Source organism: Nelumbo nucifera, chromosome 7 (assembly GCF_055504915.1).
Source record: "Nelumbo nucifera cultivar China Antique chromosome 7, China Antique-T2T, whole genome shotgun sequence".
Taxonomy (NCBI): Eukaryota; Viridiplantae; Streptophyta; class Magnoliopsida; order Proteales; family Nelumbonaceae; genus Nelumbo; species Nelumbo nucifera.
Window position 1 is genome coordinate 17,520,252 of NC_142655.1, and position 144,179 is coordinate 17,664,430.

General features: G+C 39.6%; 3 protein-coding genes, 1 non-coding gene and 2 pseudogenes across 18 annotated transcripts; 2 read left to right on the forward strand and 4 right to left on the reverse strand.

The window, feature by feature from the left end:
- Nucleotides 1-3,354: 3,354 nt before the first annotated feature.
- Nucleotides 3,355-3,427, reverse strand: TRNAK-CUU (transfer RNA lysine (anticodon CUU)). Its single transcript has one exon. It is a non-coding gene; the product is annotated as a tRNA-Lys (tRNA).
- A 15,247-nt stretch (nucleotides 3,428-18,674) lies between these two features.
- On the forward strand, nucleotides 18,675-24,377 carry LOC104607856 (sucrose synthase). Of its 5 annotated transcripts, none has more exons than XM_010273607.3 (14): nucleotides 18,675-18,967; nucleotides 20,102-20,206; nucleotides 20,337-20,463; nucleotides 20,543-20,694; nucleotides 20,794-20,986; nucleotides 21,094-21,429; nucleotides 21,523-21,618; nucleotides 21,728-21,901; nucleotides 22,021-22,137; nucleotides 22,263-22,429; nucleotides 22,522-22,746; nucleotides 22,840-23,403; nucleotides 23,491-23,629; nucleotides 24,059-24,377. In XM_010273607.3, exons 2-14 carry the CDS (start codon nucleotides 20,109-20,111, stop codon nucleotides 24,089-24,091), a joined length of 2,421 nt encoding a protein of 806 aa, XP_010271909.1. In that variant the 5' UTR covers nucleotides 18,675-18,967; nucleotides 20,102-20,108; the 3' UTR covers nucleotides 24,092-24,377. The 5 variants fall into 5 exon arrangements, with proteins under 5 accessions (XP_010271909.1, XP_088747690.1, XP_088747692.1 ...); XM_088891564.1 differs by having other exon boundaries at nucleotides 18,679-18,819; XM_088891566.1 differs by having other exon boundaries at nucleotides 18,694-18,734.
- Nucleotides 24,378-28,183: 3,806 nt separating this feature from the next.
- Nucleotides 28,184-30,270, reverse strand: LOC148790232 (protein SRC2 homolog; annotated as a pseudogene).
- Nucleotides 30,271-32,493: 2,223 nt separating this feature from the next.
- On the forward strand, nucleotides 32,494-34,077 carry LOC104607857 (cytosolic sulfotransferase 15-like). The gene has a single exon (XM_010273608.3). The coding sequence runs from the start codon at nucleotides 32,598-32,600 to the stop codon at nucleotides 33,639-33,641; it is 1,044 nt and encodes a 347-aa protein (XP_010271910.1). The 5' UTR covers nucleotides 32,494-32,597; the 3' UTR covers nucleotides 33,642-34,077.
- Nucleotides 34,078-45,312: 11,235 nt separating this feature from the next.
- On the reverse strand, nucleotides 45,313-102,855 carry LOC104607858 (uncharacterized). Of its 11 annotated transcripts, none has more exons than XM_088891569.1 (14): nucleotides 102,540-102,855; nucleotides 101,966-102,064; nucleotides 78,055-78,198; nucleotides 67,141-67,869; nucleotides 65,623-65,710; nucleotides 65,463-65,536; nucleotides 63,849-64,944; nucleotides 63,430-63,737; nucleotides 49,609-49,715; nucleotides 48,440-48,608; nucleotides 46,277-46,429; nucleotides 46,006-46,177; nucleotides 45,802-45,898; nucleotides 45,313-45,661 (listed from the first exon to the last, which is right to left on the reverse strand). In XM_088891569.1, exons 1-12 carry the CDS (start codon nucleotides 102,576-102,578, stop codon nucleotides 46,043-46,045), a joined length of 3,141 nt encoding a protein of 1,046 aa, XP_088747695.1. In that variant the 5' UTR covers nucleotides 102,579-102,855; the 3' UTR covers nucleotides 45,313-45,661; nucleotides 45,802-45,898; nucleotides 46,006-46,042. The 11 variants fall into 11 exon arrangements, with proteins under 11 accessions (XP_088747695.1, XP_088747694.1, XP_010271911.1 ...); XM_088891568.1 differs by having other exon boundaries at nucleotides 48,440-48,590; nucleotides 63,849-64,968; XM_010273609.3 differs by having other exon boundaries at nucleotides 48,440-48,593; nucleotides 63,849-64,968.
- Nucleotides 102,856-116,101: 13,246 nt separating this feature from the next.
- LOC104607859 (copper transporter 6 pseudogene) lies at nucleotides 116,102-116,693 on the reverse strand (annotated as a pseudogene).
- Between the last annotated feature and the right edge of the window lie 27,486 nt (nucleotides 116,694-144,179).

Genomic DNA, 144,179 nt, shown 5'->3' on the forward strand with positions numbered 1-144,179 from the left:
TTATGTTGCCAATAGCACCTCAAATGCGAGATATCTCTATCAATTCCCTCATGTTAAATGGACACTGGAATCCATCATTAATTCATCATCTTTTTGAAGCGAGACTGCTTCTTAAGTCCTTCAAACCCCAATTTTCCCTTCCTCAAATCATCGTCATTGGATTTGGTTCCAGCATCACTCAGGAAAGTTTATTGTCAAAGAGGAATACAAAGCTAAACAAGCTCTCTCTGTCCCTAGGATTGCTGATAATCTCAAATTTTGCCTTTCAAGAGTGTAGAAACTCAAAATTCCTCCAAGATACCAGCTCTTCATTTGGAGAATGCTTAACAACTATGTTCCCACAAGGAATTGTCTCTTCTTAGACCCTGCTAAGAAAATCTGCATTTTGTGCAATCATGAGGAAGAAACCCCTTACCACCTCTTTCTACATTGCTCCTTTATTCGAGCTGTTCTGTTTGGTAATCCCTGGAACCTCAATCTTGCTTTTTCCACCAACTTTTCTTGGACAGATCTTCTTACCCAGCTGTATAATCAAATTCAAGACAATTCCCTTTTCCTTCAAATTTTAAGTTGGTTTGCAATAGCTTGTTACTATATTTGGTCTGCAAAGAACAAAATGATTTTCGAAAACAAACATCCTCATCCCTTTTAAACCCTTTCAATGGTAAATAAAATCTATGACAATTCCCTCCAGCCAATTTCTGTAGCTCGAGCTCAGTCTCCGCAGGATCACAGTTTTCAGCTTCGCATTACTTATGATACTGATCTCATCATTTTTACAGATGCAGGAAAATTGGCTAATGCTTACTTCACTTATGGCATTGTGATCTTAAATTCCAATCTTCAGTGTTTAAACATCATTGGAGGCAGAACTTCTGTTCACGCTGAATTATTTACTATTTTGTAGGCTATTTTGAAATTATAAAATGCGAATCTCAAGAAGATCGTCATCTGCTCTGATAATATTCAAGTAATCCAGGCACTACACCAGAAGACTCAGTTACCTTGGTTCTGCCTATGCCTTTTACAAAAAAACCATGATTTCAATCTCCCAAACATATAAATAATAGGACTTTTAATATCTCTGCTCAGTAGGCTAAATCTCACCCGTTAGACTTTTTTGAATATAATGTGTACCCTGACGGGATACCTCAAGTGAATCAGTATGTAAATATTTCCTTTAGTTAATGCAAAATAAATTTGGAAAATCTGAATTCGAGTTGCAAGACTGAAATCCAAATTTCTTCATCACATAATGGGTTTTCACAATACTTGCAGCGTGCTGACAGCTGTGCATTAAAAACGTTTCTGTACTTTACTTCATGGCAAAATGTTTCCAATTCACAGCTGTTAATGCGGTGATATGGGTGTAAATACCAATTTTGTGAGGAAGAATTCTGAAATTGACAACCGTACCGTTGACATTCAATTCACAGTTTTTTTTTTTTTTTTTTTTAATGGGATACAAAAGTAATTTTGTATTCAATTCACAGTTTTGATTTTTGAATGGAATTTGGTGCCCTGATCATTAATAAACTATACAACAAGTGAACAACTGATATCGTCAAAAAATAAGTTGGCATTCTCTTTCCTGACATGCAATGTAAGTAGCTTGACATTGACATTGACATTGTAAAGAATACAAAATTACTTGTATTGAGATGAGAGAGTGAGAGAGAGAGAGAGAGACTTGAGACCAATTGCATCCAAATCCCTGTCGGTCCTTTCACTCTTTATTGCTTCAATTGTTCAGGGACTCAGAGGAATCAAGCCCATGTTAACTTTATTCATTCTCAATGCAGCTGGAGCCTGGATGAGCTTTCTGCAGCTTCTTACGCATTGCTGTGCAGCCGCAAAGCCATCTTTAGTTTGAAGGAAACCGTGGGCCGGCCGGTCAAGGACCACGCCCTACTTCTACTGTATTACTTTTGGACCGGTTAATGTGCACCGCCTAACATTAACAAGGTCAGACTAGTTGAATCCGTACACCCGGCTCCTTCCAGGCTCCAGGCTGGTGGGCTGTGCTGCAGCTCAGTCCAACTGTCCAACCCATCCATCATCCAGCATTCCATCCCTACACCCGGCCACCCCGGCTCTAGGCTGCTAGGGATTCTACATCCCAGCCCATAGAAAAACGGGTTTCTAAAATGTGGCAAAATTAAAGTATATAAAAATCAATTAAATAATTGAAAATATATTAAAAATTTTATCATAAATTTCAAAAGTTTCGTTTCAGATCAAACACTTATATTTGCTAAAATTTCAAAATTTTAAAATCAGGCTCTGAGTGATGGTAGATGACATTGTCAGTAAATATCATATGTTAACATCCAACGGAAGATGATTAGCAAGCCTAATCCTACTTTGCTAGTAGATACAGTATTGTGTTGTGCCCGATAATAGCTGAATGAATTTGGCTGAAGGACATATTAGGTTAGGTTAGGTACTTAGGCTGCTTGAGTCCCTGTCCCTGATAATAGCTGAAGTGGCTGAAAAACATATTACGTTAGATTAGGATGCTTTCAGTGCCTATCCCTGATAATGGTTGAAGTGGCTGAAATGAATGGTTGAAGTACATATTAGGTTAGGTTAGGTTAGGTTGCTTCAGTCCCTGTCCCTGGTCATAGTTGAAGTGGATGGGCTGAATGACTGAATGACATATTAGGTTAGGTTGGTACAGTGCTTAAATATTTAATTTTATGAGCTAAAAGAAAAGACAGAGTAACAAGTCATTAAGAAGTTTCAGCTACTTGGGGTTTGCAGAAAACGACCAAGAGATAGAAACACTGAAACAGGGGGGGGGGGGGGGGGGGGTTTACAAATAATACAGAGGTTTTAGGGTGGTATTAAATTAAACCCAGTTTAATTTGTGAATTTGTCATTTTGTGATTAAAAGTACAGGCTAGCATATAATGTGGGCTCTCCACTTCTCTCCACATCCATAGTTCTCATAAAAGGTCTACTACTTTGCTTATAAAAAGGGGCAAGTGGGACTGTAGAGATAGAAACCACGTAGGTTCCACATCAGCATGGGTCTATTGGAACGTGACTTCTCAATAGAATAGTAGAAGTAGGTTGAAATTTGGCCGGACCCACAGAAAAGGAGTGGTGCCGAGGCTGAGCTGAGATCGAGGGAGTTTTCTACTTTTGTTTTTGGGTAGAGGAGATCGAGGTAGTTGGGTCATTGGAGTAATGGAAGCCAACGATCAAAATGTCATCATTAGCACGTGGAGGCTTCTACAGATTATATAGCTCAGGAATCACAAGCACGTGCAACACGAAAAATATCTCGAATGAACACCCACCGTGGTCCCACAGGTTCCAGTTCCACCAAGCGTAATTATGAAAAGGGAGCGCCCACCGTGGGGATCGAACCCACGACCACAAGGTTAAGAGCCTTGCGCTCTACCGACTGAGCTAGACGGGCTGCATGTCTACTGTAGCCAATGAAATTTATCTTCTTTCTAAAGAACAATGAAATTTATAATTACCCTTGGTCCCACAGTTCCACCAAGCGTAAGTATAGAATGAAGCCCACCGTGGGACTCGAACCAACGACCACAAGGTTAAGCTTTGAGCTCTACCGACTAAGCTAAGCGAGCTGTACGTCTTACAAGCGTCAAAAGCATCAACATAGAGTCGATGAAATTTATCTTCTATAACACGTCAAGAATAAATATCGTGTCTCTCTCTCTCTCTTGCCGTACCAATTCGTACGGCTCATATTGCTAAAAGGTGGTATGCTGCACGGGTACCGGTGTCAGTATTGGTAATGGTGCCTACCGTGCCTTCGCCCGAAAGTATGTTTTTCAATTTTCAGTTTATTACCGTTTACACATCTAGGTACCCTATTTGGTAAGATATCAGTAAACCTGATTACGCGTCGGGTCGAGTCGGGTCGTGCGTTACTTTTTTTATTAATAGAAAATGCTCAGGTTCGACCTCGAATATAATTATATTATTAATATATTACTATATATAATATTATTGATCTAGGCTTATTTGAAAAGGTCCAAGCGGCCTGATGCTCCGAATCCGAGCCTTTAAGCCTAAAAAATTAAAAATTTATTCAAACTTGAGACTATCGGGCCCATGAATAGGTATTAGATATTACTGTTTTATTAAATAAATGATTCAGGGTGTATTTGATTATGATGGGAATGGAAATCATAATCTTTTAGGGCCCGTTTGGTACATGGGAATAGGGGTCTGGAATCGGAAACAGAATTTTGGTTGGGTGGAATCAGAATTCCATTTCCATTCCTGCTGAAATGGTATTCCTCCATTTCAGGGAATGGTCATTCTCTGCTTCTTTCTTGGGAATTGATGTAACCGTTTCTGGTCACGTACCATTTTTTTGTGATGATAAAATTTTTTTTGGCTAAGTAGCTCGTTATTTGATCCGGTGGTGACGTGCCTTGGTGATGAACTACTTGGTGTCGAACTCCCCGGTGGAGAACTGCCTAGTGGCGAGCTCCCTGGTGGAGAGCTACTTGGTGACGAACTGCTTGGTGGCGAACTCCATGGTGGAGAACTACCCGGTGGCGAGCTCCCTGGTGGAGAGCTACTTGGTGGCGAACTCCCTGGTGGAGAACTGCCCGGTGGCGAGCTCCTTGGTGGCGAGCTCCCTGGTGGCGAACTGCCTGGTGGCGAACTGCCCGGTGGTGAACTGCCCGGTGGCGAAATGCCCGGTGGCGAACTGCTTGGTGGTGAACTGCCTGGTGGCGAACTACCTGGTGGCAAGCTCCCTGGTGGCGAGCTCCCTGGTGGCGAACTCCTTGGTGGACTCGTCATTTGACCTGCTCCTAGGCAGCCTGCAACTCAGAGGATGGTGGAGCTCCTTGGTGCAGCGCAACCCGACTACCCTCTGCGTGAGGTGATTTCCTCTCCTTTGTAGGCGGCGGGAGCTGAGGGACCTGCGAGAACTGAATCAGAGGACCCGGGGGTATTTTCCCGGCGGGGACTCTCCGATGCCTAAGTTAGCATTCTGATTACAGAGAGCTTGGGGAGAAATGAGAGAGCTAGAGAGCAGGGGTTACCCTCCTTTTTTTCCCCTCCCTTGGCTTTGGGGGTCGGAGTCCTTATATAGTGGTGTCCTCGCGGGTTAGGTGGGTGAAAAGCCTTCAAACGGTAAGACTCATCATATCCCGTCAGAACCGGGGTACGGTGGTGAACTCCTCGAGGTTGTCAGGTTGGCGCTTGTGTTAGGCGGCCAAGTTGGCGCCTCAGCCAGGTTGTCAGGCGGCCAGGTCGGCGCCTGGGCCAGGTTGTCAGGTTGGTGCCTGTGTCAGTTGGCAGGTCGGTGTCTAAGCCAGGTTGTCAGGTCGGCGCCTGTGTCAGTCGGCGAGTCGGTGTCTGGGCCAGGTTGTCAGGTAGGAGATCTTCATGCGATACGCCAAACTACTCTTCTGTACCGAGCTACCCTACAAGTGGCGAGCTGCCTGGGGGAGCTATGCCGAGCTCCTTGGGCTATGCCGAGCTGCTTGTGGTGAGCTCCTTGGTGAGCTACCGAGCTTACGGGGTATGCCGTTAATGGTTCTCGGTGGGCGTCTTATGGGTTGCCAGGTCGACCAGGTCGGATCATGTGCCAGGCTGATCCAGCTAGGTCACGCAGGCCGCGCGTAGGCCGCGCAGGACGCGCCAGGTCGCGCCAAGCCGCGCAGGCCGCGCCATGTCGCGCGCAAGCCGCGCTAGGCTGCGTGCAGGCCGCCCGTAGGCCGCGTGCAGGTCGCGCCAGACCGCACTGGGCCAGCCAGACCGGTGCCCGGGTGGGACACCAACTTGGTAAGTTGTTGCCTGGGTGTTTGCCTAGTTGTCACGAGGTGCCATGTATCGCAATTTCACTGGAGGGCCAAATCTGCCCTCATCAGGAATGAAATCCTATTCTTACTGATCTGATTCTCATTCCTATTTGAACCAAACAGATTATGGGAATGGACCATTCCAATTCCAATTCTGATTATAAATCAAACAAATCCTTAGAATCGAAATCAGAGTAGTTCATTCTCATAATTTATTTGGTTCAGACGGGAACTAGAATGAGAATTGAAATCAAATGAAATAGGACTTCATTCCCAACTCCCAAGGGAGGGAGAGGGAATGACTATTCCCTCAAATGGAAGAATGCTATTTCACCAGAAATGAAAATGAGATTTCAATTCCATCGAACCAAACAATTAGAATCAAAATGACCTATTCCAATTCTGATCCAACCTCTATTTCCACAAACCATACGGGACCTTAAGACGGTAAGTAATTTTCGGGCATTTACGTATTTTTAAAGTTTGTATAGAGATATCAGCGGGTTGTGCTCAATGATGCAATATCATAATGGGTTGAGTTAGTATGGGTTCACCTCAACCCCAACAGAACTCGACCCAAAATCCGTTATAGGTGATCCAAAATCCAATTAAGGTCCGGTCATGTGCTGGTTTAATTGACCCCACCCAACATAACTCGACCCAAAACCCAGTTATAAGTGATCCGAAATCCGATTCATATCCGGTCATCTGCTGGTTTAATTGTCCCTACCCAAAACCCAGTTATAGATGATCCGAAATCTGATTCAGGTCCGGGCATGTGCTGGTTTAATTGACCCAAAACCCAGTTATAGACATGGGTATTGGCCCATTCCATTTTGATCATTTTTACAAGACATTCCATTTTGGTTTGTTAGAACACCCCTTGAAAGATGATGAGGGCAGATTTGGCACTTTAGTGACAGTGCGTCATATGGTGATCCCAAAATCGTTGCATGACATCCAAATACCACGTTGGCAATGACTTGTCTTAGTCAAAATGATGTAAACTCAGCTGCCAACTTATTGGAGACTCAGTTGGTGACCTACCTCCACCGATTTGATGGAGTTCCAGCTAGCGACTTCATATACAGCTCGGGCACCTCGGCAAGGTGGCTAGGAGCACCTTGTTCAGGGCCAACCTGTGGTACTTCGTCGTTATCAATCCAAGGGAACTTGCGTGCGAGGAGCGACCTCCTCAAGGACTTGCCAACCAATGGTACCTTGTTAGTACTAGTTGAAGTGACCCCGGCGTGAGGAATGACCTCCCTCAAGGACTTGCCGACTTAACTGAGTCTAGGTGGCGACCTGCGAGATGTGTTTTCCAACCTCCTCTACATGCATCCCATCACTCCTAAGTCTCTCAGAAGTCAGCTTCCCCACCGAATGTTTCGGAGGAAACCGAATAAGGCACAAAGCCTGCTCTACGTGTGCTACTACCTTCAAGAACTTCACACCGGTCAAACACGTCTTCCCGGAGATCTCGGACGCGATGCGTGAAGCCCACACCAAACAACACCTATATAAGGGTCTCACCTCCAACCTCAGAGGGAATGTGCGATTCAACTCTCAAAAGACTAGCTCTTGCTCTTTCGCTTTCCAAAATCTCTAGCTCACTGACTTAAGCATCGGAGTGCCCACCCCGGGTAAAGCAGCCTAGGTACTCTAACATTGTCTTTTTGCATGTCAACCAGGTGAACTAGCTAGCTCGGCAATCGAGTCACCTTCCAGCAGGGAGCTACTAGGTCGTGCATCATCAATTAGTGCCATCTATGGGATCCACTACTTAAATGCCAGGTTCTCAACTCATTTTAAATTCACACTCAATGGTAATCAGCCTGGACGAGCCTTATCAACTCTGTTCATGAGGTCACCTCTATAGGTCAAGCCCTTAACGACTCCCATGAGAGTTGGTAGCCAACGGACTGTGCAGTTGCCCTTGCAGGTCGAGCCTTTCAAGGCTCCCATGCAAGTTGGTGACCTACAGTTAGTAGAGCTGTCCTTGAATGTTAAGCACCCTGTGGCTTATCATAGGAGTAAACAACCAGCGTCTTTGAGGACTGACGTAGTGTAGTCGTGGCATTGACCCGCTTGGGATACATCGGCAGCTCGACAGCTAGGCATCATTTTGATGACCGAAATTATGAGTAATCGCTTTGGCGACCTGGTCAAAGCGAATTCTAAGGGGAAAATAAACCGCTTTCAACATCGAGATCCCCTAAGCCAACCTCAAAACACGTTGGCAATAGGTAGGCCGACCTATGCAGGTCTCAAAGGATGTTTTGACTTTGTCGCTACTACACTTATATCGGTCTCAAAGGACGTCAGTATCTCACCGCCAACCTGATAGAAAAAATAGAGAAACAAAGGAAAGGAGGACTAGTTCGCTTTCAGCACCTCGACAGGCATGGAAACTTAGCCAACTTCTTCACAGTCGTCCTCCACCTCTGTTTCAGGCTTCGCATCGACTTTGTCAGCTACTCCTTCGAGGACTAGCTTGAGGGACAATGCGTTGAAGTCTATATAAGTGGAGTGACTTGAGGAGGTAGTCACGCAATTTGAAGTCCCTCTTGAGGATAGCATGACGAATTTCGCTCCGAGGTATTTGGCCGAATTGCGAAGCTCCTTGATGGTTGCACCCCTAGTACGGTAGATGTCTTTTGAGTGCTTGCTCCGTCTCTCCTCGAGCAGACGAGTTCGCTCCTGTGCCCCGATAATCAAGATGGCAAAGTCTTGCGTAATACTGTATTCAACCCTTAGACTCTTCCGACTTGAGGAGCAAACTGAACCGATGCATACGAGCTCATCAAACTAGTCATTCCGGGCCAAGGACCTATAACGAGCTACTCCCTTCACCGAATTGACCTCGTCTTGAGAGTTGGGGGCAATTGATGAGGGAAGATTTAGCCCTCTAGTGACAGTGCACCATATGGCGATTCCAGAATCGTCATACGACACCCCAACACCATGTTGGTGATGACTTTCCTTAGCCAAAATGATGGAGACCCAGTTGGCGACCTACTGGAGACCTAGCTGGCGACTTACTGGTGATCCAATTGGCGACCTACCTTCGTCGACTTCATGGAGTCCCAACTAGCGACCTTATAGACAACTCGGGCACCTCGGCAGGGTGGCTAGGAGCACCTTGTCCAGCCCCGACCTGTGGTACCTCATCGTTATTGGTCCAAGGGACCTCAGTGCAAGGATCGACCTTCTCGAGGACTTGCTGACCTATGGTACCTTGTTAGTACCGGTCAAAGTGACCTCAGTGTGAGGAGCAACATCACTTGAGTACTTGCCGACCTAATTGAGTTTAGATGGCAACCTACGAGACGTGCACCACTCCCGGGTCTCTTGAAAGTCAGCTCCTGCACCGAATGTTCTGGAGGAAACCAAATAAGGCACAAAGCATGGTCTACGAGCGCCACTACCTTCCAGGACTTCGGACCGGTCAGACACATCTTCCCGGAGATCTCAAACGCGGTGCATGAAGTCCACGCCAAACAATGCCTATATAAGGGCCTCACCTCCAAACTTAGAGGGTATGTGCAATTCAACTCTCAAAACACTAGCTCTTGCTCTTTAGCTCTCCAAAATCTCCAACTCGCTGACTTATGCATCGGAGTGCCTACCCCGAATAAAACAGCCCGGGCACTCTGACATTGTCTTTTTGTAGATCAACCAGACGAACTAGCCAACTTGACATCCGAATCACTTTCCAACAGGGAGCTACTGTGTCGCGCATCAGACACATAAACCACTGTTCTTATAAAAGTCAAAAAGGGTCTGTTTGTTTTTTATCATATACATTTTTTGGTGACATTTTCAATATACATTACATTATTCTTTCACTAATGATTAGATTTGCACTATTTAAGGAAAATGGGACATGCCCTAATAATTCTATTAAGCCATAAAAGAATTGACTAAGAGTGCATTTTATTTTAGTAGGCGTTTGGGCCTTACATCAATTTATGTGCACGAGGTTAGTGGAACAAAAAGTTCTCACCAATGCCCTTTGATTGTCTTATGTGGTGCAGTATATTTTTTTGATTCCAATGCTATAATTCATTAATTCAGGTCCAACTTCAGACTTAAAACACCACAGTGCGGTGGTTCATTGATATGTTAGCTGGTTTGTTTCAATATTGACGCGAAATCGATTTCTAAAATTCACCCTTACATGGTGTTTGGAAGTATGGATGCTTTTTGGGACTGATTTTCAAAAAAAAAATGCCTATGTTTCTAAGACTCATTTTTCATAAAAAAATGTTTCTGCCACGTAGGCAGTGAGTAACACTATGCTGTTTGGTAAGGTGATTTTCATCACCGTTTTTCATGTATGTATTGACAGGTAAGCACCACATAGGATATACATCAGTTAACCATTGGGGGAAACGGTTCACCAATTTCATGCATTGGTGGGATCATGATTTTGGAGGCATGCCCGATTTTCTAATAATCGGCTGAACCAAACATTGAGATACATGGGCATTTGTTGAAATGCCTATGTGGATCCAATGTGGCACCGTTTTTTTGAAAATGGCCACGGTTCCAAACATCCCCTTACTTCTACCAAAAAAAATCGATTCCTACAACTATTGATTTGGATGAAAGGAAAGTTATTAGTAGTATGTGGCACCAAATGCTAAAAAATATAGAAAAAACACCTACAATTGTTCCATTCATTGATATATGATCAATGCTGCAAGACAAACAGTTAGTTGGGACTTTACTCAAATCAATCAACAACCATCTTGATCTCAACTTGATCTAAACTCTAAAATCTAGATGGGGTTCAAATGAAAAAGAAAAACAAAGGGTTGGTAAGAAAGCTATTAGGGTTCAATCGGCTGTCTTGAGCTTAAATCAATACTCTTGACATGGTTTTATAAGGTTGCATTGGAGATCTATACATTAACACTTACCCTGTTGAATTTGTCATTTACCTTCTCATAAACCATATTGCTTGCTTTAAGGGCATGAACAAGAAAATCTCATGAAGAGTATCGCAAATCATTCTTCATTCATCAATCATCACCAGTACTCCTTTATGGAAGGCTAAACACCAAAGCAATAACTTAGAAAGTTAGAAGTGTGTTCATCTTTGAGTACAAAAATCAAAATTCTTTTGAAAAAGAACAGTTCTGTAAGAGCATGGAAAGTAAAAGAAAAATGGGAAGATAAAATCTGGGCTTTAGAAAGATCTGAATAATTGATTGAAGCCTGGAGTAACGTAGGAAGAGGACTTCAAGTTCTCTTCCCTTGGTGTTGATATTTCACTTTATTGACCCCTTTTGCTTGTGACCACCACTCCCCGCCAGCCCTTCTTTATACACAAATGCCACCTTCATTTGTTCGCATACTCCACTTTTACACAAAGCTTGTTGTGCCGTGTAAGTAGGTCTCATTGTAAGCTTTGGATCAAGTGAGAAGATAGAAAAGAGAAGTTTATGTAGTGAAGGTGATATCAGTAACTTTAATTATTGGTTTTTTTTTTCTACCTTTTCATTTTATATCAATATATTGTCTTATTCAAGGGGTGTTTGGTGTAATGGTGTTGTGAAAGAGAGATTTTTCTATTTGGAACATTTTGGAAATATTTTGAGTTGATCAATGTAAATTGCTATTTTTACCTAAAATGCCAAATTGATGTTTCCCAGGCACATGCGTTTTTCTAGTTGAAATGGCATTCATGTATGATATAGTAACACATTTCTCGCCAATTTATATTGATCAACTCAAATTGCTGAACTGAAAGACTTTTTGCTTTTTTTAAGTCAATAAACAATTAAATAAAAAAAAAATCAAAGGTATAATGATCTCTCCATTTTCAGCTTCAGCTATTAAGGAGCCTACAACCTCCTTAAGATCTTTTTTCATTAAAAGACCAATAACATTTTCGGTTCAGCATCTTCAGCTGTTATCAAATGACCCTTTAGATTGAACTGAACTGGTGGTCGGACCATTTGGACCAAGAATCCACAAGTTGGATCAAAATTTCCCTAAAATATGTGTTTTTAGGTGCTATAAATTTAAATAGTTATTTTGTAAGCTTACTTTAATGAAAAATAGTTTTAGAAGAAAATCCAAAACCAGTATTTTAGATTTTAGTTTTTTACATTTTTTTGCATTTTCTTTATTGTTATTTGGCATTTTATTTTTGGTTCAAAGTATCGATGCTCTATATTGCAAAAATTGCATATTCAGAGTTTTCAACGAACGATATACTCATTTTTTTTTCACTAAGATGTATTAAAAAATAGATATATTAGGATATATACCTGTTAAAATGCTCTAAGCATCAATATTTAGCATTTTGGTGACCCTGAAACCAATATTGATACTTTAAACCTTATATTCATGTATTATTATTATTGTTGTTGTTGAATCAATTTTCACTGTCAATAAGAAAGATCAATCTAATTGATTGAGGGCCAGAGGTATTCTATCAATTTGCTGTTCTATATCTTTGTTATAGTTTACACGTACTCTACCATTTATGTAGTCCAATGGGTTGAACCGTTTGACCTGGAAACCAGTCACATGTCCGGTTTCGTTCTCATTTGGCCGGGGTTTTCCTAAAATTCTGTTGAATAAGTCGGTGAACCACTGACTCAGATCTGTGTCATTTTTTATTTTAATTATTTTGTAAATTTTTAAATTTTAAAAACATTATGGACCGACCAGTTGGACTAAATGGTGAAACCATTCGACTCAGAAACCGATAACGAAAACAATTCTATTTCCTGGTCGAATTTTAAAACCTTGCTCAATTTTATATATTAAAAGAAACCTATGGTGGTTCTAAGTATATTTCTCACTTCACAACCAAAAATTAATATGATAATATATAGTAGGTGGAGTGAGTGAAGTCTAAATGAGTTAAACCCCAGGACCCCAACTATCTTTTCTACCCGAGAGATGGATACAATCAATCCAAATTACTTTTGGAGGCAGCGTTTGGCTTCTATAGGAGCAAGGTTCTATAAATCAGATATGTAGTTACTAGTTAGCGAGGGTAGTGGGGACGGTGTAGCGTCCACATGAAGCCCACCGACCATATCACAGAAAGCCTGCACTTCCTTTTCTTTGGGAGTGATGCCGAGTGATCATCTGGTAATTGACAAATTCTGCATCAAACAAGAAACCCTGTTAGTTAGGCCATTTGTTGATTTCCCCACTTCATATTGTCTCTATATCACACTTTGTATTTGCGTTGTATATAACTTTCCAAAGTTTGAGAATAATGATTTAAAGAAACCGTAGTTGAGAGCGAAGTCTAAAGACTCTAAACATTACACAAAGATTTCAGCCTTACATTTGCCCTGGATTGATTGTAATGGAAACATGCATCACCCTTTTGGGCTCTGAACCATCTTGGTATGTGAGAGATTCCTGAGTATCCATTGATGTTTCTTCCCCACTAGTAATCCAGTAGACAAACTAGCACTATTATCTTCTTCTTCTTCTTCTTCTTCTTCTTCTTCATCTTCTTCTTCTCAACCTCTGAAATTCAGAATCTTGCTAATGAAGAAAATGACACAGGAACAACTGTACTGTCTCATATTAGTTGAGAGTTTCAAGGCTGCAAATACTTCTATTTTCTTTTCTTCATGTGAGTGTGTGACCCACCAACGTCCAACAATAGATGGGCCCTGAATTTAAAAAGCTTGCTTAAATTGCTCGAATATGTTTCTGATACACACTTCCCATGAGCTATAATATACAGATCATGTCTTAGAAAACAAGAAAAGTCACCCAATTGCATTGCCATCAACAATTTGAAGTTCCAACGTCTACAATTCTTGGAATCGTGTTTGGGAAAAAAGAACCGAAAAAAGGGGGAAAATACGGAATGGGGGAATGGCCCACTGGGATATCTTTTTTCCAAGCAAGGCATTTGATGGGCCCATGGAAGATCAAAACCATGGGCCAGTCAATGGCCCTATCCTACAGTACTTGAACAGTTGTTATCGGCTATAGCCTATAGAAACCTTCTTGTGTGGCTGGCTTTCCATGCAAAGCGATGCCCAAGTTGTTAGACAAGTTGAGTCCGTACGGTTTCAGGTGACAGGAAAATTTTGGCTAGGCCAACTTCCGGTAGGCCCATAGCAGCCACCTTGTGCAACTTTCTGTGTAACTTGATGCCCAAGCGGCCAAGCTGTTAGACCCGGCGGGCTGCCGCTACCGCTAAGGCCGTACTAGTTCAGGTGACAACGACATCATCAACTAACATAATTAGCCATATTTACTATTAAATACTCCGCTCCCTCGGAGTTCCATGGCCCAACAGATAGCACACTGTCCGTCTTTTTGAGGGCACTCTACCCCACCCTGAGGGACACTGCGTGATTCTTCACTTCACGTGGTTTTAAGTTATGCATGAAGTTCCAGAACTGGTTTTCTTATACACCCACCGACATCATCAACTAACATAATTAGCCACATTTACTATTTAATACTCATTTTACCCAAGAATTTGCATATATTTTTTAAACAATATTAATTAATTAATGTGTAAATATTATAAAATAAATAAATTTCATTTAGTTTTTAAAAATTATTTTTTTTAAGAATTATATCAAACCAAAGAGTGTCAACTAACGAAAATTTGTAAGCTCGAACCCTAAATGAAAGATTTTTCCTCTAAGAAAGTTGGCTAATACAATATGGCTGGGATGGCCTCAACTGAAAACTGGAGGCAAAAACATGCACATCCGGCTGAATTACCTATCATGGTTGAACATGTTATTGTTCAGTATAACTGGGTCCCATATGAACCTACAATGAACACTAATATATTTAACCGTGATTGATAGTTCAGCCGGGTGTGTATAATTTTGTCTCCAGCTCATCCGGACTGCTTGCAATCAACGAAAGGATTTTACCAGTGAGCCAGTTGGCATATTTCATAAAGAAAAAGACTGTGCGATTCACTTTAGAAAGTGGGCACTTGTAGTTATATCCTGATCTTGACATTCACATTTATCGGCTGCCCTAATCCTTTGTTGGACTTGGAACTGGCTGAACCGGTATTGTTTTCTCTTGGCATCAAGTTCAAAATTTCGATATCTTATCTTTTATAAGTCAATACGTCTATTTTAAGGGGTTTAAGAAAAATCTTTTCTTTTTTAATAAATTAAATAGCATAAAATGGACCCTTCTTTGAAATTTCGAAAAAGTATTGAAAATAAAGAAGTGCACTATTCAAAGTGTTGCAAAGGTAGTTGTAAATTTAGCAATTAAGATAAAGAGTGAATTTTAGAATTGAAGTAAATTGTTGGTAAAAAATGGAATTAGAAATTTTTTATGAGGGGGAGTCAAAATGTAAAGTTGACTGAAAGAAAGAGACGGTAATAAATATAAATGGGCTCATAGGGGACCAACTATTAGATAAAGAGTATGAGGAGAATTTTATAAGAAAGACTGTATTACAAATAGAGATTTCGGACGGGCCATGGCTCTGCTGATCCCCTGGCTTTGCCCCTGTCTTCGAGGTCCACCACATGTCAAGATCTTATTCGGCCGAAGTATTTGACGGTATCATAAATTCACAAGTACTGATACATCCCTTTTGATTGGGGTGTATCGATATTTTATATTTTATTTGACATCTGATTTTGGGAGACATGAAAATCAATGGGGAAGAAAATAAAAATAAGATGATAGATGAAGATTGGAAAAAAAATTAATGTACATATGAAACAAGCCCTAAATACTTTCTTAGCAGATGGTTTATTTGTATTATGTGGGGGCATCTCATAAAATATATATAAGACCGGTTCGTTTTTTTGGATTTTGAGAAAGAACGTTGCTCAATAGAATTATTCATGTTTTTTCTTTTAGATTTATGTGGGGTTCATATAATATTTTTATCAAGGTAATCTCCTAAGTGGATAAATTGCTCTCCTATAAAAAGGTAGGAGTGGGCAAGAGCTGAGCTTTTCATGAGGTATTCGAATTTGGCTCATAAATAGGTCAATTCTTTTCGATCTAAAGAGAACTTTAAGCTAAGCTCGAGCCTAATATAGGAGGGGCTCGTGTATTAAGCTTGACTCTTGAAACTTAGTACACACACAAACATATATATAGCTTGACTCAAGCTTGAGCCTCATACTTTATTGGTTAGCTGAGCTTGAGTATCTAGATGTTTGACTCAAATCCACCCTTATCTTGAGGGAGAATTGCCAACAATTAGATAGAATAATATTGCCCCTTTCAATAATGATTTTTTTTTTATAATTTAAAATAGCCATTATTTTATTTACCTACAAAATAAAAGAATAAAAATAAATATATTTACTCCCAGATAAATATTTTTCAAGAAACACTTGAACAAATCATTACATTTACCTAGATAAATAACTTCCCAAAAATTAAATGGGACTAAAAAGGTTATGAAACTACAAACATATGCTAATTATCTCTTTATTTTTTTATGCCCATATTGAGGATTATCAAAGCCCCGAATGGGTCCTACTCGGTGAATGGTAGATGACACTATCAATCATACTCAGTAATTAGAGTAGAGCTAATCCTAATTGGGTGTGCTCCAGGGTTCCTATCCTGAGGCAATAGATTATTTTCATTGTTTATTTATTTCTTTTTTTATACGTGGGTGGGTTGGTTGGGATAAAGATAACCCATCCAACTTATCAAAATAATGAACAAAAAATTCGAGAAGACGAAGGTTCTTTTCCATGATAAGGGAGAAATTGCTCTTCGCAATAATTCAGAGGAGGTACGTAATAGACTAATAGCTAACCTTTGGTGGAGACGGGAGAAATTAATGGAGAAAAGAAGAGGCAGTAAAGAAGTCGTAACTCGTAACTCGTAGGGTCCAACAATTTACCGTTTGGTTCCATGATGGATTTTAGCCGCGTTTTCTATCTATTGGATGGAATTTGGAATGATTTGGGTGGACCAATCATTTTCGTTAAATGGAATTCTTGCCATCTATATCCACTTTGCCCCAAGATTCAAAGGAGAAACGCGCATGAAAGAAACTTTACATTAATTTTGACCAAATCCACATTTGTAAGAACCGGGCATTCCGCAATTCGTTTTGCTCTAAGCTCTATGATCTGATCATCCGGTTCAGTCCAAGTCTGATCAAACTTAAGTCTAATTTAATTTTGCTGATTATAAGATTGATTTAGGGAAGATTTTGTAAATTCTAAATTATATTTACCTTTTTTTAGATTTTTTTTATTTATATTTTCTACAAAACCTATATGAAACTGGATTTTCAAAATCCAAACTTTTCTTGCATGTGAAAATTTTAAAACCCTTTCGAACCCTACTTTTTCGGAATTTGAGGGGTGGGTGGATTGGATATAGAATCCACATTTAAACAATAAATAAGCAAAATAGTATATGTAAGTATTAAAAATTTTAATTATTTAATTAAAATATGTAAGAGAAAATCTATGATATGGAAAGAATACATGAAATATCAATTATTTTTTACATAAAATTTAAAATATTATTTCATCCAATGCCTAATACATAAGTTCATAAATGGGTTGGAAAAAATCGAGTTTAGCCTGATACATAAGTTATCCCCACCCTAAGATCTATTTTTCAAATAAAAAAACCGCTCCATTCGGTCGGATAGATAGACCCGATAGGACCGGCTAACCACCGGGCCTGACCGGGTCGTATATTTGTCAAATGGGTTGAAAATGAAAAGTTGGACCGAACACCACCAAAGTGATCAGAAACGTCTTCGTTGGACTTGACCCGTAAGGGGTGGGCCCCACGTATCACGCATTCTAATTTGACAACTAGAGAAAGGTGCCAACCAGCGTGGCAATGCCTATGTTTTCTCTCTTTTGTGGGCCCCGCATAAATTACCTCCTTCTCTGAGTATCCAACATTCTGAGACGAACGCTGATTGGTCCACTGACGATGTAGTGGAACAGTTCTCCACCGCATGATCTGACGACGTAAATAAACAAATAAAACCTTTTTTTTTATTGGATAAATTCTGTCATCCCAAACCACAACTAGCCACGTCATATTCAAAAACTGCCAGTATGTCCGAGGGAAAGTGCCGCTGATTTCTGCAATGGAATTTGACCGTCAGATCCTTCAGGGAACCCAGGTGTTGGGTGGATTAATCTGACTTGTGAATGCAGTCTACTTGTACAGTACTCTTTCTCGTGCTCGAAAAAAATTCTTTCTTTTTTTAATAGAAATATTCTGAAAAAAAAGGACACTTTTTATTTGTTAGGAAAAATAAAATAAAAAACAACATGGTTTTCATGTTTTGTTCTGGGCAAGAAAATCTCCACGATATTGCCTCGGTCACGTCATTGATGATGTATTATCATATGTTGGGCCAACTTAAAATGGATCTCTATGGGGCCCACTTAGTTGCTCGTGGCGCTAGCATTCTCCACGTTTCAGAGTTCAGACTTTCAGAAAAAACACGAACATTGAGCGGTTATTATTAGACTTACCGCACACCGTGCGCGTCGCACGTACGAACCAGGAACATCACATTGTTGCACCCTCCAACGTGAACAGAGAGAGAGAGAGTATAAGAAGAGGTAAAAATGGATTTTCGTTTTCAATGGTACGATCTATGCAAAAAGTGGAAAGAAAAAAATAAAGATAACAGATTAATGGAGTGGAAAATAATAGATTTTTTTGGGATCCCTGTTTTTTCTTTTGATAAGAAGGTGGAAAATAAGAGACCGAATCTACTTTTCACACCTGGCACCTCAAGGCGCCTCACACGCATATCCTATCATCCATTGGGAATATCTCCCGTTCTCAATTCACGGTGGATGTGTACGTGAGACGCCAATTTGTGAGGAGCATATCCCGTCTCGGAAAAGAATAGAATAATGGCGCAGTGGTTGAGAGATTCGGCGACCGCAGGATTGCAGAAAGGGTGGTTTTGTGAATGGAACGGCAAAACCAGAGGTTTGGGTGTGGGAACAGCTTGGCCCTTTTTGTATTTCATCTCTTATCAGCCAATGGCTTAGCTAAGAATTTCAGTTCCATCTGGGTTAGAACTACAACTACTATATAAGGCTGTCTAGTTTTCATCTTTCTTCCATTCCAGTTCGTTCATTCCGTTCTCTCTATTCGTTCGTTTTGCTATTTCAAGCCTCCGTTTCTTTTCCCCTCTCTGTTTCTCTTCTTGTTTTTTCAAGGTAATCCAGTGCTTTCTGTTTCTTTGGTTATAGCTAGAATCATGCATTTCTCTCTCTCTCTCTCTGGGTGACAATGGGGGAAGAGACAGGTCGAAGCTGAAGCTCAGCCTGGGCCTGAGGTTTATGGGGGTTTAGCCGTTCTTCTCCTACTTTTGGAGGGTTGGGCGACAATGCTACCCAGGAGAGAAAATGTTGAAAGCAGGAGCTAAAAGGGAATCCTGACTTAAAACTGTTTTTCAGCAACTCTGATATTTGAGCTTCTGCATCAGATCCATCTAAACCATCTCTTTGGATCAGTTTTACTGTCCGAGATGGGACCCATCTTTGCTCATCCTGGTTATAATTTTCTTCCTCTTTATCAGTTCGAAGTGAAATCTATTAGACACTTTTCATTGAAGGTCTTCCATTTCTTTATCAGTTTTCTGTTTTTTTTTTTCATTAAATCCAAGTCATTTACTGCGATCATTTATGGTACCCCGGCGTCTGAAGAGTTCACATCTTCATTCGTGAAATGTGGTCACTTCCGGTTCTTCTTCATTTCTATTGTATGGCATTCTGCTAGACAAAAATGATTGCATTTAAGAACTCCTTTATCTCCAATTCTTCTAGTTGAAAAGTCCACATTGTGAAAGAAACCAATGAAATTTCAACTAGAGTATATTTGAGTATATTCGTATTTCCATTCAAAAGTTACGTTAATCTCTACTGTTACATTAATAACGCAAGAAAAGCGAAAGAACAAAGCAAAAGCAAAAGGGAAGAAAAAAAAACTAAAAAAAAAATTCCCTCTGTAACTTTTCCTACAATATTTTTCCTTTTTCGTTGCCACCGTTATGTGGATTTATTTAGTTTTCAAATTTTGTGGAAAATTTGTCCTTTTCTGGTAAATAAACTCATCCGTTATATGTTATTTTTTTGGGGGCCTTTCCTGTATATCTGAAGCGTTATTTTTATTCTCCGTTCCCTCTAAATTTTTCTGAGTTACGTGGTGGGAAGAACTTAGAAATTTGGGGTGCTTCCATCTAGATGTTTTATTTAAGCACGGTTTCATTTTTCTGGTCAATGCTTTCATTTATATAAAGAGCAGCTCTCTTATTGGACTGCCTGTTTATTGTTTCTTTATCTCTGTTACAGTTAATCCATGGCGGAACGTGCACTGGCTCGTGTTCATAGCCTTCGGGAGCGTTTGGGCGAAACCCTGTCTGCTCATCGCAACGAATTGTTGCACCTCTTGTCAAGGTTCGGCTTCTGTCTCATGCCTTCTGTTCCTTCTTTGCTTCTGTTTCAATGATCATACTTGATTTATTGCAGTGAAGTTCATAATCTTGAACTCTGCTTATTAGTTCTTTTCTGTGATTTGGGTCTATAGGATCGAATACCACGGCAAAGGAATTTTGCAGCCTCATCATCTGTTGGAGGAGTTGGGAGCGATTTCCGAAGGGGACAGACAAAAACTACTTGATGGTGTGTTTGGAGATGTCATAAGATCCACACAGGCGAGTTTTCCCGCAACTCTTTAGACCTACTCATTTGATTCTGTTTTCTGTTTCTGACTATATTTTATTGCATTTTCAGGAAATAATAGTTTTACCTCCATGGGTTGCTCTGGCTGTGCGCCCAAGGCCTGGTGTCTGGGATTACATCCGTGTGAACGTCAATGCTCTTGCTGTGGAGGAGTTGACTGTGGCTGAATATTTGCAGTTCAAGGAAGATCTTGTCAATGGAAGGTAATTCTGAGTCTGGAAAATTTGGCTGATTAGCTCTGTTCTGCTTGTTTCTTCCCCATTTTGTTTAATGTTTGCAACTGTCCTGCTTTTTCAATGCAGCCCCAAGGACAATTTTGTGCTCGAGTTGGATTTGGAGCCCTTCAATGCTTCCTTTCCCAAGCCCACTCTTTCCAAATCCATCGGAAATGGTGTGGAGTTCCTCAACCGGCACCTTTCTGCTAAGCTGTTTCATGACAAAGATAGCTTGCACCCACTTCTTGATTTCCTCCGAGTCCACCATTACAGGGGGAAGGTAATAGCCCAGATCATCTCTCCCATTGACCAACAAGTTTTCAGAATTCAAATTAGAGAAATCTTTTAGCGTCTCTTTGGTTACTAATGTTTAATGGTTTTCTGCAGACAATGATGCTGAACGACAGAATCCAGAACCTCAATACTCTCCAGTCTGTTTTGAGGAAGGCAGAAGAATATCTCTCCACAGTTCCTCCAGATACGCCATATTCAGAGTTTGATCACAGGTTCCAGGAGCTTGGTCTGGAGAAGGGGTGGGGTGACACTGCTGAGCGTGTATTGGAGATGATAAATCTTCTGTTGGACCTTCTTGAGGCACCTGATCCATGTACCCTTGAGAAATTTCTTGGGAAAATCCCTATGGTCTTCAATGTTGTAATCCTTTCACCCCATGGTTACTTTGCCCAGAACAACGTTCTGGGATACCCTGACACTGGAGGCCAGGTATGTTCATATAAGAGAAACCTAGTTCAGTCCCTTGTTACTTGCAGTTGCAGGTCTCAGTTAATAATCCTGCCTACTGAAATTTCTCTGCAGGTCGTGTATATTTTGGATCAAGTTCGTGCCTTGGAGAGTGAGATGCTTCAACGCATAAAGCAGCAAGGACTTGATATAGTCCCTCGAATTCTCATTGTAAGATATCTTATTCCTGGTTTTATTTAGTCTGGTTTGATCCATGTTACTCTAGACGGGTGGAACTCTGCGTTTGTTTTGATATTCTTGATCTTTCTGTTAAACCCAGGTGACTCGACTGCTGCCTGATGCAGTAGGAACTACTTGTGGCCAACGCCTTGAGAAAGTCTTTGGAACAGAGCACTGTAGTATTCTCCGAGTTCCCTTTAGGACTGAGAAAGGAATTGTCCGTAAATGGATCTCACGTTTTGAAGTGTGGCCATACTTGGAGACATATACCGAGGTAAAAACATTTCATTCAGACTGATAAGCTCTGTTGAATATGGAATCAGAGTCTGTGCTTCATCTCTCCTTGAAACTCTTAATTGATAATCTTCTCTGCTTTGGTTTTCTTGTTATTAGGACGTTGCAAATGAAATTGCTGGCGAGTTACAGGCCAAGCCAGATTTGATCATTGGAAACTACAGTGATGGAAACCTCGTTGCATCTTTGCTAGCACACAAGTTAGGAGTAACACAGGTTCGTTCAGTGCAACTTTCTGTCAGAACTGCTTTCTGGGTCTTGTTGGTTTCTGTCAGAACTTCCTGTTACTGCATCCCCAGATGCTAATTTTTTGTTATGTTTCTTGTTTGATTCTTCTACAGTGCACCATTGCACATGCGCTTGAGAAAACAAAGTATCCCGACTCAGATATATATTGGAAAAATTTGGATGACAAATACCACTTCTCCTGCCAGTTCACAGCTGATCTATTCGCAATGAACCATACAGATTTTATTATCACCAGCACATTCCAGGAGATTGCTGGAAGGTATTGTCTCCACTTCTTCCCTTCCATTCTGTATTTAATCATTTTTTTTTTTTGATTTGGGAGCTTAATTTTGTTTTCTTCCCGTGTTTCAGCAAGGACACTGTTGGGCAGTATGAGAGTCACACTGCTTTTACCCTTCCTGGGCTTTACCGGGTTGTTCATGGTATTGATGTCTTTGATCCTAAATTCAATATAGTCTCACCTGGAGCTGATATGAGCATCTACTTCCCCTACACTGAAGAGGAAAATCGATTGACATCTCTTCACCCAGAAATTGAGGAGCTGCTTTACAGTAAAGTTGAAAATGAAGAACACCTGTGAGCTTTCTTTCTTTTATTCCCTCTTCCCATTTTTCTTAAATTAATTTGGATGATAATGCTGATGTTGATTACTGTGTTGGGGTTCTGCAGATGTGTACTGAACGACCGAAGCAAGCCGATCATCTTCTCAATGGCAAGGTTGGACCGCGTGAAGAACATGACAGGATTGGTTGAATGGTATGGTAAGAATACTCGACTTAGGGAGTTGGTTAACCTTGTTGTGGTGGCTGGTGACCGGAGGAAGGAATCAAAGGACAATGAGGAGAAAGAAGAAATGAAGAAGATGTATGGGCTTATTGAGAAATACAAATTGAATGGCCAATTCCGATGGATTTCTTCCCAGATGAACCGTGTGCGAAACGGGGAACTCTACCGCTACATTGCAGACACAAAAGGTGCTTTTGTACAGCCTGCATTCTATGAGGCTTTTGGGTTGACAGTTGTTGAAGCCATGACCTGTGGCTTACCCACATTTGCAACCTGTCATGGTGGTCCAGCTGAAATCATAGTTCATGGGAAATCTGGTTTCCACATTGATCCCTACCAAGGCGATCGCGCAGCAGAACTGCTTGTACACTTCTTTGAGAAGTGTAAGGAAGACCCAAGCCATTGGGAGAAGATCTCTCAAGGCGGCCTGAAGCGTATCCATGAAAAGTAAGTAATAGCTCACCTCCTTTTGTTGATCCTCTACACTAATTGTTTAAAAGAAGTCTGATATATTTGTTCTCTTTCCTCTCACAGGTATACATGGCAGATCTATTCTGAGAGGTTGATGACTTTGTCCGGAGTATATGGCTTTTGGAAGTATGTCTCCAAGCTTGAGCGCCGTGAGACCCGGAGATATCTTGAGATGTTTTATGCTCTCAAGTATCGTAAGCTGGTAAATTTCTCTGCCCATCCAAACATTTGAAATTGCAATTTTAGATAAAATGTTGTAGGAGATTGCATTTCAGATAACTGTTAGTCTCAGCCTCTGGAGCTTTTTTGATAATTAACAGCTAAAGTAGCTTTAGTGAAGTGAAGAAGTTATTGCTTTTTGTCTTTGGAGAGCAAGCCATTAAGTGGGTTGTGAGCTCCTGAAGGATTGATTACTTTATACCTAGAAACCATTTTACCCACCAAAAGATAATGCAACAAGTTATTCATTTCAGTCAATTCAGTCATTTTAAGGCCCCCTTTCTTTCAAAATTCTCATTTTGTTACTCTGTTCATGTCCTTCAGCAGTATTTTGTCTGATTTTTTTTGTGTAATATGTTGTTTTTCTCTTAACTGATTCTTCTCTATTCTCTGCAAAATTTGTAAAATTCAGGCACAGATGGTTCCCCTGGCCGTTGATGAGTAGACCACAAGAGTGGAATCAGGTGGGAAGCAAGTGGGTTGTCGTTTTGGATGGAGTACAAGCGGTTGTGTGAGATTGCAGGGGAAAAAGTTTAAAGTATTTTTCAATTTTCTTTTTTTGCTTTTTTTTTTCTGCCAAATGAAATTTGTATTTCATAACAAATTGTAGTAGTGCATTTATCTCCTTTTTCTTTCTTTCTTTTTCTTTTTTTTAATTCTCAATTTCTTCCCCTGCTGAGTGAACAAGTGTAGAATGTTGGTGTAATAAAATCTCTATTTCCAAATTCCAATTTTAACCGTCTTCATCCTCTTCCTCTGTTTTGAGAATGAATGATTGGTCCATTACAGTCCAGCCTCATTAGTAAAAGTTAAAGTGGTTATGTGGATCAATGCGCCAAACTACCTTAATAGAATTGTAGAAAGTGTGATGATAGTTATTTCTGTCCTTTGGCAGTTCCCTTGTTAAGTTCTATGGTGATGCATCGCATTCTTGGTACTAATGTAAGGCTGCAAATGGTATCTGATTGGTCGAATTCAAATTTGATCCTGTCAAGGGTGAGCCAAATTTGATTCGTTAATAATTGGGGCAAATATTGATCTACCCATATCTGATCTGATATAACCTGATTTAGTGCCATTTAAATACTTAAAATTTATATTATATCTATTAGTAAAGTTGATTTAACGTTAGATTGTCATAGGTTCAGGTTATGTACAAGTATTTTTCTCAATGTATTTTGTTAATATCAATGCTGATTTTTAGTTCATTTTATTAATTAACAAATATAACATTTGGGTGCCCATAATATTTTGATTTTTATTTCATTTTATCAGTTTCTCAGTATAATATAAATGAATGAAATTTGGATCTACCTGTTGAATATTTGGATCTCATCTGCTACACTAGGTGAGTGCCTCAGCTACCGGTCCATTCTTGGTATGGGTTTGGCCTTCAATTTTTGGGGTCTGGGCCAATCCCGGGTTTGAAAATTCAGGTTGGGATGAGTAGGAAGAGCCCAGATCAATCAAAAGTTCAAAACCCAGGCCAGAACTTACTTGACATCTTTCCCTCAGCTTTCAGTTTCTCTGTTGTTTACCATCAAGCCTAACATGGCTTAAATGTTAACATTGTCTTAGACCCCCATATACTTGTCACTTGACTGCCCCTTAACAGTAGCTGCAATTGTTACCAATTACATGGCAGCACCCTCAAGAAATCACCCTTGCACCCTCAAGAAACCACCCTTAAATTTACTTATTTCTGTTAATTGTGCTTCACTTTTTTCGATCAAATTCTTCCTCATCTTTTAGGCTATGTTTGGGTTGTAGGAAAATGTAATACAAGGTTTGTGAAGGTTTTCCTAACTTTCCTTTCCTTTCCCTACTTCAAACCAAACATAACATTATTGCTTTGATGATGATCTTGTTCTCCCCTGTTCTTCAAATCATTGGTTACCCCTGTTCTTCAAAGGACCTGAACTGCCTGTTTCAAAGGACCTGAACTGCCTGTTTTAAAGGGGCTAAAGCCGCATCATCAATAGAGCTGCTCATAGGCCGGGCTTGGGTTGAACTTTCCCAAAATTTGAACAGGACTGGCCTGAAACCCAATATCTATTACTCACAGACTATAAGGTCTGAGTGTTTTTGTTGGGTTGGGAATGGGCTTTCTACCCTGATCCATCCCAGACTTGCCCCAGTGACAAATAGGGCTTCACAGGATCTCATGAAGAATTTGTTTAAAAATTATATATGTGCCTTAATGCTATGTTTGGTTTGAAAGAAAAGGTAGGGAAGGTAGAAAGGATGCATGTGCGGAAACCCTTGTCAATAAGGTAAAAGTCTAATTCCACCTTTTCTATTTTTTTTTTTTTTGAAATAAAAATATGCATAAATCACAAATAGATACCTTATATTTTGGGGGTAGTGACAGATAGGTACCCTGAATTTTCAATTGCAACACTTGAGTATCCTGAACTTTCAAAAATAGACACATAGGTCCATCCATTAGTATTCCATTAGTTAAACATTACATAATGCCAAAAATACCCTTCTTGTATATTTCTGAGATCATTCTCAAGTAACCGAATATCTTTTCATGATGACATTCTCACATGGACAACAAATAACATATTCAAATTTTCCGACGACGACATTCTCTAGTGATGATTTTACTTCGTTGAATAATTCCAAAAATACACAACACTACAAGAAAATCTGTCTAAAGGGATTAAGCCTTAAGACGGCATGTTGATTCATGTATTGTTGGCCTTGTGCAAGACAAACCTCATATTTTGTTGATTCATGTGTTGTTGGCACATTTTTGACACTTGTCAATTCATGAATATTTACATCTTAAAAGTTTCACATTTGTATAAAGTAATAAATATTTATCATATAATAAAATATAGTTGCATATGTATAATATATAAATGATATAATACAGATAAAATATATATAATATTAGTTGAGACCAGTGCGATGAATGGGCTTTGTTAATAGAGATTAAAGTAGAAGGAATCTTATAGTATTCCTAATGGGGGCCAAGCCAAACCGAATTCACCCCAAGCATCCTTTTGTGTTAATGCATTATTCGATAAATTTCATTATTTTCATTAATATTTATTTTTTAGATAAATATTATTAAGTTCTACATTTTTATTAATTTTATATAAATTATAGTTTTATTTTTTATTAATTACAATTATGTTACAAATGCATGAGGCTTTGCTAATTGAATTAAAGTATAAGGAGCATTAAGACATTTCCATTTGGGAATAGTTGGTCAAGTCCAACTTAAGTATTATTTTTGGGTTATGTGATTTTAGATAAACTTGTATTGTTTTTAGGTGAATTTTAAAATAGAAATGATTTTTATAATCAATAATCTAGAAAAAAAAATACATTTAAGCCCCAAAACCCAAAACCTAAAATTGGGACTTTCTGCTTTTGTGCTTCAAAAGCTAACGCAAATGTATATAATAAGTGTGTTTGCTTTTCGTTGTGCAAGTCTTGGAATTTTTAACCTAAGAATCTTACTTCAAATTTCGATTGGCCCCTTCAGCGTTCACTAGTTGGACTTGCAAAGCTTGTTTCATCAAATTGGAGTCTTCGACATTGATTTGAAAAGTTAAGAGCGTCTTGCTTTGTAAAATGATTTTCATAGTCTTCACTTTAATCAATGAATCAAATCTAACATATTCCAGTTTTATTGATCAGATGCAGTTCTTGTTTAGTTTTCCCCTGATCCTTTATCTCTACCAAATGTTAAAACTAGTTCTTACTTTGCAATGTTAATGTAAATGGTTCGTTGAATCTCTTTCTGTAGCTTGCTGAAACTATTTCTTCTTGCTGCTAACAAAAAAAGTGTTTTTCTGCACCTTAACACTGGCCTAATAAATGTAAACTGCATCTGGGTTCCATAGCCTAAATCCCATGTCCCCGAACTTGGAATTCAGTAGTCAAATTTGATCCTAAAGGCTGTGTTTGGTTTCAAGAAAAAGGGAGGGAAAGGAAGGGAAAAGTAGGAAAGTCTTTACAAACCTTGTATTAATTTTCCTGTCTTTCCCTTCCTTTCCCATCTTTTTTCTTCAAACTAAACATTGCCTAAAGGGAAAGCCTATACTAAGTTTGGAAGTGCTTAAACATAAGTGCTTATTCAAATAAGCATTTATTTTGGACCAGGACCACACCCATAAACACTTATTTGCATTTGGGAAAGAATTCCAAAATAAGTTCTTGTTTTAAAAATAAGTGCTTATTGGATAACCCAAATTTTGAACATATTTTTAAGTGCTTATTCAATAAGTGATTATTTTCTTTTTGGCCAATCTTGGCCCGTCATGTCATTTAAAAAAAAAATTACCTATACTATACCTGCTTAAAATAAGTGTTTTTTACCAAATACTCAATTAGAATAACTACTTGTTTTTATGCACTTATTCAATAAGGACATTTTTCAAATAAGCAATCCCAAACTTGCCATTACTCCCAATTACAAAGTTGTGCTCAAGTCATAGACAAGCTTGTAGCTTGCTTTTTCATTGCCTAGCTGTCTAGCTTTTAGAGCATTGATAAAAACAAAATCTATTGAAGATAAAAATGGCATTGAAATTGAAAGTATACCTTGTCTTACTTGGTAGCATGTTCAATATGATTGGTTGGAATTTTGATTTAATATATAACAAATATTCAAAATATACCATAGGCCGATTCTCCATTCAAAGAAGAATTTGGATTTGGGGTCCATTGCCTTAGGCTGCATTTGGAAGCAATGTAAATCAAGAATAATATAAAAGTTTATGCCAGTTCAATTTTATCGGGGTTTGGATAGAGTGTAAATGAAGATTAGTATAAAATTTTAATTTGATTTAAATTTGTTTGCGTTTGGATGAGGTAGAATTTTATGTGATGAATCGATGTAAAATCTCATCAAATGTAAAATTTTACATTTGATGTAACGCCACTTCCTCATGGTTCGATATATGACATTTTACACTGATTCCAAATGCAATCTTTAGCGGGCAACTCTTCGCCCTAACTTAGTTTTGAAAAATATCGGGCAATGGTACTGTTCATTGTCTTCCTCGCGAATATATCGGTTTCAGCTCTCCGTCTCTCCTTCCTCCGCCTCCTCTTACTCGTATGCGTCGCCGCTACCGTCACCACCCTCGTCAGCTCTCCGGTGATGGGGTTTTGATTTCAATAAAAGATAACATTTTTACAAGTAATAACAATAACCAAGTCCCTCAGGGCCGTAATTACCTCCTCACCTGCCATTCCAAAACTTCCTTACGTTTTCTCCCTTCTCTCGTAAATACTCTCCCCACGTGTCAGTAAAAGCCGTCCCTGACTGTCCTCCCACAGCCTCCTGGTAGTGGTACCCACCGTAACCAGATCCCAATCTGTTCCACTCCGGTGGCGTTGGATATAACATCGACGTCAGCGGCGGAGGAGGATAATATGCCACTTGCGCTATCGGAGGAGGTGGCGGGGGTGGAGCTGGGACCGGGTAATAAACCTCCGCTGGGGCCTGATAATGAATTCCGGTTGCCGGCGGTGGTACATAATTTATGTCCGGGTACGGATAATGAATTGCCGGTGCGAGGTTATTGATGTGAGGCGATGGATAGTGAGCCTCAACTGACGGCTCCGGAAAGCCACCGTTCTCGTTCTCGCGTGCCGGATACTTCTTCCCTTTATCATTCAGTTTATAAGAGAAATTCAAAACTCCATTTGGTTTTAATTCCATCGACAGGCCGGACCTGATAACTGACGAACCTCACGGATCCATCAAACTCATCCACGAGATGTTTGAACGGGACACGAACTTCTCTGATGTTCTTATCTCCGAAGATGATACCGTCGCAGCGCAAATCAAATTCGATAAAGACGTGATCGCAATCAAGGAAGGAGATATGTTTTAGATCGAATTCCATCTCGTGATTCCATTCGGGGTTTCCGTCTCCATTTCTGTCGATTGGTGTTTTCTGCTTCTGCGGCTGAAGTGGTAGATGGAAAGCTTCTGGAAGAAATCGAAGGCCTTCAGATGTCTGCAGGAGACCACTTTGAGTTGGAGGTTACAGGATCCCATGAGCAGCTGACCTCAATATCTGGAAATCTGACGAGGGTAGTGACGGTAGCGGCGCTGCATACGAGTAAGAGGAGGCGGAGGAAGGGGAGACGCAGAGGAAGACAATGAACAGTATCGTTGCCCTTCCTTCATATTTTTAAAAACGAATTACCTTTTTTTGTTATTTTATAAAAATGTTATCTTATTGATATTCAGGGCGAAAAGTTGCCCTTATCTTTAGAACCCCTATAAAAATTGACACAAAATTAATGTCAAGAATCAAAATCTTCAAGGTCGGGTGTCCGACCGGGTTGTATCGGAGGCTAGGAGGAGGTCCAAGATTTTGATACAAGCAAGGTTGGGTGCGGACATGCGGATTTAGGGGGTGTTCTCTAGTGTGGATTAAAAATTTATGGATGTGGATTGATGTATATCATACTTTGTAATAGGATACACCATAGTCCACAGCTGTTCTGAATTATGGATAAATTATATGGATTGGACCAGTCCACACTTACACTGTAGTGTGGTGTGAACCAGTCTATACAACACTTTTTTGATTCCATGTATCTCATGTACATTTTATGAATGATCTATACCAATATTTTAAAAAATGACCCAGAAATGGAACCGTTTTTGCCATTAGTTTCCGGGTTGATGGTCCGATCGTCCGATTCGAATGGACGGCTCGTTTAGACAAACAAATTAAAAAAATAAAAAATAGTTAGAAATAAAAAATGGTAAACAACCGTTGAACGGGTTAATGGTTTGATCACTTGAGTCAATGGGTTGTTGACTTTTTCAATGGTTTTTAGCCAAAAATCGGGTTTGGGGTAAAATGGAACCACTTGCCTGGACGGTTCCCGGGCTAAATGGTACGACCTTCCGGGTCAACGACAATTCGAAAACCTTGATCTACATAGTTAATCATAAGTATCTAATTTTTGCATTTTATATGATAAATATATTGAAAAATGCATCAATGAATTAATATTAACCAATAAATATTAATTTTAAAAAAATAATTAAAAATTAAAAAATATATATATTCTAAATATTCAAAATATAATTTTATTGATAAAACATTAAAATAAAAATTAAGTAAAATAATTAATATTTTATTGATAAAAATATTAAAATGTGAATAGACAATAGAGTAGCCTTTCAGGGAAAGTGTGAAGTAGGGGATCAAAAATCAAGTGTGGACGGTCTCCAACCACGAGATTTTACCATGGATGAGAAATTGGGGTGTGGACGGGACCTGTCCACGCTATATTGGGCCCAGTCGAATGCAACCAAATCCCGTAGACGAGATTTAAGCAATTCCGAACACCGCCTTATTCTTTTCAAAATTGGCCCAAGGCCGGCCCTGCAGATCATTCAATCACCCCTGTACCCTAGGACTTAACAATCTTGTGTTCATGTTCCTCTACTCACCCAAAAAAACTCTGCCACTAGACATGGAAGCCATATACCAGGCAGTACCAATGAAAGGTTCAGGTGAAAGTCAGCACTTAAAATTATGTACTTCAGGACTTATCTTGGAAAGAGCTTTGGAAGAAGAGATCTCTACAATCTCGTGTCCTCTTTTTCCTTTTGGCGCTGTTTGAAAGGTGTCTTACCTATCAACACAGATTTAGCACTTCGTTCAAACTTCAAGTAAGGTGAATCTGTTATGTTTAAAATACTCATTATTTGAATTTAAGATATTTAGTTATTGAAATATTTAAATAATTAAATATTTTTCTATGTAATTATTTAGATATTTTTAGTATTTTATTATTTAATATATTTAGTTACTGAAATATTGAAATAATATTTTATCTTTAATGTTAAATTTCTATTATTTGAGTAAAATTTAATTTAAATAATCTAGAAAATCATAATTTATATTGTTAGTACATAATTTCGTGATGAATTTTGTAAAAAATTAAAACTATTAATAATATGAATATTATTAAATCTATTATAATTATTTTTGTGTTTTTAATAAATATTTTATCTTTTATACTATTATTACATAATTTCATTTTTTATTTTGTAAAAATATTAAATTATTATTATTTTGAATATTATGTTATGATTTTTTATCTTAATATTTTTTTTTATTTTATTGATAATTTTGTTATTTTAACTATTTAAAATATAGTTATGTTAAATATTTTGTTATTTAACATATTTAGTTATTTAAATATTTAAATAATATATAAAATATTTAGAAGTACTCATTATTTGAATTTAAGATATTTAGTTATTGAAATATTGAAATAATATTTTATTTTTAATGTTAAATTTCTATTATTTGAATAACATTTAATTTGTGTAATCTGGAAAATCATAATTTATATTATTAGTACATAATTTCATGATGAATTATGTAGAAATATAAAACTATTAATAATATGAATATTATTAAATCTATTATAATTATCTTTTGTGTTTTTAATAATTATTTTAAAGTTTATTAGAGATAATTTGGAGAGAAATTTTATAATTTAAACTTTCTTTAGATGGATATAGGTAAAAAGTGGCAAAGAGGATAAATTGGAATTAAAGATAATTTGGAGAGAAATGTTCTAGTAAATTAGAGATAAGTTAGGAGATAAATAGGAATTGGAGATGATTTAGGAGAAAGTGGGGGAGATAGTTTAGGATAAATTTTAGGAGAAGAGATTGTTAGGAACATATGGATAAGAGAGAGAGAGATTTTAGATAATTTTTCATGAGAAATGAGAGCATCTCATTGATTCTTTAAAAAAGTGACATGAAATAAAAAAATAAAAAAGGAGAAAAATTCTTGATTTTCTCCTTTTTTTTAGGGATAGCGGTTCTCATTCTAGGTTGATTAGGTACAGATACCATCACATGCAACTATCCTCATCCACTACTTAGGTGAGACTTGTTTGTATAGACCATCCAAATTAATTAACACACCATTTTCATGGCTGAGGCCAATAATCTAGCCACCCAAAACAGTACTACTCCTTCACACAGTCCAGAAGAAGTAGGCCTGAGTCATGAATGCCAGGAGATGCATGCTTCTTCCCCTCCCAGAACAAGAGTGGAGGAGTGGATTGAGGATCCTCTCTACCAACACCAAGGCTTTTGGTTCATAGAACGCCGATTAGAGGCAGTGTTGTGGTTCCAGAGCAATTTCAAGTCTTGTGACCGTGACATAATTCTAGCCACTTTGCCAAAATCAGGTACTACTTGGTTGAAATCTCTTGTATTTGCTACTGTGAACCGGACTAAGTACTCGTTTTCTGACAATCCCTTGCTGACTGCTAACCCTCATGAACTCGTCCCTTTCTTTGAACTAAAGCTGTATACAGACAATCAGCTTCCCAATCTCAGCAACATATCTCATCCCAGAGTTTTTGCTACCCATATTCCTTACCAACTGCTGCCAGAAACCACCAAGAACTCAAACTGTCGAATCATATATCTGTGCCGCAACCCAAGAGACACATTCATCTCTTCCTGGCATTTCGTGAACAAGTCATCGAGGCGTGAATCTCTTGGGCCTCTTTCGTTGGAGGAAGCTTTCGAGTGGTTTTGTAATGGGGTTATCCCGTTTGGACCCTACTGGAATCATTTGTTGGGGTATTGGAATGAGAGCTTAACAAGGCCTCGGAATGTTCTGTTTCTGAGGTATGAAGAACTCAAGGAAGATATTGTGTCTCAGCTGAGGAGGATTGCAGACTTCTTGGGATGCCCTTTTTCTCTGGAGGAAGGAAGACAAGGCGTGATAGAAGAAATCGTAAGACTCTGTAGTTTTGAAAGCTTGAGAAATTTGGAGGTGAATAAGACGGGGTGTTTCATTCCTGGCTATGAAAGTAATTCACTGTTTAGGAGAGGTGAGGTAGGAGATTGGATGAACTATCTGACGCCTCCAATGGTGAAAAGGTTAGACCAACTCATGCGGGAAAAATTGAGCGATTCAGGCCTAGAATTCGATGGGTATTATTCCCTACTCCCCAAGTAGAGTTTTCATCTTTGTTTCATTGTGTCTGTTTGATTATCTTGGATTCTGTTTCATTGAGTCTGTTTTCATCTTTGTTTTTATTAAGGGCTTATTGAAAAAGCCTTTTTTTTTTTTTTATTAATTTTTTTCATTCCGTCCCTATCCCCCAACTTTTAGAAATTCCAGGTATTACCCCCGATGAAACACGATGGGGAGAAAGCCTATTCTTTTCTCCTCTTCTCTCTTTGTGTTTGGTTGCAGTACATTTCTATTTGCACTAGTACAAATGTATAGGAGTGCAAATGGAAAGAATGCAAATTCTAGTTTAATTTTATTTTAGCTTTTACTTTATTTTGCTTTAGGTCTTATTTTATTTCATTTGTATTGTAATACAAATAGAATTGTACTGTAATGCACAGTTAGCTTTCTATTTGCTTTAGGTCTTATTTTATTTTAATTTCATTTGCACTTTCCAGTATCTCATAAAAGCTGTGTTTGGTTTGATTAAAAATAAAAAATTGAAAATTGAGAACATGTCTTTTTTCTTTTTGGCCGCAACAAAACTACATATTACTAGTCGTCCTACACAGTATACAATACAAGGAAGAGCAGTCTCTAATATTATTATGAATGTAATTTAGCTTGTGAAAAAAATAAATTTTTTAGTTGTGTACATATTATATATTATGTTTCTACATATAATATATGTATATATATTGTTTATATTAGGTCTAATTTATATTTATATTTTTTTGTAAATAAAAAAGATGAAATTTGAGATTTGATTCCAAAAATGCTATTTTGGTAAAAATAACAGGACACTTGGATCTAAAAAATTACTCGAAAATCTAAAAAAAAAACATCCCAATCTAACAACCAAACACAAAGTTATGGCATCTGCAAGTTTCAATACATTGTAGTATATAATATGTGACCCGATGATTGGTTTGGATGGGTCAATGGTTCAACTACTCATGTCAATGGGTCTCTGACCAAGTCAATGGTTTTGATCAATTTGCTGGTTTTATAAAAATTAGACCTAGAAAAGAGGCTGAATAGGGTAAAAGGGTATACATATATATTATATATATTACTCTTTTTATGAGAAATTAAAGAGAGAAGTAGGTGGCTGTCAATGGGAAAAGAAACAAAAAGAAGGAAAAGGAAAAAGAAGGAACAAAAAAGGAAAAAGGAAAAAAGAAAAGTAGGAGAAGGAGGAGGAAGAGGAGGCGATTCACCAGGGATGACGACAGCAATAGCAGCAACAACAACGATAACAAATAATAGTGGTAACCACAAATCTCATCTCATATCTCATTAGATCTCAAATCTCTTTCTCTCTCTCTCTCTCTCTCTCTTGTCAGAGTGATCTCAGATCTGAGATATCTCTTCTTTGTTAACACTGCCTTAGAAAATTAAATGACATTGTATCAAGTCAAATTGTGAACCACTACTTGAAAAAATCTTTTTGACATCATACTTGCTTCATAAAGAAAAAACTCTTTTGAATATAGTAGAATTCCTACACCATAAAAACTGAAAATAAAAACGTGGGATATAACGTGCTTTATAGCGTTGTGCGGTTGTACCTACCCTGATCCGACTGTAAACAACCTCCCATGGAGAATTGAAATGTCTAAAAAAATCCTGTACAGTAAATTTATAACTTTATCTATATTATTATATAAATATATTAGCTTTGGAAATAGCACATATGGTATATGGTAAATACTTTATATCTTTGCACATGTGTATAGCATGCATAGCACTGCATCTTCCACTAGTTTACAGAAAACCAATTTATTATTCTCCAAGAAAAAAACAAATAATAAATAATAGTAGCACTAACAGCACCTTGTGACCTTCCAATGAAACAACAACAGACATCATGAGAAATTTGTTTTATTTTAGCATGGAGCAGGGAATAGGGGGATGTAGCGTAACCCCTATTTGTGATTTGTGAAATATAGTTGTTCCCAAATCATTTGCCTTGGCTTAAATCAATGGTCTATAAACAATATAGTTGAATTAATGACCTCATATCATATAGTTGCGCAAACGCCATTAATGATTGCAGACCGCCCTTTCATCTTCAAGCAGGAATTTTATTTTAAACTGTTAAGTAGCGTTGGGAAGTCTCATCGCTCCTTTCACATCTACTGGGCAAGGATCAGAGATCATAAATAGCCTCGAATATGAGAGGACGAATCCCCATCCATTATTTTTCAAAACGATTCATGAATAACTTATTAATTTCTTTTTTGTTTTTTCATATTTGGGGTTCTTTTGTCAATGATAATCGGTCTAATGTGTTCAGTTGCTTTTAATAAATGTTTTAAACTTTTTGATTTATTGTTGGCCGTTCTTTCCAAAACAGGTTTAAAGATTTTATTTCTATCTTATTAATTCATAAATAATCTTTTGGGCTATTTCTAAGTGGAAAATATTATACGTTTCTATTTAACTTGAGAGAAAACCCGCCTGAATTTGGTAAGAATCTTATTGGGAAGTGCAGCATGGCACCCACCAAACAAGTGCAGGAAATGGGGATTCACATCATTTCATGAACTGTACTGCCTTATTGTTTCCCACACTTTGCACCTTGGGCAGCTAGCTATATACATTACATACTGCCCACCCAGTTGTCCCAGTTCAGACATATTGCACATTGGCACCTCCGTTTAGGTCTTGCTTCTTCTGACGGACAGCCTTTATTAAGTGATTTACACATCTTCTAATTCTTGTTATGATGTCTGTAACCGAGCTCACTAGACAACCATTTCTTTAAGTACTAGTAATTGATGTATTCCCTTTGCACTATTACATTACTGATATCTAGGGAGCTTACCAAGTTCCTTCCCGTATTGGTGCAAGGCATTTTTTGACAATTATTGTATATATATATTGGCTTTTACAACCCTTAAAAATAAAATGCGACTTTCAATCATAGACTTTGGTGAAAAGATCACTGGTTCTAGTAAAAAATTAATAGACATTGTTTGGAGAATGATTATGTGGCATTGTTAAGGTTTTAAAAGATCATTTTAGACCCTAAAAATTCTATTAATTAAAAATTAAATTTTATTAACCTTGAAATAAATTACTTCAAGGAGTTTTATCAAATTAGAATCATTGAAATAACAATAGTTAATTATTACTTAAACACTAGCTTAATTAGCATAATTAATATTAAATTAATAATTACTTAATTAACTTAGTAACTCAATTTTCTAATCAAACTAATTTTCCTATATTTTTAATTACTTTATTTAATTAACAGTAACTTAATTTATTTATTTACCTTAATTAGCTTTGATTGTTTAATTACTCTATTTAGTTTAATTAGCTTAGTTTCTTTAATTGCTTTATTTACTTAGCTTAATGTACTTAATCAATTAGTTAATTTACTTAATTGGCTTAATTACTTATTTATATTGATTAAATTTGTTTATTTAATTTACTCATCAACTTAATTTCCTTAATTAATTTAATTTACTTATTCAATTGTTTAATTTACATAGTTTGTTTAATTAGCTTAACTTCTTTAATTGTTCTATTTACTTAGCTTAATTTACTTAATGAATTAGTTAATCCACTTAATTGCATGGTTTTAAAGTTGTCGCTAACCCAGGTGGTCGAACCATTTGGAGACTCATTCACTAAAAGAGGAGGAAACTCACTCACCCAAAGAGAGGACTCTCTCATCTATCAAACAAAGCTTTAAGCTTCTCAAAACAAATGAAAATAACTTGATTGCCTCTAACTTGAAATTATAAGGCTTTATATAGAAAATAAAACTTAGAATATCAAATGAGAAACTAGTTGTTAGTAATTATTAGAAGTCCACTAACAACTAACCATATGATTCTATATTTCATAAGGCAATGATTGTAGACTGCATGAATACTTGACTTAGAATTTTTCAAGAAAAAAGAAAAAACATTGACTTATTCAACAAATTGTTAATGACCCAAACCTAAACAATTGAACCACTAAATTGTTAAATCCAGTAAATAGTTTTTGGGTCGTTTTTTTGTTTTAGCTATATTTTATTCTTTTAAACATCATGGGTTAATCCATTCGAACTTGATGATGAAACTGTTGATTTTGCAAAGTTTTGTTCTTCTTGTTTTATCTTTTTATGGTATGAGAGCACCGTCAGGAGCTTAGATTTCCTTCAAGTCTGATAGCTACTCCAGAAAACCCGACGAATGGCACATTAATAGGCTACAGTTGGTCTGTTGTTAGCTGCATCTTCTCAAATCTCTCATAGAACAAAATATCGACCGAGGAGCCGTTGCCTATGAGGATCCTTTTCACCATGTAGTTGGCGATGATCATTGACACCACCAGCGCATCGTCGTAGGGCATAGATACCCCCCGTAGGTCATCATCTGAGAAGGATATGAGGTCCTCCAGCCTTGGCCTCTTTGGTGCTTAGCTCTGAATGTTATATTGCCTAGCGTATGCCTTTCGAGATGAGGTGGATGCTCCCCTTGATGTTGAGCCCATGACTATGACTTCAATGACTCTGGCCAGAGGGCGATGAGTGTGGGGCCCGACCTGTGGCTATTGCGAGGATGAAGCTAGGGCGCCGCCTTCATCATAATCTTTTAAGTGCCTGTAGCAGATGAAGGACTTGATCTCGTTCTTGAGTCCATAACAGTCTTCAGTGTCATGGTCGGTGTCGTGGTGGTACTTACAGTATTTCTTGGGGTTATCCCTTCTCATGTTCCTCTTCAATTTAGCTGGCCACTTCATGAATTCCTCTTTCCCTACTTGTATCAATATGTGAATTCAGGAGGAGTTTAGTGGCGTGTACTTGTCAACGGAAGGGACTGATAGCCTCTTCTCACCATCCTTGTCACTAGTCCCTGCTTTCAAATCTTGGAGGTGTTTTTTAGCTTCGACCTCCTTGGCAGTGATGTACTTTTGGACCTTCTTCAAGAACTTGACTTTAGACTTAGGCAGAGTCTTGGAAATGGACCAGTTAAGGGGTCTATGCTGAAGGCCACTGATGGCCACGTGCATGGAGACTGAGGGGTCGGGCCCTTGACCTCGAGTTCTTCCTAGTTGAACCTCTTCATATACGCCCGAAGGCTTTTCTTGCGCTTTTACTTGATGAACATTAGGGAGATAACAGTTTTTTAACACCGTCGGCTACTCACAAAGTGACCTAGGAAGAGGTCCGCGAATTGGCCCCAAGAGGCGATGGAGTGTGGAGGCAGTGTCGAGAACCATTGACATGCTGCTCCCTTGAATGTGGCTTGGAAGGATTGGCACATGAGGGCGTCAGAGTATCCGTGCAGGAGCATGAGGGCCTAGAAGCTTTCTAAGTGGTCATCGGGGTTTGTACTCCCATCATGGGTCTCTAGCGTCGGGGCCTTGAAATTTGGCGGGAGGGACTCAGAGATGATGGAATCCAAAAGGCCTCCATCCAGCTGAATGAGGCATGGCAGCAAGCGAAGGCATCACCTCAGCCCTCCTTTACTTGCCGAAGCTGATCTTGAATGGTGCCAATCTACGCCTAAATATCTCTGAGGTGTTGGTCGATGTATGGCATTGTTGTTTTAGCCTAATCCTAGTTCTCTCTCACATAGGACGGGCCGACCCTATTCCCAGAGTGCTCGAACGCCAACACGTCCTAAACCTTGCGGGCATGGAGATCATTGAGGTGGTCACAAAGGTCAAAAATCGGTGAGGGAGACACGTGGCACCAGCCTCCCACCCCTAGAGGGGGATTGTAGTGGCCAAAGTGCCTACCGTCGTCCTAGTTGGTCATCGCGCAACGATGTTGACGGTCATGGTTCCTATGCTCGACGTGGGATTCCATGGGGTCGCCCCTTGGCTGGGGAGCCGAGGGGTCGGCCCCTTGGCTTACTAGCCCATCAACTACTATTGTCAGATTCCGAGGAGTCGGCCCCCTTCAGGTTGCCCAAGCGCTGTCTTGGCTGGGTATGGGTGAATCACCTGCCATGTTGTTCGTGGCTTTTGACAGGGCGGCCACCCTATGGGTGGCTTCCTATCGAACGCCCTATATCGTCCAACCGTTGGGCCAGGTTGTCTAGCCTGTCCAAGACCAACTTGAACTGGTGATTGTGACTAAATTCTGAACGTTAGGAACGGTGTCTTGCTTGTAAGCCATTTCTGAAACACTAGTTGATTAGGTTAAATTTGTTTTCTTAGGGGAAAGTTTTGAAGACGTTTCCCACAAATGACGATAATTGTTGCTGCCAAATATGGAGCAGAGGGCAACAACTATATTTCTAGTGTCCGGGGCCAACAGGTCCAACCTATTGAGACAAAGAAGACATCAAAGGTCCCAGGAGTTATCCTAGGGGCGAAGACTTCGACAGTCAAGTTAGCCGAGGACTGTGAAGGGTCAGACCAAGTAAATGAGGAAACTTAGAGCTTAAGTTTGTTTGTCTTTACCTCAATATGGGAGCCCCTTTTATAGTCGAAATTGCCTTATAAGAGGAACAGTTGGGAGTGATCGATAGTAGTTGATGATGGATGGTCAGAATGCATCCGATCGATGCCACGTGTCAAGATCTGCAGATCGGCCAGATATTCCTATATCATTTTCTTTACCAAAAAAATAAAGAAATCAAAATTTTCAATTTTACTTGTTTTAATGATTTTGTTTCGGTGATTAACCCAAAAGCTAAGAACTTATTCAAGATGCATGGCAGACAACATGGGATCTGGACATGGAAATAAACCATTTAGCCATTCAGTCGGTAAGGTCTTCACCCTTCCCTATCAGAATTATAAATAATAGAAACATTAAAAAGTCTCTTTTGTACTTGTTAATTTTCCAAATTTTCAAAATATTGAAATCTTGTGGCAATTTGACAACGTGAGAAGGACTAAGATTGTGGAAGAGCACGAGATTGATGCAGAAAGAAACAGAAACCCAATAGAGAGCTTCTTCAATAGCATCACGTCAATCTTCCGCTTCTGCTATTTTTCAGTAGATACATCAGAAGAGTTTTAAGAACTTTGATTCTAATCATAATTAAGTATCAGTAAGAGCTCTTGAAATATTTGTAGGAAAAAGAGTACAACTTCACACAAAAGACAGCACCTTCTGACATGAAATTTTGCATATACAATGCAAGTAATAGTGTTGAAGAGAGAAACAGAAACCTACATTGAGGTTTTGAAAGCTTTCATTGCAACTCCATGAGCAAAAACTGAACTTTTCTCACTTGCAAACCTTCAAAGCCATTATTCTCGTATCCACCTTTTCTTTTCCGATATGGTTGTTACTTTTGACCCATGGATTGACTTTTGGGGAGGAAAATAAAAGTACATTGAAGAATACAACTATGAAACAGTTCACTGTAAAATGTCCTATCACTTGCATGGACACTTTATTCAAGAATGTCTATTTCTTAAGCAATTATCATTTGGTTTACTGAACTTGATCACAGAGATTTTATTAAGAGTTAACTCAGAAAAGTTAACAAATATAAGGCCCTCACTTAGCTCTGTGGGCTCCAGATTTGGTCAGGCTGTCAGCTATATACAGTGTTAATTAGTTCTCTAGGGATCCAAACAAGCTTCACATTCAGAGAATTTAAAATGTCTCTAGCTTCAGTCAGTAGATGTGCAAGCATCCAGGGACCTCCAGTCTTCTGTCGTAACCACTTTATTGTGTTAACCGAGTCACCCTCGATAGATAAGGAGGAAAGGCCTAACATTTTGACATAACGGAGACCTGTGAAGGCAGCTAGGATCTCTGCCTCGGTGGCATCAGCTCTCCCGATCGGACCACTGTAAGCCCAAAGGACACTTCCCCCACTCCCACGGATTACTACTCCTCCAATTCCAGCTTTACCAGTGGATCCTTGAGCACTTTCATCAAAACATAGAGCTATCAGGCTTTCCTTCCTAGAACAGGAAGTTTGAGTAGGACCAAACTCAGCCATTTGTAATATTTTCCATGCATATACGATGCCAAAGAAGAAAACTATATTGATCCATTTATGTAAAATTGCATCTGGCACATTGAAGCCTATAAACATTAATTTCATAGCACCAAGTGGTCTTAGACCCCCAAGCAAGAATCCAAAATCATGTCTATTTATGAAAAACACAGAAATAGGCAAAGCATATATAAATGCATGCCTATCTATACAAGTTAAGTGCAACTTCACTCCCTTCTACAAAGCAATATATATAGGGAGATAAAAATGATTATCAATTTCTGTGGGGGGAGAGTTGAGCTCCTAGAGTGGGATAGCAACTCTGATCTCCAACTGCATTTTGATCAATATTGTCAGGGCGGATATGGGGAGTGAAACTATATCTGCTCCTCAACTGAGTACCATCTCAACGTACATTGTTACACGGACTTCATTCTAGTCCAAAGGTTTTCGTTCTTTAAAGATGACAAGATGGTTAGCAATATTTTTCTTAAAATCCAACTGCCCTAACTCGGGGCATAAATTCATATATTGTTAATGGAATTGCAATTGAGCTAGTTGCACTTGGATATCGCATCGTAGATGAAGTGAATATTACAAGTATCCAAAATCACATATCACTTGGATACTTGGATATTAGAAGGTGAAAATCGCAAGTCGCTTGTATGCATATATGGTAAGCTAGTATCGCAGATCGCATTGTGCACTTATCAAAGATTGAAGTAGCCTGATATCCATAGAGGGCAAAAGCCTGGCATCGCTGGGCTTGTAGCAAGAGCTCTCGGGATTTGTAACATCTTAACACAGTTTTGTGGGGATGACTCAATTTAGGGTTTTCTCGTATAAATAGCTTTGTCTTTTCACATAAAGTCCTTTTGTTAGAGGCCAATAAAGAGGGCAAGAGAGTGTTTGAGAAACAGGGGAGGCGAAACTTAGACTGTACTAAGAGCTAATGCTGCGTTTGGAAACAATGTAAATGGAGTGTAAATCCCAGTTCAGGGTAAATTTGTACTCTAGTTCACTTTTGTCTGTATTTGGCAACATTACATTATGACAAATGACAGATCAATGCATATTTACATTGATATAAGATATAATAGTACATCAATAAAAAAAAAGTAAATATGCATTCAAGTGGGCTTTTGAATTTTGATAAAGAAAAAACATATGCTTTATTGGAATTCATGTTTGCATCCATTACAGCTAAAAGTCTGTTGGGTAAGAAGATAAATTTGTCAATGCAAAATGAATCGTTTTACATTCTACATATTTACATTTACACTCATTCGCATTGTTTCCAAACACAACCTAAGGGTTTTAATGGGAGACTGAATACTACAACTGCAAATTTCCATTACTGAATAGTGGAATTATTTTCCTCTAATGTCTATAACCTATGGATATTGATTATAAGTCAAACCACATAAATCTTTATACGTGCTTTGTATTTTTCTATATTTTTTCTTTTTTTTTTTTACATAGCAATCATTTATCTTATTCCTGGGTTTTGTGAGCCTCACAACAGGTTTCAATCCAATTCGATTCAGGATGGATTGGATTAGGGTTGAGGCCTTGCGCAACCACCTGATCATTAAAATCAGGTTATTCAGATTTGATTCTTTCAGAAGACATAACTCAGAATGTAATTCAATTAACTAATGTGCGGATCATTTAAAAGTGCATGCCAAGTGACATGTTTGTAGCTGTACTAATTTCTGCAAAAAAGGACGTAGCTGTACTTAATTATCACTATCCCTAGGATTACTCTGCTATTATAGAAATTATCATTACCTCTATTTTCTGTTTTTCTTCTGATTCTGCCCTATGTACCGTGAGCCAATAACAACACTACTCAGATTGTATTCATGAATAGATGGTTTCTACAACTACAAAGGCTGAAATCTATGCTTTTCGTGTTATAGAAAGTAGAAACGAATTGAAAATCTAGATAGTTCAGTGTAAATAGTCTAGTGATTTGGAAACTTTTAGCAGCCAAGTCTGTATCTCTACAAATGGTTTTAGATAGAACTGGATTGGCAACACTACCAACAGCAACTGCAAGATTTTGAGAATAGTGGTATTGTTCCAAAATGCAGGAATTTAGGCTTGCATCCAAATCACAGATTTCCATGTGTGCTTAACAGAGTCCGTCATTAGTACAACAACAATATTTATTTATTGTTATTATCTCATTTAATTTATGTAGCCCATGAATCCAAAAATTGCACATTTGTTTCTTCTCCCTTCCTATTTTCATTCTTCACTAGTGAATGACCTAAGTACGGGGAATCAGTAATATTAAATTTATATTATGAAATCAATAATGTTAAATTTATATTTATTAATATTTTAAATAATTATTAAAGTTCTAAGAAATGTTTATTTCAAAAAATAGTTTTTCAATAATTATTAGAATATGGATTGAAAATGGTTGTAGATAATTAATTTTGCATTTTTTAAAGAATGAATTGAAAATGGTGATAGTGGATTGTGGGCTTTAGCAGCAACTTCTCAGAAATTGCCACATGTCTAGCTTTCCAAAAAAATGAGAAGGCCATGTATTTGAATGGTGAAGAGCTGTAGCCTGATAATGGGTTGTGGGCTTTAACAAGAATTTCTTACAAATTGCCACGTCTCTAGCTTTCTAGAAAATGAAAAGGCCACTTGTCTGAATGGTGATAGTGGGTTATAGGCTTTAACAGCAAATTCTTAGCAAATTCTATAAAAACAATTTCAAATTTTTCTCATTTTAGTTTTTAAAAAATAATTTCAATTTTTTTACTAATAAACCAAGAACCACTACTCAGATCAAACAATTCAACAGGTCAACCATTCGGGTCAGCAGTTTGTTGACTGAGCCAACAGTTTTTTTTTTTTTTTTTTGAGAAATGCCGGGCGAGGTGGAAAGCGGAACCAAATACGTAACCAGTTTCTCGATTGAACAATTCGACCGCCTGGGTCAATTTAAAACCATGATTTACCTTCGCTACATTCTATGAATAAATAATAATGAACAAAGAAATCTTTTTCTCCCACATTAATCATGTTAGCTAGAATCGAATTAAACAAGGACTACAAACTCTAATGTAAAAGCTACCATAGGAAAAAAGAAACTGATTATAGCTTTAAAAGTGTTTTTCTATGATTGGTAAGCTGGATTGTACAAAGGGAAAATTTCCGATTAGTACCATGTACTTTTGGCCTAGTGCCACTTTGGTCCCCAAACTTTAAAATGCGACAATTCAGTATCCGAACTTTCAAAAACATGGCAATCCAGTACTTGTTGTTAATTAATTAACCAACCGATAAGTGGCATTTGAAAAGACACAAATGCCCTTCAAGTGTCATCTAATTTTCTTTATCAACCATCCAAACATTGACAAAAAATTAACAATCTCAAGTTCTTGCCTCTTCTATTCAAGAAAGTTGGTATCACCAGAATGCCCACTCAAACGTGACCCCAACTTTCTTGAATGGAAAATGCAAGGATTTGAGACTGTTAATTTTTTGTCAACATTTAGATGATAGATAAAGAAATTAAATAACACTTGAAGGGCATTTGTGTCCTTTTCAAATGCCACTTAACGGCTGATTAACAGCTATTTAACAACAGGTACTAGATTGTCACGTTTTAAAAGTTTGGGTACTAAATTGTCGCATTTTAAAGTTTAGGGACCAAAGTGACACTAGGCCCAAAGTACAGGGTACTAATTGGGAATTTTCCCTTGTACAAATAAAATGCCGTCCTTCAAAGAGCCACATTTTTCCAGTCTTCAAATTTTTATTATTTTTTATTTTGTAAAAACTTTACATGCAACACACGTTCCCTTTTATAAGCAATGTAAAAATCTAGTATATACATAATATTAAGACACGACTACAAGATAACACAAACATTTTACCACGAGGCCTAGTGTTACATCTTAATGCCCCAACAGAGCACCTGGACTTCAAGTAATCCAGGCAAAAATTATCAGGAGAAAATAAGAATGATTACAAGATATCTTTACCTTGTATTCTAATGTTCCAAACTGCTACTCGAATAGCAGCAGGGCTCGAAGTCACCCAGGCAGAAAGCATCGAAGAACGGATCACCCAGGTTTGCAATGCCTGAAAATACATCAAGCAGATTATTTGTCTCATAATCAAATCTGATTGAATTGCATGCAGATATGATCATCTTAAAGGACAATAGAGAAAAGCACATGTAAGTGGTTCAAACAGCGAACATCAACCAAAAGCAAACTTACCTCTACTTTCTCTTCAAACTAAGGATCAGAGATGAACAAAAAATTGAAAGAATCATCAACAAATATTACAACAGAAATGCTTGCGGAAGCTTCTTGCCTGAATTGATACAAAATGCATCTATTAATATTCTCAAAATCAACTTTGAGTACTCATACTTGTTTGGAAACAAAATATAAAGTTGAACAAGTTTATCGACTACATACCAGTCATCTCCACAAGCTGAACTACAAAAAGCAACAATCATGTTTCTTCACTTGACTCCACTGCAGTTGAACAATCAGGAACCTCAACTGTTGAGTTAAGATAGGAGGGCCCATCCTCCACGAAAGGAAGTAGCCTTCCTAAATGTAAGCTGTCTATGACCCAGGTAGCTGGCTGCATAAAAATGCTCAAATATATATATGCAAGCAGCTAACCAACAAAGCCAAGTAAGATCCCAATAACCGGAAATATCCAGCATGTTGTTATACTAACCATCATGGGTAGCTTTTGCTCCAAAGCACAGTGCCTCAAATGACGTGATGCCCTACTTACATCCTCAGCAACAATAACACCCACAGAATTTTTTCCGTTCTGCAAACTCTGGATTAACCACTGGAGAGTTCTGAACACCTGTCCTCCACCATGCTAAGCATCCAACAGGGATGGATCGAAAGAAAAGATAATATCAGAAATGCAATCACAAGAATGGTGGAAATATGACAATAACAAGCAGCAGTCCAACTTACAGAACTAAAAAGTGTATGACAAGATCAAGGGATGCCTTAACCAAACATAGAAATAAAAACCACTTTGCAAATTAAAGTCCATATTGATGATACAAGACCATATAATATCCATTTAGCATTTTTATACATTCCCACTATTAACTCCAATATGAAATTGAAAATCCAAATTACCCATGACATATCAAAGCAGCTTCTTCAAGAAGGCTTTAAGCTCATAACCATGGTTAGCCGGTTAATGTATTTCAACTTCTCTGTCATCCTTGGATAATAGAAATTTAAAACTTGTTTAAAATTAATATGCATATACAGTACAAGCTACAAGTGGGATTAGTACATCTTCCCTAATGCACAGATTCAGGGAACCCAGTTTAAAGAATAACCTGTTAGTCAAATCAATGCAGGTGCGGACTACAGAGAAAGAAGAATAAGGCTGAGAGAACCCAAGATGTGGAAGAAATTTCGAAAGTTTGGCTCACAAGGTTCTCTAGGGCACGCTAGCTATCACTTCAAGCAAGTTGGATATCTGTCCTAAGCCCACCTCATATTCCACTAGGAATGAAATCTTGATGCTAAAGTTTCTTCAGGTTTTGCAAGTGTCAATATGGCATTTACGTAAATACTGTTCTTGTTGGTTTTATATGTTTTAAGAGTTTGACTATGATGCCGAAAAGGCATCATACTGGAAAAACTTATAGCCAATAAACCACCATCATAAAAGTAGTAACCAACCAGGTGGGCTTCTATCAAAATTCATGGGGGCTTTTGATTGGTCAAAGCCCCTTCCAGTATCATGTCTTTCCCGCATCATGGCTTTTTCCATGTTTTAAACTTGTTTTTTACTTTAGAAGATATTAAAGGGTAGATTGTATCCAGTCCATATTTTTTTTGTAAATAAATACCTGATTTGTACTATCCCTACTATTTATTGTTTATTGTTAAAAAAGTTATGATTTACTAATGGTCATTGCTTGGTTCAATGGTAGACTCTAGTTTTTACAAGCATGAGAAAAAAGGATTCAAGTCAGATATACCATACATTAGATATATATCCAATCCATCCTTCCCAAGACCCCAGATAGCAGGGACCAGATTTAGGTAATGGCCCCTTGTAAAAAATATGGTTTACAGAATTTTATAAGTTCTGTTTTTCTTAATTCAGATGGCAAGGAGTTTCTGTTCAAATTCGCAGGAATTTTATTTTTCTGTATTTTTTTATTGAATAAATGAGCATAGGAGTCATCAAATCTACATATAAGACCCCTTACTGTAATCAAAACTGAGTTGAATATGGAATAATTTTGTCTCAAGCCGTTCTTGTATGGTAAGTTACAAACTAGTGCAATCTCTCTCTTCTCTCTGGTCCTACAAATTATATCTGAATCTGTTCTTTTCTAACATATCTTTCTCTAACTCTAATGTTTTCTTCCTATCCATTCTCACATCCAAATCTTCACTTACACCAGCAAACAGCATATATAGTTTCAGAAGACCCTCTTCTTATGCAATGTCAAAAACTTAGATGCAACCAGTATCACACAAATTCCTGCTTAACAAGTCAACCAAGAATGAAACTTGAAGGTCAAATTATCAAATTAACGAGTGTTTTATTCATATCAATTATCAAATTCTATACAGAGATATCTAAACCCTTGAAGGTCAAATGTTCCCAAAGTTTGTACTCAACTTATTGTCGTAACTCGTAACTAAGCCACTCTTATCTCCCTTCCACCACATATAGCAGCTTAAGTGCATAAAGACAGCAGGAACTAAATGATGACGATCATGATCATTTGGTATATGTATAAGGAGAAATTTGTTAATTAGAAACAGAGCATCAAGGAAGAACAAGATAAAAAAGCGAGTTATTAAAACCAAAAAATGATTACTTATGTCCAGATCAAGTCCTCACCTTAACAATATTTGCCAATTTAGTGCAAAAACTGTGTCTTCCATGGAGCATGACACCAACTCTATCAAATATGTAGGACATGTTATCACAACAAACCGAGCGGCCTATTCTCCTGACCTTGGCATTAGTTTGATTTTGTAGAATCATGTATCTTCTGGAGAAAATCAACCTAGAAAACTTAGTCGTGGAAATAATTGATACATATGCTTCATGAAGAGGTGGAACAAATGCATGTCTAGTAATTTTTTTGGTTGTTGTTCATCTCTTCAGTTTTTCCTATTTGCAGCACTGTGATCATATTTATTTTGGTCATGATGAATACACAAGGAGACAACACAGACTCATTTAGACTCAGTATAGCGGTATACCAACTAATTAGAACTTCTTGTTTCCATAAATGTTTCAAAAGAGTAAATACAAGGAGTACATGGTTAACAGTTCAATGGGTACAAAGATCAACCAATAGTTTGGCTGATACCCTAGCTAAAGTAGTCAATAGACAGCAACTCTTTTGGGTTCAATTGTAAACGATTCTATCGGGGGGAGGGATAGGTGGGCTATGCCCTCATCATGTGAATGATATGTTCTGTTACAACATCACGTTGTAATATTTATAAGTTGATTTATTTAGAAAATTCATGCTATTCATCAAAAATAAGATTTCAAAAGTAAAAAACGATATTAGCCCTCGTAGCCTGCAAATCACCAAACGATAAAAACTAAACAGGGTTACTTTAGTTAATTGGTGCAGATTAAACCTTTTTCTTCGGTTTATGCTGATGTCCATACCAAAATAAGGGTGTATTCAATCTTGCATCCTTTTACCTAGAATCAACTACTTGGCACCAGAGCAACTTTAAATTTTTTTTCTGGTGCGATGGGTTCTGCCAATTACTGATATCATCTGACAACTATGATGATATCAGCACACCATATAGATGGTATTGACTGCTGAAACAGAAAACCCTGGATCTGAATATGCCCTGATTTTAGAAGAATTTTGGTGTAGAAATCAAGAGAATTAGAGACCATTTGAGCATTTTTTATGATTTAATAAAAATTTGGTGTTTTATGTCAGTGCAATACATTACTGTAGTTCAAAACAACCAGTAATAGTAGGACCATAAAAACCAGCATTAAATGAGTAATGTATGATAGAAGGAACTTACTTATCTGGATTTAACATTGAACCCGCCACAATTGAATCAGTAAGCCAATTATCTTTCAGCAAGAAGGCATTTACCGCACAACCATATAAGAATTTGGTTGTTTCTAACTGCCAAAATACATGAAAAAGAATTAGTTCCTCGTAAGAGTTCATCTTAGCTACCAAGGCAATGGTCTTTTTCTAATAAATTCCATATGTCTAAGCATTTCTTTAGACGCATGCATAGTTGTCAAGGCGGGCGCCCTTGGAGGCACACCTTGCCTAATCGCCAAGCAGTTTTCTATAGCATGTTATAAAAAACTTTTATATTCTTACTTTTTTGAGGTTATAATTATAAAATAGACATTTTTAAACTAAAATATTCATTTTGTGTGTTTATACACTGATTTCTTTTTATTATTTTCTTATTTGTTAGGGTTTAATCAACACAAACATTGCTAAATGCTGTATTGAATCCTCAAAGACTTCAAAACCTGAACCAATAAGTAAGGAAGAACATAAAATGTTGTCCAATCAACACAATTTCTTCTTTTTCTTTACTAATTGTGCGTGTTTATATACTGTCAAAAGACTGGTTAAAGAGTGTTTTTTCTTATGTTTTTTATTTCTATTAGTGTCGCAGGGGTATTATTGTAATTCCCCTTGTCTTTATGTTATGTTCAGTCACCCTAATATAAATATTAAAAAGCTGGCGCCGCCAGCAACTTTTTGATGCTCTCAAATCTCTCTCCTCTCTTCTCTCTTTCTCTCCTCTATCTTTTCTTCACTTCAGTTCTGGACAAGATGGTATCAGAGCAGGACTGTTGGATCTGAAAGAAGAGATTGAGCAAACCTTTTACTGACTTCTCCCTTCGCCAGATCTAGATCCAGATTCATTGAAGATCTAGATCCAGATTCAGATCGGACTGAAGTACTCTCTCTCCCTTTCTCTTTTTCTTTTTTTTTTCTGGTCGTGTGCCAGAACAGAACCTGTAATAGGTTCAGTCTGTCAATGTGAGGCGAACAGTCCCTCCTCTTTCCTTTTTTCTGGGATTGGCTGATCCCTGTAACAAACTGTAGGTTGGTGATGACCTTTATATGCTGCGACAGCAGCCTTCTGGTGAACTTGTAGGTCAGGGGATGACCTATATATGCTGCAACAGCAGCCACACTTGATTTGTAGGTCAAGAGAGGACCTGTACATACTGCTACAACAGCCATACAAGATTTATGGTAGGCTAGTGATGACCTGTGAGTTCGGTAACAGCATCATAAGGATGGCCGGACCCTGCAAGAAGGTTGGGCGAAATTTCAAAAATTTCTTTACTCCAATCCGGGAATCCTTTTCCCAATTTAGAAAACTGCATTTTCAAGGTTCGTTCTTGTAACCAAACCAGACTAAATCTGAAACCAAAAATAGGGAGGGATATACGTGATACGGAATCCACGCAAGAATGCTCCTCCCAACGTAGGTGTTCACGCCCAAAGAGTGTACCAAATCCTCCCTCCACTGAAGATGACAGCTTGGGATGAGGCAGGATCAGCAGGTAGTTCTTCACCAAGAACTAGTGATTCTTCAGCAAGAATCGAATGGGATAGTGAGCACAGCTTCTAAATTGTTTCTTCTGGCAAGAAACAATATCAAGATCGAATCTTTGATCAAATCCAATAACTGGAGATCGAACAGGGTAGGGCGGCAAGAGTAGGAAGAAAAAGAGCTGAAGGCAAGATCAGTCTAACTGAGTTGTCTTCTCTCTGTATTGAGTGAGTGTGAATTCAATATTCGCCCTGCTCTATTATTTATAGCCGTAAAGAGACAATTTCCTAATCTCATTAAGAGTTTCTTGATCCAAATCTTTATTTGGATCTAGACTCTTTAAGTGATAAGGATAATCCCTTATCTTATCTGCAGATAAAGATCGGCTTTCATAATCAAATTAGGAGTTCCTTGATCCAAATCTTTATTTGGATCTGGACTCTTTAAGTGGATAAGGATAATCCCTTGTCTTATTTGCTGATCCAAATCCTAGATCCGCCCCTATTTAATTAATCTAATTAACCCAGTTCGAAATAGGCTTTTAGGCCCATTAAGCTTTTAGGCTCACTTCCAGTTTAAGGGTATTACACAGAAACACACCATAATAACATGAATCAAATATGTACTTTATTCATTTACAATAAATGTCATAATGTACATCATGTTGATTGGAGCTAAGGGCATACACTGTCTAATAGTAGTGACTGAAGTACTATAGTTGACCTAGAAGGTGGCTGCCTGGTTCTTTTATTATTCCTGGTGCAATTTTTTTTCCCCCAAAATTAACACCGTGTGTGAAAGGGAAATAAGTTTGATTATTCAACCTCTTCTAGTGTAATCTAAACTAGCTATCATGAATAGTGACATATGTTGGGACCCTCATGGGAAGCCAAAATGGACTCAGGAATTGAGTAAGAAACAAGGTTCAGACCTGCATAAGAGGCTAAGCCAGCAAGATCCAAGAAAATTCATTGCAGCAACCATGGCTACTCAAGAGACCCAGCCTACTACTACTACAGTTCAAACATACACAACTGGTTCTGACCCTAGGGAGGATATCATTAATTCCTTCCGTGATCATTTAGAGCTTTATTGTAGGGCAATTCGCCAAATGGATGCCCCCCCCCCCTCCATCAACTTCATATGCGTCTACACCAGGTAATTCTGCCACAGCTCTCCATGTATCGTCTCATTCCTCTGACTCTCCTTTGGATAATTGATTCTGGAGCGTCAAAACTTATGACCGGTAAGTCTACCTACTTTCAAACCTATCATCTTCTCTCTGGAAGAGACAAAGTCAGGCTGGCTAATGGTTCATTCTCTACCATAGCTGATCAAGGGACAGTTTCTCTTCCCTTTGGCCCTACACTCTCTGATGTTTTACATGTTCCTCAATTCCCTATTAATTTGTTTTCTGGTAGTAGTATAATCAATTCTTTAAATTGTTCAATAACCTTTTTCCCTTCTCATTGTGTAATCCAGGATTTGGACTCGGGAAGGTGATTGGTAGAGGGCGTATGGTGGATGGTGTCTACTTGCTGGAGAATAAGGCTGGCCTTGTAGTCATTGAGTCTAAGAGTAAATCTAGTAAGAATCAAGCCTATTTATTGCACAATCGTCTTGGTCATTTATCCTTTGATTCCTTAAAGATTGTGTTTACAGAGCTGTTTAAGTCAATGTTGATATGTCAAACTTGTCAATTGAGTAAACATTGTAGAACTCATTTTTCTTCAAAGAATACTAAATCTGAATTTCCTTTCCATATTGTCCACTCTGATGTTTGGGGCCCAGTCACTCTAACATCTGAAAGCGGCTACAAGTATTTCATTACCTTTATAGATGATTATTCCCAGTATACATGGGTATACCCCATGAGAACTAGGGATGAAGTACCAAAAATTATCCAAGACTTCCAAAGAATGATTTTCACCCAATTTCAAACCGAAATCCAGATCTTCCAATCTGATAATGCCAAAGAATACTTTCATAATGACCTTACGGAGTTCTTTACTTCACATGGATCTCTCCACCGTAGCTCCTGTGCTCGAACACCACAACAAAATGGTGTTGGTGAAAGAAAGAACCACCATCTTCTTAAAGTAGCTCGGGGACTACTGATTCATATGAACGTCCCCAAACGCTTTTGGCTTGAAGCTATCCTTTGTGTTGCCTATCTCATTAACCGTATGCCGTCTCGGTGGTTAGAGTACAAAACCCCGCATCAACTTCTGTTTCCCAAGGCTCCTCTTTTGTCTATTCCTCTTTGTGTTTTTGGTTGTCGTTGCTTCGTTCAAAACCTGTCACCCACTCGTGGGAAATTAGATCCTCGTGCTATTCCTTGCATATTCTTGGGATACCCTTCAAATCAAAAGTGGTACCGGTGCTTTGATCCCGTTTCTCGGAAATATCATGTTTCCATGGATGTCACCTTTTTTGAGAGTGAACCTTTCTTTCTTGTTTCTCCTCAGGGGGTGTGTAGGCATGAGGACAAACAAGTTCAGAACCCTCCTCTACCTCAGATTCAGCTCCCTCCTCTACCTGATCCTCCTCCCTTCCGTGTTTTCTATCGTCGTCATAAAGGCCAACCAAGTTCAAGAGCTATGGAGCATCAAGAAGCTGTACCACCAATGCCATCACATTCTCCAGAGCATCAGGTATAAGGCATGGAACATATGAAGTTTTTTATAATAAAGAAAAGATAAAAATAAGAGAGATACGACTAAGTGGTGACAAGATATTACCCCCATCAAACAATAACTGAGCCAAACCTACACCCCTCCAATGAAAATCCACCTTTCCAAACAAAAAAAAAAAAGAAAAACACCCCTATAACCACAACACCTGAAATGCTTATTCTCAACTAACCCCCCCCCCCCCCCCCCCCCCCCCCAACATCACAGGCCTCCACATTTTATTTACTCTACTACTTACCAATCTTCCATCCACTAAACCAACAACTAACCCTTTGTGAGACAGTGAATATATATTTGAGGGTTAAAAAGTAAAAACTGTAAAATTACAACTAAAATTGCATAGTGAGGTTGATCTCAAATGGTGAAAACTGAAACTGAGACCCCACAGCGATATCAATAGAAGAAGATAATGGCCTCACAAGAAAACACTCACGATACAGTGAGGCCACCTCGCAGAATGACTACCAAACAAGATAACATGACCTTGCGAGGCCAAGCGGAACATGACAAAGAAACCTCACTAGGTCGCAAGGTAAAATCTTGTGGACACCATGCAAATAAGGCTCAAGAGTATCAACTGGTCCTTAACAAGCCAACCTCGTGATCACATTCGACCTCACAAGGCCGGATCACAACCTCAATGCTAGGAAGCTAATAACCTAACCCCGATGGCGTGGCCACATTCGACCTCGCAAGGCTGGATCACAACCTCAATGCTAAGAAATTGATAACCCAACCTCGCAACTACACTTGACCTCGCGAGGCTGAATCAAAACCTCAACACTCAAAAACCAATAACCCAACAACGCGGCTACTATTAGATAATGTGTATGCCCCCAACTCCAACTGATGTGTTGTACATAACTTGTAATGAATAAAAGTTCATTCATTTCATTTGTTATGGGTTTGTTCTACTAGATCACCCCTTAGTTCATATTGGTATTATGTGTGAGGCCACAACCAAGGGATAGACTTTAGGAGTTTATCCTGACAAGGTTATCATTTTCATACCGTCCAAGGTAGTGGAGCAATGGGTCTTAGTTGCTTGGGTTATGACCTAAAGTGTGAGAATGAGTGTTTGCAAGAAACATTGAATTGGACCAAATCCAGGTGTTCCTGGACTTTGTGATGGGTGGAACAACTGGGCGTTGCATTTAATCCCTAGACTTGATATTGGTATCAGGCTAAGTACAGACTTGTCTATCTTTGATATGCCAACCAATGAGATCCTTTTAGGGTAACATACCCGAGTATGTTGGGATATTCAAGGATGGTATGTCAACTAATGATCAATGTGATAGAGAATGCTCTATACAGCTTCCTATGATGGATACCTGAATCCGTTGTCAATAGGATTACATAAATCCTCTATAAGGGAGCAGCCCATTGCATTTTTCAGTAAATCGTTGTCCCAACAGGCCCAGTCAAAGTCCATGTATTAAAAGGAATTGATGGTTGCAACTCTCTCGTTCCAGAAGTGGAGAGCTTACTTGTTGGCTCACAAGTTTATTCTCAAAACATATCAGAGAATCCTGAAGTTTCTTGGGGACCAAAGAGCCTTAAATTTAGAACAACAAAAATGGGCTGCCAAGCTCATGGGGTATGAATTGTTGATTGAGTATAAGCCAAACCCATTGAATAAGGTTGTTAATGCATTGTCTCAATGGGAAGAATTGGCCCACTTATCTATTTTGAGACCTGTCTATCCACTTACAGAGAAGATTCAAGAGGAAGTTTTGCAAGACCTGGAGCTAAACTGTATTAGAACCCAATTCCAACAGGACAGTTCCTGGATACTTTGCAGTATGCTCCATTCCACTCTACAAAGGGTCCATGGTAGTTTCACCATCTTCAACCCATTTGCTCGACCTACTTAAGCTCTTCCATGACTTAGCAGATGGGGGCCACTTGGGGGTTCTTAAAACCTACAGAAGATTGGCAACTCACTATTATTGGAAGGGGATGAAGAAGGCAATTCAGAACTATGTGGCCATGTATCCCACATGCCAACAACAGAAGTACATGACTCAAGCCCCCACTGGACTCTTATAGCCTAACCATTCCAGAGCAAGTGTGGGATGACATGTCTATGGACTTCATAACAAGTTTGCAAAAACCTATGGGAAAATCGGTGATCTTCGTGGTGGTAGATAGATTCAACAAGTATGCTCACTTTATGGGCCTACCACACCCATATTCAGCTGCTCAGGTAGCCCAAGTTTATGTTTAGAATGTGGCCAAGCTCCATGGACCCCGGTTTCTATAGTAATAGACAAAGACCTAGCACTTATGAGCCACTTCTGGGAAGAATACTTTCGGGTTCAAGGAGTGAATATGTGGCATTCTATTAGTTACCACCTGTAGTCCAATGACTAGGCTGAGGTGGTGAAGTTAATAGATGTTTGGAAACATACCTCAGGTGCCATGCAGGAGGAAAGCCCACATAATGGACGAAATGGTTGCCTTGGACAGAGTATTGGTACAATACCTCATACCATGTGGCAGTTGGAACCACTCCTTTCAAGATACTCTACAGTCGTGACCCACCTCCCCTCCTACCATATGAAGGAGATCCACATCAGTAGAAGAGATTGATGCCCAACTCTCAGCTGGGGACACAGTCCTTAAAGCATTGAAACTCCACCTTTACAAGGCCCAGCAGCAAATGAAGCTCCAGCATGATAAGCACAGTAGAAAGCCTTATGTGCTGATTCGGCCAAGCTTCTTGTGAAAGGAAGAGGAGAAAGTTGGGGGTTTCAGCAATAGACAGAGGAAAGGGAAGAAAAGGAGAAGGTCAACTAGGATAGTGATTCATAACCCTAGCCGCCAACCCCTCATTCTATTTATAATTAACTTAAATATGAGATATTACAAAGATGCCCTTAGTAGGGCGGCAACTCAAACTAAGTACTTACAATTCTTTTAAAAATAAAAACTAATGGGCCCAAGGCCCAACAACTTCTTAATTTAAAAGAAAACAAACTAAACATAAATCGGCCCACTCAACACTCCCCCTCAAGTTGGGAATAGATGTCACACATTTCCAACTTGCGTAGATCATGTTCCAGCTTATTCTTCGCAACACCTTTTGTGAGAACATCAGCAAGCTGCAGATCAGAAGAAATGTATGGAAGACAAACTTCTCTAAAAGTTACCATTTCTCTGATAAAATGTCTATCTACTTCAATGTGCTTAGTTCGGTCATGCTGGACTGGATTATGGGCAATATTGATTGCTACCTGGTTATCGTAGTATAGCATCATAGGTTCTTCTGCCTGTACACCGATTTCTTCTAACAGAGAACGAATCCAGAGAAGTTCTGAAACTCCATGTGCCATGGCCCTATATTCCGCTTCTGCACTTGATCTTGCCACAACTGTTTGTTTTTTACTCTTCCATGAGACTAGGTTACCCCCAACTAGGGTGCATACTCCTGAAGTTGATCTTCTGTCATCAAGGCATCCTGCCCATTTGCATCTGTATAGGTCTCTAGCTTCAGTTGTCCATGATCAGTAAACAATATGCCTCTGCCTGGATGTTCCTTCAAATAAGCAAGGATCCTGTCAACTGCCTTCCAGTGCTGGTCTCGTGGAGCATGCATGTATTGACTCACTACACTTACTGCATAGGAGATGTCCGGTCTTGTCATACACAAGTATAGTAGCCGACCCACAAGTCTTTGGTATCTCCCAAGGTCCTTTACTGGTTCACCTTCTGATGCATTGATTCTATGGTTTTGATCAATGGGGGTGCTAGCTGCCTTTGTTCCAAGCTTCCTTGTCTCTTGGAGAAGGTCCAAGACATACTTCCTTTAAGAGATAAAAATTCCATGTTTCGATCTTGCAACTTCGATGCCTAAGAAGTATCTTAGTTCTCCAAGATCCTTAATCTCAAATTCCTTATGCAGGTTCCTCTTCAGACTGTCAATCTCACTCAGATCATTCTCAGTGACAACAATGTCATCCACATAAACAATAGGATTGACACCAAAGATCCCCTGCGCTTCACAAACAAGGTGTAATCAGATTGAGTTTGAGTGTAGCCAAAAACAATCAGGGCCTTTCTGAATCTGTCAAACCATGCTCTGGGAGATTGTTTCAAGCCATATAGTGACTTCTTTAGCTTGCATACCTTTCCCTTTTCAGCATTATCATAAAAACCAGCTGGAAGATCCATATACACCTCTTCTTGCAGATCCCCATTTAGGAAAGCATTCTTTACATCCAGTTGAAACAAGGGCCAAGAGTATGAGGCAGCAAGAGAAAGGAGTATCCGAACAGAAGTCATCTTTGCAACTGGCACAAATATCTCTAGATAATCAATGCCATAAGTCTGTGTGCACCCTTTTGCAACAAGTCTTGCCTTGTACCTCTCTATACTTCCATTTGCCTTATACTTTACTGTGTAAACCCATCTGCATCCAACTATCTCCTTGCCTTCTGGTAGGTCCACAATCTCCCATGTCTGATTCTTAATCAAAGCCTCCATCTCTTCCTGCATAGCTGTCTTCCACTCAGGTTTGGAGAGAGCCTCATTAACACCCTTGGGTATAGACACTGAATCAAGAGAAGAGAGAAAAGCACGGTAGGAAGGAGAAAGTCCACTATAGGATAGGTACTGTGAGATACAATAAGCAGTGCACTTTCTCTTCCCTTTGCTAAGAGCAATAGGGAGATCAAGGTTATCTGTAACAGTGTCAGTAGGATCAATGGGAACTGAAATAGTAGTGGGATCAAGAGGAATACCTGAATCCGTATCAGCCGAATTTGGAGTCTCCAAGGGATCGACAGGAAGTGGTGTGAGTTTTGCTGTAGTGGAACCAACCGCCTTATGGAGTCTCTGCCGTGAGCAATGCTGTGAAATGGAACGCAAAGGAGGTGGCAAGGTGCCGTGAGCAATGCTGTGAAATGGAACGCAAAGGTGGTGGTCAAGCATAGGAGTAGACACAGGGACTGGAACTGGGAGAGGGATAGACTGCTGACTTATTTCCCCAAAACACTCCCCCTGAGAAGGATCCTTTGAGAAGAAGTAAGTAGATTCAAAAAAGGTAACATCCATAGTAACATACCGGTTCCCAGAGACTGGATCATAGCAGCGGTACCCTTTCTGATTCTCTGCATATCCAAGGAAAACACATTTCTTTGCCTTGGGATCAAGCTTCGAACGGTAAGGGCCAAGAATATGCGCAAAGCAAACACATCCAAACACCCTTAGAGGAATATGAAACATAATGGAGTGCTGAATCCGAGTACACGAGAAGGCACCCTATTAATCAGATATACTGTCGTGAGAACTGCATCACCCCAAAAACGAACCGGAACTGTGACTGTGATCATCATGCTTCTTGTCGTCTCAACGATGTGTCTGTTCTTCCTCTCTGCAACATCATTCTGCTGTGGACTATAGGAGCAACTGCTCTAATGGACAACACCATACTCCGATAGATATGAGGTAAGATGTCTCTCAAAATATTCTCAAGCATTGTCAGATCTGAACATCTGTATTCTCGTCCCAAACTGTGTTAGTACCATATGGTGGAATTGCCTCACCAAGGATGGTACTTCATCGCGTGATTTCATCAAGTAAATCCAGGAATATCGAGAGAAATCATCCACAAACAGGAGAAAATAGCGATAGCCACCCATAGAGGGAACATGATAAGGGCCCCACACATCCGAATGAATAACATCAAAGGGAGAAGAACATCTTTTATTATTAAGTTTAAAAGAGTGTCTACAATGCTTTCCAAGTTCACAACCCTCACACTTCAAACTTGACAGACTCACAGACTCAAACAGTTTTGGAAACAAACAACTCAAAGAAGAGAAGGATAAATGACCCAGACGGTTGTGCCAAAGCATAATCTGACCCACAGATTTTGTCTCACTGTCTCTGCAAACATGATGGCTTTGGTGAAGAGGAGGAGCATCCAGGAGGTAGATTCCATTCACTTCATGACCACTCCCAATCGTCCTCTTTGAATCTAGATCCTGCAAAATACAGCGTCCAGGAGAAAAAATTACTGAGCAGTTCAAATTTTTAGTCAAACTACTAACAGATAACAAATTAGTGCTCAATCTAGGAACATGGAGGACAGAGGGTAAACAAATAGAATCATTAATCTTGACAGATCCCTTCCCAACAATAGGAACATGGGATCCATCAGTTGTGGAGACCCTATCTCTGCCAGAACAGAGCTGATAAGAGGAGAAAATAGTGAAACAATGGGTCATATGCTCTAAGGCTCCAGAGTCTATAATCCAAGGAGATCTCTCCTTACCTGAAGCAGAAACATAGTTTGCAGTGACATGTGAACTACCTGTGTGGGCAAAGAAGGTAGAGTGAGCTCCACCTGTGCTACCTGTACCTTGTTGTCCGCTTACGGCTGAACTGGAACTAACTGTATCCCTTTGATTCAAAGTAACCCAAACCTCTCAAGCTCGGCCATTACTGCAACAGCTGCAACGGACTCCAAAGCAGCTGTAGTAGGGGGGCCAGAGTATCACCAGTAACTACCATGTGTGCATTTCCTTTCTTATTCTTCAATCTGGTCGGCACAAGATGTGGGTGAAGCTTCCAACAAGTATCTCTTGTATGCTTAGGCTTCTTATAGTAGTCACAAACCAAGTCCCTTTTGTCTTCCTTTTTGTTTTCATTGCCATTCTGTTTAGATTTCACAGCACTTACCATAGCAGACTGATCAGAACTGAGATTTTTCATCATTACATCCCTCCTGCACTCCTCTCTTGACACAAAGGCATATGCTTGGGAGAGAGTGACACTGTCCCTAGAAAGAAGATGTTGTCGTGCAATGTCATACTCAGGGTTAAGGCCAGCAAGGAATTCGAACACCCTATACTTCTCTAAATGTCTTTGATAGGTAGCTGCATCCTTGGTGGTTTCCCAAGCAAAGGTCTCTAGATGGTCGATCTCCTGCCACAGGGTCTTAAGGACTGAAAAATAGGCTGCAACAAATCTATCTCCCTGCCTTGTGGCAATAATTTGATTTCTCAGTTGATAAGCCCTAGCAACATTCTCCCTTTGTGAATAGGTTTCTGCAACCCCATCCCATATCTCCTTAGCAGTGTTTGCCCATAAAAAATTTTTACTTATATGTGGCAACATAGAATTACACAACCATGTCATTACCATATAATTTTCCTGCACCCACCGGGAGTTGCCAGTTTCGGGTTTCACCTCTTCACCAGTAATATACCCCAATTTTCCACGAGCCCCAATGGCCATCTTTGCATATTGGGACCATTCCAAGTAGTTTGTACCATCCAACCTAACTGTAGTAATGGTCCCAGCTCCGAAGGGGTCTCCATCACCTCCTCCCACTGGTCTTATTTCATTCCCGAGCTTATATTTAGCTCTGTGTCCCTCCATGTTTCTCAAAAGAGATACAGAAAACAACCAAAAAATGCAGCAAGAACAAACAGAATACCTTCTGGAACCAACGACACTCCTTCGGTGTCCTGGACTTTCTTTCCACAAAAGATTCATTTTCTGTGGGATGGGAGAAGAGAGAGAAAAAGCAATCACCCTCTCTAGAAGCCTCCAAACCACATGGAACTTGAATCGCCCCTTACAAAAAACCCAAAGGAACCCTAAAAAATTAGGGTGCCACTACCTAGGTCAAAATTGAAGAGTCCAACAAAATCAGGACTCTTCCCCTTTCTCTAGTTTTTCCTGATTCTGATGAGAAACCCTAGACCAGCTACAGGGCATACAGATCGATCAAGAAAATCCAAAAACTGAGCTTACCTGAGAGCTTCGATCAGCCTCTTAAATCTCCATGCAGTCGGCCGATCTAGGGCTGCAGGAGTGAATCTCTTCAAGAACCTTCAACCTGCTCTGATACCAAGTAGAAAGCCTTATGTGCAGATTCGGCCAAGCTTCTTGTGAAAGGAAGAGGAGAAAGTTGGGGGTTTCAGCAATAGACAGAGGAAATGGAAGAAAAGGAGAAGAAGGTCAACTAGGATAGTGATTCATAACCCTAGCCGCCAGCCCCTCATTCTATTTATATAATTAACTTAAATATGAGATATTACAAAGATGCCCTTAGTAGGGCGGCAACTCAAACTAAGTACTTACAATTCTTTTAAAAATAAAAACTAATGGGCCCAAGGCCCAACAACTTCTTAATTTAAAAGAAAACAAACTAAACATAAATCGGCCCACTCAACAAGCACCGTCGCGAAGTAGCATACCAGGTTGGGAACCTAGTTTACTTGAAGCTACAATCATATAAATGGTTCTCTATTGCTCATTGTGCCTGGCATAAACTGTCACCAAGGTATTTTTGGCCCTTTCCGTGTCATAGAACGAATTGGGTCTGTTGCTTATAAGTTGTAGTTACCTCAGTCCTCCTGACTCCATCCTATATTCCATGTCTCCCTCAAGCCCTGCTGTGAAGGAACAGTTGTTGTCAGCTCCACCCTTCCCCACTTTACTGCTGATGGGGAACTTACACTTGAACCGGATCAGATTACAGATTTCAGATGGATTACGAGGGTGCAGAAAATTGTTAAACAAGCCCTGGTCAGGTGGAGTAATCTCCCAGTGGAGGATGATACCTGGGAGGACTATTCTCAGCTGCAGCAGCAGTACCCTCATTTGGACCTTGAGGACAAGGTCAAACTCTAGGGGGGAGGAGATGATAAGAACCCAGCAGATCAGAGCACTCAGGCCCACGAGACCCAAGGTCCTTCCTTACGGAAGCCCACACCTCCACCAATGTGATTCGTTTACACTAGAAGACTACATGAAGAGCACGAGACAAAGGACCAAGAATTGCATGAGCTAGTGCATTGAGGCCATACCTTTACAAGGCCACACGAGTTCGTTATGTAATCAGAAAAAGAATATCCCTACTTCCACTTTTTCCTTCTTCTTCCTTCTCCCCTGTCTCATTTCAGGAGGTCCAGCTCCCTTGAAGAAGCTCAACTATTTCAATTGAGGCTTATCATATTCATTTTGTTTTCACCAAAAAAAATCATGTGTTTGCTAGGAAAAAAACAAGTGCATTTACCCTTTAAGTTCATCATCACTGTTAGGATAAATACTTTTTTTCAATTTTTTTTCTTTTATCTTTTGGTAATTGATGAGTGGGGGAAGAGGATTGAGGGTAGGACAAAGAAGGTTGGGGTCCTGTTTCTCCATGTTTTCTTTTTTTCATGAGGCAGATCAAGTGTACCTAAATTGGTTCTCATGTTTCTCCATATCCCATAACACCTTTTCCCATCTATAAGTTTGAGGCCAACAGAATTCTGCAGCACACAGCAAAGCCAGAAAGCCCATCATCAAGTGAAAGTTAAGATTTGCCAGGGCATCCCACCACATGGCAGAAAATGCCTGCCTTTGGAGAGAAAAGATTAAGATACCTTGGGCCTTAACTTTCTACAGTGGCTTTTTTATTGATGATCTTTTTGTGCTGGTATTCATTATTGCTTTCTTTTTTGCAACTTAATCAATTTACCAATTTATACAGATTATTTTTTGACTGACATGTTCAGATTTTAGAATTTTATCTCCACAAATATTAAACATATCCAACTTGTGAGTGCAGCAAGAGTCTAAAGAGACATCTTTGAACCACAACAAAACAAACCTTTTTGGGGGCCAGCAAAACAGGAAGGAGTTTCTGCTTCTGATTTCGCCTTGATCTTCTATTTCCTCTTATATCAAGAGAAGGTAAAGGAATGTGAGACAGAACAATACCCCCATGTTCTCTTATAAGTGCTTCAAGTTCCCTTTCCTTCTGACTAGAAAATCCTGTCAACAAAAACTCTATGCCTTGAAATATCATTCTGCTTCTGTACTTGATGCGGCAATTTTTCAGACTATTCACTTTTCTAGCTCTAAAATTTAACTGGGAGTTGGAATTTTCCAACCTTTTGCCAAATCTTGTTATTGAACCTGCAAAGATTAAAGCATTAATAATTATCATATGACAACTCCAAATATGAAATTTGTAAGTTGAATAAATGAATCAAAAATCGTAGCTCACAAGTTTGATGGATTGTAGACCTGGGCGGCTCTTGTTATGCTGAAACTTGATTTTGTCCTCTGAGAAACGAACTTTCTTTTTTGGCGGCGGACCTTGATCATCATGAGGGTGTGGTAATGGACTGGATGGCAATTGAGGAAGCAACTTAGTCTTACTTTGATCCTCACAACAAACTAAATTCGTGTTCTTCATCAGTTCTGGTACTAAAAACCTTTCTAAATTCCCTTCTCCAGTAATGTAACTTTCAACAATTTTTGAAGCCCGATGACGACGACGGCTCCCATTATTTAAAATAATAGGTGACCACCTATCCTCTTTCTGATTAACCTGCAACTCATCTCTACTACTTTCAGTTTCTTTGCTAGTGGTCTTTTTAACCATCAATTCTGGGATATGCTTCCCAGTGGCAGAAATTTCACAACCTTCACCAGCAGAACATTTAGATGCAGGATCTAAACATAAGAGTCTAGTTGCCTCGTTACTGGAAGACCTTAAATAATTATCACCTTTTTCAGGGGAAAGAAACCCCAAAGCACCTGCCACTGAAAGTGATTCATTACCGTGAATGTTTTTACTCTTTGAAATGAAATTCTGAGCAGGCACTAACATGCTATAAGCTTTGAGGGAGTTCAACTCCCTCCGACTTGTAGCCCCAGAAATTTTACTATGGATTTTGGGTAGAGTATTATTTTCTGTATTAGCAGATTGTACAGTTGAAGCCAGTGTTCTGGGCAAATTGTCTGTCCCAAGGTCTGATATGGGATTCAAACACTCATCAGTTTCCTCTTCTCTATATTTCTGGTCTGGATATAAAGTATCATTGACATTGTCACAGGAAACACTGCATGGAACAAGGGAACAAATAGGATCTGCCAAGGAAAGACTAGATGATCTCACAATATCTTGAGAAGGTACTATTTCCTCATCTGTTCTATCACATAGATATTCAGAAGGCATGCCTGGCATCAAAGATATACATGTCTCCAGATTCTGTACAAAAGAGTTTTCATCTGGGGCAACATCCGCAGATTCTGAGAGAAAGCTGGTCTCTCCAATGAAGAATTTCCCTGGGCCTTTCCTACTACTTTGGTCCAAGCATGCAAAAACTTCAGCATCCTTCAAGATCCCAGAATTATCAGGCTAACCACATATAAAAAGAATGTTTATCAGATTATTGTTAAATTTGCACACGTAAAAAATGGTTTTCCAGATGGAAGGTCAAGGAACCATCTAATATATATTAAAACAGAGGTCAAGGAGCAAAATAATATCAAAACTTGCCCACTTTTTCAGCTCTGTAGAGGGGAAACATGACCAATCCATGATATCCATCCAACTCTCTGAGCCACACGTGAGTATAGTACTTACATGACTAATAGCCCTATACCCATTCAAAGAAACGACCAGAGGTGTCAATGGGTCACGTTAAACGGTAAACCCAGCTTGAGTGACATTCTGAGCATTATGTCTCTGTCAAATTACACCCCAACTAGTGTCTTGCAACCTTTTGATTTATTACCTGCTGATACATTTCCTTTCGGCTTTGGCATGGATATTTAAAAAGCATTATACAGGGTCAAAACAAGTTGAAAGATGAGGAAGACAAATTAAAATTAATAGGATCCTTATCCCACCTTGATAGTCCAACCACCTAACCAACGGCTTCTGAATTTGTCTGTATCTACATCAGTTATTTCATTTTCTGCAACTATAATACAAATAAAATGTGAAATTTATATAAATATTCATAATTCAAATAAATAAAGACCAGAAAGAGACTAGAAGAAACTTTACCAGCTTTCCCTGATTCTTGAACCCAAGGAGAATCTATACTTGCTTGAGTGTAAAATAAATTTGCATCAGCAATATCAAATTTGACTCCCTGCAAACCAGACCAGCATCAAGTAAACCCATGAAATAGCCCTTCAATACTCCACATTATCTATGATTATTTTCAAGCATTCACTTTGGTATGTCTATGAATGTAATTTTATAACACCATAGTTTCTTGATTTGTTATGATTGAACCCACCATTAAACTAGGTTATACATTCACCCTGAGGATACAACTAAGTAGAGCTCAGGGTCCATTTGGTTCACAGGAATAGGGATCTGGAATCGGAATCAGAATGGCCCATTCCAGTTCCAACCATTTGGTTGGGTGGAATCGAAATCCGAGTCCCATTCCTGGTGGAATGGCATTCCCCCATTTGAGGGAATGACATCCCCCCCCCCGGGAATGAGGATCCCATTCCAGCCTATTCCAATTCCCATCTGAACCAAACAGGCAGAGGAATAGACCATTCCGACTGCAAACCAAACAGACCCTCAGTTCATTAAAAGGGGGGAAATGCCTTACCTGGGCTATTGAAACATTCAAGTTTCTCCAACCACTTCATCCAAGTGGGATTCCCAGTGGAGCTGTATACTTGAAGTCTTTAATCCCAAAGTAGTGCTCTAAATGGATTTGGTGGGGTCAGGATCACGATAGACCCAGTCCCGACTCGACAAGTAAATGTACAGAACCAGTTCCAAACCAGACTATATAGGGTCTATAATCGGGACCATTAGGTCTGACCTGATAAGACATGACTATAATTGACAACTATACTTGTAACCTGTAAGTTAACAAAAAACCTAATTGTTTGATTTGGACATCATAATATGATGATATTACAAGTATCATGACAAAAAAAAATGTATTTTTATTGTGAAAAAGAAAAATAGGTATTAGACTGGGGATATCTTTGTAATATGCCAATATAAATATGCATGATTAATTAATTATATATATAGTCGGTTCAGGTCTCAATCAGTTTGGAACAATCAAAACCGATCTTGAACAAAGCCAGGACATGTAATGCAGACCCAGACACTATATAATTGGGTCCGTTCTTCAGGTCTGCTATCCCAGACAGCCCTATCCCAAAGGCAGGTCTAGACTGAGCTTCTTCTGACATGTAGGGATGATCATTCTTAGCCAACCTGGCCTGGTCCACAATGCTTCATGCTTGGGCCTAGGTTATGTCCAGGCCTAGACCTACATCATTCCCAGCCCCAGAAATTTATAGGCTGGGTCTAGGCCCAATACCTGTTGACCAAGTCCTGGCTTGGATTAAATATAACAATTATTCTATATGCAAGCCAATGAATACTCAGTGCTAAGCCTGCCAGGCCCAGCTCATGAAGTCATGATCACCTCATGCAGAAGTAAGAAATTTGAATGGTGAGTTTTCCAAAACCAATATATCCATAGTCAATGTATCTTCAAGCGTGAAACTTCTATTTTCTAGAAAATCCAACAAAACCAACCTCTTGAACTCTGAACCCCCTGTACTGAACATCAGAATCACATGCATCCTGCTTTCCTGATGCAGGAGTATCTAAAACATGAGAAAAAATCCTCGATGGGCTGCATGCGTCCTTTGTAGCCAAATTGAAGCCACATTGATTATTACAAGAAGAAGAAACCCATTTAACAGATATCCCTACATCCTCAAAAGCATCTTCCATAAAGTCTTCATCCAGATCCAATAGCAGTTCAGTCTCATCCACCCCCTTACTCGAGCAAGTAGAGGCATCATCCAATCCATCCAGAAGCAAGTTTCCGTTCCGTGCTTCCTTCACCCTAAGTGCAACTTCAAGTACAGAATTAGCTGACAAACTTTCTAAAGCTGCACTGTTTTTTACTAGCTCAGATATCACCAGTGCTTCAGAAGCTGCAATGGAGAGTTCAATCGCATCTTCAAAATTAGCAGTTTTAAGGCGTCTGCTGTTAGATTTTTCTTGTTTTTTCCTCCTATTGTTCCTGTTACTTTTTCCAAGGGATTGAATCCTGGAATTCTGTGAATCTCTTGGCTTGGATGTTGAGAGCAACATGTTTACATTTCTGACTTGGCTGCCACTGTTCTCTGGAATGGCTGAAGCTACATTAAGCATTTCCTTGGATAGGATGCTCTCTGTTTTAATAATATCAAGAATTGAACCTGGAGTATGTTGTGAAATACCATCTGAGGAAAGATGTAGATGGAAATGAGGCATCTGTCAAAAGGATAGCATACAACAGGAAGAGCAATTTATGGTTAATAATATGAATGGGCTTCCATAAAAATAAATTTCTCAAGAAATAATTCATCAACTCATATCACACGAGAAAAATAGTAATTGCAAGGATCGCAAGATTACTTCGAGGTCAAAACAAAACTTTTGTGGCTTCACAAATTAGCTTATCCATTTCAGGTTCTTAAGTCTAATCTTGCTTTTCAGACTTCAGACCATTTGGTAAAATTATTATTAAAACCCTCTTATGTCTAATATTGCTGACATGGGTCATTTGCATTCTCAAGAAAATTTACTCTTTTGCCCTTATACTGTTTTGTTCATATTAAAATAATAAAATATTAATAAAAAATATACAGTTAATCAAATATTAATTGTAAGGCAAGCTATGCTGTATGGCATTAACAGAATGGAATGGCGAAACAAGATTCATGTAGCCAACACCATATGATTGGGATAAGGGTTGGATGATGATGATGGCATGTATGTGTGTGTGTTATTTTATATTATATATAAATATCATAAATTTATAATATAATTTATATGGCACTGAACAGAATGAAATCGTGAAACAAGATCCATGTAGGCAACCCCATATAGTTGGGACAAGGCTTAGATGACAACAATGATGATAAATATTACAATATGAGACATACAATGCATATAATATATGTAAAATCCCTATTCGATTCTAGGTTAAAGTAGAGAAGAAGAAGAGAAGAAGAAGGAGGAGAAGAAGGGTTCGGCCAGATTAGGAAAAAATCAGCCCACTTCTAGCCGACCCACTTGTATTTATCTCCAATAACATAGTTACAAGAAAGACCATATTGTCCCTCATAAGTGATGGGGCACATAACTTAAACTTAAATAAAATAGACCTTTCACTCTCAAATAGATAAACCCAAATGACCAAAATACCCCTGATTTGTGTATTCTAACACTCCCCCTCAAGCTAGAGAGTATATGTCATATAGTCCTAGCTTGTCACAAATATAATCTACTCTGCCCCGAGACAATCCCTTTGTAAAGAGATCTGCCCACTAATTTCCTGAGCTCAGATGAAATGTGGTTACCACTCCACTTATCACTTTCTCTCTCACAAAGTGACAATCGACCTCAATATGCTTGGTTCTCTCATGGAAGACTGGGTTGGAAGAGATGTGAACAGCAGTTTGATTATCACAGTATAGTCTCATGGGTTTGTCAACTGAGAACCCCATCTCTTGTAGCAAGTTCTTCAACCATACTAGTTTACATGTGGTATGAGCCATAGCTCTGTACTCAGCTTATGCACTACTCCTTGCCACCACTGTTTGTTTCTTGCTCTTCCAAGTTACAAGATTGCCACCAAGGAAGGTACAATACCCTGTAGTTGATCTCCTGTCTGATATAGAACCAGCCCAATTAGCATCTGTATAACCTACTATTTCAATAATCCCTCCACTTTGGTATAGCAAACCACGACCTGGAGCACCCATCAGGTACCAAACAATCCTTAGAACTGCTTCCCAAAGAGGAATCCAAGGATGTTGCAAAAACTGACTCACCATACTCACAGCAAATGATATATCTGGTCGGGTAATAGTCAGATAATTCAACTTTCCCACCAACATCTTGTATCTTCTAGGATCATCAAACTCTTCACCTGCATCAACACTCAACTTGACATTAAGTTACATAGGAGTCTCTGCTGGTTTAGCACCTAACAGTCTTGTTTCTTCAAGTAGGTCAAGAACATATTTTCTTTGACATAAGTTAATTCCATGCCTTGACCTTGCAACTTCTATTCCCAGGAAGTACTTCAGCTTACCCAAATCTTTCGTATTGGAGTGGTCCTGTAGGAATTTCTTCAACCTGTCAATCCCGTTATTGTCACTCCCAATTATGACAATATCATCCACATACACCACTAACAAGATTTTCCCATCTTTTGAGTCATGTCTGAACACAGAATGGTCTACCTGACACTGTTTCATCCCAATGTCTTTCACTACACTAAACCTGCCAAACCATGTGCGTGAAGATTGTTTTAGTCCATAAATTGCCTTTTTGAGTCTACAAACCTTACCATCCTCCCCCTGAGCAACAAACCCTGGCGGTTGCTCCATATACACTTCCTCAATGAGATCACCATGTAGGAAAGCATTTTTTATGTCAAGTTGCACAAGAGGCCAATCATACATAGCAGCTAATGAAATCAACACCCGAACTGAACCAATTTTAGCCACAAGAGAAAATGTGTCCATATAGTCCACACCATACAGCTGAGAATAGCCCTTGGCCACTAACCTGGCCTTCAATCGCTCCACACTGCCATCTGGAAGATACTTCACCATGTAAACCCACTTACACCCAACAGCATGCTTACTAGGAGGAAGAGCAATGAATTCCCACGTGTGATTGTGTTGTAGAGTAAAGAGTTCCTCTTCCATGGCTTGCCGCCACCCTAGGGAGGTAAGGGCTTCCTGGACAGTCTTGAGAATGGAAACAGATGATAACAATGATATAAAGTTGCGAGGAGAAGCAGAAAGGTGAGCAGCTGAAACATAGTGTGAAATAGGATGAGAAGTACAAGTGTGTTTACCTTTCCGCAAGGCAATAGAAAGATCAAGGTCTAAGGGAGAAGAAGCAATGACAGGATCTGTCGACGAGGGCTGAATTGGAGGAGGGGTCGGTGCTCTTCTGTGAGTATACACTTGTTTGATTGGTGACCTCTCAGTAGTAACTGGCATGGGAGGTGAATCTGCAACTGGAATGGGAACCATGGGAAGGGGACCCGCAACAGGGACGGGAAGAGGAACTGCGATGGAAGGAGAAGAAACCACAGTATCTGAGAAAAAAGGAACTGATTCAAAGAATGTGACATCAGAGCACACAAATGACTTATGGAAGTTAGGGTTATAGCACTTATACCCTTTGTGAGTCCTTGAGTAGCCAAGGAAGATACACTTAGTAGCTCGTGCATCTAACTTGTCTAATCCAGGCCCCAAGTTTTGAACAAAACAAACACATCCAAAGACTCTTGGGGTGAGAGGAAATGGAGACATGGTGGGAAACAACACCGAGAAGGGGATTGACTTCCAAGGATGGACATGGGCATCCGATTGATGAGAAAACAGGATGTGAGGACGGCATCACTCCAAAAATGCTTTGGGACATTCATATTAAGCATAAAAAACCGAGTAGTTTCAAGGAGATGTCAATTTTTCCGTTCAGCTACACCGTTCTGTTGTGGGGTGTAGGCACAAGAAGTTTGATGAATTATTCTATGGTGCTCTAAGTATTGCTGAAATGGTATTGAGGTGTACTCTTTCGCATTATCGAATCGAAGAATTTTAATATGAACACCAAATTGGGTACGTATTTCAGCATAAAATTTTTGAAAAATAGAAGACACTTCACTGCGATCTTTCATAAGATAAATCCATGTCATCCTTGAAAAGTCATCAACAAAAATTACAAAATACTTATAGCCATTGTATGGCATCACTTTGATCGGACCCCGGACATCAGAATGAACTAAAGAAAAAGGACTCGAGACACGACTATCAACTCTTGGACTAAAAGAGACTCTATGATGTTTCCCAAGCTGACATGACTCACAATCCAAAGATGAAAGATGACTCAAGGAAAGAACCAGCAAATTCAAAGCCTTGAGAGAAGGATGACCAAGTCTGCAGTGCCATTGAAGATGAGTAAGAGACGACTGAAAAGCTACTGGAAGGCCACCACCATCAAGGTAATACAATTCACCTGCCTCATGCCCTCCACCAATCTTCATCCCCGTCTTGAGATCCTGAAACACACAAGAAGAGGGATAAAAGGTTATGGAACAATTAAGTGACTTAGTTAATCTACTAACAGACATAAGGTTAAAAGGGAACTTGGGAACATATAAAACAGATGATAAAGACGAGGAGAGATCAACATCACCAGCACCACAGATGGGAGATGTAGAACCATTAGCAAGAGTAACTGTTTGAGATGTGGAGGACTGAGAAAGGGAAGAAAATACATTAGGAGTCCCAGACATATGGTCCGAAGCTCCAAAGTCAATGATCCGATGTTAAGGCTTGGAAGCCAAGCAAGCCATACCTGAATGGGCAAGGGTAGCTGTGTTCTGCTGAGATGTCTGAAGGAACTGCTCATACACTGCACGGGGTACACTCACCATCTCCTTCCCAGAAGCACCGGTATATGTGGAGAGGATCGGGTCAGTATGCTAACTATCAGTAATTGTACCACCACCCTTAGTCACAGCATGGTTAGCCGAAGTGTTGGGTGGACCATGTAAATCATAGCAGAAATTAACTGTGTGCCCCTCTATTCCATAGTGTGTACACTTCCTAGGGGCATTACTTCTTCCTTTATCACGACCTCCCCCTGAGTCCCGACCTCCACTCCATCCGCCAGCACGGTTAAACATGGGACCACCACGGTTACCTGGAAGTCCACGACCACTACCACCACCTCTCATTCCACGGCCTCCCCCTCTAGTCACCACAAAACCAGATCTATCTGAGAGAGAAGAATGCTGTATAGATTCAATAGATGTCCTCCTAAGACGGGCAAAAACTTCTTCAAGTGAGGGAAGAGCAGACCCCCCCCAGTATTTGTGCTCGGACAGGCTCATATTCAGCCTTCAAACCCACCAGAAACCTTGTCACATCAAGTTGCTCAAGATGTTGTTGCTGAATCTGAACATCCTGTGTCAGAGGATGATACACATTGAGCTCATTTCGGATATTCCTCAGACTTGCATAGTATTCCTCCAAGCTTTGACTGCCTTGCTTCAGATTAAAGTACTCTTGGTACAATTGATACACCCTAGTTGTATTGTCTTGTCCGGAGTATAGTTTCTTAGCATGATCCCAGATTTCTTTAGTTGTATCTAGGAACATAAAGTTCACGCTAATTTTTGGTTCATGCTATTCCATAGCCATGTCATTATTTGTGCATCTTCCTGTTCCCAGTCACTAAACCCCGGAGAATCAGAGGAGGGTTTCTCCTCTCTCACATGTTTTACTTTTTTCTTGGCCTTTAAAAACACCTCCACAGATTTTGCCCACGGCACATAACTCTCACCATTCAACTTAATAGATGTCATTTGAACATTTAGGTAATCTGGAGAAATCATAACGCCTATTTTATTGTCATTCCCATCTCCAATTGATGCCATCTTAACTAATTCACCTTCAAATATTCAGCACAACCTCACGCACTTCCACAAAACTTATCTCACTTTCAGCACCACCAACTTCTTCAAATACACATTGCACATCAAATACAAAAGCTGAAATCACTCTGTCATTAAATCAAACACAGAAATCAGTATAACACCACCACACGACACAAGGTTTCACTTTCAACTATTTAGAAGCATCCACAGACCATTCAACACAGTACAACCACCACCACACCACTGCTGTCGTGAACTTCAGCAGTCGAAAAACCCTACTTTCAGCACACATATGAGGTAAAAACAGAGGAGAACAAGGCTGATATGCATACTACTCACTTCAAACCTCCACAAAAAAAAATATTTTGAACCAAAACACAGCATTTACAGTCCACTATTTGGGCAGAAAAAACAGAACTGTTCATACCTGTCACAAACAGCCCTCTTCATATCACAGAATAGAGGGCATCTAGTACACAACCTCAACGACCACCACCACAGTAACTGGAGGCATACTCACCTCCAAAACCACAAAACGACTACTCCTTTTTGGCCTCTTGTCGAGCTTTCACTCAGGCTAGAAGAAAATTGAAGAAAGCTGAAATGGTTGGCGGCGAACCCAAGAAGAAGACAAACAGTGAGGAAAGGAAAAAAAAAGGAAAAGAGAACTAGGTTTTATTGCTCTGATACCATGTAAAATCCCTAGAAGAAGGAGGAGAAGAAGGGTTCGGCCAGATTAGGAAAAAATCAGTCCACCTCTAGCCGACCCACTTATATTTATCTCCAATAGCATAGTTACAAGAAAGACCATATTGTCCATCATAAGTGATGGGACACATAACTTAAACTTAAATAAAATAGACCTTTCACTCTCAAATAGATAAACCCAAATGACCAAAATACCCCTGATTTGTGTATTCTAACAATATATAACTTGTTTAAGGTCGCATGCCATGCACATATGCAATTAAGCTTAACCTTATTTTTTTCTTTTGAAGATAAATAAAAAAGAAAATTTTATTAAAGAAAAAAATAGTAATACACCAGGGTGATTAGATATCACCCACAGTAGGCCAAAGACCAACCTTAACCACCAAACACACAGACCCAAGAAACAAAAAAAAAAAGACAAATTTAAAAAAGAAAAACTTCCCAAAACATCTACTCCTAGAATCCCCAAACCAAAACCGACCCTACCAAACCTCTCCACAGAGAATTCTCTTAAGATCTTTCTCCAATTGGATTATGTCTCTGCTCCAATTCTCAAAAAACTTTTCTCACAAATTCTTCCCTTTTGCTTATAATTAAAAATATATGATGTAAAACAAATAAAATAAAATAATATAAATAAATATAAAGCTGGAAAGGGGGGCCAGATTTGACAGCTGGCCCACTCCACATAAATTCAAATTTTAAAGTTTTGGTTATGGGGGTGTGGGGGGGGAGTTAGGCAACCACCCCACGTATGAAGAGTGGGGAGGTTGCTCTAACCTCCCTACCCCATAACTGTCTCCCTCTATATAAGGGGGAGAGCAGAAGAAAATGGGGTCGGCAGATAGAAGAGAGGAGAGAAAGAAATAAAAAAAAAAAAAAGAGAGAAAGAGAAGAAAAAGGAGAGAAGAGAGAGGAAGAGAGGAAATAAGGGAGAGAACTTAGAACTGATTGAAGAGGATAAATATACACAGGTACAGGTTTTATGTTATTTTATTTTATCTCTTATTTTCTATCCCTAAATTTAGTATATTCCCAATCCATATCTCTCTTTCTCTCTCTAGGGTTCTGTTGAACTCCAACTCTTATCTCAATTGTTTTCTCGTATCCGGTGGATTCTATCCACCACAAAAGAATGTATAAAATAGATAAAAAAGGGATTAATACTGGGACCTAGAGTTCTGTTTAATGGTGGGTCCTACCCACTATAAGATTTCATCATATTTGGGATAATTCGGTGGCTCTTATCCACCATTCAAATAGGCTGATTAGTGGGCCATACCCACTGTTCTAGCAGGCATCACTTATCCTAATTGATTAAATCATATTTGGGATAATTCGGTGGCTCTTATCCGCCATTTAAATAGGCTGATTAGTGGGCCATACCCACTGTTCTAGTAGACATCACTTATCCTAATTGATTTAATCATATTTGGGCTAATTCGGTGGCTCTTATCCACCATTAAAACAAGCTAACTAGTGGGCCATACTCACTGTTCACGACAAGTGTCACTTATTCTGATTTAGTGGGTAGACCCACTAATTAATTTAATCTTCTTTGGGCTAGTCCGGTGGTTCTTACCCACCATTAAAGAAGGTTGACTAGTGAGCCATATCTAATGTCACAATAGATGTCATCTATCTGATTTAGTGGGTCCCCACCAAGTTACCTTGCAACAGCATAGTACAGTATTGCAATCGGTGGATCCTCTCCACCAAATCCAAGTAGATCTACTGTATAATAGCAATGCTAATTTAGTGGGTCCCACCAACCATAACCAGAACATTTAAGTTTAAAGTGGGCCATGTTCACTATTTAAGCAACATATATTAGTGGGTCCCACTTGTTAGTGGGGCCCATTGTTAAAATATTTAAGTTTAAAACGTTAAAGTGGGCCATGCCCACTATTTAATCAACATAGTAGGTCCCACTTATCAGCGGAGTCCACTGTTAAATTATTCAATGTCAAAGTGGGCTATGCCCACTATTAAATCAATATAGCAGGTTCCACCTATCAGTAGAAGTTAAAATATTCAATATAAAAACATTAAAGTGGGTTACACCCACTATTAAACTAATCTAGTGGGTCCCACCTGTCAGCAGGGCCTACTGCCAAAATATTTAAGTTTTAAACCTCAAAGTGGGTCATCCCCACTATCAAACCAAACTAGTGGGTCTCACCTATCAGCGGAGCCCACTGTCAAAATATTTAAGCTTAAAATCTTAAAGTGAGCCATGCCCACTATTAAATCAAACTAGTGGGCCCCACCTGTCAGCGGGGCCCACTGTTTAAATATTTAAGTTTAAAATCTTAAAGTGGATCATGCCCACTATTAAATCAAATTAGTGGGTCCCACCTGTCAACGAGGCCCACTGTCAAAATATTAAAGTTTTAAATCTTAAAGTGGGTCACACCCACTAACAAATCAACCTAGTGGGTCCCACCTGTCAGCGGGGCCCACTGTCAAAATATTTAAGTTTTTAAATCTTAAAGTGGGTCATGCCCACTAATAAATCAACCTAGTGGGTCCCACCTGTCAGCGGGGCCCACTGTCAAAATATTTAAGCTTTTAAATCTTACAGTGGGTCATGCCCACTAATAAATCAACCTAGTGGGTCCTACCTGTCAGCGAGGCCCACTGTCAAAATATTTAAGTTTTAAATCTTAAAGTAGGCCATGCCCACTAATAAATCAACCTAATGGGTCCCACCTGTCAGTGGGGCCCACTGTCAAAATATTTAAGCTCAAAACTTTAAAGTGGGCCATGTCCACCATCAAATCAAACTAGTGGGTCCCGCCTATTAGCGGGGCCCATTGTCAAAATATTTGAGTTTAAAATATTAAGGTGGATCATGCCCACCACCAAATCAGTATAGTGGGTCCCACTTTTTATCGATTAACAGGACTCACTGTTAAGATGTACCCAATGGTGTATGGGTCCCATGACCTATCTACCAAATTGTGGGGCCCACTCATGGGTATAACCCATTAAGAGTCCAAGCTGATGGGACTGCTTATACCTGTTATTGGGTTTAACCCTTACAAAGTAGTTCTTTCACATAAGATCAAAATCCAAGGGTATTTCCTTCAAGAAATATAATTAAGGGGTTTTAGCAGACATAGTGCATACTTATATACCCTGAATAGGGAAACCCTAATTCTACTCAAGTTATTTTTTTATGAATTATGATCAAAACACCCTACTAAAAAAGAAAGCCCTAAAGTCACTTGGGCTTCAATTTGCACTACCTTTTCCAAGTATTAACCTTATATGATATGATGCTAGTAAAATACTATCTTTTAACTTTTATGGCCTACACAGAAACCAAGGCAAGTCAGTACTACATAGTTTAGATATTTTATATTATACAAAGTATAACATAAGTTTTATATGTATATGGCATATATTATACATATTTAATATTTTACATTTAAAATCATAGGCCCGGGCCTGGGCTTATGTTTCAAGCCAAGGCCTACGCCCAGGCTATAGCCCTTATTATAGATGCCAAGCCCAGCCCATCCCAACCCATGATCACCCCTGATATAATACATTTAATTAGACTTCGGAATGGATGATTTTTTCCTTTATCAGTAACAAACAGAATTTTATTATTTTCACAAATATATATATAGAGTACAATGCTCATGTGCCTAGCACCCTTTGAGGTTCTCCTCGGCTAATTACTCCTAAGTCATTTATTTCACTTGGTATAATATTCCCCAATGCATTCAATTTCTGTGTAACCCTGATTTTGCCAAACCATCAGCTAAGTGATTAGCAGATCTTGACTGAAAAATGGGTCTGTCTATTTTCCTTTAAATGTCCCTATTGCAAAGGTTATATATGAGATGCCACAAGTACATAAGCAACATGTACCAATCTATGCATAATTAAAATTGGATCACACCAAACATCTAATCTGACAGGATGCATATTGCTAATTTGCTATATTTCCTACAAGTAACAAAGAAACTAAGCTGACTATTGGTATTGATCTGTTCACTCCCATTAAATCCATTAGGTAGCATATATAAAGAACAACTAATTGAAAAATGACATAACAGATTGCTACATGCATTCCTCTTATAAGTTTGCATAAACATTCTTCTAAACTAAAAGGCTGCATGTGCAGAAAATAACTTTTAAAGAAGTTATACAACCATACAAGGCACAGACATTGGTGAACTCTCACACCATTAAGAATTGAGCATGGATTAACCAATTATTTAAGAAGAATGATTTTCTCACAAGAATTAATAGCAAGAGCTCACATTTTCAGAAGATGGCATGGTTCCAGTAGGTGTATTGTCTCCCCCTGACAAGAATAAATGACAACTTTTGTATAGAGCATCTTCTCTTGGACACAAATCTACATCTCTAGCTTCATGAGTATCTTCTTGAACAAAGACCAAATCCTGACCACAGCAATGAGCAAAACCCCGTCAAAAAGACATTTTGTGAAATGAAATCCTACCAAAAATTTGTTGAAAGCGATATGACAACCATAGAAAAAACAATTCGGTAAGGCAGTAATGCAAATTCATGGGCGTTTTGATGTCCCTAGGCAAACCATGGCCTAGGATTTTTTTTTATTGGTCTACACCATGGCCTAAGATGATGCCTGAGTGATAACAAAGCAATAAAAAAACAATAGTACTTAAATAATTTGGACAATAGTACTGAAATAATTCAGCACCTTGGAAATTCAGATTTGTCTTTAGAGAAATTAACCTACTTGCAAAGAGATACAACTCTAGTTTTGGTTGGGTAAAAAGGGAAGCAATTGGGCTGGCAGATGTTCTACCCAAGCAAGGAATTGATAGACGTACACTCTTCTCGGCATTATTGTAATCTGTTGTAAATCTGATTACATTTTTGATGGACTGTTTGTACTAAATTTCTAAATCGATAATTTTTAAATTAATAAATACTTCTCATTTTCTGATCAAAAAAGTAAATAAATAATATAGAATTACATATTGCAAGGTGCCAACCAGCTGGTTGGTAAGGTTCCTCCTAGGCGTAGTGGAGACTTGGAATTGAATCCCGCCTACACCGGGGTTGGGGTCATGGTGCCAACAATCTAAGGGTATAGAGCACTCTATTTTACATCGAGGGTTTTAAACTTGCAGTAAACCAAGAACAAAGAATGTTATGGTACAAGGTTTAAAATGTCGGTCTTGGTGGAATATCGGTCATCCAGATATAGGAAACATTTCAGAAATGTCATATGGAAATAGTGTAAAAATAAAAGATATTATGGAAACATTGTGCACTATGTGATTTTCTTTTTGTTTTTTGAAAATAAGATGTGAAAATATAGAATGATATTCTGTGAAATGATAAAAGAAGTATAGATACACCTTGTCACCCTTTTAAATTACTAATTTTGTTCCAAACCATCAAACAAAGCTAAGAAACTGAGGTTAATAAACAAAATAATATGATGTAACCACACATGCTTAAAAGGAGCAATCTAAGTAATATGTACTTTTTATCAACAAACTAAATTGTATGTATACTTATAAGAATTGTTGTCAATAAAATTGAGGCTTAAGCAACCAAAGCTAAAGATGACCTTGGTGTTCGTGCTAATGGTAGCCCAATAGAGAGGAAACTGAGCATAGTCGTGAGATTTCAAAACTGAAACACCAAATTTTGGCACAGAATGACAGAATGCAGGCAAATGGATTAGAATTTACAATATATCATATTGGAAGCCTTCCTATTCTTGATAAGTCATGCTCCACTAAGTAAATAGAGTGGGAACTGGGCAGTACAAACTCAACTACGACTAGCAGGAGTCGTTCTCCACTGCTAGTTGTAATGGAGACTTGTTGACATTCTTGTATTGTCAACAAGGAGAGTCAAACTCGACCCACCCTTCCCATTTTATAAGCTTCCATTGCTTCTACATTCTTTTATGCGGCTATAGAATGAATGTCTACAGCCTTTAATGTATCAATCCTATAACTCAGACTTTGTTGTTTTTTTGTGATGGGGCTCTCTTTGTAAAATCCCTATTCGATTCTAAGTTGAAATAGAGAAGAAAAAGAAGAGAAAGAAGAAGGAGGAGAAGGGTTCGGCCAGATGAGGAAAAATCAGTCCTCTCTAATCGACCCACTTGTATTTATCTTAAAATAAGTTTGGTTACAAGAAAGACTATATTGCCCCTCATAAGTGATGGGGCACACAACTTAGACCAGAATAAAACAGACCTTTCACTCTCACATAGATACACTCAAATGACCAAAAGACCCATGTTCTATGAACTCTAACACTCCCCCTCAAGCTGGAGAGTACATGTCATATAGTCCCAGCTTGTCACAAATATAATCTACTCTAACTCGAGACAATCCCTTTGTAAAGAGATCTGCCCACCGATTTCCCAAGCTCACATGAGATGTGGTTATCACTCCACTGATCACTTTCTCTCTTACAAATGACAATCAACCTCAATATGCTTGGTTCTCTCATGGAAGACTGGATTGAAAGAGATGTGACAGCTGCTTGGTTATCACAGTATAGTGTCATAGGTTTGTCAACTGAGAACCCCATCTCTTGTTGCAAGTTCTTCAACCATACCAGTTCACATGTGGTATGAGCCATAGCTCTGTACTCAGCTTCTACACTACTCCTTGCCACCACTATTTGTTTCTTGCTCTTCCAAATTACAAGATTGCCACCAAGGAAGGTACAATACCTTGTAGTTGATCTCTTGTCTAATACAAAACCAGCCCAATCAGCATCTGTATACCCTACTATCTCGAGGGGCCCTCCACTTTTATATAATAAACCACGGCCTGGAGCACCCTTCAGGTACCTAGCGATCCTTAGAACTGCTTCCCAATGAGAAATCCGAGGGTGTTGCATAAACTGACTCACCATACTCACAGCAAATGATATATCTGGTCGGGTAATAGTCAGATAATTCAACTTTCCCACCAACCTCCTGTATCTTCCAGGATCATCAAACTCCTCGCCTGCATCAACACTCAACTTGACATTCAGTTCCATAGGAGTCTCTGTTGGTTTAGCACCTAACAACCCTGTTTCTTCAAGTAGGTCAAGAACATATTTTCTTTGACATGAGCTAACTCCATGTCTTGACCTTGCAACTTCTATTCCCAGGAAGTACTTCAGCTTACCCAAATCTTTCGTATTGAAGTGGTCCTGTAAGAATTTCTTCAACCTGTCACTCCCAGTTATGACAATATCATCCACATAAACCACTAACAAGATTTTTCCATCTTTTGAGTCATGGCTGAACACAGAATAGTCTACCTGACATTGTTTCATCCCAAAGTCTTTCACTACTTCACTGAACCTGCCAAACCATGCGCGTGGAAATTGTTTCAGTCCATAAATTGCCTTTTTGAGTCTACAAACCTTACCATCCTCCTCCTGAGCAACAAACCCTGGCGGTTGCTCCATATACACTTCCTCAATGAGATCACCATGTAGGAAAGCATTTTTTATGTCAAGTTGCACAAGAGGCCAATCATACATAGCAACTAATGAAATCAACACCCGAACTGAACCAATTTTAGCCACAGGAGAAAATGTCTCCATATAGTCCACACCATACAACTGAGAATAGCCCTTGGCCACTAACCTGGCCTTCAATCGCTCCACACTGCCATCTGGAAGATACTTCACTATGTAAACCCACTTACACCCAACAACATGCTTACCAGGAGGAAGAGCAGTGAGTTCCCACATGTGATTGTGTTGTAGAGTAAAGAGTTCCTCTTCCATGGCTTGCCGCCACCCTAGGGAGGTAAGGGCTTCTTGGACAATCTTGGGAATGGAAACAGATGATAGCAATGATATAAAGTTGTGATGAGAAGCAGAAAGGTGAGCAACGGAAACATAGTGTCAAATAGGATGAGAAGTACAAGTGCGTTTACCTTTTCGCAGGGCAATAGGAAGATCAAGGTCCGAGGGAGAAGCAACCATAGGATCTATCGACGAGGGCTGGATTGGAGGAAGGGCCGGTGCGCTTCTATGAGTATACACTTGTCTGATTGGTGGTCTCTCACTAGTAATTGGCACGGGAGGAGGAACTACAGGGGGAACTGCAACTGGAATGGGGACCATGGGAAGAGGATCCTCAATAGGGACAGGAAGAGAAACTACAAGAGAAGGAGAAGAAACCACAGTGTCCGAGAAAAAAGGAACCGATTCAAAGAAGGTGACATTGGAGCACACAAATGACTTATGGGAGTTAGGGTTATAGCACTTATACCCTTTTTTTGAATCCTGGAGTAACCAAGGAAGATACACTTAGTAGATTGTGCATCTAACTTGTCTAAACCATACCCCAAATTTTGAACAAAGCAAACACACCCAAAGACTCTCGAAGTAAGAGAAAATGGGGACAAGGTAGGAAACAACACCGAGAAGGGGGATTGACTTCCAAGGATGGACATGGGCATCCGATTGATGAGAAAACATGATGTAAGGATAGCATCACTCCAAAAATGCTTTAGGACATTCATATTAAGCATCATAGACCGAGCAGTTTCAAGGAGATGTCGATTTTTGCGTTCAGCTACACCGTTCTGTCGTGGGGTGTAGGAACACGAGTTTTGATGAATTATCCCATGGTGCTCTAAGTATTGCTGAAATGGTGTTGAGATGTACTCTTTTGCATTATCGGAGCGAAGAATTTTAAATATGAGCACCAAACTGTGTACGTATTTGAGCATAAAATTTCTGAAAAATGGAAAACAATTCACTACGATCTTTCATAAGATAAATTCATGTCATTCTTGAAAAGTCATCAACAAAAATTACAAAATACTTATAGCCATTGTATGACATCACTTTGATTGAACCCCAAACATCAGAATGAACTAAAGAAAAAGGACTCAAAACACGACTATCAACTCTTAGACTGAAAGAGACTCTATGATGTTTCCCAAGCTGACACAATTCACAATCCAACGATGAAAGATGACTCGAAGAAGGAACCAGCAACTTCAAAGTTTTGAGAGAAGGATGACCAAGTCTACAGTGCCATTGAAGATGAGTAAGAAACAACTGAAAGGCTATTGGAGGACCACCACCATCAAGGTAATACAATCCACCTGCCTCATGCCCTCCACCAATCTTCATCCCCATCTTGAGATCCTGAAACACACAAGAAGAGGGATAAAAGGTTATGGGACAATTAAGTGACTTGGTTAATCTACTAACAGACATAAGGTTAAAAGGGAACTTAGGAACATATAAAACAGATGATAAAGAGAAGGAGGAGAGATCAACATCACCAACACCACAAATGGGAGATGTAGAACCATTAGCAAGAGTAACCGTTTGAGATGTGGAAGACCGAGAAAGAGAAAAGAATACATTTGGAGTCCCAGACATATGGTCCGAGGCTCCGGAGTCAATGATCCAGTGTGAAGGCTTGGAAGCCAAGCAAGCCATACCTGAATGGGTAAGGGTAGTTATGTTCTGCTGAGAAGATGTCTAAAAAAACTGTTCATATACTGCATGAGGTACGCTCACCATCTCCTTCCCAGAAGCACCAATAGATGTGAAGGGAGTCTGATCCGTTTGCTGATTTTCACTAACTATACCACTGCCCCTAGTCACAGCATGGTTAGCCCAAGTGTTGGGTGGACCATGTAAATCATAGCAGAAATTAACAGTGTGCCCCTCTAATCCACAATATGTACACTTCCTAGGAGCATTACTTCTTCCTTTACCACGACCTCCCCTAACTCGATCTCCACTTCGGCCACCAGCCCAGTTAAACATGGGACCACCTCGGTTTCCTGGAAGACCACGGCCACCACCACCTCTATTTCCACAGCCTCCGCCTCTAGCCACCACCAAACCAGATCTGTCTGAGAGAGAAGAATGCTCTGTAGACTCAATAGATGTCCTCCTAAGACGGGCAAACACTTCTTCAAGTGAGGGAAGGGCAGACCCCCCCAATATTTGTGCACGGACAGGTTCATATTCAGCCTTCAAACCCACCAGAAACCTCGTTACATCAAGTTTCTCACGTTGTTGTTCCTGAACCTGAACATCCGGTGTCAAAGGATGATACACATTAAGCTCATTTCGGATATTCCTAAAACTTGCATAGTATTCTTCCAAGCTCTGGCTACCTTGCTTCAGATTGAAGTACTCTTGGTACAACTGATACACCTTAGTTGTATTGTCTTGCCCAGATATAATTTCTTAGCATGATCCCAGATCTCTTTAGTTGTATCTAGGAACATAAAGTTCATATTTGTTTGAGAGAGAAGAATGCTCTGTAGACTCAATAGATGTCCTCCTAAGACGGGCAAACACTTCTTCAAGTGAGGGAAGGGTAGACCCCCCAGTATTTGTGCACGGACAGGTTCATATTCAGCCTTCAAACCCACCAGAAACCTCGTTCTGTCGTGAACTTCAGCAGTTGAAAAACCCTACTTTCAGCACACATACTAGGTAAAAACAGAGGAGAACAAGGCTGATATGCATACTAATCACTTCAAACCTCCACAAAAAAAATATATATTTTGAACCAAAACACAGCATTTACAGTCCACTATTTGGGCAAAAAACAAAATTGTTCATACCTGTCCACAAACAGCCATCTTCGTATCACAGAATAGAGGGCATCTAGTATACCACTTCAACAACCACCACCACAGTAACTGGAGGCATACTCACCTCCAAAACCACAAAATGACCACTCCTTTTTGGCCTCTTGTCAAGCTTCCACTCAGGCTAGAAGAAAATCGAAGAAAGATGAAATGGTTGGCGGCAAACCCAAGAAGAAGACAAACAGTAAGGAAAGAAGAAAAAAAAGGGAAAAGAGAACTAGGTTTTATTGCTCTGATACCATGTAAAATCCCTATTCGATTCTAGGTTAAAGTAGAGAAGAAGAGAAAGAAGAAGAAGAGAAGAAGAAGAAGAAGAAGAAGAAGAAGAAGGAGGAGGAGGAGGAGAATAAGGGTTCGACTAGATGAGGAAAAATCAGTCCTCTCTAGTCGACCCACTTGTATTTATCTTAAAATAAGTTTGGTTACAAGAAAAACTATATTGCCCCTCATAAGTGATGGGGCACACAACTTAGACCTGAATAAAACAGACCTTTCACTCTCACACAAATACACCCAAATGACCAAAATACCCTTGTTCTGTGAACTCTAACACTCTATTAAAGGGGCTTGGGGGAGCTGTGTGGTTTTTGGATTGTCATGGCAAGTTCTGAGGTGCACAACTCTGTCTGTGCTTCTATGTTGTCATCAAGGCTACGGAGATGCACGCAATCTTGGATGCATTACGACCATAGTTGTCTAGGCGGGCGCCTAGGCAACAAGGCGCCCTTGGAGGCTCACCTCGCCCAGTCGCCAAGTAGTTTTGTGCACTATGTTATAAAATACTTTTATATTTTTTATTTTTTGACATTATAATTATAAAATAGGCATTATTAAACTAGAATAGTCATTTTATGTGTTTATGTACTAATTTCTTTTTATTATTTTCTTATTTGCTAGGGTTTAATCAACACAAACATTGCTAACTGTTGTATTGAACCCATGGTTCAAAGTATCGATACACCTCCCTATATCGGCAAAGGTGTATCAGTACTTATAACGATACTCCCCCTATTTTTTTTATTTCTTTGGTTTTCAATTTCACTTCTAAATATATATTTTTAAAAAATGGGTTCCCGAAAACACCTGTAAACATGCGCATTGGGGCGCCAAAGATACAATACAATACACCCGATACAGAGCGTGTTGTATCGAAGTTTTGATCCTTGATTGAATCCTCAAGGATTTCAAAACCTGAACCAATAAGCAAGGGAAGAACTTAAAATTTTGTCTAATCAACACATTTTCTTCTTACAGATCTTCTTCTTCTTCCACCTTTTCTTTTCTTCTTTTCCTATAACAAAAGTAGGGGTTCAGCCCCTATATTTTTTGAATTTTCTTTCCTTTATTCTTTTTCTTCTCATAAAATCTTGATTTTCTAAACTTAAAACATGAAATTTATACTTCTCTTATGAAAATTATGGATAATTATTAAGGAAAGATGGTTATGGAACCTAGGGAACTACCCTAGGATATATGGTTTTACTTAAAAAAATAAATCCATCGCCTAGGCAACTAGGCAACAGGGTGCCTCGCCTTGGTGCCTTAAAAACTATGATTACGATTTATTTGCCCTCTAAGTTCGAATTCTATTACTATTTTGGCAAATAACAGTAACTTGTTATTTCCTTGCTGGCGAGTGTTGGTTCGGTGGCCTGGTCATGTCAACCCATCAGGTAGATATTTTGTCTCTCCAGTCTTCTTTTGTTTCTCTCAAGTTTATGCATATCCTTCACCAACTTAACCTTGTGGCCCATGGTTTAGTAAAGTCATTTGTTGATTGTACTGAGAAGATTGTCTAGTTTGACAATCCGCCATCATGTCTTTCTCACCTCTTTTAATAGTATTATCTATTTGGTAGTGGAGAAAAAACATAGTAACAAAATAATGACGCTAAAACTGTGGAGCCATGCTTGCATTTTTCTAAAATGAAAATGTGGTATTTGAGCACTTAGTCCTGAACACCATACAATTTAGTAGTTTATGACTAGTCAATACCTTGACAACCCTATTTCTAGGATGCATTTTCATTATGTTATTGGTAATTTCATTACTCTTAAAAATTATCAATTCTGTTATCACTCAAAAGAAAATTTCGTTTTGTTTTCTTACTACATGCACAGCATGATACCATCATAGTAAAGAACAATGCAAAAGGGGAAGGTTATCAAGTTTGGCTTGATATATATATATATATATATATATATATATATATATACTTGGACATATTTGATAGGACCCTCATACCCACATTCATACTACATTTGAAATGAAAAGTCAAACCCCACACAGTGTCCTAGCCTCCTAGGTTTTGTAAAATGAAGGGTTGACTCTCATTTCCTGAACCAGTCCCTGCAGTAAGAAAAGCCAATACTTAATGATGGTCCCAACTACCTAGGGCTATCAGTGGACTCCAAAAGTCCACCATCCATCCAATTATTTCAGATTCAGATGATCTGTTCACATAATCAGATCAGATTTGGATTTAACCCCATCTGATCTGACTAAGATCCCAGTCTAATTAAAATCCATATTATATACAATTTATAACTAATCAATTAAATATTTCATATTTATATTCTCCCTTGTATTACCAAAAAAGAGGGTGAACCTTGGCGCAATGGTTGGGTTACTCTATTGTGACCTGGGTGACCAGGTTTCAAATCTTGGAAACAGCCTCTCTGTATGTGTAGGGCTAAGGGTACGTACATCTGTCCCTCCCCAGACCCCACATTAATGGGAACCTCGTGCACTAGGCAAATTTGGATTTCGATTTTTGTTGAGATTGCTTAGACAGGGGTGTTTTTGGAACTTTCTCTTCCTTGTATTCTTTTTGTATTTGGGCGTCCAAGTAGGGGCTTCCTTGTAATTTATTATGTTCAAAGTATAATGATTTTTTGAGGGTGTGAACAATAACAAGAACACACCTCTCAACACATCTCTTCTTCTTCTTCTTCTTCTTCTTCTTCTTCTTCTTCTTCTTCTTCTTCTTCTTCTTCTTCTCTCCTCTTGCTTTCTCCCTTCTAAACCCTAGTTCAACTTTTATTTGTCAACTTGGTACCAAAGCGGGTAAGGGAACTTGGGAGTACCTCTCCTGCTGATCCTCTCTCATGAGGTGAACTGCTGACATCAGACCACCGCCGGATGACGTCAGCAGTCCATACAGGTGTCGGCGGCAGTCAATGAAACTTACATGGTTTGATTCGCCATGATTTTAAGGAATTTTGGTATGACTCTTGCCCTCATTCGAAGCTTCTATGATTTTTAGTGATTTTTTCAAGGAGAAAATCACAGAAATTTCAGATCTGATGTCGAGCCTTGTACATCATGTTTAATGGCTTCTTCTGCTGTAAAACCTAGACCATTCAGGTCGTTTTACTCTTTGGGAATGATAGAAAGTGGTCCCATAATTTTCTGAGCCCTGTATAATTTTTGGGAGTTTTTTTTTCTCCCTTTATTTTGCCGCCAATTTGGTTTTTTGGCCTCCTTTTTGTATCTTAACTGTGTGGTGACCTTGGTTCTTGGGTTTGTGACTTTGGTTAAGTATTGGGGGTCTTTTTTGGTTGGCGAGAAAGTGTCTTGATAGAGTATGGAATCATCCAAGGATGTTCAGATGGTTTCCAGTGTGTTCCCAAGAACTGCAGATATTGCTAGTGGGATGATAACTATAGTTAAACTTGATGGAACCAATTTTTTAGAGTGGTCTCAATCTGCTAAACTTACCATTACTGGGAGAGGTAAACTGGAATTCATCACAGGAAAGGAGGTGAAGCCAAATCTTGAATACCCGAAATTTGCAAAGTGGGAACAGGATAATTCCCTTGTTATGTCATGGCTGATTTGCTCAATGCAACCTCATATTGCAAGAAACTACATTGTCTTCCAACGGCCAAGGATATTTGGAATAGAGTTGTTGCCACTTATTCCCAAGTTAACAATACAGCTAGAGTGTACCAGCTTCGAAGGGAAGCTTGTAGTATGCGTCAAGGGGAGAGATCTGTGGCTATGTATCTCTCTTCTCTACAATCTATTTGGGAAGAAATTGATCACTTGAAAGCACTGAAGGGATGGGAGATTCATCATATGAATGGCTGAACCCTGCAGGAAGGTTGGGCGAAATTTCAAAAATTTTTTTACTCCCATCTAGGAATCCTATTCCCAATTTAGAAAACTACATTTTCAAGGTTCATTCTTGTAACCAAACCAGACCAAATCTGAAATCAAAACAAGGGAGGGATATACCTGATACGGAATCCACGCAAGAATGCTTCCCCCAATGTAGGTGTTCACGCCCAAAGAGAGTACCAAATCCTCCCTCCACTGAAGATGACACAGCTTAGAGTGAGGCAGGATCAGTAGGTAATTCTTCACCAAGAACTAGTGATTCTTCAGCAAGAACCGAATGGGATAGTGAGCACAACTTTTAAATTGTTTCTTCTGGCAAGAAACAATATCAATATCAAATCTTGATCCAATCCAAGAACTGGAGATCGAACAGGGTAGGGCGGCAAGAGCAGGAAGAAAAAGGGCAGAAGGCAAGAGCAATCTAACTGTATTGTCTTCTCTTTGTATTCAGCGAATGTGTCTTTGGAGGTTCGCCCTGCTCTCTTATTTATAGTCTTAAAAGAGAAAAATTTCCTAATCCCATTAGGAGTTTCCTAATCCAAATCTTTTATATGGATCTGGACTCTTTAAGTGATAAGGATAATCCCTTATTTTATCTGCAGATAAAGATCAGCCTTCCTAATCAAATTAGAAGTTCCTTTGATCCAAATCTTTATTTGGATCTGCATAAGTGGATAAAGATAATCCCTTATCTTATCTGCTGATCCAAATCCCAAATCTGCCCCTATTCAATTAATCTAATTAACCCAGTTCGAAATGGGCTTTTAGGCCCATTAAGCTTCCAGGCTCACTTCCACTTTAATGCTGGCTAGCTTGGCTCTCTTTGTATGGCGTGGGACCCTATCATTAATCTATACATCAGCCACATGGGTTCAGCCTAGCCTCTGTTACAAGGCCTGACCAAATTCACTGTTGAATACAGTGAACCCCTGAGTCCATTACTATGGGCTCTTAATGGGCCCAGCATTTACACTAAATGGTCCTTGGGTCCAGCCATCTTATGAAGGCCCAAGGACTGTGGGCAGATACAAGATTAGCCCATCAGGTATAACCCTCAATGGTCTTACACTTAACCTCTCAGCCCATAATAATCAAACACTGTCCGACAAGAGAGGACATCTCCCTCGGCTGCAAGGTGCAGTGCTACACTCTCTACTCACATGGATCCTAGGAATTAAAACCTTTTGCAAACATTTTGAAACCATAATATATGTATATCTCTATATAAATATATTTTGCAAAAACAAATTTCAACGGTTGAAATCAACTACCGGCAGTTTAGGTTTCCATCAGAGAGAGTGCATCCCTGATCATTCACTCTGTCCGACAAAGGGGTTGATCATGTCACTATGATCACCCACTTAGATGAATTCTCGGACTGTCCCAACATACCCATGTTTTGACCCCCTCTAAGGATCACATTGATTGGCATATCAAAGAGCCCAATCCGACACCTAGTGCAGTATCATAATCGAGTCTAGGGGTCAGTTGTAACATTCCAGTTTTGCCCATCTATCTCCAAGGTCCAGGGCAATATTGGAATTTTGGCCCAGTTCAGGGTTTCAAAAAAACCCACACTGCATGTACCTCAGGTCTCACCCTAGCAACTGAGACAAGCCACCCCAACCAACTTGGCAGTACACCAGTGTCAGCCTTGGCAAGATAAATCTCCCCAAACCTATCAAACGGTTGTGAAGATTTTAAACTAACACGAGTCTCAGATGTGTCCAGTTTAAGGGTATTACACAGAAACACACCATATTAACATGAATCAAATATGTACTTTATTCATTTACAATAAATGTCATAATGTACATCATGTTGATTGGAGCTAAGGGCATACACTGTCTAACAAGCACTTGTATGGAAGGACCCAAAGATGGTGAGCAATATCGGAAGTACATAGAAGATAATAGAGTCTTTGATTTCTTGGTTGGCTTAAATCCAGAGTTTGATTTTACCAGGCAACACATTCTTAGTGTTGGCATTGTCTCTCTTGCTTCCGTTTACTCCCGTGTACAAGGGGAAGAAAGTCGAAGGACCGCCATGATGCAACCTCCTATGATTGATCACTCTGCTTTTATGTCATCTACCCAAGCAAAATACTAGCAAGCACCCTATTACTGAGAAGGCTAAGGATGTTATTTGTGATTATTGCAAGAAGCCAAGACACAGGAAAGGTGTTGGAAGCTCAATCCTTATTTAAAGCCAGAAAAGTACAAAACTGGGAAGAAGGGCAATGCTCACTTGGCTACAGTTGGTAATGGTGCTCAACCTTCTAATGTGCTTGACTCCTTTGACGTAATGAACAAACTTAGGAATATATTGTTGCAACTGGAAAAGGGTGGTACATCCTCCTCGTCTGGTTCTGAACCTAGTAATCCATCTAGATCATATGCCAAAATAGGTACTGCACTTGCTTGTTCCACATCTTTTAGCCCATGGATTGTAGACTCTGGGGCCAGTGCCCATATGACTGGTATACCCTCATATTTTATCTCATATAAGTTAACCCAGGGAAGGGCAAGATTACTGTTGTTGATGGATCTCAGACCCCTATTTCGGGTCAAGGTGAAGTCAAACTCACTCGTAACCTTTCTCTTGGATTTGTTCTTCATGTGCCCCAGTTACATAAAAATTTGTTATTTGTTAGTTCTCTCACGAAATCCCATAATTGCTTAGTGACTTTTTTCCTACCCATTGTGCTTTTCAGGACTTAAGCACGGGAAAGATGATTGGAAGTGGGCATGAAGTTGATGGAGTCTACCTCTTTGATAGACCTTCAAAGCATGGATTGGCAAGCCAGACTGAGTTTTGTTCAAATGAAAAAATGAGTCTATTGAAATTATGGCATTGTCGTCTTGGTCATATGTCTTTCAATTCTGTAAAACTTTTGTTTCCAAACTTGTTGAATTTTGAATGTGAAATTTGTCATCTATCCAAATTGATGTTTAGGGCCCATATGCTATCCCTTGCATGGGTGGGTATAAATATTTCATCCTCTTCATTGATGACTACAGTCGATATACATGGCTCTACTTAATGAAAAGTCGAGATGAAGTTCCTATGATTGTTCAAAACTTCATGAATATGATAGAGACACATTTTGAGAAAAGAGTGAAGATAATAAGATCTAACAATGCCAAAGAATACTTTGAATATCAGTTGCATAAATTTCTTGAAGATCAGGGTATTATTCACCAAAGTTCATGTAGTTATTCTCCACAACAAAATGGGGTGGTTGAAAGGAAGAACAAGCATGTCGTTAAAGTTACTTGTGGTCTACTATTTCAAACTCATGTTCCCACTCATTTCTAGGGTGATGTTGTTAAGATAGTTGTGTATCTTATTAACAGACTCTCGTTAAGGGTCCTAAACCTTCATTCTCCTCGTCAACTTCTCTTCCCCGATGAACCTCCTTTTAATCTACCCCTCAAGATCTTTGGTTGTTTTTGTTTTGTTCATGATATAAGTCCTTTCCGGCGTAAGAGATATGTCTCTAAAGATGTTACCTTTTTGGAGTCCTCTTCCTTTTTCCTTCAGAGGGAGCATGCGAGTGAAGATCGGATTCCCTTCTGCCTTCCTGTTCCTACCTTTATTCCTCCCTCTCTTCCTTGTAACGATGGTATTCCTTCTCCTCCTCCTCCTATGTATCGACCTCGGTCCTGGCAACAGTTTTTCATCAGGTGCAGTAAGAGGGTGGCTCCTGAAACTGAATGCCCATCATAATCTGATTCCCCAAACTCAAGTAATCTTGAAGCTCCTGACAATCCAATTATTGATTCTAACATTGACCTTCCTATTGCCATTTGAAAAGGGAAGAGAACATGTAGCAAGTATCCTATTACTAACTATGTGTCTTATGGTGCTCTCTCACCTTCCTATTGTGCCTATATTTCTGCCATTTCTTCTGTTTCCATCCCTCGCAATGTCACAAAAGCAATGCAGTCCCCTCACTGGAAGGAAGCTATGAACCGAGAAATGGAGGCCCTAATAAAGAACCAGACTTGGGAGGTTGTTCCTTGCCCTAAAGATAAGATTCCTGTTGGGTGTAAGTGGATTTATACTATTAAGCACAAGGCAGATGGCTCGATTGAGAGGTACAAAGCTCGACTTGTAGCCAAAGGATACACTCAAAATTATGGCATTGATTATCTAGAAACCTTTGCTCCAGTTGCTAAAATGAACTTTATTTGTGCGATCCCGTCTTTTGCTGCCCATTACTCTTGGCCTTTATATCAAATGGATGTAAAGAATGCCTTCCTTAATGGGGACTTATAAGAGGAAGTGTATATGGACTTACCACCTGGGGTAAGCTTTCCTAACAATGATGGAAAAGTCTGTCACCTGAAGAAGTCCTTGTATGGGCTCAAACAATCCCCGAGAGCTTAGTTTGACAAGTTCAGAAATGCTATCTTAAAGATCGGATTTGCTCAATCTCAGGCTGACCACACCTTATTCATTAAAAGAGTTGATGGTAGAGTAACAATGTTAGTATATGTTGATGACATTGTTGTGACAAGTGACAATATCACAGGTATCTCTCAATTAAAGTCCTTCCTCAATTCTGAATTTGAGATTAAGGACCTTGGTGATCTCCGATATTTTTTTGGCATTGAAGTTGCAAGATCCAAGAAGGGAATTTTTCGATCACAAAGGAAGTATGTACTTGATTTGCTTCATGAAGTTAGGAAATTAGGGTGTAAGCCTGTAGAAACTCCAATTGATTCATCACAAGTTGAGTTCCACTGAAGGAGAAGTTCTTCCAGACAGGGGGATATATCAGAGATTGGTAGGCACCTTCTGTATCTCTGCTTGACTAGACCTAACAATTCCTATGTCGTTGGAGTGGTTAGCCAATATATGCATGAACCCAAGACATCTCATATGCAGGCAGTTAACAGAATTTTAGCCTACCTGAAAGGATGCCCTGATAAAGGGATGTTGTATTCCAATCACGACCATCTAAAGATTGAGGCTTACACATATGTTGATTGGGCAGGGTCCATTGATGATAGATCTACATTTGGTTATTGTGCCTTAGTGGGAGGCAATATGGTTTCATGGAAAAGTAAGAAACAATTTGTGGTTGCTCGTTCTAGTGCTGAGGCAGAGTACAGGGCAATGGCTCATGGAGTGTCTGAACTACTCTGGTTGAAGACCTTATTAACTGAAATAGGCATCTAAGTAAATATCCCAATGAGACTATATTGTGACAATCAAGCAGCCATAAATATTGCCCACAATCCTGTCCAACATGGTCGTACAAAGCATATTGAGGTGGATAAACACTTTGTTAGAGAAAAAGTTGCTAGCGGAGAGATTTGCCTTCCTTTTATAAGGTCGGAAGACCAACTAGATGATTGCCTTACTATAGGTGTCCACCATCCAAAGTTTGCTAAGAACCTTGACAAGCTAGGCATGATTGACATATATACTCAGCTTGAAGGGGAGTGTTGAGATTGCTTAGATAAGGGTGTTTTTGGAACTTTTTCTCTTCCTTGTACTCTTTTTGTATTTAGGCGCCCAAGTAGGGGTTTCCTTGTAATTTACTATTTTCATAGTACAAAGATTTTTTTAGGGTGTGAACAATAACATGAACACAGCTCTCAACACATTCTTCTTCTTCTTCTTCTCTCCTCTAGCTCTCTCTCTTCCAAACCCTAGTTTCAACTTTTGTTTGTCAACTATTTTCAATAATCAGATCAGATTTGGATTTCAATTCTCACATGAGGTGGCCACTCTTAGACTTGAATCCATGTTCTCATGCTTGTTAGCTCAACAATTTACCATCACAACAAGCAACGGCCTCTTCTGTGCCTGAAATAGACATCTTAAAATAAAATATAAATTGTAAAAGGCATTGCCATACAACATAACGTTAATGAGAAGGCAGTAGTTCTCTAAATTTACCAAGAAAACATCTCCCAATTTATCTCTCACCTCCTTATTCACGAGGAGATTAAGCTACAGCTTCAAGAAATTCTTTATTAAAGACCTTAGCTTGTTGATTTTGGAAGGTATTAGTACAGCATATATTAGTCTCTCCCAGTTTTTTACTAGACCCACAAGCAATTTAAGTTCTGCCAAAGTTGAAGTTCATCCTCTTCTTATGAGTGGTCAGTCAAGAATTTCATATCAGCTCCTTAGACATCAAAATATATCCTAGTAACATGATTAGATGAAATTAAAGAATTGGAAAAGATCCTTGGTGATTGGCTCACTAAATAAATAAGTTCATGGAATTTTTGGCATCTATGTGATGCAGTTCAGCCTTATACAGGAATAGAGGATATAGAAAACCAATTTCTAGAGAGATTTGAGCATCCCAAAGTTGCAAAAGCATATGAAAGGAGGAAACAATGGCTTCACCCAGATTTAGAAACTGATAGAAGTTTCTAAATTTATAGTTTTTATTCTTTTTATGTTTCAAACCAGTTGCTTTCTTTAGGGGTGTCCTATTTTTTTAGGTCGAGAATTAGTAGTTTCCTATTTTGTTTAGGAACTATAAGTTTATGTCACTACTTTGCTATTTTTATATTTTCTGAGTTTATATTTCTGAAGAGTTTCTGGGACACTAATTAGGAGTCAGGTACAATTTTAATTATTGCTGAATTTCTATTTTAACCAACGTTTTTCACTGATCAAAAACAAATTAATCAATGCTTTTAGGAGTTCTATATATAATGTAAACCTGTCCAGAATAACAGACTAACGGAGTTGAATGAGAATTAAGTTAAATTTTATTCTTCTCTATAGTTGCTTTTCTTCTCCTTTTTCAGATCAGTGTCAGAGAAACACATAATTTCTTCTTTTTTCTCTTTGTTATTTTCTAGTAGTTCTCTGCTACTAGAACTCTAGAAGAAAACCAGCAACTATATGTCTATACACTAGATTTTCTCCTAGGTTCATAGCATAACTTCTTGGATTTTGAAAGCTGAAACAAGGCTACCCATCAACCTTGTCTACAAATTCAGCATTGGATGGCTAGTTAGATCTGGGGTCAAAGGGCCTTTCTTATGTAGCAACAGCACCTTGGATGATTTCTTTTCTGGGTGGTTGGGGATTTTGGGCAGGGTTGGCATTTCTTATCTTTATACATCTCTGTACACAATAGTGTTTTTCTGTTATGGGCCCGAGCGTAGGATCGTGTCACGGGTCGTTCCGCCGTCAGAGCCTCGGACCTTTCCTTGCCCTTGGCCTTGCGTACAGGCCCTATTTTGACTGTCGTGGGGGGTGATTTGTCCAAGAGATCACCGAACTCTCCTTACTTCCTTTCTTGACTGCAAAATTCGATACTTCATTCAGTAATAGCGTCTCCTTAAATAGGAGATTACAAGAGGAGGTTTCCTTGTTGGATTCGGCTAGACTAGTCCTAACGGACTCAAACTCCTACTCCTAATTAAACTACTTGCTTTTAATGGTACTAAAAATCCTTCTAAGAAAAGGGGATAAGATAAGGACGAATGGGATAAGGGATGAGGGAAACATGCGTTCTCTTGACGTTTTTTGGATAAGGGTGGGCCCACCCTATGAGCTGTCGTGTGGGCCCCGCTCTGCTGCTGCTGCGTGCGCGCGCTCGTGGTGCTGCCGTCGCGTGGTGCGCGCGGTGTTGTGCGTGGTGCCGCTGCCGCGCGGTGCCGTGCGCGGCTCATGGTACCGCTGCTGCGCGGCGTGTGCGCGCGGTGCCGCTGCTGCGCGGTGCGCGCGCGCGGTGCCGTGCGTGGCTCATGGTGCCGCCGCTGCGCGGTGCCTACCGTGCGCGTGTTGCTGCCTCAACTGCTGCCGCGTGGTGTGGGTGCTCATAACATCACTCCCCTCCTGGACTACGAGCTTGTCCTCAAGCTCGAGGTTTGGATAAGCGTTGTGGAGGTCGGTCCAGGGGATCCAAGTTGCCTCTGCTGGGGGAAGGTCCTCCCATTCGACCAAAACCTCGAGGGTGCCTTGCTGGACACGGGACCCGACGAGGGCGCGGGGCTGGAGGATAGGTCTGCCGTCCTGCAAAGGGGGTAGGGGAGGTACATGGTCGGGCGGAGTGCCCACGTAAAGCTTTAAGAGGGATACATGGAAGACGTCGTGGATTCTGCTGTGCTCCGGAAGCTCGAGTTGATAAGCTACCTTTCCTATCTTCCTTAAAACCTTGAAAGGCCCGTAGAATTTGGGGGCCAGCTTAGGGGGCCCCCGGCGCCTGAGGGACAGCTGCCTGTATGGTCGGAGTTTCAGCCAAACGTACTGCCCTGGTTCGAAGGTGACTTCGCGGTGCTGCTGATCATAGGCATTTTTCATACGCATCTGTGCTTGCTGTAAGCGCAAGGAGACCTCAGCCAAGAGGGCGTCGCGAGCTTGCAGGCTGCGGTCCACTTCTTCCAGCTGCGTTGAGCCCGGTTCGTAGGACAGAAGGCGCGGAGGGTCTCGACCATACACCACTCTGAAGGGGGTCATTCCAAGGGAGGAGTGATAGGATGTATTGTAGCAGTATTCAGCCCATGGGAGGTACTCCACCCAGCGCCGCGGCTGGTCTCCCACAAAGCAGCGTAGGTACATCTCAATTGTCCGGTTCAGCACCTCTGTTTGGCCGTCTGACTGTGGATGGTAGGCTGAGGAGAAGGAGAGGGTCGTGCCTTGTAATCTAAAGAGCTCCTTCCAGAATGTGCTTGTGAAGATTGGGTCCCGGTCACTGACGATGGACTTGGGGAGTCCATGTAAGCGGAAAATGTGGGTGAAGAACGTATGGGCGACCGAGACTGCGGTATAGGGATGGGATAACGGGAGGAAGTGAGCATATTTGGAGAACCGGTCTACTACCACGAACAGTACTAACTTCCCTCCGACCTTGGGCAGCCCTTCAATGAAATCCATGGCAATATCGGCCCATATCTGTGTTGGGAGGGAGAGGGGTTGGAGCAGGCCTGCGGGGTGCAGATTCTCCCATTTTTGTTGTTGGCACACCGCACAGTTCTGGATAAAGTCCCGTACCGAGGCCCTCATGGCTTGCCAGTGGAAGTCAGTGTGAATGCGATGCAACGTTTTCTGAATGCCCTCGTGAGTCGATTGGTGTATGCTGGCGATGATGGAGGGGATGAGGGGGCAATCGGCTGGTAGGTATATCCTCTTTTTGTAAAATATCAGCCCATCGTGGAAGGCCCAGTTTGGGTTAGCAGACCCTGACCGTATTTGTTGGACTAGGTCGTTCCATTCGGAAGACTGCGGCAGTGCGTTCCGGATGTCTTCTAGCAGGGTGGCTCTTGGTTGGGAGATTGCATGGAGGGCCATACTGTCTTCCTCTCGTCGGGACAGGGCATCTGCTGCGCCGTTCAGGGATCCTGCCTTGTAGTCCACTCGGAAGTCAAAACCCAAAAGTTTGCTGACCCAATGTTGCTGTGGAGAGGTGGTCAGCCGTTGTTCCAGCAAGTACTTGAGGCTATAGTGGTCGGTCTTGACGACGAAGGGTCTGCCCCACAAGTACGGCCTCCAGTGTTGTACTGCCTTGGCCAGGCCAATGAGCTCGCGTTCATAGGCGGGTAGTTTGAGATGGCGGTCAGCTAGCTTGCGACTGAAAAAGGCTATCGGGTGCCCTTGCTGTTGAAGGATGGCTCCTATGCCCGTGCCAGAAGCGTCACACGCGACTGTGAACTCAAGGTCGAAGTTCGGTAGCTAGAGGACTGGTGTGGAGGAGAGGGCTTCCCTTAGGCCTACGAGGGCTGCCTCGGCTGTGCTATCCCAGTGGAATGCGTTTTTCCTGAGCAGGTTGGTAAGCGGGGCTGCTAGCAGGCCGTAGTTCTGGACGAACTTTCGGTAATACCCTGTTAGCCCTAGGAACCCGCGGAGGGCCTTGGCGGACTGTGGCCGGGGCCAGTCCTTAATGGCCTGCACTTTGGAGCTGTCTACCGATACACCTTGTCCACTGATTACATGTCCAAGGTAAAGAACTTGGTGTTCCCCAAAGGAGCACTTGGATCTTTTAAGGAAGAGTCGGTGTTGCTTAAGGAGCTCGAGCACGATCCTTAGGTGTTGTATATGTTCCACCCACGACTAGCTATAGACCAAGATGTCGTCGAAGAAGACTAGTACATACTTTCGGAGTTGAGAGTGGAAGACTTCATTCATCAGAGCCTGAAATGTGGAAGGGGCGTTGCAGAGGCCGAATGGCATAACTAGGAACTCGAAGTGGCCATGATGCGTCCTAAAGGCTGTCTTCTCTACATCCGCAGAAGACATCCTGACCTGGAAATAGCCCGATCTGAGGTCTAACTTTGAGAAGAATTGTGCGCCGTGGAGTTCGTCCAATAATTCATCTACGATGGGGATCGGGAACTTATCCTTGATGGTTCGGCTGTTGAGTTCCCTATAGTCTACACAAAATCTCCAAGTTCCCTCCTTTTTGGGTACCAACAGAACTGGGGAGGAAAAAGGGGAGTGGCTGGGCCGAATGATCCCCTGCTGTAGCATGTCTGCGCATTGCTTCTCTAGCTCATCTTTCTGCCGGTGGGGGTAGCGATAGGGTCGCACCACGACCGGGTCTGACCCTACAATTAGAGGGATCCGGTGGTCGCAGGCTCTAGGAGGGGGGAGGCCCTTGGGTTCTTGGAAAACAACCGAGTAATCGGTGAGAAGTCTCTCCACATCCGTGGCGTGCGTATTCTCCCCCTGGAGTGCATGCAATTGTGTCTTGGTCCTTGTCCTGGTTCCTTGCCAGGTAACTAGTTTGCCATCCAAGTGGAAAGTCATAGTCAGGGCAGCGAAGTCCCACAGAATTGGGCCTAAGGTGATCAGCCATTTGACGCCTAGGACGATGTCAAATTCGTCGAAGGACAGTACAAATAAATCTGCCCGGAAGGATTCTTTTCCCACCTGAATTTCGGTGTTCCTGCAGATACCGGGGCTGTGCACTCTTTCCCCATTTGCCACGGCTACCTGTAGTTGTGGCCTGGCTTCCATGGGCAACTCTAGCTCGCGGGCCGCCTGATTGCTGATGAAGTTGTGGGTGCTCCCGGAGTCCACCAGAATGCGCACGGGTCTCCTCGTCACTAGAGCCTTTAGCTGCATTGTCTGGGAGGTTCTGATACCCGTGATGGCATGGAGCGAGATCTCTGGTTCAGTTGGTGACGGCTCTTCCTCATCCTCTTCCGTCTCGTCTACTAGAAGGCAGAACAGTTTCTTGCATCTATGCCCTGCGGAGTATAGATCATCACAGTTGAAACATTGTCCCTTCGCGCGCCGTTCTGCCATCTCGGCTCGGGACAGGCGCCTGATGGGGGGTGACACCCTGCTGCTCCCTGTCTGTGATACCGGTCTGGAGGGGTAACCCGGGTGGGTCCTCTGTTCTCTGCTGGGCGCAGGGGTAGACACTCCCGCTGGCCTCAACGGTGCCCAAGTCGTGGCTGGCCGTCTAATGCTAGAGGGTCCCTGAGCGAGCTGCATCTTTCGCTCAAAGGCACGGGCGAGGTTCATTGCTGTAACCAAATTAGGGGGATGCTGCATCTCAACGTCTACCCTTAGGGGCTCTATCAGCCCTGCTGTGAACATGTCCACTTGCTGATCCGGCCTAACTGTGGCTGCTCTAGCAAGCAGGGTTTGGAACTGGCGTTGGTATTCAGCCACGGTTCCCCCTTGCTTGAGATTGATGAGTTCTCCCAGCGGGTTGCTCGTCATTGGGGGTCCAAACCTAAGGAGGCAATAGGACCTGAACTGCTCCCAGCTGAGCCCTGGTTCTTCTTGCTCCACGCGGTAGAACCAAAGTTGTGCCTCTTCCGTAAGGTGGAAGGCTGCCAGGCTGACCTTGTCTCTGTCATCCGTGCGCTGGCTGCGGAAGAACTGCTCGCAGCGGTACAACCATCCTAATGGGTCTCCGGTGCCGTCGTAAGATGGAAATTCAAGCCGGCTGTATTTGGGAACAACTGCAGCCATCGGTGCTGCGGCTTGATGTTCGTTGGCTGATCCTGTCCCATCCGTGCGGCGACTGCTGGTAGAGGCTAGCCCTTCCGAGTTCTTATCTTTGTTGGAGAGGAACGCTTCTAACAGGCGACGTAGCTCCCGAACGTCCTCCTTGACCTCTCGGACCTCCATACTGGTTTCAGTGAGCCTATGCTCCAGTTCATGGACTCTGCAAGACAGCGGCTCCTGTTCTCCCATGACGGTTGGCTCTGATACCAAGATGTTATGGGCCCGAGCGTAGGATCGTGTCACGGGTCGTTCCGCCGTCAGAGCCTCGGACCTTTCCTTGCCCTTGGCCTTGCGTACAGGCCCTATTTTGACTGTCGTGGGGGGTGATTTGTCCAAGAGATCACCGAACTCTCCTTACTTCCTTTCTTGACTGCAAAATTCGATACTTCATTCAGTAATAGCGTCTCCTTAAATAGGAGATTACAAGAGGAGGTTTCCTTGTTGGATTCGGCTAGACTAGTCCTAACGGACTCAAACTCCTACTCCTAATTAAACTACTTGCTTTTAATGGTACTAAAAATCCTTCTAAGAAAAGGGGATAAGATAAGGACGAATGGGATAAGGGATGAGGGAAACATGCGTTCTCTTGACGTTTTTTGGATAAGGGTGGGCCCACCCTATGAGCTGTCGTGTGGGCCCCGCTCTGCTGCTGCTGCGTGCGCGCGCTCGTGGTGCTGCCGTCGCGTGGTGCGCGCGGTGTTGTGCGTGGTGCCGCTGCCGCGCGGTGCCGTGCGCGGCTCATGGTACCGCTGCTGCGCGGCGTGTGCGCGCGGTGCCGCTGCTGCGCGGTGCGCGCGCGCAGTGCCGTGCGTGGCTCATGGTGCCGCCGCTGCGCGGTGCCTACCGTGCGCGTGTTGCTGCCTCAACTGCTGCCGCGTGGTGTGGGTGCTCATAACATTTTCCTTTTCAATACGATACAATCTTGTTACCTTTTCTCAAATAAATAAAAGGAGTTCAAAAGAAGGAAAGGAGGATAAGTAAATAAGAAAAGTAAATGCAATTTATTAGACAAGATCGAGATGAGGTGGATACTCAAATGCAACATCTTTTTCTTTAAATTAGTGTACATTTTATTTGCTCATGGAGGCATACATATAACATGCATTATACATGAAAACAAGTGAACATACATGTCTAATCAACTATAACTTCTAGACTTCTAGTATTTATCTCTAGTTCCAACACAAATAATGCATAATGAAGGAGCGAGTATTCCAATCTCAAGTTAGATTAGGACACTTAAATATCAAAAAAAATTAAAGCAGAAAACCATAAAGAAGCAGGGGAAATTGATTAATTCTCCTGAGTTTTCAGTTGAACAGTAATTTTCTGAACATCAATCTTCCCTTATAAGTAAGGTTAAACCAAAGAAAGACATGTAAAGGCAGTAGAAAAAAAATCTCCTGGGCTTCATGTGTGACTGTAATTTCCCAAACATTAACCTTCCCATATAAAATAAGGTTAATCCAACAAAAGACATATAAAGGCATTAGAAATAAAACTAACACACCTTGCATGTTTGTTGACGAGGGTCTTGAGAATCCTTTGTGCTCTCGTCGAATGGTGATATTCGGCATGGCTGAAGCCAGACTGGAAGCCAAGCTACATCCTATATTTGCCAGATATTCAATGAATTAAAAGCTGTTTGATATTTCATTCAAATTCCATGCTTAAGCAACGAATTCAGAGTACACAAACGAGTAAAATAAGCTATTCTCAGTGCAACATTATGCAACATACAGAATTACAGATGAACATGAAAAAGCACACGTCTCGAGAATTCATTCAAAAACCAACAACAGTTCAAGAAGATAATCAAATAAAGAAAAAAAATTATGATCCTGACCCCTTTTGCAACAAAAACAACTGGACTCTCGGAGCATGAAAATTTAACGACAAAACCGAGAAAGATAGATATGCAAAAAAAAATTCCACATTTTTTAGCTCAAAGTTGATGATTATATTGATAAAGTTTCCCGATGGTCCAGTTTGCAGAATCTTAGAGAACGTTACTGTAGATGAGGAGGAAACCACGGAGTAATTGCATTCGGTTTGATTGCAAAAAATGGCAAAGACTTACTTACCTCAGAAAACTGAGGAGGGCGAAAACCAGAACTCGCCATTGATAGAACGATGCGAGCTCTGCTCCTCTAGAGACGAGAGGGGAGAAATTTGATAAGAAGATGCTTGAAGACTGCCATTGCCCGAGAGACATAGATTAGAGAGGAACTTTGGCGCCAAAAAGACTTGGGTCACTCTCTCTCCATTTGGACCGTTTTAGTCCGGGTTTCCGGAGAGGATTGGGGTTAGGGTTGGAAAAAAATACAAATATTATTGCCGGATTGAGTAGATGTGATCTTGTGACAATTGTGTTGGGGTTTCTTTTGGGAAAAGTAAACCGCATTCATCTCAGAAATCTGAAATTACAGCTTCCTCCTAGTCTATTAATAGCCCTTATAAATCACATCCAGGCCATGGATTTGGCACCGATCCAAGGTCAGCATTCATCCCACCTGTACGGTGGGGTTCAGATTTATGGGGTGAACTGAACTATAAAACCCTTTTTTTTTAGTTCAAGGTTTAATTTAGGGCTGTCAATGGGTCGGGTCCAACTCCACAGACCCGCCAGACCCTAACCGATTGGATCGGTTCTAGGTCCTGATATAGGGTACCAATTATCATCGGTTCAAAACCGATTCCACCTAGTCTCGAACCGATTCAAACCCAACCTATATATATTAAACATAAATATTTTTTTTATTTATTACAATTGCGTCTGCAATCCCAAGAATCAATCAATTCGGTTTTGGGTCCAAAAATTAAATGCCCTATCGGATCTGGTTCCAAGTCCGAGTTCTCAACATTTCATGTTGGGCGATTCTGATTCCAATTGGTTCCAACCCAGACCTGACTCATTGACAGTCCTATTTAATGCGTCTCCTTTTGATTACATTAGGGAAAATAGTGGGAATGTTATTTTCCAACGTTTGGCTTGTGGGAAATAATTGACAAAAAATAGTAGAATAGGCACAATAAGGTACATAAAACGATGTCACATGCATCCTTTAACACCCAGGGTGCTACTCACGAATAGGAAATTGCCACGTTAATTTTAATTTTTAAAACCCAACTTAATGGAAAGGAATTCGAATCAGCCCCTCACAAAACTGTCCATACAACGTCCCACAGCACATCCCTACCATGTATTAAGAACATCTCCTAATGATATATCCGGAATGATGATATCATCATTGAGAAATACTCCCAATACACGGCAGGGATGTACTGTAGAACATTATAGGGGGCAGTTTTGTGGGAGGCTGATTCGGTTTCAATGGAAAGTCCCTAAGTTAACAGAGCTCATATCTGTCCCCTAAGGAAATTTTCTGTCCCATACAATCCTATTCGAACACATCACCTTCTTCAAATTAATTTGAAACTGACGGACTTTTGGTTCTAATAGCAGATGAACGCCAAAATTTTATCCAAAACAATTAACCCGAGCCTACCTCTCCTTTCCACTGCTCTTCCCCTCCCTCCCTACCGCCCCTTCACCCTCACAAACTTCATAGTGTGGTGTTGACTACAAAATGCTTAAGAGAATGAGCAAGTGTAACATGCACCAAAGGCTGCGTTTGGTTGTAGTTCAATTTTATTTGCACTAGTACAAATGCTTGGGAGTGCAAATGAAAATAATGCAACTTTTGGTTTAATTTTGTTTTGGGTTTTACTTTATTTTGCTTCAAGTCTTATTTTATTTCATTTGTGTTGCAATCAAACAAAATAAGTAAATTTTAAAATAAAAATAAATCATAACTTGTATTGAAATCATTTGCACTATCATAATTTTGCATCAATGCAAATAAATTTGTATTACAACCAAACACAGGCAAAAGAACAAAAAGTATTACAAAATCTCCCCCCACTTCAAACTGTTTTCATGGTATAATGAGTGGTTCACATAGGCAGGATTTAAAGATATTCAACTAGTCCAAAATGGTACCATGGGGTCTGTTAGCATGGCTTGTTCATGGGATGCTCTGTGACAAAACCATGTTCATTCTTGATGACTCTCCCTTCAAATTGGTCCATTTTGGTAGTTGGGATTGGCATTAAGATTTCATATTAGTGTTAGCATTCACTTAGAAGCTATTGATCAATTAGATTGAATCTTTAGGTTTAGATATTTCATAAATACTAAATGAACTTTCACAAAGTTATAAAGTGCCAAATCTAACGGTGCCCATATCAAAGTTAGAGAAGATGATATTTGAAATAAAGGTGATGAACCCTGCTATATAACGAAAAGAACATTTGGTGCACCTTAAATAATGCTAAATCAATAGTAAGCATGACTTTCTAATGGACTCGAAGGACTGTGTTGCGTCAATGCTTGTGTACGTGTGTCTATCTTGGTTTTGTATGGTATTTGGATTTCCTTCTTTCAAAAAGGTGTTCATGATCATCTAAATTTGGAATGGAATTTGATATTTAGTGATGCTCATGCATAATTTGAGATAACTTGAGTTAACTCAGGATGGTTTGTCAAAGAAAGGGGAGAGAGAGCAGGTTGGCATTCAGTGGTGGTGCTAGTTAGCGGTGATAGTGTTAAGTTGAGAAGATGACCCATAATAATTGTGAGGAAACTATAAAAAAACGTTGGGATGGAGGTAACAGATCAATCAACTAGAAATGCAGGAAACTAAGGGGGATTCTCTGCAAATGAAACAAAAATGAGTTTGGCAAGGTTCAAAACCAAATTGAGGAAGAAAACCAAGTTCTTGCAAAGGAGAAAGAAAAGAAAGGCTCTGACTTTAACTTTCTAGCTATGAAAGTAGCGGAAAAGAATTTGGACCTTTTGATTAGGAGGGAGGAAATAATGTTGGCGCAAAAATATAGAGTAAACTAGGTGACTTATGGAAATCAAAATACAAGATTCTTCCACAATACAACTATCAGGATGAGGGCTAGAAATAGAGTGTTGAAGCTGAAAAATAATCAAGGGGAATGGATGGAGGGAGTTGATCACATTAAAAAAATCTTCACCGATCATTTTGAAGAAATTTTCACTACTTCCAATCCTACAGAGATAGACATAGCACTCAATAACATCCATCCTATGATTTCAAATGAAGACAACGATGATTTACAAAAGGAAATCATAGAAGAAGAGATTCACCAAGCCCTCTTCCAAATGGCACCCAAAAAAACTCCAAGGCCAGATGGTTTCCCTAATATCTTTTATAAAAAATATTGGGGTATAGTTAAAGATGATATTATGAAAGAGGTTATGAGTTTTCTCAAAGATTGTTTTCTAATTTATGACCTCAATTCAACTTTTATAACCCTAACCCCAAAGACAAAGAAACCCTAAATCAACATCTCAATTTCACCCCATAAGTCTGTGAAACACTGTTTGCAAGACCATAGCTAAAATATTGGCAAACAAACTCAAACGGAAGCTTGATAAGATTATTTCTAAGAACCAGAATTCTTTCATTCTGGGGAGTGTCATTACTGATAACATCCTTCTTGCCCATAAGGTGTTGCATTACATGAAGCACTCAAGGTCAAAAAAAGGTTGGATTGCTATCAAATTGGATATCAATAAGTCTTATTATAGAGTGGATTGGAATTTCCTACAAAATCCATTGAAAAGATGGGGTTTGGCTCTACTTGGGTATGATGAAATCTAGTGCCCCAGACTGAAACCTCATGATTTGATGGAGGCCACTGAAACCTGGAGGTTCACACTGAAACCTCATGATTTGATGGAGGCCACTGAAACCTCCAAGGAGTATGATGAAATCTAGTGCCCCAGACTTCATTGCTCTATCCCTGGAGTAATTGGGGGAGGAATCATTGAGGTTTGCCTCTCCTTATGCTTCTCACGAACATTCTATTATCTTGTTCTCTTTGCTGATGTGTTTGGAGTCTGCTTGGTTCTATATTACTATGTTCTGTGGAACAATTCACACATTTTCATTGTATAAGGTCTAAGGGACTTGCTAGATTTACCACAATGATGCCCCACGTAGGAATTCTCCCATGTCAAGATTGAACTAGTAAAACAACTATAACTTCTACGATCATCCTTCTCTCTCTCTCTCTCTCTCTCTCTCACACACACACACGCATTCTTGCTTGCATGCTGTTGAGATGACCCATGTGTAGCTATGTCATACGTAGATCACTAATAAAATAAAAGAGTGGATTGTTTGAATTATTCTTGATTCCTTCTTAGACAAATATATGCATGCGCGCACATTTATTTGCTTTGTATTAACAGTCTTATGTAGTCCATGCTTTAAATTTTTAATTAACAGTAAAGTTGTCCATAAAGAAGGTCCATTTTGAACAAGTATTAAGGTCTTTTAGGCCAAACTTTTTCACGAATGGTTTAGACTCCTTCACTAAATACCCAATTAGTGGATCTTCTTCCATATTTTCCCATGCCAATTAGAACTCAAGGTTCTCATTTGGCAGGCCATAATGGTTAAATATAGAGAGCCTAAATTGTGGCATGTTGTACATCTGAAAGAGTTTTCCTATGAAGAGACAAGGGTATTGGAAGATTATAAAGAGTTCACAATAGCATTTCTGTAAATGTGAGAGTTGTTTGGAAGTGGTATTGACCAATTCATGACACTGTCCAATCTTTGGATTTTTTCTAAGTTGTTTTCTAAAATCTGATGGTTGTTTTTACTTCATAAAGAATATGGTACATCGAATGTTTTCTCGTCTACACTTTAACATTGGCAGGTCAACAGGTTGTTGGTTATGCTGAAGATGGGTTCACTCAATATTAGTCCTAGCTATATAGGTTCTTGGGAGGGGTAGACATGATATTGGATAAGGACCTATCCTTAGTCATAGGAGTACTTCAAGTACATGACAGTACACTGGGATCATACTTTTCTGCTTTTCATTCTTATTGCTTTTTATTTTCTATTTAATTTTTGAACTCTGGACTCAATAGATGACATCTATATACTTTTCCCATTTACACTTTGTTCCAATATCCTTCCAGCAAAAGAAATTAATTAAAGAAAATGTAGACAATTAAGTTTACTTTCATCTTCCAAATAAGCTCTACATGACTGTACCTGGTATTAGTTTCATGACCATTCTTTTCTCCCAATCTAGTTGTGAATATGTAATTCCATCTTTAAGTATAGTGGTGTTAATGGGTTGAACCCAAGCTTGGTCCATGCATACACAGACCTAGAATCCATTATATGTGCCAAATCCAAGGCTATGTACAGGTGTGATACAGGGGTTGCAAATCTGATCTGCAATCCAGTTTAGATTGGTGTGTGAAAATTGACAACTTGTAGAAAGAAACTAAAATGTAAACCTCGTTGTATATGTGTAGTCAGAAACAAAAGGAAAAAAATGAATTTATTTACCTCCTCTATAAATTTCAAGATTCACTTTTTATAACAAAGTAAAATTTCTATTAAAAATGAAAGAGATTGCAAGAGTAGGTAAAGAGATCACCTATAATGAAACATAAAACAGAAATTGAATACAACTGAAAAAGAGAAAATTCAAAGACAACTGAACTTCTTCCGAAACAAAGTCCAATGTAATCTAGAAATGGGCTCCCATTGACGATCTATACCCATCTCTAAACAACAGGATGAGACCATAATCACTCCTTTATCTTTGAGCATATGTTTGCCAAAAATCTTCTGATATGATATTTTTTTCCTATATCATAAATTCTTCTGCCACCTTTCCAAATTCCTCAACATGTCATAAATAGTAACCTCTAGGTTTTAGATGGTTAATTGTCAAGATTCCAAGGACAACAACCATGTAAGGCTCTACTCTATGAGGGATAGAATTACTCCAAAAGCCTCTAAATGGAAATTGTTCAGCCTGATTTCTGATCAAAGAATCATAGGGTTCACTGTAAATCTTCCATCCACATATTCCTTCCATCACCCAGAATAATCTGAATCAGGCTGGATCTTTACTGCTTCTACTTTGTTGAGATCCTTAAAGTTTAATCTCTATAACCTGCCAACCTAACACTATTCATCTTCTGAAAATCTTACTTTAGACCCATCCCCCACTAAAGATTTTGAAATCCAATAAAAAATAGAATTGAACTTCATGATACCTTCCACAAGCATACCCCATATAATGATGATACCTCTCTGATCTTGAATCCCACCCAAATCTCACAATCCCATATTTATTCACCACTATTCTCCTCCATAGGTGCCCTTCCTCCCCAAATCCCGGAGCCACTTTTGCAAAAAGGCTCTGTTCATGATTCTAGCCCAAAACCCAATCCTCCAGAGTTTTTTTGTACTTAAATCACTTTCCTATTTAACAAGATTCAACCTTTTCCCCTTCTCCCTCATCCCATAACAGGTTGCTTAGCATTTTATCAATCTGATTTTCCATTAGGATGGAAATTTTATGCAAGAAAGATAATATGTTGGCAAAGTTACACCTATAATACCCACCAATTAGGTCCAATTCCTAGCAGACTCTAAATATATGGACCCAACTTGGACCTGGTTAAGATCATATCCATTTTTTTCTTGAAAGATGATCATATTCAGTTTTTTATATTTAACAGTGTCTTGCTCCTTGTCTGCAGACATGCTCTGTGGGGAACAACTTAAGTGTAGCAGTAGCTGTGCCCTTCGTTATCTTTTTTTATATTTAACAGTGTCATGGGTGAGGGTAATTAGAGGAAGAAGATTACAACATCCTTCGTTATCTTTTTTTATGAGCCATCATAATCATGGATGAGGGTAATTAGAGGAAGAAGATTGCAACATCCTTTGCCTTGTCTCTTTTAGGGTGAAATGGGCATACTTGTGAACTCAATATTGCTGCACCCCGAGGACTGAGGCTCAACAATAAAAGTTTATACATTTTTTGTTGATATATCACTAGCTTACTTTACATTCTCTAACAATGTATATGTTCTGATTTACAGGTTCAACCATTATGTTTGGATTTGCATTGGAAGATGTGTTACATTATTCGAGAAATTGAATTTTTTTAAGTCAGTGTATTTTTTATATGTCAATTGGATATTATATTTCAACAATTTGTTTTGGATATCATAATAAATAATTAATAATTAAATTAATATATTTTGTTTTAAATTGCATTTTTTATTTAAATTGTTTTTTATGTATCAATTGTCATGACGTTTTTATTAGATAGGTATTAAAGTGGTGAATGTTGGAATTAAAGTATAAGTGTAAAAAAGAATTTTGGAACTAACCTGGAATAAAAATAAGAAATATATATCAAAGCCGGCGGATAAACCTAAGGCGACAGTCATATAGGTTCTAAGTCGGCGGTTCAGACTACCACCTAAAATCGCAAGTGGCGTATTGATAGGTCATATAGGACTTGAGCTGGTGGTTCAGACTGACACCTAAAATCGTAAGTGACGTATTAATAGGTCATATAGGACATGAGCCAGCGGTTCAAACCGCCACCTAAAAACGTTGATAGATCAAAGGCGGTAGTCATATAGGACCTGAGCCGGCGTTCAAACCACCACCTAAAAACATTGACAAATCTAAGGCAGCGGTCATATAGGACCTGAGCCGGCGGTTCAGACCGCCACCTAAAACCACAAGTGACGCTTTGACAAACTTAAGGCGGCGGTTGAAACCGCCAACTTTATTAACGCTTAGCTGACGGTTCTGACATACTGCCGCTTTAGAGGTGATGGAACCACCACGGACTGATCATCAAGGGCAACAGTCTTTGCTATCTAAGCCGGTGGTCCTGATCTAGGCTGATAATGGTTTAGGGGGCGGACTAATGATCGCTACCTTAGATATAAGGTGGCAACCTAAAGGCCTAAGCGAACGGTCATATGACCGCTGCCTTAAACCATTTTTCTTGTAGTGATTTTAACAACTAATCAAACGTAGCTTTAAAAACGCATGACAACTATGCATAAATACATTCAAAACATTATAAAGTTTCATTTAAATTAAGGGTAAATCTCTTAAACTACCCTTACTGGTTGCGAAATTGACTAACTATACCCTAACTGTTTACATATTGTCTTAAACTACTCTTACTATTTCTAAAAACTGACATCGCCATTAAGTATTAATAAAAAGAAACGAAATGTCAAATTTGCCCTCCACTATTCTGCAAATTTTAAAATAAAACCCAACTGAAAGAAACGAAATGATGTTTCAAAGATGGATAGAATTGGTCTCTGACTGAAATGCAAATCCAAAAACTAAAAACTCTACCATTTCGTGTCCTCATCGAATGGTTTCAGAACATGATGGGTAATCTAAACAGCCAACGATGATGAGGGCTGCACTTTCTATCAGTATCACCCGTCATAGACACCATTCTTTAGCATAGAGAGGGGAGGAAACTAATCTCTGACAAAACCTTCTCTTCCCGCGATTGGCTATTAATGGTTGCCGGAGAGAACGTAGTGGCGATGTTGTGCTTACTGGAACAGAGGAGGCGAGATCAATGGGGTACTAAAAGCAATTCTAGATTCCTATTGCTTTCGGTATGTTTGCTTCGTTTTTCATCTCTTTTTTTAGTTTATTAATGATGAAATTGGGTGAAACATTGTTCCCTAATAACTAGAAATTGGCCTGAATGTTCATGATGAAATTGGCATGAACGTCCAGAATCACACATCGTTGTTTTTCATCGTTGCAGACAACAACCATATCGCACTTGTTTAGACCCATAGTATGTGGTAAAAAAGAGTTTCTCTCCAAGGAGGAAACAATTAGAAGATACTATATGTGTTTGGTTCCGTTTATGTTTATTGGGTGGGCGTTTATTAGAAAAACGTTTATCTGATAAACGCCCACTTTAAACGTTTTTCACTTTGTTGTTTAGTTATGTTTAATCTTGGTGTTTTAAGAAACACCCCTTTACACTTCAGCAACAATAAACATTTTTCCATTTCATGCTGTTCAGTGGGGCATTTCAAGAAACAACCATATGGATGTTTCAGTGTGACACTTTCATTGTGGTGTATAAGATACATTAGTCAATCCAACAGTCCAAATTACATATGCTTCAATTTGAAGACCGATTTTCAGATCCAACGGTTAATATATTATATAATCCACATCCAACGGTGGATATATGACACTTTCACTTTGACTCTCTATCTATCTATCTATCAATCTATCTTTGTTACCTATAAGGGAATGATGGCTATTAATGTTATTCAAAAGAAAATTGAGCAAAACAACACGGAATTGTTTTACATTTATGAAATGTAAAGTTGCCAATATCTATCTTCTTTCCAACATTTTATTGAACCACTTATTTTTTTTTTCTTTTGAATAACAAAGATACCATTGGCAAGGTAGATCAATTTGGGCTTGGCTTGGGCCTGCCAAAGCCCAAATTCAAGTAAATTTCACGTCTCAATTTACTCTTTTCTCTCTCTCTCTCTCAATTACATCCAATAAAATTAATAAAAATAAAAAAACAAAATCCTTATGTATTCCATACTAACAAGTTTGCAACGATAAGTAATAAGTCATATAAGTTTTTGTATATAAGCCTACATCATTGTGAAATCTATTTAGTTTTCTGTACATAGTTAAATTCAAAAAAAGTCTACACTACTAGACAAGTTGCATATTTTTATCATTTTTATTTCATAAGATGGAATAAAAGAACAATCAAGCATACCCATGCCCAAAATATAAAACACGGGATATTGAAACCACAACAAGCTAACAAAGCAACGTTACTATTATTTGGATGTGGTTGCACAACTGTCGAACAACAGTGTTGTTTTGGGGCATTCCTACCGAGTATTGGGTATCCCCCATTGTATTAGTCCACCCATATGAAAGAGCCTCTGTGATTCCCTCTCAATGGACAACGGATGAACCACCGTCCATAGTTTTTATCGGTCTTGGCCATATGCGTTGTCATTTCTCCCTCTCCACATGAGTACATTGGCAAAGAAACTCCTTCCGTCATTAGTATCTACATATAGTTTTATATGGCAATTGTAAAAACAAGTATCATGAATATTCTAATGGTAACATAATGGAATTAACAATAGCAATGTGCACATCTTCTGCAATATAAGCTAATGGTATGTTATCAAAGTAGACCAATGTATAATATATGTACGAAATAAAAGCAAATTGAACACAATTTACACTAGACGGCAAACATGCTATTAAGTCATCTGATATTTCACCCATAGTTCATTGGCAATTTGATCCTGCACCAAGTTGATTTCAGAGTTACTACTAGAAGCATTTCACCGTCGTGCCCACCATCACCACCATTTGCTTCATCATCTTCATTATTCATCATAGGAATTGACTAGTCACTGCACTGTTATGAGAATTAAAACAGATGGAGGGTCTCAATTTGATTGCTGGATTCTGCTATCTTCAATGTTCAACAAGTTTGCTCTGGTTCTATCCCTTTCAGACAAGTCCAGGAGGAGGGAGAGTTTACACCACAAGGCCTAGTCTTTATCAGAGACGCCCAAATTGGAACGCCCCACACAAGCACTAGGCCTCCAGCAGTAATTAAACCATTTGCCTGACTGGGTTCCCTGCTACCTGATATCCTGCAGATGGGAATGTTTCCCTTTAGTAGTGCTAACTAATGAAAATGAAATAATTGAGGGAGGATTATAAACAAGATAATCCTCATTTGGATTTGGTTGCCTTTTTTAATTATTTTGAAGGATTTCAGTTGATTAAATGAGACAGAGAGCACCATTTTGCTTGTTCTTTCATATGCCCGAAGCTTATCACACTACTGGGTTCTAAATTTCTAATTTGGTTGGTGACATGATCTGTGATGCTTGGTACAAACTACAAACCAAAGGGGTTTCTCCTTCAGCCATTCTCATTTAATATATAGATCAAAACATCAGATGAAGGTGTTTTTTCATAAAAAACGAGCATTTTTTTGAACCGTTTTTTCATAAAAAATGGTACTCCAAGCCATACCTTAGAAATTGGGAAGGCATGACTTGGAGCAATGTCAAATTTGGCATTTCTTGGAGCTGTATTTTGTTACTGCCAACATGGATGTGAGGTGGTAATGACGTGGCACTAGATAATGGGTACCGGTGCTGAAAACGTTTCTTGGAGCATTGGTACCAAACAGAAAGCATTGCTGTTGCTCCAAGAAACGTCCTACCTGGCAGCAACATTTCCAAACAAAAAAAAAAGGCACAGTTTTCTACTTCTAACCCACACATCAGCAGCAACACCGTTTTCTCAGCATCTGTAGCATCGATGCCAAATATATACTAAGAAGGTGTAAAATTATGTACCTTTGATTTTTCTAACGTAATAGAAAAAGAGGGGAGAAAAAAATAGGGCTTTGATTTTCACTCCCTTTGATGTAGTCTTGGTGAAGCTCAAGACTTTGAATAGATTAACATGGTGTTTGGAAGCGTGGGAACTTTTTGGGACTGATTTTCAAGAAAAAATGTCCATGCTTCTAAGACCCGTTTTTCACAAAAAAATGCCTCTGCTACGTAGGTAGTGAGCAACACTATGTTGTTTGGTAAGGTGATTTTCATCACTGTTTTTCATGTATGTATTGACAGGTAAGCACCACATAGGATACACATCAGTCAACCGTTGGGGGCAAACGGTTCACCGATGCAGATTTTCGAGGCATGCCCAATTTTTTAATAATTGACTGAACCAAATAATGAGATATATGGGCATTTGTTGAAATGCCTATGTGAATCGGACATGGCACCATTTTTTTGAAAAACGGCCACAGTTTCAAACATCCCCTAAAAGGATCCCTTAACTAGAAAACATTAGGATTTAGGGGAGGCTATTTAAGTCATTTTCCATGTCATTAGCATAGACAAGTTGCCTTACATGTGGAACATGCCCATCAAATGTTTCTACCAAAGTTATTTGGGCTTTCGAAATCTTCTACTTCTAGGGGTGGGTTGGGTTTCAGGAATCTGAATCGGGCCCATCCGTACTTTTCCCTTATTGTTGGATACATGTGATGCAGCTTTGGCCCTACAGGTGGGGTACTAAACACTTGACCCAATTAGTGGGATCCTACACGGACCCACTACTATTTAGTTCTCAATTTGAAAGGACTTTTATGCAGTGGCTTTTGATGTTACGTGAGCTGAGAAGCCTGAACCGAAATGCCATGGGTCACGGCTTTAGTCAGGGCAAAGCCCATTCGAGCAGTCTTTATTGTCTTGCATTGAGAATATCTTCATACTTGTATGCTTTATTTTATGGGGAGATATTTTAATGCAAGGTTGTAAAAGGCTATTAGAATGGTAAGGGCATAAGTTTTCCCTGATAGAAGCCGATCTCAGATCATCTCAGGTCACGTTTGGTATAAAACCAGAAAGCCAAAAATAGGCCTACATGAACTCCAAAATCGACTTTTCAACTATCTCAAGTATAATTTCTCCAAAATGGTTAATAAAGCTCAATCAATGCAGAAACCCTCCCAATCGGACTTTAACCATGTGGAGAGCATGTCCGATGTCCCTTTATGAATTTGAATCCACGTCTCTTCAAATGGAGAAATGCCAATCTAAATATTCAATAAGTCAAGTTCAAATGTAGAGCATGCCCCTTTATTGGGTCATCGACATTAAACTTAACTTATTGATATCCCTAATAATCACTCCTTCCTTCAGCCAATCTAAATATTCAATTATGCAATTCCACGGTCAAGGTACCCATGTCTTTTTTTTCTGGTAACCACCCAAGGTTATTTTTAATTAATTGAAGGCAAGCTTATAAGTATTGTTAGAGGCAAGAGATATATGCCACTGCTACTTGTATATTCCAAGGTCAATCTCTTATAATTTGTCCTCTTATACTATTTTGATCCCAACAAGGATTTTGTTGAGGGATGGTTGTTCTTTCAATCCCCAATAGGGGCAATTTGAATAATACAGCACCACACTAATAACCCCTCCTCTCCAAAGTCAATGGTTGCAGGTATCAAATCCGCGTCTCCGCTGGGACAAACCAGCTAATGAGGGATGGTTGTTCCTAGTTTTAAGAAAAATCTAACTATCAGGTTTCAGGTTAGGTCCATTTAAATTTTGACAAAAGTTAAGCTCAAGCCTGACCCAAGATCAGGCTGTAGGGGGTGCAATTTGGGCATATTCGAATTGGAAATTGTTAAAATTTGAATGGGCTTGACCCAACAGCCTGGGCCTGATGTAGTGCGAACTCTTCAAATCAGGTATCCGACTTGAATCCTTACAATGTTGGCTTACTTATGGCTCTTGATCTCGGTTTGATGCAAAGTCTGTTTCTGATCTTCGGTTGAGTGTTGGCGACCTCATCTGAAACACCGTGTTAAATTAGAAATACCAGTGTATGGTCTGATTTCTAAGTCAATTTCACTCATTGTGACAGAATAACTCACATCTCACTTAACATGCTCTCAACTGTTATAGAATTGTCACTTGGTCTTCCCGTCCTCTATTTCTTGAAAATCTTATTTTGAGGGAGTTGACATTAGGGTCCTTAAAAATAAGAAAAAAAAAAAAAGAAAACACCAAGAATTCATAAGAAAGGAAAAGGTCCTAGAATTAAGTAGGACTAATGGGTACAATAAAGGGTCATTAATTAATTATTAGTAAGTAACAACTGAAAAACTAGCTAGGCTTCTACACGACTGAGATTGGTAGTGTAGTGATTGGCTTGTCATTGAGACGAGTTTGGGGTTGGTGGGCGACCAGACTTCTGAAAAGAAAGAACCCAACAGCATGACCAGCAACAGCGACGAGGAAGACTTCTCCATTGAAGGACATGACAGAGAGCATGATCAAGTAAGAGAGACCCATGCGAAGAAGGTACAGCCCAGTATGAGTCACTCTGGCTATCGTCCCAGCTGCCTTCATCCCTGCAGACTTGACGCTCCAAACAGATAACATCTCCACAGCCACTGCGAGGAGGAAAACTGAGAAGAGAGCCAAGATGTACATGCCAAGCTCGCCTTGAGGCCACCCAGAGAAGAGAATCTCCACATCCTTGCCCCAGAAAAAACTCCCGTGCATCATAGACTTCTGAGAAGGCATGGCCACACTTGACACATCGCTTGATATTTGTGGAGGCGAAACTTCTGTGTCTGTTCCACTATCACCCATCCCATGATCCATGAGATCTAAAGAGAGAGAGTGAGAGAGATGCAGATTAGAGGACGGCAGGCTAGAGAGACTGAGATAGTGAGAGATCTCTCTTATCTCCACTCACATTCAACGCCAAGATCATGGAACGTAGTGGTATTACTTTAATACCTTCAAGGGTCCTTAATGAGGGAGAAATAAGAATCCAATTCTTTTTCTAAGTATTCAGTTCTCAGAATCAGAAAAATAGGGGGCATTCTACAATTATAGAAATTATATAATTTACGTATGATAGATGAAAACATTTCTTTTAAACTGTAGAAATTGAAGAACATGATTTTTGTTTCAGTTTGAAAAAAAAAGATGTAAGAACAATATTTTTATGTTTTTAAGAACTGATTTATTTTCAAGCCAGCTGGTTGTCTTGTTTTTGAAACTTGCACCAGAAAAACAATTTCCGTTGGAGAACACTCCATAAATTAATAAATTAGTGTATTGATTGTATACCAAGACTTCTGATACATAATAATAAACAAGGATCCTTCTATCAGGGGAAAAAGAACCGAGTGCTACACTAGCCGGGCCAGCAATATTTTACAAGAACATTGGATGCCCGTTTTCAAATTAAGTGGTACTCTGAATGCTTCTGTGCTGAAATTTAGCTAATTGGGCTTTGAAGTTCATAATTAATGCATAAAGGTAATTTATTTAGAGGATAAAGATCATTGGAATCCTAAACTGGTCCTGGGAATGTGAAATCTAGGTGGCGGTTGGACCTTAAATTCTTGTGATGCACGTTATAAAAAATTAATTAAGGGGAAAATGTGCTTTCTGTTTCTGAAACCAACATTTTTTATGCATACTTTTGTTGATAAATAATTTTTTTATGCAGACTTGCAATTTCATAAAGATCAAGGACTTGGGGCTACTAGTAGGGCTGCAAGTCGGGCCGGGTTAGGTCCAATTGAGGCCAACCCCACATCAACCTTAAGTTTTAAACCTTATCTCTAATCCAAATCGACTTTCAATCCAATCCTAACTAAATTCTTTCGACCCTAACTCAACCCAATCTAACTCAAAGTCAATTTTGGGTCGGTCTTTCTATCTTTTCAAACCTCATAGAATTTCTCAATTTTAGATCTCAACTCAACTTTCACTACATATATTAATCCTATGTTTCATTAGTATTTGTTTATTGACGTTATTTTCTTTTTTTGTTCCTTTAGTACAAATTCAAAAAAACAAGTGTTAGAAATGACTATAGTTTATTATGAGTTATGACTTATGATAAATCTTTCTTGCGCGGCAAACATCATAGAGGAGATGAAGAGTAAAATTTTCAAAAAACATAAAATAATGTTATTAAGGTTTTAATCTTTCTGATTAGGATTAAGTGAAGTGATTATTATGTTGGGTTTGAAGGAAAATGCAGAGAAAGAAAGGAAAAGGTAGGAAAATATTTACAAACCTTGTATAGGTTTCCCTGTCTTTCCCTACATTTTCCTTCAAAGCGAAACATAGCCTAAAGGCAAGTTAGATATCATCTGTAGGAATTGCAAAAAGCTCTTTCGGTTGGTTTTGGGGCCTGTTTGAAAGGGTTGAAGCTTTGTTTCTTGAGTTGTTTTTATTGAACCACTTTGGAAAAATTATTAAAAGAAATTTCACCAAAAAGTCTTCTTATTTCTAAGGCTGAATTATGGTATATTTGGGTTTTATATATTTTTGCAATGCACACCTAATGGCCTATGGGCAGTGATGTGAGAAGTGTCTGAGGCTAGGAGATGGGAGCTGCTATTTGGGAGGTTTCTTTTTGGGTACATGTCTTAAAGCATCTTTATGGTTTAGTTAATTGACCAAGTATACCCTTCCTGTTTGACTATTCTCTAATTTAATGCTATCATTACTGTCTCGGAAAATTATCATTGCCATTAAAATATGGGAAAATTTTCTATAAACACCTTGTACTTTAGGCCGAGAGTGCCAATTTAGTATCGAACTTTCAAAATAGGACAATCTAATACTTAATCAGCCGTTAAGTGTCATAGGTAAAGGCACAAATGCCCTTCAAATGTCATTTGATTTTCTTTATTAACTATCTGCAATCTGCAAATCTACAAATCTGCAACAACTATAGAGAGGGAGGCCGAGCACCTACAAATAATTGAACTGTAGACCCAGAAACCGGTGGCCAGAACGGCTCCGTTCTGGGTCGTTTTCTAAAACAAATTTTGTATTTCAGTTCCTCTGTTATCCTTTTCACATGACATGGTTTAACAAAAGAAGCAAACGCAAAGCCAAACTATCTCTTCCGTTGAGTCAAGTTCAGACCGCCAGACGCTTACATAGAAGGGACGTGAAGAACGACGACTACACCCATGAATAAAAATTGTAGTTTAAGCTGACCAGGAACTCTGTTTCTGTTCCTGTTTCTTGACATTTTTTTTACGCTTAACAGTTATTTCTTATTCATTTTCTTCTCGGAAAGGAAGGTTTTATCAAGTGGAAGTCTTTGACACGGGTCTTTTGGTGATTTATGAAGAAGAATTCGCGATGGATAATTTGCTTGGAACTCAGTTGAGATCTTTAGCCTCCTCTTGATTGGGAATGTATTCTTTGAGCTGGGTTCTAGAAAAGTGGTTGTTTTGATTATTTGAGAAAATGAGATTTCAGAAAGACAGAAAGGAGGACTTTTCTTTGGCTTCAGTTGGAATTTTCTCAGTTTCTAGACATGTGCTTTGTTTATTTAAACATGGAGATTGGAAATTTGAGTTTTTGTCTTGCATAGCTGCTGAGCAGGGATTTGAGTAATAATAGAAACTGAATATGATCAAGCATTTAGGGTCTGAGTTTGATCAATTTTCACTGTAACGAGAAGTAGGTCTTGGGATATTAGACATGGGTTCTGTGAATTTATAAGTTTCAAGTCATTATAAAGCTATGAAGATTGGGAAGAGCTGAGCTTTAAATCGAAGCTTGAGGGTTTCTGTGTGTTTTGGAAGTGGAGCTTCTGCATCAGAGACTTGAAGATTTTGATCGAGTTTTAGAAAATTTGATGAACTCTGGTAAGTTTACGTGAATTGTAACCGTCTTCCTTTGGCTCTTGCCTTGATGGGTTTTCATCATGAAATAATGGTCTGGATTGTTGAGAGTTTGGCCTCTATTTCATTTTATTGAGAAAGAAGATGATGAACAATGTATTTATTTCTAAGGGTAATTTTGATATTTTCAAAAGTCTTAAATCGTACATGAATTATCTGATATACATAACTGACGGTCCATATACTAGATTGTCACATTTTAAAAGTTCGGATACTAGATTATTGAGGGTAGTTCTTGAGTTTGATTAGGTTTCTAATGAGGAGATGCACAAAAGGACAAGGATCCATGTGTCCTTCCGGCGAGAGATGTTCACTTCTTTGATGGAGGTGGTGGGGTTGGGGGATTCTTCTAGCCATGAGAGGCTTCCGGCGAATGGATAGAAGTTCACACACTTACAACTTATCTCCGCCGCCAATTTCTGCCAGAGACGCGGTGTATACCACCGGGATTTGAAACTTAGGATCTCTTAACAAGCATTTTTTTCTGTACTTATTCTGTTTGGTTTGTGAGATGGGGATGAGAAAAAAGGGAATATTCTAAAAATATTTCTTTTTCTCTCATTTATTTTGAGGGAAATAGAGGGATGGGATGAGAAAAATGTGGGATGTCAGATCCCAAAATCGTGGATTTGGAGTTGCACCAAAATCGTGCGACCCCGGTGGAAAAATTTGAGAAACCACTGTTACTATCAATTACGAACAGAGGAGGGAACCAACGACGACGAACAGAGGAGGAAGAGAATTAGTGCCATCCCCGTTACCATCAGCGATCTGCTACCTCCCCTTCCCCGTTCGAACCCAGAAGCAGAGCAGCGGTGGCGGCATCCCCTCTTAGCCACTCCCTTCCTCCCTCCCTCCTCTCTTCTTCTCTTTCTTCTTCTTTTGTCTTTTGTTTTTCACCCAAAAAAAGCATTGTTCATCGTCTTCTCAACAACAAACACAGGAAATACCAGTAGCGGTGACCAAGATCATTTACCCTCTAGTACCTCTCCGTTCATCGTCTTTGCTTTCCGCCGACGAACTATTGTTCGTCTTCCTCTTGGTGAAACAGAGCACCCCACAACGACTATACTCCATCATTCCTATCGTCTCCGCAACTATTTCACTGGTTTTGACTAGTTTCTTCGATCATCCATTGTTTATGATTCCCTCATTTTCCCTCTCTCTCTCTCTCTCTCTCTGATTGTCGTTGCAGTCATGGAGCTCTCTTTTTCACCTTACATGAATCCGGCGAAGAAGTAGCTCGTCATAGTGTTTTTCTCATTATTTTTCCATATATAAAACCAAACAATGGAAGTATAAATTTTTACACTTTCCCATTCCCATCCCACCCAAATTTTCCCACAAACAATGGAGCCTTAACATGCATTTTTTCTATGTAAAGTAACTCTTATATGTGATGCATGTAAGGGGTGTCAATTTAACTGGATTTGGTCCAATCTGATCCAGTTCAATGTGAGTCCATTACAAATGGACCAGGTCCAGTCCAATCCAATGAATATTTTGGACTATTTTGGACTGGTCCAATTCAATGTCTGGGCCATCCAATTTGTTCAATTTTGTTTTAATTTAAATTGGTTTTAACCCAAACCTGATCCATTAACACCTATATTCTTATCTTCTATCAATAAACTAGATATTGTCTCAATCCAACCCAATCCAATAAAAATTCTTTACAGATGGAACGGGTCCAATCCAACCCAATAAATAGTTTGGACCATTAAATCTGAACTGATCCAATTCAACCTATCTTGTTGGTCCATCCAATCCATCCAAATTAATTTTGGTTTGGATGAAGTCCAATCCAAAACCGATCCATTGACACTCTTAGATGCATGTCACAACACATATTTCTTACCAACTTGTATTCATCTACTTAAAATATTTGATGTAAAAATATCAATAGTATCAAATACAACCTTAGTCATTGTATAGTCATTTACAAGCATCTTCTAGTTATAGTAGCTTCTTCAAAGCAACCAACTAAAGTATTTACTAAATAGGTTTTTGTTTTCACATAAAGAGAGTGTTCTCCAACATGAATAATATTTTCTTTCTTTGTAGTGATTTTAAAAAAATTAGATTAGCCCTTACACGTAAGGAGGGTGTTGGGTGTTCCCTAGTATGAATTATTTTCTTTCTTTATAGTCATTTTAGGAAAATTAGACTCGCATTTGGCTTGCAAAAAATATTACGTTGTTAAACAAAAACGTGTTCTTCAATTTGTATTCAACAGGAGATTCTGAGGGATACTGAGAGAGATATATCAATGGACAAAAAAACTTTTGAATTAAATATTGAAAATTCAAGAAATGCAAACAAGTTCATAAGACAGTTCTGACAAAAAAGTCAAGAGATAAGCAATAACTAGAAAAAAAAAAAAAAAAAAAAAACAGAGGAAATCAGTGTTCATTCAGCTATCATTATTTCATCAAGCACACAATAACAAGATAGATAGAAGCAGAGAACCACTTGCTTAGAATCTTAGGCTGCATTTGACATTACTTATTTTAAGAATTTATCTCCTTTTTGTAGTTAAAATGCCTATATAAATACTGAGTTTTTAACACTTTTGTTTATATTTGTGTTTGAAAGTATCACATCAGCAAATAAAAAAAAAAGTTCTTGAACTGTATTTTTGTTTTAAAAAGAAAATTTATATACTTTTGGAACCATCAAAATAATGATTTTTAAAACAAAAATTATATGATTTATAAAACATGATATTATATACACATGAAATCATGCTTTCCATGTTTTTATTTTAAGAACCAATCTGCTTCAAATCTAATAATGTTCAAAAGCTACCTCACTTTTTAAGTTCCAACGCTATCCCTAACACAATGTAGATCTTTGATAAAAAGTAGATGAAGAAGCCTTTGCTCAAATAGGACTTGTTTCAGTGTTTTTATGTTGTTATATTATGACATTCAGCTGTTCAGTTAGCTACATATATATGCACCGTTCAGACTTCCATCACACAAATATATATATATATAAGCTTTCAAATTTGTACCTCCAGACTCAAGTTAAATAGCCCAAGCCCAGTCCATAATTAACTGGGCTTAAACTGAGCCCAGACATAGAGGTCTGGCCCTGCCCTGGGCTCGTCTTCCTTTGACCACTCCTCATTTTAGGCACACGATCTGGCCAATCTAGATATACGACCATACGGGTACAAGCCCAATGTCCAATTTGAATAATTGTACAATATATATGACTGGGCCTCTTCATATTTTAACGATTGCCCGGGGTTCGGATGTAGTAGACACCTTAGGTAGAGTTCAGATCTATGCCCCACCACGGGGCGCCCCACAATATTCCACAGCGCATCCCCGCCTTGTATTGGAATATCTCCCGATGATATCATCGGGTATGGTATTATCATCGGGAGATGTTTCCAATACATGGCGGGGATGTGTTGTGGGACATTGTGGGCGCCCCCTTGTGGGGCACAAATATGAACTCCGTTAGGTAAGCACAATAAATGAATACGTAATAGCTGTGTGACACATGTTTCAGTTAATGTGTTTTTCATCCAAATGTTTTTGTTCCGTTAGACATAGATTATTCATTATTTTATTATCTTTGTCAAAATAATTAAATATAAAAAATAATGAAAAAGGAAACATAAATGAGTCACAACTCCCAATATGTTTAGATTTTTCTTTTTCATTGTTTTTATTTTTAATTATTTTGACAAAGATAATAAAATAATGGATAATTTCTATCTAACGGAACAAAAACGTTTGGATGAAAAGCACATTAACTAGGACATGTATCACACAGCTATTACATGCTCACTCATTATGTTTACCTAATGTGCTTACTACATCCGGACCTGATTGCTCGAGCCTTGAGCTGAACTTGTCCAATTTGCACTTGTCTCGATGGATGACAAGAGGGAATCCATTGAAATGAGCCAAATGGCCATCTTACCAAATAACCTAAATATTTACTGTTCAACGAGCAACTTTCAGCAAAACAGCCAGTCTCGAAAAGTATATAAATTTAACATATCAATTAGTAGAACCCTTAATAAATGAAAGAGATGCTGTGTATGAATCACTCACATATTCTTCTGAATTATATGTACCTGCGGGATTAATTTGGAAAACCGGTAGGGATATGCAAGAACAAACCATTTTTATTGGAAACATTCCTCTAATGAATTCCCTGGGAACCTCTATAGTTAATGGAATATACAGAATTGTGATCAATCAAATATTTCAAAGCCCTGGTATTTATTACCGTTCAGAATTGGACCATAACGGAATTTTGGTCTATACCGGCACCATAATATCAGATTGGGGAGGAAGATCAGAATTAGAAATTGATAGAAAAGCAATGATATGGGCTCGTGTGAGTAGGAAACAAAAAACATCTATTCTAGTTTCATCATCAGTTATGGGTTCGAATCTAAGAGAAATTCTAGATAATGTTTGCTACCCTGAAATTTTCTTGTCTTTCCTGAACGATAAGTAGAAAAAAAAGATTGGGTCCAAAGAAAATGCAATTTTGGAGTTTTATCAACAATTTGCTTGTGTAGGCGGGGATCCGGTATTTTCTGAGTCCTTATGTAAAGAATTACAAAAGAAATTTTTTCAACAAAGATGTGAATTAGGAAGGATTGGTCGACAAAATATAAATCGGAGACTGAATCTTGATATCCCTCAGAAAAATACATTTTTATTACCGCGAGATGTATTGGCAGCTGCGGATCATTTGATCGGAATGAAATTTGGAATGGGTACGCTTGATGATTCAGGAAAAATTTACCCAAGTGCATTTACCCATAGTAAACAAAATGTCGAATTTGCCCTTTTGTTTATCAAATTTTTAAAATAAAACCTAACTTATGAAAAACCCTTCGTTTCAAATTTTTTCGAAGCTTTGTTTGGAAAAGAAATCCGTGCCTCTTTATTCTGGAGCGGTTGTTCATCCTACACCTCGCCCAAGTATGCAGCTGCCACCAAACCCTCAGTAGCAATAGCGCTGAGTTCAGATACCTCCACCAGTTCCTCTGCCACCAAGTTTCAATACCTCCCAGAGCCTCGAATGATCGTAGCAAGGCAAGAGTGGTTTTGTAGGTTTTTTCCGGGTGTTGAAGAAAAAGTTAACACCATCTACCAGCTACCTGCGCTAACTTCAATCCAGACCGAAGTTGAAGAAAAAGTTAACACCATCAACAATAGAAAAATGTATTAGTAATTAAAGGCTGGAGATTAAAATTAAAAAAAAAATCTAAAAAAATTCAAGAAGATAAAGTTAAACGTCGAACGACGAGCGTTTCCTCCAAGCTTGGTTAGCAGCGAGCACACTATTTTGCTTCAACGACATTCCAAAACGTTGGAATCTTTGCAATTCGTGTAAGAAATTTGGAAGCTGTCTCGATGAAAAATCTTGAGGGGTTGGAGCTGATCCGACGTTGAATAAGGGAAGGCAGAAGAAGAGGAAGAAGGGGAGACAGGATGGATCATGAGAGAAGGAGAAACAGAGTGGCATTTCTTATTAGTATTTTCCTTAAATACTGTTTACAGGCATGTATCGAAGTCTCTCTTTCTATCTCTTTTCAATTTTTAGGTTCTGCTAGCATGATCGGCAAAAGCTTCGTCCTTTGAGAATAGTAATACCAGAGTTATATTACGAAGTCTTTAATATAATCTAAGACTAAATAAGCTCCATCATCATGAAGCATGCACTAACTTAACATGCTGCTTCTGGTTTAATGTTTCTTTTTTTTTTTTTTTTCATACGTTTTTCGTTTCTTCCTATTCTGGGTATGTCCTATACGTAAGTTCTAATGCAAAGTTCCGTTTGGCCGGGTGGAAACTACCCACTGAAACCCCTTGCACCCGTCTTCGTTACAACTAGACCTGTTCATGGGCCGGGTCGGGTCGGGTTTTTACTCTTTATTAACAGAAATATGTTAGGCCCGAGCCCGAGCCCGAGCCCGGCCCGACCAACGGGCCTACAACTTGGGCCTGAACCCAGCCCTAATAAAAAGCCCGAAGCCCGAGCCCGAACCCGAAACCCGACCTAATAAAAAAAATTAGAAATTTTCCCTATTCAATAATCAATATAAATCAGAATTTATTTACATTAAAAAAATATAAATTCAAAATTTATTTATATGAAAAAAATATATATAAAGAAGGGAAAGAGGATGTGGAGAAAAAGAATTCGGTTGGAAAGAGAAGGGAAAGAGGTGAAAAAAAGAGGGGTATTCAATTAGGGTTTTTAGGTTTATTTATAGGTCGGGCCGGGCTATTTTGGCAAATCCCGAGCCTGGCTCGAATTTATTGCGGGTCGGACTTTTTGGCCCGAGGTTAAGCCCACGGGCCTATATACCTGCTTAAGCCCGTCCAGGGGCCGGGCCGGCCCGTCAGGCCACCCGGCCCATGAACAGGTCTAGCTACAACAAACCATGCAGAGAAACTAGGGATTTTCTACTCATTTTTCCTATTCACTCTATACTCGCCGTGAATTGGAGCCGTACATCTCTATTATGAATTAAGAGATGTATGGTTGCAAATCACAGCCGGTAGAGAGTGGATAGGAAAAGTTTGTAGGAAATCTGGGTCAGGGAGGTGGAGACAGAGTTGGCGGTTCCCAACCCATATGCGAGTTTGTATACCCACCAGATTTTAGCGCGAACTCTGAAACTTTTTAATAGCAACAAAATCTGTCTGCATGAAAGCCGAGACCATCCGAGTCCGGTAATATTCGCTTCGCTTGTCGGGAGATAGAGTCAAGAGTAGGGGTAGATTCGAGCCGAGCCGAGCCAAATAGTATGAGGCTCGAGTTCGATTTTGAGAAAAGATGTTTTATGAAAACAAAAAAATTATATATAAAAAGATTTTTTATTTGATATTTAAAAAATTATGAATTACAATAATTAATAATCATAATATTTTTATTATTATATATATATATATATACATATTCGAGCCGGCTCACAAGTCTCACAAGCCGAGCTCTAGTAGGCTTGAGCTTGGCTCGTTTCATAATTAAGCTAGTGAATTGGGCTTGAGCTCGGCTCGAAGCTCGGTAGAAACCGAACCAAGTCGAGCTTTTCACAAGTCAAACTCGAGCAGCTCGTGAAAAGCTCCGCTCGTTGCCACCCCTAGTCAAGAGTGTCGTCTCGTGGCCATATCAATCGCTTACTACCTGATCTAATCCAACCTCTTGCCTAGATTCCCTTTGTTTATCTGGGCAGATTTCCTTTTTTTTTTCCGTTCCAGACGGTGGAATCCGAATGGAAATCTGCGTCTGAAGTTTGACACAGAGAAGCAGAGTACTGCAGTGCTCAAATTTTCAGATCCAAGCTGAAACAAGATCAAACGAATGCTATTCCCTCTCTTTCCGAGTTCAAACCAGCCCCCCGCCATGTATTGGGAACATCTCCCAATGATAATACCCAAAATGATGGTGTCATCATCAGGAGATGTTCCTAATACACAGTGGGGATGTGTTGTGGGACATTGTGGGGGGCTGATTCAATCTCTTTCTTTCCACCCGTTTCTCACATTGTTTTCTCAGTCCAAGTATCCCATTTCTTTTTGTGATGTTGAGATGGAACAACAATAGAATTGGTATTAGATCAATCCCATCTATCTCTCCCACCCAAGAAACTAGTGGCCGATATCAAGATTAGTTTCTTCAACTTTCTTCACCTCCTTCTCACCAAATTTTTGCCATTTGGAAGTTGCAGTGGCCATCGCTGCCTACAACGGTGATACCAAAATCATCGCCACTGCTACAACTTCCAACAACAGCGGTGAACAATAAGGGTATTTTAAGAATTTTAAAATAATTTCCACTCACATGATGTCACATGTAAATGGAGTGTGACAAAAAATTAATGACAAGAGAGATTTTAAACAATTGTCAGAAAACTTAAGAATAGCTTAAGATAATATATAAACAATAAGGACATAGTTTGTCAATTTTATGAACATTAAGATAGTTTAAGAGATTATATATTCAAAATTTCAAACAAACTGAAGCTTTACGCAGCTAAAATTGCCACTGGAGAGAATTATGGGTTGTAGGGACAAGTTATCATGGGGCTATTTTAAATCATATTTTAGTAATTTTACTTTATTTGGGCAAAAGTGTTTGGCCTTTTCCTCTTTATTCAGATTAACAAAGCTTTAAGTTTCAACAACTTACGTCGTTTAACCTCTGAATTTGTGCTCCTAAAGTTCGAAAAGCACATAGCTTAACGCCCTAATTTTAGGCTTTGTGTTTTAGGTAAGTTTTGGCTTTATATTATAACATTTTAAAATCAGTTGTTACCAAACACTCAAAGCACTAAAAACTAAAAACAAAACAAAACCAACCAAAAAAAACCTCAAAAGCAAAAGCTTAGCAAATATAGCCGTATTTAATTCATCCTTAATCCCAAGTATTTTGGCTTTATTTTCTCTAGACTAATAAAATATTAAATTAACTGGAAAAAGATACATCAAAGCTAAGACCTAAGAATTTGAACTTAAGCCATTGTGGAGGATTACCAAACCAAATTGACTCACAACATGATATCCTTTAAAAGCCATAATAGTCAAAAGCGATTTGACTCAATGATCATCACCATACACCAATTCATCTTTGCAGCTAACTGAACAGCTTTTGAAATTGCCCCCAACTTACTGTCAAAAGCCCCTATGACTGATAACATAAAAATCTATCCATAGAGCTTTCAAAACTTCTATCAGTAGGCTAGAAAGGAAGGAAAATTTAGGGATGCCGCATGAGCATAAATCCTATATAAAGCATCCCCCATATGATATTGAGGGGTGCAAATTTAGTTTGGCCTAAGCATTTTATACTACGGGGTTGGGCCTTTAAGTTAGGCACATTTAAATTTTGACAAAAATCCAATCTAACCCACCAATATATATATATATATATATATATAGGAAAATATCTTTCATTGCTACTCGTAGATTCAAATGCATTAACGAATGTAGAGTAATTTGAAGTAGGGAACTAGAAATTTGGCCTATATATTCACAGAATCAAATATGTCCCCATAAATTTTATATACTTGAACTGAAGATATTCCCAATGTGCGGCTGATATGATGTGCACAGGGTCTTTACTTTGAGATATGGGCTTTCTAAAGTCCTAGGGAGACATTAGAATGCCCAAACCACCACCATACATGGCTAAATAGTCATTTCCTCTTGAGTCATGAAAACCATCAAAGAATCCATGAATCAAGCATTTTCAATAAAAGACAATGGAAGCTGTCAAATATAATAATACAATAAAAAAAAAACCTGACAAATCTAAGTATAATTCAAAACCTGTTAAAGCACATGAATGACAACGACCAAGACCCATTTTGATTCAGAAATTAACAAATATATAATAAGAAAATTTCAAACGGCATAACTGTCTTGGAGAGATGATTTGATATTCAAATGTCTGTTGTCGCGTCTAGAGATTTTTCGTCTAACAACTTTGGAAGTTGCTAGTAAGTCACGCATAATTTCTGTCCCAGATGATGAATAGAGTCAATAGACCTCATCGGCCTCATGACGTTGAAAACGACTTTGCATTATTTTCCCATTTCACTCTCACGATTAATTTATTATATGTAAGGCTCCCGTTTGCTGGGCTGATTGTACTGACAGTAACTCTGAAATGTAAGGGGCCGTTTGATAACGGATGAATTGAAACATGTATGGCTTTGTATTTTAGTTGCAAAAATAATTAAATAATAAAATTTCTTGAGATATAATGGGCTATTCAACTTTGGTTTTAGCCATTAAAAGCCCCACAACTACCTTAAAATCTTATTCACAAAAAGACAAAACAATAAGCTTTTTTTGTTCAGCAGATTCAGCTGTTATGAAACCATTTGATAAAAGCTGAATGACTGATATAAAAACATATTATTTTGTCTTTTAGTGAAAAAGTTTTTCAAAATTTTGTGAACTCCTTTGATGGCTGAATTGCTGAAGTTGGGTAGTTTACTAATTATTTTAGCGTTGAATGTTTTTTATTTAATTATTTTATCCACTAAATTACAAAACATAAGTCTGTTCAATTCAGCAACTTCAGCTAGTATATTATCTAACGGCCATAATGACTCAATGACTTAAAAGTCTTCCACGTGGAACGTTGATGATTTGTGCCTGGCTTGGAAATTCACTCAGCAAAGGCAAAATGGAAAATTTGTGATAATAAGGTTGAAATTTTAGTGAACAAAAGAGTCCAATTACCTACGGTGCATCTACTGCAGCCTGCACCATGCCGGAAAAGTTGTAATTGGTGGAATATGATGGTGAATACATTTTATTAAACATAAAAGTATATTTTATAAAAAATGAATTAATAAAAAATAAATAAATTTTACTATGACTCATTGATATCAGATGCAACCAATATTCATAAATTGTAGCTAAACTCTTTCTTTAATCTTCGAACCAACAGTAAATTTGTTAAACAATGAGTGAGCTACAAGGTAGGGCTCTCACGGGTTACACAGCCTTAGAGCATTCTGATGTAATCATTTCTGATTACGTACCATTTTTTGTGATGTATAAATTTTTTTGGCTAAGTACCTTGTTATTTGACCCGGTGGTGACGTGCCTTGGTGATGAGCTACTTGGTGGCGAACTGCCTGGTGGCGAACTGCTTGGTGGTGAGCTCCCTGGTGGCGAACTACCTAATGGCGAACTGCCTGGTGGCGAGCTCCCTGGTGGCGAACTGCCTGGTGGTGAGCTCCCTGGTGGACTCATCATTTGACTTGCTCGTAAGCGACCTGCAACTCAGAGGATGGTGGAGCTCCCTGGCTCAGTGCAACCCGACTATCCTCTGCATGAGGTGATTTCCTCTCCTTTGTAGGCGGCGGGAGCTGAGGGACCTGCGAGAACTGAATCAGAGGACCCGGGGGTATTTTCCCGACGGGGACTCTTCGATGCCTAAGTTAGCATTATGATTACAGAGAGCTTGGAGATAAATGAGAGCTTGGAGAGAAATGAGAGAGCTAGAGGGCAGGGGTTACCATCCCATTTCCCCTTCTCCCTCCCCTTTAGGGGGTGAGGTCTTTATATACCGAAGTCCTCACGGCTTAGGTGGGTGAAAAGCCTCCAAACGGTAAGACTCGTCACATCCCGTCAGAACCGGGGTATGGTGGTGAACTCCTCGAGGTCGTCAGGCTGGCGCTTGTGTCAGGCGGCCAGGTCGGCGCCTGGGCCAGGTTGTCAGGTCGGTGCCTGTGTCAGTCGGCAGGTCGGTGTCTGGGCCAGGATGTCAGGTCGGCGCCTATGTCATTCGGCGGGTCGGTGTCTCGGTGGGTCGGTGTCTGGGCCAGGATGTCAGGTCGGCGCATGTGTCAGTCGGCGGGTTGGTGTCTGGGCCAGGATGTCAGGCAGGAGATCTTCCTGCGATACTTGGGGACGAACTGCTTAGTGGCGAGCTGCCTATGCAATGCCGAGTTGTCTAAGTTGCCAGGCTGAGGGTGAGCTGCCTGTGGCGAGCTGCCTGTGGCTGGCTGCATGTGGCGAGCTGCCTGGGGCGAGCTGCCTATGGCGAGCTGCCTGTGGCAAGCTGCTTATGGCGAGTTGCCTATGGCGAGCTGCTTATGGCGAGCTGCCTATGGCGAGCTACTTATGGCGAGCTGCCTATGGTGAGCTGCCTGTGGCAAGTTGCCTATGGCGAGCTGCTTATGGCGAGCTGCTTATGGCGAGCTGCCTATGGCAAGCTACTTATGGTGAGCTGCCTATGGCAAGCTACTTATGGCGAGCTGTCTAGTTGTCAAGAGGTCCCACTTGTCACAATTTCACTAGAGGGCCAAATCTGCCCTCATCACATTCCAATCAAATCATCCCCTTTTAGGGCAACTTTCAGCATGAAAACCCACTTGCCATATGCCTAGTTTAACCTTATTGTTTTTTTTATAGCTATGGATTTATTGCTCCAATTATTTAATTAGCTTTCTTAAACGATCTACCAATCTTCGACATGGCAAGTTAGTTTCGAGCTCATAACGAGTCTATAGATGTCTCTTATTTCCCCACACTTTGACTCATTCCCAAATGACCCAATTCACACTCAGAGTCTAGCTCTATTCGACTATACTACCAACAAGGTTTTTTACAGTCGCACGTCTCACATACGACCCTATGTTTGAGATGTGCGGCTATTACGAGACTGGATTTGCTCCTCACACAGGGCGCCTCACACTGATTTCACACACACATTCTACCATGCATTGGGAGCATCTCCCATACTTATAAGTATGGTTTTTAAAACCAACCCAGTGATCAAACCGATAAAAAGTCCGGTTATTAGGTCGAATGGTCCATTTGTTCGATCTGAACAGTTGGCCCATTCTGACAAAAAAAAATTAAAAAATTAAAAAAATTGAAAAAGGTCAAAACTGTTAGAATGGTTCGAATAATTAACCGGCCGATTCAGCGGTTTCCTGGCCAAAATCAACAGTTTTGGGGATTCCAGTTTTCCCGGTCCGATCCAGTTTTGAAAACCATGCTTATAAGTTATAATTAATAGGAGATGTTCCCAATGCACAATGAATGTGTATTTGAGGTGACCATGTGTTAGGAGCAGATCCTGTTCCGGCTATTAAGTCTTGTCAGTAGTAGATCTTGTCTCCCCTAATAGGGGTGCAACAGTGCCAATGGGCTATCCCATTTGAGTCAGAGTAAACCCGTGTTCACACAGTCCCAACAGTCTTAAAACCTTGCATCGAGAGTATCTCCCCATAAAATAAAGCATACCAGTATGAAGATATTCCCAATGTAAGATTATAAAGGTTGTTGGAATTGGCGTTGCCTTGATAGAAGTCGAACTCCATTTGAAAATTTTACACTACCTCAGTTTTAGGTTTTTGGTCCCAGATCCATTCAAATTATAACAAAGAGAAAATTATAAATAGGTATCCTGTGAATTGTAATCACCTGCCAAGAAAATGCTTTCAACACCCTACCAACTTCATCTGTCACCACACATTTCATTATGAAACTGGGAGCCACCAAGTATGAGATGTGAGGTGACTGTTGATGTTGGTAGGTGATCCAGACTCAAAGGCCTCAACTTTAAAGTGTGGCAACCAAGTAGTGAACTTTCAAAATTCAAAAAATCAACACTCAGTCTAACTGATAATGCAATAAATGGTAAAAGGTCCAAACTGCCCATATTAAATTCCTTTTATCCAGTCTTGATAATGATTTTGTTGAGATGGTTTGGGAGAATAGTCAATCTAATAAAACTCAAAAAAGTCCTTCTGAAACTCTTACAAATATGTAAAGGATAGTTTTAAAATTTGAAATGTCTCAAGGCACATATGATATCACATGTCAAAGATACTAATGAAAATGTTAACAGGTGGACTTGAATGTTGGTTTTTTGTAAGTTTAGGGCACTTGGTTGTAGCACTTGAAAGCTGAGACACTAAGGCTATGTTTGGTTTGAAGGAAAATGCTGGGAAAGGAAGGGAAAGACAGGGAAACCTATATAGACCTTCCCTACCTTTTCCTTAACCAAACATAGCCAAGTGTATTAGTCACTTCCCCCAAAGTATAGGATGTTTATTTATAATTTTACCTTTAGGCTCTGTTTGTTTGCGATATAAATGTCGAACTGAGATATTTATGAACCCTAGTTTGCGTTTGCGAGAATTTGTTTGAAACATAAAAAAGTAATGATTATCAGAGCAAAAATGTATTTCCTAACACTTTTGTACTTTGAGAAGAGAGTATTACTATACCTATTTTTTAGATACACTTTTGTGTTCTTTTGATAATTAACTTTTTTACCAAAGTTAATGCATTGGAGCATAAGATAGTTGGAGCATTTAATGATGGGCCCACACTTTTGCACAGATTTCAAACAAACAAGATGAATTCAAAAACAGTTTAAAATGTGAACCGTATTTGCATTCATGAATCGAAAATGGGTAAATATCTAGTGTACATATTTGCATTTGTAATGCAACCAAACGCAGCCTTAGGCTCAGTTTGGAAAGAGTACAAATGCAAATATGTACGGTGCAAATACATACAAATAATACAAAATTTAAGGTTTTGCACTCTACATATTTGCATTTGTACTTCTTCATAGCAAAAAATCAATTCTAACCCACCCAAGTTGCACCCCTACCCCAATTCAAAGTAGATCTCTCGTGGGCAATTTTTGTTTTTGATTGTTTGTTTGTTTTTAAGAAAGCCTTCAAAACGTGGTATGGATCAAATTTCACTATGGTTTGATTGGTCATACTCTTCCAATGACATGTCTTTCTGCACCATACATTCATCCAATTTATTAAGCTAACACTCCGATGCACGAATGATTATAAAGCTATTTTGGACATGAAATTGAAATTTTGGAAAAATATGAACAGGCCCAATGTAAATTATTGAATTCCACTGCAGATCTATAAATATTCAAAATATCAAATACCCCCATTCTATACATCAATGCCCGCCCATGAATTGGCACCAAATCTGAGCTGATACCTACCCCAACTGTACTTTAAGCCTAAAAATTCTGACCCTGGGCTGAACCGTCATCTCCCTTGAAAATTTGGTCAGTTCAATCCATTCCTTCTCCAACTGAAAGTCTAGATCAACCACAAGATCCCTCTATACAACAAAAATAGGTGGGATCATATTGAAAGTTCAGCCAACCTGAACAGCTATCCCACCAAACTGACCTTATTTGACCCGATTAAGGAAGTTTTTCCTTTTCTTTTTTCTAAAATGAATTTGAAGTCATTCAAATGTTTATGTGAAGCAGCATTAATATTTGTTGGGTAATGAAGTGACAATCCAAAGGTTTCGCCTAATATATACATGGTTTGGCTTGGCCATATGGAAAAAATAATTAAAAGACGAAAAGCCCTAAATAATTCAGAGTTGGAATGAGAATTGGAATTGGAATCGAAATGTGAGTCAAAATCTTTTGGAATTAGAATCAAAATCAAAATGATCTATTCTCATAGTCTGTTTAGTTCAGATAAGAATCAAAATGAGAATTGGAATTAGTTAGAATAGGCTTTCATTCCCAAGGGAGGGGAAGGGAATGACCATTCCTTCAAATAGGGAGTGCCATTCTATCAGGAATGGAAATGGGATTTCAATTCCACCTAAACCAAACAATTGGAATGTCAATAGCCTTGGTACCGCTATAACTTATAAGCATCATAGTACTTGGACTTGAGAAGAAACAATATTGCCAAAGCAATATATTGAGTTTGAAATATGGACAAGAACATGCTCAATCATACTTTGTGCTGAAATTTAGGGTTCGATTGGTCCACAGTTGGAATTGGAATCAAAATCTTTTGGAATCGGACTCAGAATGGTATATTCCCATAATCTGTTTGGTTCAGATAAAAATGAGAATGAAAATTAGAATCATCAGGAATGAGATTTCATTCCCAAGGAAAAGGTAGGAAATGACCATTTCTTCAAATGGGAGAATGCAATTTTGGTTCCAAACCCTTATTCCTTCAAATCAAACGAGGCCTTAATTAATTATAATCAAGGTGACATTGGATCACTTGCACAAAGAGGCTCTTATACCATGTCAAGAAATTGTTCTACCTAAAAACTTAAGTTGGCATATAAGGTCCATGAATTAGCTTCTATTCTCTAATATCGGATTTTTCGTGGCAAGATTAGTAGAGCTCAAGTGCAACCCTCTACCCCCAGCCCTCAAAAAACCTACTAAACGGGACAAATGAGTCATTGATTGAATCAACGGCTCTTTACACCTAAAGTGGGCTTGTGACAAGCGATTTCAATGGGTTGGGTTTAAATGGTAAGCCTGGCTTGACCCAACCCTATAGGTCATGTATATTCAAGTTTAGGGTTGGGTTAGGGTTTTAATTATTTAACCCAAATCAAGTTCGAGTTTTGGCTGATTTGTTCCAACTTAAATTATGACTCTTAAGTTTTTAAAATATGTTATAAAAATACAATTGAAAGATTGCGAGTTGGTATCAATTGAACAGTTAGGCAGGTATGGAAATACATCTCTACTTGTTAGGTAGGGGTGCTTAACCAATCGAACCATGAGCAAAATTCTAAAACTGAACTGGTCCTTTAGTTTTTCAGATTTTCAGAATTGAATCAAAACCGAATCAATTGATTAATCGGTTGATTAGTTTCAATTTTTTGGTTTTTGGTTTTTTATATGTTTATAAATAATAAATATATAATATATTATAAATATTATATATAATACATATTTTTTATATATATTATATTGATAATATATGATATATATATATTAAATATATATTTGTTAATTCGATTAACAGCTAGCTTTTATAGGTTAATTAAAAAATCGAACCGATAATACTAAACCGAAACCGAGTTGATTAATTCGGTTAATCAATATTTTCGATTGATTTGATTTTTCGGTTTTTCGATTTTTTATGAGCGCCCCTGCTACCTGTGCTCGATCACAGGTCCGACAAGCTGGTTCAACAGTGGGATAAAGTAAGTAGCATGTTCTCCGTGGTGGATGACCAAGTACAGGAGGAACCCTCTCCTGTACCAACCTTATCATCGATTTGTGTAAAATCACAGATCAAACGGCTACAATATACTTGGAGGAGGAAGCAATCCGTAGAGCGGTGGGATCCACCAACAGCTGGAGAGCAGGAAGATGGCAGACCAACCATGAAGGTCAAGAATCAAGATGCTTTTGTTTTATAAAGTTTCCCCAAGAAGGAGCAATGAAAACGCGCATGTCAAAAAGTCAAACTCGTCAAAACTCTATTGGGGGACTACTTCCTACCGACCCAACTCTCGTGCACGACTCGTCCTGGCCTCCTGGGGAGGCGGGAGCATCATCAGACTTGGCTTATCGCCTTATCCTACTTGGACATATTCTATGCCCAAAAAGCTGAGTGGCTAGGTCCTGGGGAATGCCAACATCCAATTTCCTATCCTTTTTTTTTTCTTTGACCCTCTTTTTTCTCAAATTCACGAAAATGCCAACAACCATATTAGTTTTTGAGCATATGGTCCAACCGTCTGAGTCAATGACGGTTTTAACCTTACTCAAAATAATGGCAGTGATGAGGTAACTTGCTAATTAAGTCGCTATAAAAAATCAAATGTATTATTAAAAGGGTCTCAAAGTAGATTTTTTTAGTCCCATAGTAGAAGTTGTTTACTTGTTTATACAAAAAATAAATTATTATATATTATTCAACAAGAAAAAATCAATATATTCTATATCTCCTCTACCTAATAATTAGGGGTGCAAACGGTGGTAGCCCATCCTCCACCATGGTCGCACCGTGGCAGTGGGATTTGATAATAATCAGAGCTGTTTAATTAATTAGAGATTTGATAATCAGGGGTGTTAAATCAGATACCTGATTTGAAGATTTTATACATCATCAGGCCCCCTGGGTGTTCAAGTCGAATCCATTCAACTTTTAACAAAATCTGATCCGATTGTTATCGGATTTGGATCATCTATTTGCATAATTGGATTTGGATTGGAATTAGATTTTATAATCTATATTTAATTAATAATGAAAATGGATGTTGATTTAACCTTGTTCAATTCAATTTAGATCCAAATCCGACTAAATTTGTAATATATAATTATATATATTTTTTGTAATAATAAATATAATATTTTATATTATTTAAACTTATCATATATAAGTTAAAAATAAATAGGTTTTTAAAGTTCCGTAATTCTTTCTTTATTTCAAAAACATATAAAGCAACTCATATTAAACCCAAATATGATCCAGTCCTATATTCTAATCCGATCCAAGATCCCAAGGCCAATTGCATTCGACCAGATCAAATCCGTTTACAGCCAAGTCTCAACAACTAAAATCATCAGCAAATAAATGTGAAATACAATTAGGGCATGATGTGAACCACTATTCAGAAGTAGATGAGGTAGGGCATGGCAAGTAAGGGTGGAGATGAATATAATTTTTCACGAGTTATTCGAGTTTGGCTTATGAAAAACTCAATTTAATTTGCTTTAAATTGAATTTTAAATAGAGTTCGAGCCTAATGAAGCTCAACTCGTGAGGCTTGCAAGCTTAATCAAGCCTAATACCTAATACATACATACATACATACATACATTATTAAATAACTCTTGCTTTTATGTATAATAATAAATATTTTTTACAGTTCTTATTTTTTATATGTAAAATAAAAATAATTTCATATGTATATTTTTACTTTTTATATGTATTATAATAAATAATTTTTATAATTCCTAATTTTTTGTATATAAAATAAAAAGCAATGTTTTCAATCCATCATTGACTCTACTGATTGAATCGCTCGAATTGTCAACCAGTCAAGATTTCGGGTCCGGTTTGATTAAAGCTCAGAGAAGGTAAAAGAAAAAAAAAAAAACACCTAACCCAGATGGTTGGACCATTGACTTGTTCAACCCGGTGACTAGGCCATGGGTTGCATACTAGTTGTGTATGCAAATGTTAGGAGACTATAACTTTGCACTCCAATGTCTGATTGAAGTGATTTTTTTTTATTTTAGGTAACTTTTCGAGATCTATGTTGCCTCGTTATTTTTTCCAAAAACCCCCTTTTTTGGCTTCAAATTGCAATTTTTAATATTTTTTTACAAATAAAAAATTTAAAATTGAATTAAAAAAATAAATTAAATATAAAATATTTCATATAATACATATAAAACGTAATTATACATTATTTATTGATAAAATATATGTTTATACATACCTACACACACACACACACACACACACTAGGGGAAACCGGTAACCAAAGACGATCGGTTAACCGTTGGTTTAGTTTGTCGATTTTATGGTATTTTAATATTTACAATATTTATTATAGAAAAATATATAAACATATAATAAAATACTAGAAATATATATAATACTATATTTAAATAATAAATAATATATTATATATTATAAATATATTTATATATAATGCATATTTATTAATTTATAATGTATAAAAAATATATAATATATATAAATATATTTATATATATAATATATAAATATACAAAAACCGAACCGACTGATTTAATTAACTGAATATTCAGTTCGATTTCAATTGGTCTTTTTTTGGTCAATTTAGTTTTTCAATTTTTTTACTCACCTCTACACACACATACATACATATATATATATATATATATTCATATGATTGATCATTGTACTTGGAGAATAAAAAAACATGATTGAATATTTCTTTGGAAACACTTACCCAAATAAATTATTTACTAGGATAAGTAGAACTGAATCGCCTTCACTACTACAACAGTGATACATGGAGGGAGTGATGGCAACACTAACTGATGAAGGATGATTTGACCCGACCTACGAAACAGCGACACGTGGACACTGACTCAGCGTAAGCGACAGCTCAACATTGTGTTCCGGTACGACTAAGTGATAGGCCCATAAAGCAGCCCGCTACGTGGTAGTGAGGTAAAGGAGGGGCTCGCAACAATGCGAGCTCCGAGTTCCTCGAGCTACCTCAAGGGATATTCCGAGGCAAACTTTAACTTGCAATCTAAGAAAGCCAACTCGCCCGAGCTCCTGAACAAGGCAAATCATCCGACGACCAATTCTACTAAGGGTACTTCTGAAGTATTCAAAGCTCGTTGCAAAGTAGCTCGCGAATGGGCCACACGAGCTTTCCTCAGGAAGCTTCTATTTAATAAGTCGTACCTGTCAGACTGGGCCACGTCCCTAACTGATGCCGCAGTCCCTGTCCTTTCGACAGTCTGCGCCCACGTCTCTCAGTAGGTGGAGGCGTGTCTGTCACTTTGGGGACGTGTCACTCGCCCGAGTAAGGAGTACGTCCCAACGGCCACCTGCGCAGCCCTGGCAGGTAACGGGTGTGGCAGGGACCCAATGGCGGTTATGCCCGATCTCGCAAGAGCGCTCCTATAAAAGCCCCCAGGGTAGAGGAGAAACTCTCTCTCGAGACCTCTAACCTCTCGAATATAGTGATAAAGCGCGACCTCCACTCTTAGCTTTCGTTTCTCTCTTTACTTCCCATACACAGTACTAACTTAAGCTTCAAAGTATTCCCATCGGGCAAATCCCCGGGAATCCTTCCTTTCATCTTCTTAGATGCCGCTCGTTGCCAACAAGGAGCCAGTCAACCGCCAGCTAGGAGTGTCCGGATCGCGCCACATCATTTGGCGCCGTTTGTGGAATTCGCTTCAAAAGGCCTTCCCCTTTAAATTCTTTCAGTTACTTCTTCCTTGAAACAACTCAGCGCTCATGGCTTCCTCTAGCAACGTCGGACGAAGCATGGAAATGGGTAACTCCAGGGAGCAGCCCTAGTCTCCTATTGTCTATATTGGACAGTTCACCATCCCCCTCTCAGCAAACGGAATTCCCAACTTGAACGTGCCTCTCAATATGGCACCCGTCATCGCCCCACTCTACGCTACAGTCGGAACAACGTTCATCAAACCCTCGGTCATGCCCCCAGCGGCCAGCCCGAACCAGTTGGAGCACCTGATGCAGTGCATGAAGGCCATGCAGGCTCAAATGCAACAGTTCCAACAACTTCAGCTCTATCAACAGCACATGCTGCACCAGGTCTCCCAGTACCAGTATCAGCAGCAGTTCCCCCAGCTGCCCCAACCCCAGCTTCAACAGCCTCAGCTCCAGCCTCACAGTAAGCCAAATCTCGCCACCAGAGCGAGCACACCGGCAGAGGAGAGGGCCCCCAAAATCTCCCAAAAAACTAGGCCTCCACCCATGGCAGACGGGAGAGACCGACTACCCCGATCTCGTCGCGGGTGGACAGGTCGGGAGGACCCGGCTCGGCAAGTCAACGTCGCCTCGACAGTCGAAGTTCGGAACCCCGATCCTTGAAAACCGGTTCAAGATCCTGGCAACAGACTCTAAGCAGGCCCCTTCTGTCCGCAGCCATCACTAGCAGACCGGGCTATTCCCGGCGCAAACCATTCTGGACAGCGCAAAGGTGAGCAGCACGAACGCCGAGCCCAACAAGAAGCAGAGATGCCGCCGCCGAGCTCGCCGATCTGTCTCCCGCGATTTGCCCGAGCTCATGAGCAAAGAAGAGGTAGGCTCGGCCGAAGCCAAGGCTCCCCTCCTCTCGGTTCCATCCCCCCTGTCCTCCGAAATCTTGGCAGTCCCAATGCCCAAGGATTTCAAGCTTCCCCCTCTTGACAAATATTATGAATCATTCGACCCGAATGATCATGTAGACGTCTTTCAGTCACAGATGCACCTGGCGTGAGCCAGTGAGTCATGCATGTGTGTGGCCTTCTCCACTACTTTCAGAGGAGCAGCACGCACATGGTACCAGAACTTGGCGCCTGGGTCGATAAGAAGTTGGGCGCAATTCGCACAAGCCTTCACGTCCTACTTTGTCACCAGCAAATGATGCCCACGGACTGAAGAAAGCATCTTCAACGTAGCCCAAAGAGAGGGAGAGTCCATCCGAAGTTATATCAAGCGGTTCAACGATGCTTTTATGCAGATACCGCGCCTGGACCCCGTCGTATGCCTAGCAGCGGCCAAGAAGGGCATAAAGCACAAAGAGTTCAAGTGGCACATGGTCGTCAGCCAACCCGCGACCATAACCGAGTTTCTAAATCTTGCGGATAAGTTCATAGCCACTGAGGAGGAGATCAACCAGAAGGGTGAGGGCGCACCTGAAAAAAGAAAGAGAGAAGGGGAACCTCCCAGTCAAGAGAACACCCGAAGAAAAAAGGAAATTGTCCGGGGAGCAAAGCCATGTCAGTTGTTCCAAGCTCCTGCACCATACCAGACTGACTCCACTCCACTGAACGCAAAGTGGGCCAAAATTCTGATGGCAATCAAAGACGCCCCGTACGTGAAGTGGCCGCCCCGTCTGCGAGGGAATCCCAATGAAAGAAATAAGAGTTTGTATTGTAGTTTTCACAAGGACCACGATCACAGTACCGAGAGTTGTAAAAACCTCTGCGACGAGATAAGGGAGCACATCCGTCGCGGATACTTGAGAAACTTTGTACAAAATAATAATAACAATAATAATAGTAATAGAACAGGTCGGCAAGGGGAGCACGGGAAAGACCCTCCCGAGTTCAGTAGCAGGCCGGCCGAACAACCGCAGAGACAGCCTCCAGAGGAGAGGCCAGTTCGGGAAACCATACACATGATAGTGGGAGGTTCGATCGTTGCAGGGTGCACCTCAGCGGCAGCTCGGACGTCGGTTCGCGAGGTCACCCGGGAGGAGCAAAACCCCCCAAAGCGGCCGAGAACGGAAGATCCAATTTTATTCACAGAAGATGATGCACGAGGGGTCCATTACCCCATGACGACGCGCTCGTAATAAAGCTGAGAATCAACGATTTCGAGGTTAGGCACATACTCGTCGACTCGGGTAGCTCGGCCGACATACTTTTCAAAACCGCATTTGACCAGCTCCAGTTGCAGAGAAGCAACCTGACACCTGCAGACACTTCTTTGGTAGGCTTCAGCGGAGAAGAAGTCTGGCCCGTTGGGAAAATAACAGTACCTGTAGAGATCGGCACATGGCCTTTCGAACACAACTTCCTAGTGGTAGAGACCCCCTCTCCCTACAACGCCATAGTAGGTCAACCCATCACCCACGTCCTACGGGCAGTGGTCTCCACCTACCACTTGGCTATGAAGTTCCCAACAGACTTCGGTGTGGGGGTAGCGCGGGGAGACCAGAAAGCCAACGGCAAATAGCGCATGTGCTCAACTACAACAACCTAAACTGGGCTTGCCCGAAAGACTACTTCCCGCTCCCCAGAATTGACCGTTTGGTGGACGCGACCTCAGGGCATGAGTTGCTAAGTTTCTTGGATGCCTACTCAGGCTACAACCAGATCAAGATGGACACGGCGGATGAAGAAAAGACTGCCTTCATCACAGAATTCGGCCTGTATTGTTACAAGGTTATGCCCTTCGGGTTGAAAAACGCAGGGGCAACCTTTCAAAGGCTTGTAAATAAATTGTTTGCGCCGTTAATCGGCAAAAAAGTAGAATGCTATGTAGATGACTTGGTCGTCAAAACCCAATTATCACATGAATTAATACAAGACTTGCATTTTGTTTTCGGAATTTTGCGTAAGTTCAATATGAAATTGAATCCAAACAAGTGTGTGTTCGGTGTAACCTCGGGTAAGTTCCTAGGATACATCGTTAACCGGTGCGGCATTGAAGCCAACCCAGATAAGGTTAAGGCCATCTTAGACATGAAACCACCCCGGAAGCTAAAGGAGGTTTAGAGGTTGAACGGCCGCATAGCCGCCCTAAGTCGTTTCATGTCTAAGTCGGCGGGCCGCTGTCTGCCGTTTTTTAAGACAATAAAGAGCAAAGGGTTCGAATGGACCCAAGATTGCCAACTCGCGTTCGACAAGATCCAGGAATACCTTACTAGCGTGCCGACCCTAACCCGGCCCAATGAGGGCGATGTTTTAGAACTCTACCTCTCGGCAAGCGACGAGGTGGTCAGTTCGGTACTAATAAAAGAAGTAGATCGGATCCAACGACCCATCTATTATGTCCGATGAGGGCGATGTTTAGAACTCTACCTCTCGGCAAGCGACGGGCGATGTTTTAGAACTCTACCTCTCGGCAAGCGACGAGGTGGTCAGTTCGGTACTAATAAAGGAAGTAGATCGGATCCAACGACCCATCTATTATGTTAGTAAAGTATTGCAGGGAACAGAAACAAGATACCCAGAGATGGAAAAGCTAGCATACGCATTGATAATTGCAGCTCGGAAGCTCTGCCCATATTTCCAAGCTCATATTGTTATCGTCCTTACCGACAAACCTCTAAGTTAAGTATTGCTTAAGCCCGAGGTCTCCGGTCGGTTGACGAAGTGGGCCATTGAGCCCAGCGAGTACGACCTCCAGTACAAGCCGCGAACTGCCATTAAGGCCCAAGCCTTAGCAGATTTCATAGCCGAATGCACATTCAGCTTCGAGGTTCCCAGGCCGATTGAGCGCGAGGCTCCCACCTCGGGTGAGCCCGAAGCTCCCGGGTCGGTCGAGTCCGAACCCCGCGAAGTAGTAGCCAGTGTGGCACCTTTCCTAGCTCGACCAACCGTGAGCTAGGATGAGGAGCCCTGGATCCTTCATGTAGATGGCTCCTCGAACCAACAGGGCAGCGGTGCCGGAATAGTTCTGCACGGCCCAAGCGACATGAAACTGGAGTACGCGCTACGCTTCGAGTTCGAGGCATCTAACAATGAAGCAGAATACGAGGCGTTGATAGCCGGATTAGCCTTAGCCAGAGAAGTAAAAGCCAAGCACATCGTTATCTGTAGCGACTCCCAACTCGTGGTCAACCAGGTCACGGGCGAGTATGAAGCTCGCGAGCCGACCATGGTCGCCTATTTAGCCAAAGTTAGAGAGGCTCTGCCCAACTTCCAACCACACTTTATCAGACAGATCCCTAGGTCGGTGAACGTCGAGGCCGATGCCCTGTCCAAGTTAGCCAGCACTAGCGACATCACCATGAGAACCGTGTACATAGAGGACCTATCTC

What these genes read in the sequence shown, in the direction of transcription:
- LOC104607858 (XM_088891567.1), bottom strand. Translation starts at nt 102,578, where the DNA reads ATGGCGAGTTCTGGTTTTCGCCCTCCTCAGTTTTCTGAG. An exon ending in TTTTGCTGGCCCCCAAAAAG is followed by an intron (nt 49,716 to 63,429) that starts GTTTGTTTTGTT and finishes GTATTTTGGCAG; the next exon opens with TTAGAAACAACCAAATTCTT. An exon ending in AGCAAAAGCTACCCATGATG is followed by an intron (nt 46,178 to 46,276) that starts GTTAGTATAACA and finishes ATTTTTATGCAG; the next exon opens with CCAGCTACCTGGGTCATAGA.
- LOC104607856 (XM_010273607.3), top strand. Translation starts at nt 20,109, where the DNA reads ATGGCGGAACGTGCACTGGCTCGTGTTCATAGCCTTCGGGAGCGTTTG. An exon ending in GAAGATCTTGTCAATGGAAG is followed by an intron (nt 20,695 to 20,793) that starts GTAATTCTGAGT and finishes TTTTCAATGCAG; the next exon opens with CCCCAAGGACAATTTTGTGC. An exon ending in TTCCAGGAGATTGCTGGAAG is followed by an intron (nt 22,430 to 22,521) that starts GTATTGTCTCCA and finishes CCCGTGTTTCAG; the next exon opens with CAAGGACACTGTTGGGCAGT.
- LOC104607857 (XM_010273608.3), top strand. Translation starts at nt 32,598, where the DNA reads ATGGCTGAGGCCAATAATCTAGCCACCCAAAACAGTACTACTCCTTCA.